This window comes from Myodes glareolus, chromosome 1 (assembly GCF_982192425.1).
Source record: "Myodes glareolus chromosome 1, mMyoGla1.1, whole genome shotgun sequence".
NCBI classification, from domain to species: domain Eukaryota; kingdom Metazoa; phylum Chordata; class Mammalia; order Rodentia; family Cricetidae; genus Myodes; species Myodes glareolus.
The window spans coordinates 75,271,240-75,415,418 of NC_142026.1; the positions used below are offsets into that span (position 1 = coordinate 75,271,240).

Here is a 144,179-nt window from a genome sequence, read left to right on the forward strand (position 1 = left end):
ATCCTCAGCTACATAGTGTGGCCAGCCTGGGCTACGTGAGACCATAAAAGAAAAACCAAGTAAGACATTTAAGTGAAGTGTTGTGGGACAAGACTTTCATCCCAGCAATTGGGAGGCAGAGACAGGTCGATCTGAGGCCAGCCTGGTCTTAAGTTCTAAGATGATCACAGCTACATAGGCCCAGAAGTCATAGACCATATCAAAGAAAGAGGAGGAGGAGGATCTTCAGTCTGGAAAAACCCAAAAACCAACAACAACAACAAAAATCCCCAAACAAACAAACCCACCAAATCCTAGAGATGGCTCAACAGTGAAGGGCATTGTACTGCTATTCTAACAGAGGACATGGTTCTGATTCCCAGTATCCACTACACTGGACAGCTCCACGCTCCCTGAAGTCAGAGGTTCTCAATCTGTGGGTTGCCACCCCTGTGAGGGTCCAAAGATTCTTTCACAGGGATTCCATATACCAGATATCCTGCACATTGGCTATTTGCATTACTATTCATAACAGTAGCAAATTCGCAGTGATGAGGAGCAACGACAATAATTTATTTATTTATTGTTTTGGCTTTTCGGGAGATTTCTCTGTGTAACAGTCCTGACTGTCTTGGAACTTGCTAAGTAGACCAGGCTGACTTCAAACTCTCTGAGATCTGTCTTCCTCTGCCTCCAAGTGGTAGGATTAAAGGCATGAGCCACCACCACACAGCTGAAAATAATTTTTTTAACTGGGGGTCACCACAGCTGTATCGAAAGGGACACAGCATTAGGAAGGTTGAGAACCACTGTGTAAGTGCTGCTTTGGGTAGATCCAACTCTGCAGGCCGTTTTGGGCATCTGTACTCATGTGCACTCTCTCTCTCTCTCTCTCTCTCTCTCTCTCTCTCTCTCTCTCACACACACACACACACACACACTTAAAAATAATAATAAGCAGGGCTTTATCCCAGCACCCAGAAGGCAGAGGTAGACGGATCTCAGTGAGCTCAAGGCTAGCCTGAACTACAGAGCTAGTGCTACATCTCAAGTTCAACACCAGCTGGCACCTCTAGTCCTACTTCAGTTACCTCAAGTTCAACATGTACAGAGAAACTCTTTCTTGAAAAGCCAAGGCCTGGAGAGATGGCTCAGCGGTTAAGATCACTGCCTGCTCTTTCAAAGGTCCTGAGTTCAATTCCCAACAGCCACATGGTGGCTCACAAATATCTGTAGTGAGATCTGGTGCCCTCTTCTGGCCTGCAGCATACATGCAGACAGAATACTATATACATGATTAGTAAATCTTTAAAGCAAGGACTAGGGATTTGGCTTTGGGCGTGCAAGGATTATCTCAGGACTTAAAACAAAACCATTCAAGACTTTGAAGTACTTCCTCATCCTTGACTTAAAACAAAACCATTCAAGACTTTGAAGTACTTCCTCATCCTTGGGGGTGGGAGGGTTCCTAGCAGTAGGAAGAACCTGCTGTTAATGACCGACAATTGTGAGGTCCTCCTGCTTCCATCCAGAGACTCAGCACACAATTCAGGACACTCCAGGGTGTGTCCTTGGAAGAAGTGGAAGTGTCATCCAAAGACTTGTGTGGGAAAAAAAATTATAATAGCCAAAGACCCCCATACATATGCACAAACATGATGAACAAACGAACATGTAAGAAAATGTTACTCCCATGCTGTTACCAAGCTGAGGAGATGGCTGGAAGTGCTGCAATGGCGGCACCGCCTGAACTGGACCCCACGGCCCACTAGGTGATTAATTAGCCAAGTTATCTAGAGCAGTTCTCTCTCTCTCTCTCTTTTAATTTTTTCTTGTTTTGTCTTTTCAAAACAGGATTTATCCAACCTAGATGCTCCTCAACCGAAGAGTGGATAAAGAAAATATGGTACATCTGCACAATGGAGTACTACATAGCAGTAAAAAAATAATGACATCTCGAAATTTGCAGGCAAATGGATGGATCTAGAAGAAAACCATATTGAATGAGGTAACCCAGACCCAGAAAGATAAATATCATATGTATTTATTCATAAGTGACTTTCAGACATAAAGCAAACAAAAACCAGCCTACAGGCCACAACACCAAGGAAACTAGACAACAAACAGGACCTTAAGAGAAACATACATGGATCTCCATAGGAAGGTGAAAAAGACAAAGTCTCCTGAGTAAATTGGGAGCATGGAGGTCATGGGAGAGGAGAGGGGAAGAAAGGGAGAGTGATGAAAAATGTATAGCTCAATAAAAAATTATTTATAAAAAAAGACAAGATTTCTCTGTGTAACAATCCTAGTTGTCATGGAAGTTGCTCTGTAGACCAGGCTGGCCTCACACTCACAGAGATCCATCTGCTTCTGCCTCCAGAGTGCTGGATTAAAGGCGAGTGCCACCACTGACCCACCAAAAATGTTGATGTGTATGGGTGTTTTGAATGCATGCCTGTCTGTGTACCATGTACAGTGTTCACAGAGGTCAGACGATGCCAGACCCCCTGGGACTGCAGTCACAGATGGCACCATACTGGTATTGAATCCAGGTTCCCATCTAGTACTCTTAACCACAGTATCATCCTTCCAACCCCTTTATAACATTTCTCCATGCCAGCTGTGTTTAATGATCAACTATATTGAGGGAGCAAGAACAAAATTAACAAAGCAACCAGAATTCCAAAGTATCTGAGTGCATAATCAATGAGTGTAGTCCTCCTTAAACACTCAGTTGTCCTTAGAGATCCAAGTAGGCACTGGGCAGTAGTGGCGAACGCCTTTAATCCCAGCACTCGGGAGGCAGAGGCAGTCGGATCTCTGTGAGTTCAAGAGTAGCCTGCTCTACAAAAGTTAGTTCCAGGAGAGGCTCCAAAGCTACAGAGAAACCCTGTCTCAAATAATAATAATAATAAAAGATCCAAATAGGTTAACCTTCAGAGTTTAACCTGAATAAAGCCAGAGAGATAGCTCAGTAAACAAAGGAAACAGCAACCATGCCTGATTACCCAAGTTTGAATCCTGGGATCTTTATGGTAGGAGAGAACTTATTCTAAGTCGTCTCTGATCGCCATAATATGGTCCCTTTGCCGATGAATGCCGGCACTTGAAAGCAGGCAAATCTCTGAATTTGGGGTCAGTCTGGTCTACAGAGGGGACTCCAGGACAGCCAGCACTGTTACACAGAGAAGTCCTGTCTTGAAACCAAACCAAACCAAACCAAAACAACAACAAAAGTAAACAATGATAAAATGAAAAAGCAAGGAGGAAGAACTCAAAAGACAGGAGCTAGGTCTCCGTGTTGGATTCTGTACTTGACAAATACAGAATGTGTCTGTCAGAATCCCTGACTGATTGTAATTCTGACACCTAGGGTTCACCCCTTTCTCTGTCTTACCTTCAGGAAGGGTGCAAGGAGATGATGACATCTTAGCTGCTCCCAGGACTTAGTTCTGCAGGTAAGGTTCACGTGGCGGGTATACACGTGGCTTATGTATATCCTTGTCCAGCCACACCTACAGATCCTCCTCTTCCCTCTTTGTCTTCCTCTTACTATGATCTGATCCTTACTATCCCCAGGATGTCTTACCTGCAGGTGCCATATCGGGGTGTCTGGGGTGGCTCTGCAGGTAAAAGCACTTTCCTGGGATGTCTAGCAGCCAGTTTAGTCACTGGAATCCACTTGTAAAAGCGGAAGGGCAGAATTCAAAGTTCCCCTTTGATTTCTGTTGCCACGTGAGTGTTCTGACACATGAGCTCTGCATTATTAGTAGCAATAATAGTAATAAATAGAAACTGGAGGCTGGAGAGATGTCTCAGAAGTTGAGAGCAGTGTCTGCTCACAACCATCTGTATGTAACTCCTCTTTCAGTGACTCTGATGCTCTCCGTCGAGCTCTTCTGGCAATTGTACTGGGGTTGGCAGACATGGGGGATTGTGAGCATGGGCTCCGTGATGTCATGGTCATCAGTTCTGGCCCAATCATTGCAGGTTGACACCATCTGTGTCATGGGGATTTTTGGAACCAGTGATTGTTGGCATCTCTTGTGAGAATGGCTAACGTTTAGCATCTGGATCAGTGCACTAGCTCAGCAGATGCGGGCTGTAAAGCACCATGGGAGTGCTGGGAATGTAACAGCACACCTCTGGAATGTCAACCTGTGCTCTTCATTGATGAGTGGTCTCTCCAGCCCTCAGCTGTTTTTTTGAAAAAAATTATTATGAGTACATCAGGGGTCATGTGGCACTACACTACAGAAGTCTGGTGACCGTATGTAGTTCAAGTCCCAGAGTTCAGGTTCAGGTGGTAGGAGAGAAGTCACTCCAGAAATATGTCCTTTAATTTTCATTTGTGTACTGTGACACCTGTATACCCAAGAAAAAATTTATAAAAATGCAGAGTCCTCGGGCCAAGGTGAACAAGATTCCTCCGTCTTCAGCCTCTCTACCTCCGAACCATTTTAACAAAGCTCTCAGTAGCACCATTTTGGAATAGACTGCAAGTTGATTTCTTGTGGTCTGAAAGGCACAGGAAAGAATTTGACACCTCCAATAGAAACAAATTGTGGTCCCTGCTTATGAGCATTCTGTACCTTTGAGTCTGAACTTGCTGTGCATTCCTTTGAGTAATGCACAGGATTCCTAAGGTATTTATCCAGGCACTCTATTCCATGCATGTAATCCAAGCCTTTGGAGGCCGGGGCAGTGAGGCCTGAGTTCCAGGTCAGCCTAGGCTACATAGCAAGACACTCTGAAAGGGGGTGGGGCATCACATGTTACACAGAAAGGAACATTTTATTTGCTTTATTTATTTTTTATTTGCTTTTTTTTTCCCCAGGTAGGGTTTGTCTGTACAACAGCCCTGGCTATCCTGGAACTTGCTTTGTAGACCAGACTAGCCCAAACTCTACCTTCCTCTGTCTCCAAAGTAGTGGGCAGAATGGAAGGAACACTTTTTTTTAAAAAAAGATTATTTATTTATTATGTATAGTGTTCTGCCTTCATGTATGCCTGCAGGCCAGAAGAGGGCACCAGATCTCATGGGAATCGAACCCAGGTCCTCTGGAAGAGCAGCATCTCTCCAGTCCCCAGAATGGAACATTTTAAAGAAATGTTCATTTTTATGTGTAGGGGTCTTCTGCCTGCCTGCATGCTCGTGCAGCACAATATGTGCATTGCACATACGCGCCAGCAGGGGGCGATAGATCTGCCTGGAACTGGGGGTACAAACGGTTGTGAGCTGAAATGTGGTTGTTGGAAACTGGACCCAGGGTTTCCGGGAGAGAGGCTGAGCTCTTAATCATTAAGCCATCTCTCTAGCCCTTAATGTTTATTTTTATTTTTACTTTTGTGTATGTGTGTGGGTTTGGACATATGTGTGTAGAAACCCATAGAAGGCAGAAAAAGGGCATCAGATCTCCTGACAAGGTACATGTGGGTTCTGGGAACCGAGATGTGGATTAGAAGAAGCCAGAAGGCATCAGATTCTCCTGGGACTGGAGTTACAGATGGTTGTAAGAAACCCATGTGGTGATGATTCATGCCTTTAATCCCAGCACTTGGGAGGCAGAGGCAGAGGAATCTCTGAGTTCGAGGCCAACCCAGTCTACAGGAGCTAGTTCCAAGACAGACTCCAAAGCTACAGAGAAACCCTGTCTCGAAAAGAAAAGAAGACGAAGAAGAAGAAGAAGAAGAAGAAGAAGAAGAAGAAGAAGAAGAAGAAGAAGAAGAAGAAGAAGAAGAAGAAGAAGAAATGAAACCCATGTAGGAGCCGGACAGTGGTGGCACATTTCTTTAATCCCAGCACTCAGGAGGCAAAGGTAGGTGGATCTCTGTAAGTTTGAGTACAGCTAGGACTGTTACACAGAGAAACCCTGCTTGAAAAACAAAAACAAAACAATAACAACAACAAAAAAATGTAAGTGCTGGGAACTGAATCCGGGTCCTCTCGAAGAACAGTTGGTGCTCTTAACCACTGAGCTGTTTCTCTAGCCTCTATTGTGAGTGTATGGAAGGTGCATGAGTACATAAACACAGGTGCCCTGGGAGCTCAGAAGTATTAGATTCTCGCTGACTTGGAGTTCCAAGTGTTTGTTGTGTGACATGAGGGCTGGAGCTCAACTTGGGTCCTCTGAAAAGCAGTATTTGCTCTTACTGCTGAGCCATCTCTGGCTGACTAATTTTAACTCAAAACTTCTTTTTGCAAGGCGGTGGTGGGATACGTCTTTAGTCCCAGCACTTGGGAGGCAGAGAAAGGCAGATCTCTGTGAGTTCGAGGCTAGCTTGGTCTACAGAGCAAGTTCTAGGACAGGTTCCAAAGCTACAGAGAAACACTGTCTGGGGAAAACCAAAACAAACAAAATAAAAATCTTCTTTTCAAATGTATTTTATGTGCACATGGAGCTCAGAAGACAATTTATGGGAGTCACTTTCCTTCCATCATGTGGATCCCTGCGGATCGAACTCAGTTTATCATACTTGGCAGCAAGCACCTTTATCCTCTGAGCCATCTTTCTGACCCTATTGCATTTTATTTCCTTCCTTCCTTTGTGTGTCATGTGTATCTGAGCCATCTTACCAGTCTTGCATTTGTTGTCTTTATTGATGTTGAGAGTCAGTCTCTTGTAGCCCAGACTGTGGTTCATTCAAAGGCACAATGAAGCTGAGAACAGCTGTGAACTTCTGATCTTCCAATCTCCCCATCCCTAGTGCTGAGATTCCAGGTGTGAACTGTTGAGGACTACACAGAGACACCCTGTTTCCTGTCTCTGTAAAAAAAAAAAAATTAGTTTTTTGAGACAGGGTTTCTCTGTAGCTTTGGAGCCTGTTCTGGAACTAGTTCTTGCAGACCTGGCCTCAAACTCACCTGCTTCTGCCTCCTGAGTGCTGGAATTAAGGGTGTGTACCACCACTGCCCAGATGAAAAAAAATTTTTTTAAAGCTGGGCGTGGTGGTGGATGCTATTAATCCAACACCCCAGAGTTTTGAGGAAGGTGGATCTCTCTGAGTTTGAGGCCAGCCTGATCAGCATAGCATGTTCTAGTACAGTCAGGGCTCTATAGTGAGATGCAGTATCAAGAAAACAGTTTTAATTGACTTTGCCAGTGTTTTCACAAGCCCTTAGTAAGAACCGAACTTGGTCTCCTTGTGTGGTCTTCATCTAGCCTAGTGTTAGGACCTGTTGTGGAAACATACATCCAGCTAAAGTAGCCAGAGAATTCACCAGATAGGAAACAACAGTGATTTATAGAATTAGTGTTAATGTCAAAAACTAACACCCCAAGCCCGAGTCTGAGGGGGTAGTTCATACACACTCCTTACCCGAGTTCTTCAGGTCTTCAGGAGGTAAATTTGGGAGGATAATGAGTTAATGTCTTCCGAAGGCCACAGTGCAAATTTAGTACCTGTCTGGGATACTGATAACCTCAACTCAAAAAAAAAAAAAAAGAAAAAGAAAAAGAAAAAGAAAAAAAAGAGGCTGGATATGGTGGTGGATACTTGTAAACCCAACCTTTTGAGAGGTTGGAGCTGAGGATCAGGAGTTCAAGGTCATTCTCTATTCTTGATGGAGTTCAAGATGAGGCTGGGCTACAAGAGACCCTATCTTAAAGAGAAAGAAAGAAAAACCAATGAAAAATCTAAGACAAGGAAGACAATTGTATTTTATTTAATTGACTAATTTTTGAGACAGGTTTTCATTATTATAGCCTTGACTGGCCTGGAGCTCCACATGAAGATCCAGCTGGCCTCAAACTCATAGAGATCTTCCTGCCTCCACATTCTCAGCCCTGAGATTAAAGGCTCACAATGTCACCTGGCTTTCAGATTTTGGGTGGGAAGATTATTTATGAAGCCCAGGTTAGTCCTAAAGTTCTCCAAGCTTGGCCTTGAGAGTCGCTGAGATGCTGAGATTAAAAGCAGAGGATGTCTCAAATTGGCATGCAAATCCCTCCCCCCCCCCTTTTTTTGGTAGTTTTTTGTTTGAGACAGGATTTCAGATTTCTCTGTGTTTCCTGACCATCCTCGAACTCACGCTGTAGACCAGACTGGCCTTGGACATAGAGATCTGCCTGCTTCTGCTTCCTAAGTGCTGGGATTAAAGGTGTGTACCACCAATGCAAGGCACACAAATTCCATTTATTTAAAAAATTTAAGGTAAGCCAGTCATGGTGACACACACCTTTAATCCCAGCACTCAGGAGGCAGAGTCAGGAGGATCTGAGTTCCATACTAGATGGATCTACTGAAGTGAGTTTCAGGACAGCCAAGGCTAAAGACTGAGAACCCTGTCTGGAAAACACACACACACACACACACACACACACACACACACACACACACACTTATGATAAGAGACAGTTAGAATGTGACAAAAGATAGGATGGCACTTGAAATCAGGAAACTAGCCAGGTGGTGGTGCACGCCTTTAACCCCATCACTTGGGAGGCAGAGGCAGGCAGATCTCTGTGAGTTCGAGGCCAGCCTGGTCTACAAGAGCTAGTTCCAGAATTGGAAGCAAAGCTACAGAGAAATGCTGTTTTGAAAAGAAAAAAGTCTCAAGTGGCCCAGGGAGACTGCTCATGCTCAGTAGATAAACTTGTTGGATGATGACCTGAGTTCAATCCCTGGGACCTACTTGATGGAAGAAAAGAACAGACTCTTGGCCTCTGTACTTATGCAGTAGCATGTGAGCATATCAACTTCCTGCCCACACCAACACCCCACCATACACAGAAAAAAAAAGTAGAGCTACTCACATGCCTTCATGTCCTGTTTTCTTTTGCTTCCATCTGTCTTTAAGCTGTGGATGTCATGGCTGAAATAGTATTCCACTGTGACGTGGCAGTGGTGCAAATGGAACATTAGTGGTCCATTGTGGGGGGGGGACACATCGATGTGTGCACCATCCCTTGATGGGCGGTGGGGAGGGCAGGAAGACACATGGTATTATCCTTGGAGTGATGATATATTTGGGAGCTGTAATCACAGCTCTTAGGAAACCGAGGAAGGAAGATTTTTTTATGAATTTGAGGTTAGCTTGTGATGCCTGAAACAAAAACCAGACTTGAAATGAAGAGACCATAACCCCACAAACAAACAAAACTGGAAAATATTTGGAGACTACAGAAAGTGGATGAATTTGTGATATTATGAATCTACAAATGGCTCATTTACTTCACTGCTAATGAATTAATTTTATTTTATGTATATGGGTATTTTACTTGCATGTATGTTTGTGCACCAGAAACCAGAGAAGTGTTTAGCTCCTTTGGAGTGGAGTTACAGATAATTATGAACCACCATGTTTATGCTGGGAACTGAACCCCAGTCCTCTGCTAAAGCAAGAAGATCTCTTAACCTCTGAATCATTTCTCCACCCAGGTGGCTCACTTTGCAGTGGTTAATCAGGGCAGCTCTTCACTGTCATTCAATCATTTTGGAGGCTGAAGCACAGCAAATGTTCACAGCTTCAACTGGCCTGGGCTACTGTCTCAATGAAAGAAAATGGATGCCTTTCGGTTTGTGACTTTTACCTCAGATGGAAAAAACAGAGTGAGGTCTGTCTCCAGATAGAAGTAAGCATGGGGGTCCTGGTCTGGAGCCAGGAGGCAGATGACCTGCCTAGCAAGAGGTTCCAGGTCCAGTCTCCAATGCACCACACACACAGCCTCCATACCCTAGGCAGCTCCTTTGGTGTCTTGGGCTTGGCTGCATTTCTTTCTCCATTTCTTGTGGTTAGGATGTGACTAGCAGGTGCTGCTTTTAAGGAACCTTTGTGTTAGCGAAATTCTTTCAGGGCTGTAATTGAGGCTGCTTAGCACAGACAAAGTCCTCAGCTGCCCTCATCATCAACATGCCACAAACCAAACCAAAACAGTTGCCTTCTAAATCCTCCTGAAGCCTAAACTTAACCTCGGTGTGCAGGATTACAAGCGTGTGCGGCCCTTCCTCTATTCTGCCTTTCCTCTTTTGACAGTGAAGTCTACTGGTTTTACCACTAAGGCATTCCCCCAGTTTATTATTATTTTACCTACACGTTCTCAGAAATGCTTACTTGAGTACCAGTGCCAGTATTCAGAATACGGAGGCAGGTGAATTGCTCTCCCACCCATAACCACCATCACCACCGACAGCCAATCTGTGTGTGGTCAAATACTCAAGGATACAGAGGAGCCATCTGTGCTGTTGGTGCCTCTGTGTGTGTGGTGCCCCAGCCCCTTGTCGCTTATTTCTATTTTGATTCAAGTTTAAAAACTAAGCTGGAGACATGGTTTAGAGGTTAAGAGCACCTATTGCCATTGCTGAGGATCCGGGTTCAGTTCCCATCATCTATGTGGTAGCTGGCAACCATCTGTTACTTCAGTTCCAGGGGATCCTGTGGGTGGTGTATCTGAATATTATACATAGACATACATAAAACATATACATAAAACAAACACATCTAATTTTGATTAAAGCAAAGTGTTTGTGTGTGTGTGTCTGTGTGCTCACAGATAACAGGGCAGGTGTCAGATCCATCAATCTGGAGTTAAAGGCAGTTGTGAGCTGCTCCACTTGGGTGCAGGGCAGTGAACCCTTGTCATCTGGAAGAGCAATACCCTCCTAGGTTCTGAGCCATCTCTACAGTGCCAGGCCCTTGTTTTTAGAAGAGCTAGACTTTAGCCCCAGGTGCTTCACCATGGGAAGCTGAGTTCAGGGGGAATCCTTGGTTAACACTTAAGACCCAGAAGGAGACTGAGCCACTCCCCAAATACCAGAGGATTAATTCTGAAGTACCCAGGCCACTCCTTTTTACCTTAGATATTTATTCCTTTGCTAGAGAGTTCCTCTAATTTATTTATTTATTTTTGAGTTTTCAAAACAGGCTTTCTTTACGTAACAGCTCTGTCCTGGAACTAGCGCTATAGACCATACTCACAGAGATCTGCCTGCTTCTGCCCTCCAAGTAATGGGATTAAAGGTGTGTGCCACTGCCTTGCCTGGGAGTTCCTCTCATTTAAACTGGGTGAGGTCATCCACAACAGTCATTTCAGTGCTTGGGTATTGGAAGCAGAAGGACTGCTGAGTTTGAGACAAGTCTGGGTAACAAAGTGAGCTTTAGGGTAGCATGGAACCCTGTTTTGGAAAACAAAGCAAAATAAATTGTAATTATACTTGTTTCTGAACTTTTTGGTAGAATAGTTGAAATCTGGTTGTGCAGGCTAAAATATAGTACTGATTCACACCCCATCTTAATCTCTCTAATCTCTTCTTTTTCATTTTGTTTTTATATTTATCTTTTTATTTTTTTATATAGTTTCATGTATCCCAAGGTTGCCTTAAACTTTCGATGTAGCTTAGGGTAACTTTGAACTCCTGATCTCCTGTCTACGGCTCCTGAGTGCTGGGATTGCCACCCTGGCTGTCTTGTTTTGGTACTCACTATGTAGACCATGATGACTTCAAACTCACAGAAATCTGCCTGCCACTCCCTCCCTAGTCCTGGAATTAAAGGTGTGCACAACCAAGCCTGCCCCACCTTTTTTTCAGATGATCTCAGAGTATCCCAGACTAGCCTTGAATTCTGCATCCTCCTGCCTTAGCCTCTCTAATTGATGGGATCCTAAGTCATCATACCCAGTTTCTCTTGGAGCTCTTTTGTTCATTTTTTTTCAAGATCCAAGAATGAACAAGGTGGCTTGAGATGTGGGTAAACCGATGGATAAACGGCCTAGCATGCATGAAGCCCCACCAACAGGGTGTGTTGGGCAGCCTGGGCTATGTGAAATCCTATCAAAAAACAATGAAAATAAAGGCTAGAGTGTAAAGGATCGCAATAAAGTAATCTCACACTAGCAGAATGGAGTCTGATAAAGGGTTTCCATTTGTGTTCTTTGAATCTTTTTTGGTTATTTAGTACTGGATGGTTTGCCAGAGGTGATTCTGGAGTAAGTAGCTAAAACTCTTGGTAAGTCATCTCTGACTCTGACAGGTACTGGCAATGTTAAATTCTTCTTTTATACCTTCTCTCCCTGCTCATCAGTTCTGATAATTTCTTCAATCGTTTCAAATCTTTTTACCACTGTCTTTTGTAAAGCCAGAATCTTTGACCTGTGAATATTTCTAATGATTTCATTGACTCACATGACTTCTGGTCCTCATTCTGTACATATTATTTCAAGATATGAATTTTTTTCATTAGCGATAACTTCTCATTCTTGGATATTATTTGGATGGCATACAGCGTGCCCTCCTGGAAAGATATTCTATCTGCTAACTTACCATAACTTTTTGACAGATTTTGATTGTCAATTTCAACTATCTGAATTCTTTCAGTACCCTTTTGTAAATTCTTTCAGATAATTTTTCAGTACCCTTTTGTAAGGTTTCATAACCCATTGACATGGATTGAATTTTGTCTGTAAAATTGCTGTTATCCTTTTCAATGATATTAATTTTTTCAGCTAGCTTTTGATTTTCAATGGTATAAATCCTGTCAGCTAGCTGTTCATTATTAGTCTGTAAAGACTGTATCATTTCTAAAAGTGCCTCATTCTTGACTCTGGTATCAAAATATCTTTTTAAGGATATAATATGAAGGACAAAACTAAGTACCAGTACCAGAAAAAGGGTTGTATCAGAAAAATCACATAAGCCTTGAGAATACCATCCATAGTGTAAACAAAAGGGTTATGAAATTCCTGGGTTGTGATATTGTCTGTCGTTATATAACTTTCAAATTTATTACTTATTTATTAATCAAATGAACGTACCTCTTTTTGGGTCTTCAGGATACTGTTGTATGTGTAATAATCTTTATTGGCCAGCAGGCGTCGCAGTTGCAGGTACACGACTGGCAGTGGCTAGGCAGATTCCAGTACCTGAATTACCTGGGACTTAGTTATTAAATTTGGTTAATGAGTTAAGAGCAACACATTCGTATAGGGAGAATTGAGTTGGCCAGAATATCAATGAACCCAAAACTTGCCGGCAGTCGAGAGCCGTGAACAGGGTGTGGATGCAGCTGGCCAACAGGCGGGACACAGCAGGGATCGCGATGGTAGAAAAGCACGCACGGGCTGGTTAACTGTGGGGCCCGGGCATCAGCTGGAGAGGCTGCAGCAGCCAGTGTGCAGGCCCCTGGCAGGGCAGGTAGTAGAGGAAAAGCTGTCTGTGGGCTGGCGAGTCACCTCGGGCAGGGGTAACTGCTCCACCCCTTGTGGTTTGTGCTCCACCCAGCTCCACCCATGCTGGGGGCCAGATGTAAAGGATCCTGATAAAGTAATCCCACACTAACTCGAATGGAGTATAATAAAGGGTTCTTTATTTCGGGGTAGACTCACAGATCAACAGTCCTCTGCACAGTGGGGAACAGGAACCGAATCCAGCATCCAAGAGAAGCTGCACACATTTCTATATCTGTTTCCTAGTACAGGTGGCCACACCCAGAGTGAGCCAGTATCTTAAAGACCATTGGCTCAAGGAATTCCCACAGCACTGGAGAGATGGCTCAGCGCTTAAGAATACTGGCTCTTCTTCCAGAGGTCAAGATTTCAATTCCCAGCAACCATATGATGACTCACAGCCATCTATAATGGAATCTGATACCCTCTTCTGGTATGGAGGTAAACACGCAGACAGAGCACTGATACATGAGAAAGAATGCATACATAAATAAATTAAAAATATAATAAAAAAGATAAAAGAGAGGAAATTGTACTGGCAATAAAGTTAAAGGGGTCCTTGTTGAGAGACCTGTTGGTAGCCAGAGGGACCCCGGTTCAGTTCCCAGTACCGCCAACATGGTATCTCACAACCTTCTGTAAGTCTAATTTCAGGGGATTTAAAGCCCACTTTTGACTTCTGTGGGCACCCTGCACACATGTGATGCACAGACATCCATACAGGTAAAACACTCAAACATGTAAAATAAAATCTTTTTTTTTTTCTTCCAAGATAGGGTTTCTCTGTAGCTTGGGAGTCTGTCCTGGACTAGCTCTTGTAGACAAGGCTGGCCTCGAACTCACAGAGATCTGCCTGCCTCTGCCTCCCTAGTGCTGGGATTAAAGGCATGTGCCACCACCACCCGAAATCTTTTTATTTATTTATTTATTTATTTTTTTTAAGGAGAGACCCTTGTTCAGAATGTATCAGCTACTGCCCTTCCTTGTTGAAATCCTAACAGCAACTTTTATTTTTACAAATTACATTTATTTGTTTTTTGTTTATTTATTTGTGTGGGTGTGTGTGGGCATGTATATGTTTTTATGTGTGTGTGTGTGTGTTTAGGGTATGTGCAGTGATGCTTATGAGGAGTTTTATAGTGCATTTGAAATGTATTTTAGTAAATAAAGACTGCCTGAAGATCTGAGAGTAAAACAGTCCCACTGGTCAGCCTTACAGACCAGGTTATGGTGACACACACCTTTAATCCCAGTAGCCACCCTAGTTGCCATAGAAATCAGGTGGTGCATTCTTTTAATCTCTGTGGTACCTGCCTTTGATCCCAGCCCTTGAGAGGAATATAAGACGTGGTGAAACAACTCTCAGAAACAGTCTCCTTTTGAGATTTCTGGAAGCAGGATCACCATTTCAGTTGAGGTAAGAACCAGTGGTTGGCTTTTTTGCTTTTCGGATCTTTAGGTTGAACCCCAATTTCTGACCCTGTGCTTTTATTAATTGTGCTTCAGAGTTTAGAGGTTAACTTGTAAGAGTTGGTCCTTTCCAGTTTTTTTTAGGTTTGTTGGTTTTATTGTTGGACTCTAGTGTCCAAACCGAGGAGTCGCCCCCAGAGACCACCTCATATACCACAGCCGATGCAAAAGCATGAGGATTTTATTAATTCTGTCATGACAGGGTCCCCCAGCATTCGGGAAGCTGAGAGACTCTGACTAGCTGGTACAGTCTACTTTTAAAGGAGAAGGCCCCATAGAAACAAGAGGGGTTGTTCCTTGACCATTATGATTGGTTTATTCGAAAAGGGCTAATACCAATAATTGACTGTAGAACTATTGTCAGATCAGATGAGGTAAGAGGTCATTTTGACCCCGTTTCCCAGGGGACTGAGTCAAAACATACGTATGTGGGTAATTGTTCAGGAACTGAGTACGTGCATGTGTAGCTGTTAGGTCCTTGGTTCCCAGGGGAGGAGGGGAAGCACTGAGGCACAGAGGCTGAGAGGGTTTGGAATTGTCAGAAATGGCTTCAGAATTGTCTAAAATCTTACATTCCCTCCTCTTATTTGGTCAAATATCTCAATCTTGAGATATTAGTAAATTTGGGGAACTAACTGGATCTGTACACAGAAATTAACAAACCAGTGTTGTAGGCCCATCATAGATCAATAGAGGGCATCAGGCCCTGTTGTCCTGGGACTTGGGAGAGTTAGGTTTGTCCCCAACTATAACATGTAAGAGCTGATATGGTTGAAACTGCCAGATGAGGCTATTTCCTCATAATAGGGATGTCCTGCTGACAGGCATAGCCAGCAAAATTATGTCAAGCTGGGGTCAGTACTATTTAGCAAGAAAAGGCTCCCATTATCAGACTAAACAGTTGCTGACCTGTATTAGAGGTTGCCAGCAATGAAGCAGGGGTTGCAGAAGGGTTCTTAGGAGTGGGGCCCAGGGCCCTGGCAAAGGGGGCTACCTCAGCAGGGGCTAGCTGGCCCTGGTCAGGTAATACTGGGTTGGGCCCTAGTACCACGGCCATGGGAGCTGTTACAACAATTCGCAGGGTGAGCAGAATTCCTATGTCTTTCCTTCCTGGATCATACAACTGTAAACCCCAAGTATTGTCTGTTAACCATTTTGTGCTTTTTGCTAACCCCCAACCAGGAGACATTGACATTGGTTTTACATCATCAGACAGCATAACAAAATATTTTAGGCCCCCCCCCCCCGTACTACAGAGTTTGCTTTTTCCCCCAGACAAATATATCATTTAGAATATTTGCATGTAGGACAAGAGTTTCCGGGGGTTGCTCAGTATCCTCCCAAAAGTCTTTTGCTAAAACACACAGGTCAAAAGTTAGCTAAGGGAACCAGGTGTTCAGGGGATGAACTCCAGTGGCTAGCCTTAAGGCTTGCCCAGTCTCAAAGTTAGTCAGGGTCCAGGTTAAGTCCTAAGGTATAAACATCAGGGCAAAGATCAGCAAGCCTGGCAGAATCAGGCCTTCTTGAGAGGATTTTGGGCACGCTGAAGCTTTCATTTGGAAGGTCCTGGGTCGTCCTGTGGAGGTGCAGGATTGATGTGAGACGTGTGGATCCAGGCTGCAATACCGTCTATTTTTGAGGGCAGTGGTGTCTTAAGAAGCATGGTGTAGGGTCCCTTCCAGCGACGTTCAAGGTTCTGGGACTGGTGTCTCCAAACATACACAGAATCGCCAACCTGGAACGGGTGTGAGATTTCCAGGTGCCCGGGCTGGCATTGGGAGGTTCCAACAGAGAAGTAGGGAGAGTAGCTTAGTCCAGCAGGCAGCAGCAGGACTAATTAGGGCCCCTTTAGGGGGGTCTAATCTGGTCGGCAGCAGCAGGCTCTGGTCAGATAGTACTTGGTTTTAAATATCATCTCATGTCCCAAGTCCTTCCCAACATCCATGGAGACAGTCCCATTGCTGGCCCCTGGGAGACAAGTGTGGGAATTGTCACATGTCCCTGTGCTCCACATGGAACATTGTAATTTTATATTTTCAGGAATCACAGTATAAAAATCTAGCTTTCCCGGGTGGCATCTGTGTTCTGGACCCCCACACCCGAATATTTCCTCTAGGGGAAAATTTTCTGCCAGCCTCCAGGGGCAGCTGTGGAGGATATGCATCTCGGATAGCCCAGGAGGCTAGCCCTGCTACTAGCTGACAAAAATCAGGGGTGAGGGCAGGGGTATCAAAGCAAGGGCTTGAGGAGACATGGATTGCAGGTATGAGCAGGCGGCTGCTGTTCTGGCTGTGGGGTGCTGTGCTTTCTTCATGTCCCTCTGGATACACCCCAGGCGCCAATTCTGGAACGAATGCGAGATTTCCCGGTGTCAGGGTGGCCAGGGGTCTCTATGCCTGGGCTTGGAGATCTGGAGAGCCTTCAACCGCGCCTGCAGAATGGGTTTGTGAGCAGATGGGTCATGAGGGACCTTAGGAAGCCAAGCGGGGAGGTCCCCCATATTGGATCTACATAGAGCAGGGCTAGGGGGAGGAGCTGTGCTCAGTTTCTAATGCCAGTTCTAAGACTTAATTTGTTTTAGGGCCTTTTTAAAAATCTTTTTTACCTGTCTGAACTCTGGGGTCTGTGTGCATAATGTAATTTTCCCCAGTCTTATCCATGTCCTGACTTTTCTGGGCAACAAGGCAGTTTTATCATAAATTCTGATTACCTTGGGCAGGCCAAACCTCGGGAAGATTTCTTCTTTGATCTTCTTAGTCATGGTGAGAAAAAGTTTCTCTGCCATCCGTAGTATCAAAAGGCCGATGTACCTTTAAGAAGACTGTTAGTTCCGTGTCCCCCGCCCCTCCTCACAGGGTTGGCACCAGTTGCTGCCTCTCGGAAGCCCACCTCCTTTGACTAGGAGGCTTGACTAGGAGGCTTGCGCTTATTCGGGCCGTGCAGGACTCCTCCTGCTCAGTCCAGCGACAGAGGGGTCGTTGCCCACAGTGGCAGTGGCGGCGCAGGGCGTGGGCTCCTCGGCTTTCTCCCGGCCTTCTCCAGGCCAGGGCCTTGCCCCTCTTTGCTGTGCGGCTCTGGTTAGCTCCTTGCGGTTCCGCCTCATCGGCCACTGAACTTGTGCTGCTGGCCTTGGATCTGTTCCAAACTCCAGTGAGGTGGAGGCATCCACCAGCCTGCCTGAGCCTCTCCAGCCTGACGCGCCCTTGGCGCCCACCCCGCCTGCTACCCTGGGGCTGCTCCCACCTGGCTCATTGCTGTCTGCAGGGGCCTTGCCCAGCCAGGTGGCAAAGGCTGAGAGCAGCCTGCTTTCCCTGCAGGGGAAACAGCAGGGGGAGTGAAAACAAAAAGGGTTTTGATTCCAGATCTACAGTTCATAAGGTGGTTCATTGATAACATAGAGTACTCAGTCCATAGTAGAATGTTTTAGACACAGTAAAGGGGAATTCCTCCCCTTCCCCCCTCCACCCCCCCCAGTACACCCCAGAATCAGACACCTGGGTGCACAGCATAAGCAAGAGGGGGAATTTCAGTACTGTCACTGTGGCCGCTGCGTAGGCCTCTCAGGTGGGCAGAGCACCGCTTCAGTAGCCAGCTGCTTTCTGCAGCCGTATTGAAGTCCCATTTAGGTCAAGTCAGAGGGAAGGCGTCCTGTCCTCTATCATTCTGTGATTGGGTTGGCCTGCTGTCAGCTCCTGGGACATTTTTTTAAACTTCAAAGAGAACTCACTGCTTTCTCCAACTGCTTTGGGAAGTGTCTTGAGCCCAAAGCCCTGTAGGGCCATTCTTATTTATTTATTTATTTATTTTTTTAATCGGCCCTGGTGGTGGCAGCTTAAGTCCGTATTCGGCCACTCAGGGGCTGCTCTGTCTGAGGTGCACAGTCTCTGCAGCTGTCGTCTTCTGTTGCCTCCCTATCTGTCTAATTTTTTTTCTTTTATTAAGTCCTGGAGGGAGCATCTCTGCAGTCCCTTCATTCTCTGCAACTTGCTACAAATGTCTGACGCTGACTGACCTATAAAAGACATCATTACATTGGCTTGGCGATCTGCCTGCAGGAGTACTATCCTGAACTCTGTACTATTGCTCTTACCTTAGCCAAATTAGCAAATTAGTGGGGTGCTTTGCAACCCCCCCTTTTTTTAGACCCACCAATCAGAATCTGGCATTAAAGACGAAGCTGCTCCCTACCAGCTGGAGTATTGAAGTCCCATTTAGGTCAAGTCAGAGGGAAGGCATCCCGTCCTCTATCGTTCGGTGATTGGGTTGGTCTGCTGTCAGCTCCTGGGACATTCTTTTAAACTTCAAAGAGAACTCACTGTTTTTCCTCTGTGGTTAGGAGCACCTGTAAGAGCTGCTGGCAATCATCCCAAGAGGGCTGATGAAAACCAGAACAGGTTCTATAAGCCCAGTCACAGTGTGAGGGTCCCAAGAAAAGGAAGGGTTATAAGTAAAGATTAGAGGCAGAAAAAAAGCAGTATTGTAATTGACCTGCTACTGAGCTAAAGGGAAATGCTTGGGAGGTCACTCTCTCCATAGCGGACATTCCTCCCCTGTCCCAGCATAGATGCTGAGTGCTGAAGTTTTCAGGGCTAGGACCCGACCAGCGGGGCTCTTCAGGAATGAAGTGTTTCGGGGAGGAGGAGGGAGAAGTCTGCCATGCTTGGCTGGATAACAGGAAGAACTGGAGGTGCCTGGATTCTGGGTTTCTTTCGCTCCTGTACAGGAAAGAGAAAAGACAAAGGGTTCAGGGAGGGGCTGCCGCTGCATCTTCCTCCTTCTCCTCCTCCTCCTTTTTAATTTTGAGGCAAGGTCCAGCTGTTCTGTAACTCTCTTTGTAGACCAGGCTGGCCTTGAACTTACAGTGCCTTGAATTCTCTAGTGTTGGGCTTAAAGGTGTGAGCCACCACTGCCCAGCTAAAATATTATTTTATGTATATGGTGCTCTATCTGGAGGTCTACTGCTTGCCAGAAGTGAGCATCAAATCCCATTATAGATGGCTGTAAGCTACCATGTAATTGCTAAGAATTGAACTCATGACCTCCTGAAGAGCTGCCAATGCTCTTAACCACTGAGTCATCTCTCCAGCACCCCCTCATTTTTTAAAAGTTAACAGTTTTATTCATTTTGCATGTATGCATGTGTGGGTGCGGCATGCATATGCTGGTCAAAGGTCAGCTTGTAGAAGTTGGCTCTCTTTTTCCTCCATGTGGAACCTGTGTAGAGAACTCTCACCCGCAGGCTTGACAACAGGCCCCATTACCTTATGTTCTTATGTTGCTGATTTACTTAGTTTTTAATTTTTTACTTATTTGGTGGCTTTTCAAGACAAGGTTTCTCTGTGTAACTTTGGAGCCTGTCCTGGAACTAGTTCTTGTAGACTACTCTGGCCTCGAACTCACGGAGTTCCAGTTGCCTCTGGGATTAAGGGCGTGTGCCACCATCACCCGGCTGTGTTGTCATTTTTATTTTGTGAGTGTGGGTGTTTTGCATGCATAGGTGTCTGTGCAACATGTTCATGCAGTGCCCAAGATGGTTAGAAGAAGGTGTACTATCCCCTAACACTCAAGTTACAGATGGTTGTGAGTTGCCTGATGTTGGTCCTGGGAATAGAACTTGGGTCCCCTGGAAGAGAGGCCTGTGCTCTTAACCACTTACCCATTTCTCCAGCCTGTATTTGTTTATTTTATGATTTATTTTTATTATTTGAAATTCTCTCTGTGTACGTATGTGCATGTAAGTGCAAGTGGCCTCAGAGGTTAGAAATATCAGATCCCCCTAGAGCTGGAGTTACAGGTGGTTGGGAGCTGCCTCATGTTGGTGCTGGGATCAGTTCCTCCAGAAGAACGGCAAGCACTCTTAACCACTGAGTCATCTCTCCAGCCTATTTGTTCATTTGTTGTTGTTGTTGTTGTTGTTATTATTATTATTATTATTATGTCTTACCCAGTGTAGTGGTGCTTTCCTTTAATCCCAGCACTCAGGAGGCAGAGGCAGGTGGATCTCTGTGAGTTTGAGGCCAGCCTGGTCTACAGAGTGAGTGCCAGGAAAGTCAGAGCTACACAGTGAGACCTTGTCTCAAAAACAAAAACAAACCAACAACAACAACAACCCCCCGCCCGAGAGGGGGGGAGAGGAGGAGAGAGACAGGTCTTACTATGTACCCCTGGCAGGTCTGGACCTATAGGCCAGGCTGGTCTCACTCACAGAAATCTACCAGCCTCAGCTTCCAAATTGATGACTTGAAGACATGTATTTTTGTTTTTTGTTTTTCTGAGACGGGGTTTCTCTGTGTAGCCCTGGCGGTAGACCAGGGTGGTCTCGAACTCACAGAGATTGGCCTGCCTCTGCACCTTAAGTGCTGGGATTAAAGTTATATGCCACCATGCCTGGTTTGTATTTTTTTCAAGATTTATTATTTTAAATTATATAAATGATATAAAATATATGAATTATATAAAATTATATTTTAAATTACATGAATGTGGCAGTGGAGGGGTATGTGCCCATGAGTACAGGCATCCAAAGAAGCCTGAGGTGCAGGTCCCCTGGAGTGACAGGCCTTTTCAAGTGGCCAGGCAAGAATGCTGGAAACAGAGCCTCTGTTCTTTGGGAGTAGCGACCATCACTGAGCCATCCCTCCATATCTGTATTATTATTATTATTTTAACCATAATTTTAAAAGGGTTGAGGCACTTTTAATCCCAGCACTGGAAGCATAGGCAGGGGGACTCCTGTGAATTCGAAGCCAGCCTGGTCTACAAAGTGAGACCCTGCTCAAAAACAAGCAGACATCTCCAGAACTAGAAAAAAGGCTGTGCTTGCTTTAGTATGGATGAGGATGGATGATCCCTGTCCCTCCCTGCCTGTCCCCACCCTACCTACCAGGCACTTTCCCGCAGCTATTTGAATGCCATAACGCCCACCTGCTACCTCAAAGATCCTTCAGCTTCTGCTCCGCACAGGTCCCGAACTCAGCCTCAGGAAGAGAGCCAAAGCTCCAGGTTTTTGGTCAGTGCCTCTGGTAAGTCCATGAGGACTTTCTTGGAAGAATGTTCCACATAGCTTTGTTGTGGGTGGAAATGTGAGTGGCAAGGAGTTTGAGAATTGTATGGTACGGGGCAGGGGAGCTTTTATTGTGTATGAGTGTGTATAAATGTGGGCATGTAAGTCCTGTGGTGTACAACCTGCAGGGCTGAGATTTGAACTCACGTTGTCAGGTGAGTTCTTTACTATTGATAACTCACATTGTCAGGTGAGTGTCTTTACTATTGACCTATCCCACTCGTGTCCATATGGGGCTTTTTGTGTTTCTTTTCTTTCCTTTTTCCTTTCCTTTCCTTTCCTTTCCTTTCCTTTCCTTTCCTTTCCTTTCCTTTCCTTTCCTTTCCTTTCCTTTCCTTTCCTTCCCTTCCCTTCCCTTCCCTTCCCTTCCCTTCCCTTCCCTTCCCTTCCCTTCCCTTCCCTTCCCTTCCCTTCCCTTCCTTTCCTTTCCTTTCCTATTCCTATTCCTATTCTTTCCTTTCTTATTCTTTCCTTTCCTATTCTTTCCTTTCCTTTCCTTTCCTTTCCTTTCCTTTCCTTTCCTTTCCTTTCCTTTCCTTTCCTTTCCTTTCCTTTTCTTTTCTTTTTTTGAAACAGGGTCTCACTATGTAGCCCTGTCTGGCCTGGCCTGGAACTCTCCTTGTAAACCAGGCTGCCTTGCTTAGAACTCACTGTGCAGGTCAACTTGGCTTCCAACTTGTGGCAATTCTCCTGTTGGCATCCCAGTATGCACTACATACTTCCCCACCCCCTTGTGCTTTTTGGCCTTTGTTGGCAGTTTCTGACTTCATTTCATCCCCTTCCCGGGGTGGGGGGGGGCAAAACTGGAGATTCTCTTTCCCAAGGTGAGTTACAGAAGGTCTGACCCACCTTTGGGAGGAAGGAATGTTGACTGAGAGGCACATAGGAATCCAAACGAACAGGCCTTTCTGGTTACCCTTGCAGCACTCAGCTTTTCTCCCCTAGGATCCTGGAGCGCAGGGTTAAAAGGGCTTTTGAAAGCAGTATCTTGGAGGCAGGCAGGGAGGTAAAGAGATACTTAATCAGGTACTGGGGGAATGGCAGCCCCAGTTCTTTCCTCACTGAGTTCAAGGACCCTCCCAGGTGTCATCCTACTCTTCTTTCTCTGTATCCTTTAAAGAAATTTAATCCAACCGGGCAGTGGTGGTGCACACCTTTAATCCCAGTTGAATTGAGTCAGGTCTTCCAGAAGAACAGCAAATGCTTTTAACCACTGAGCCATCTCCCCAGTCTATTTTTCTTTCCTTCTTTCCTTCCCTCCCTCTCTCCCTCCCTCTCTTCCTTCTTTCTTTCCTTCCTTCCTTCCTTCCTTCCTTCCTTCCTTCCTTCCTTCCTTCCTTCCTTCCTTCCTTCCTTCCTTCCTTTTGAGACAGGGTCTAACCCAGTGTGGTAGTTCATTAGTGATTTACAAAGTGAGTTCCAGGACAGTCAGGACTGTTTCACAGAGGAACCCTGTTTCAAAAAAACCACAACACACACACATACATGCACACACATGCACACATATGCACACACACAACAAAACAATAATATAGGCTGTATAAGCCATGAGAAAGCAAGTTAGTAAATAGCACTCCTCCATAGTGTCTACACCAGGTCTTGCCTCCAGGTTCCTATGCTGAAGTTCTTATCTTTTCTTCAATGAAGAAGAGTGTTGTGTGTAAACCAAATAAACTGTTTCCTTCCCAACTTGTTTTTTGGTCATGGTGGTTCATCACAGCAACAGTAACCCCGACTAAGACACAGGGTCACTCAACGTATTTCTGGGGTTAGAGGAGTGAATTGTGCTGTGATTACAGAAGAGAAGAAAAAAAAATACTGAGTGTCTACTCTATATTGTCAAAGGTTAGGGCTGAATGTGTGTGGACGCTATTCCTGACTTTCATACTGTGAGCAGAAGTGCCAGGAAAGAAATGCCATCTTCAAACTGAACATTCTACACTGATTGCTTAGATAGAACCTTAATGTTTCTGGAGGGGTTGGCGTGTTGTAGGTCCAGAGTCTTATTTAGAGTTTATCTTGGGCTATTACTTATCTTGAGTCCCCTAAGTGGTCATTTTCTAAATAACTTCTGTTGGACCTGACATTCTTTGGTTTAACAGATAAAAACCCTTTGGAATGCACTAATTTAGCAAAAGTCTCTTCTTTACCAACCATTGGTATGAGTCATCAGATAGCATCTGTGGCCTGTGGTTGAGATTTCTCTTTGCTGAAGCTACCCACTTAATGTTTCCAACAATGAGTTTGAAAAGCACCTTGACTTATAAATTCCTTTGTTCTATAGCTGTAAAAATGGAATGAAACTGCTTTTACAGTGGAACATGGGGCCAGGGGTAACCTAAATCTGTGTTCGTGGCTCCTCATATTTGGCTCCAGAATAAACTCTCTCTTTTACCCTGTTTGAGGTGAGAGCTGTGTTTTGACATGGACAGTTCTAAAAATATGTTATTTTTCTTTTTCCATTTGTGTGTGTGTGTGTGTGTGTGTGTGTGTGTGTGTGTGTGTGTGCATGTCTGCATGTGTGTGGGAGCGTGAATAGATTGTGTGCATGTGGAGGTTGAGGTCCAGAATCATCTTCCATCACTCTTCTACCTTACTCACGGAGACAGGGTCTCTAGTTCAAACCCAGAACTGACCAATATGGCTAGTCTTCTAGCCAACTTACTTTGCGGATCCTTTGTCTCCTTTGGGGGCTAGAATTAAAGGTGGGCTATGGCATCCACCAGGCATTTACATGGGTTTTGAAGGTTTGAATTCTTGTCACTAGAACTCAGGCAAGCATTTTTAACCATTGAGTCAACTCCCAAAATCCTTATGTTCTAAGAATAATGAACTTAATATAGAGATTTAAAAAGAAAATTATATACTTTATGTGTGTTGGTGTTTTGCCTGCATGTGTATCTGTGTGAGTGTGTCAGAGCCCCTAGAACTGGAGTTATAGACAGTTGTGAACTGCCATGTGGGTCCTGGGAATTGAACCCAAGTCTTCTAGAAGAGTAGCTAGTACTCTAACCACTGAGTTATCTCTTAGATTTTTTTTTCCCTTTGGAGCCTATCCTGGAACTAGCTCTGGTAGACCAGGCTGGCCTCAAACTCAAAAATCCGCCTGTCTCTGCCTCTCGAGTGCTGGGATTAAAAGGCGTGCACCACCACCGCCTGGCAACCCTTGTAAGGTATGGATCTGTGAGGGTTGAAAAAAATAAGAGGCTGGGCATGAGGCTCAACAGTAGAGTCCGTACCTTGCATTTGTGAGACTCGAACTTTGGTCTCCAGTGCTGTCAAAAACAACAGCTGTAACCAAAGCATCTAAGGCAATTGGGTAGGCTCCATGCCTACCCAGTCATTTTTCTCTGGGAGAATAGCATCTATGGATTCGGGTAACTGCAGAAGGCCCTGGAAATGATTCCTTGGGGACACTAATGTAAGACTAGGTGTGATTAGTAGTTTGTCATAGCCAGTGATAGTGTGAGGCTGGCTTTAGTGCCACTTGGAGAAGTGGACTGAGTTGGTCATAGCTCGGCAGTTAAAACTGGTGAAAACTGGAGACAAGCCCAGCAGTGGTGGTATATGCCTTTCATCCCAGTGCTTGGGAAGGAGAGGCAGAGGGATCTGAGTTCCAGGACAGCCAACATCAGACAGAAAAACCCTGTCTTGAAACAAACAAACCCACAAAACAACAAAACCAAAATAACAACAACAACAAAACAAACAACAACAACAAAACTGGTCACAAGCTCCTGGTCCTCCAGCTCTCAGCTGAATGATGGAACTGGAGGTGTGGGCCATCATTCTGGATTTCAGCACTTTTGGTACCTCAAGGACTGAAATCCTGGGAGGCAGAGGTATGTTGACCTCTGCGACTTCAAGGGGCAGAAGTAGATTGACCTCTGTGACTTTAAGGTATGGTAGCACACACCTTTAATCCCAATGCCTGGGAGGCAGAGCAGACAGGTCTCTGAGTTCAAGGTGTGGTAGCATACACCTTTGAGCCCAGCACTGGGGAGGCAGAGACAGAGGGATCTCTGTGAGTTCAAGGACAGCCTGGTCTACAGAGTTATTCCAGGACAAAGATGTATACAGAGAACCTGTCTCAAAAAGCCAAAAGTTAAAAGAAAAAATAAAAGAAATAGAGGTTAAAATAAAGCTGCATAAAGATGGAAAATACACAGAGAATCTTGACACTGTGTGTTATTATACTCTCTTTGAATTGTTTGAATGCTGAGGAAGGAGCAACAGCTGCTATAAGATATTTGCTTTTAAATGCTGTTGAACTAACCCATGATAGGTATTTTGAAAATACCTTGGCTTCAAAACTGAAGTCAAAAGTTATGTTACTTTGGAGAAGAGATTTTACTTTTGTTTCCACAGAAAATGAGAGGCTGTGGATTTATTCTGAGTTAAGAAAAATCAGCTTTGATCAAGGAAGGCCACTGGAGAAATCCCCGGTGGGAACAGATGGCCTGGATGTCTGAGTTCTACATCCAGAACAGATTCAAGATGCTGCCTGAGATGATCAAGACTCACAGGATACTTCAGTTAGGACTTGATCATAACTCTAAATTTCTTTAGGTCCCCATAAGATCATCAGTGCCCCCAATCAGCAGGAAGTAGCCTGGAATACTACACCCACATTCCCCAAAAATGGACTTTGGATATTTTCCTTTGTTTTTGTTTTCGTTTTTTTTAAAAGAAGGGGAAATGGTGTGGGAGAATTATCTGTATTCTGTCAATCATGTATTTTAATAAAACGCTGATTGGCCAGGCAGGAAGTATAGGTGGGTCAACCAGACAGGAAGTAGAGGTGGGGCGATGAGAACAGGAATATTCTGGGAAGCAGGAAGCTCCCTCCGCCATTCCTGTCCAGATCACCGAAGAAGCAACTTGTGAGCTGACAGCTGAAAAAGGTACCAAGCCATATGGCTAACATAGATCAGAATAATGGGTTAAGATAAGTCATAAGAACTAATAAGTAGGGGCTGGAGAGATGGCTCAGTGGTTAAGAGCATTGCCTGCTCTTCCAAAGGTCCTGAGTTCAATTCCCAGCAACCACATGGTGGCTCACAACCATCTGTAATGAGGTCTGGTGCCCTCTTCTGGCCTGCAGGCATACACGAAGACAGAATGTTGTATACATAATAAATAAATAAATAAATATTTAAAAAAAAGAACTAATAAGTAGCCTGACCTAATGGGCCAATCAGCTTTATAACTTACAGAGATCTCTGTGTGATTGATTTTCATTGGAACTTGCCAGCTGTGGGGTACTGGGCCAGATAGAAACCCCAACAAGCCGGCCGTCATGCTACAACCTGCCTCTGCATCAAGGTGCTGGGATTAATGGCATGGGCCACCACACCCTGTCAGGTGATCATTCTTGATGTCTCTTCTTGTTTTCTAGCAGTTTGGATCCAGGCATCTAGGATGTTGTGGCAGAATGTCCATCACTTTGGTCAGAAGTTGGTACGCCGGCGGCCCTTGGTGGCAAACGAACTGTCCGATTCTCCCTTGTCACGATGTCTGACCACTTTGGATCTCCTGTTCTTGGGTGTGGGCAGCACGCTGGGAGCAGGCGTGTACGTCCTGGCTGGGGAGGTAGCCAGAGAGAAAGCTGGACCATCCATCATTATCTGCTTCTTAGTGGCTGCTCTGTCTTCAGTGCTATCTGGACTCTGCTATGCTGAGTTTGGGGCCAGGGTGCCTTGTTCAGGTTCTGCATATCTCTACAGCTATGTCACAGTGGGCCAGCTGTTGGCATTTGTCACTGGCTGGAATCTCATACTCTCCTACATCATTGGTGAGTAGGGTAGGGCCCTAGAATGGGCATGGGGATGAGGTGGAATGGGGTGGGAAAAGTGAGTTTTTACCCTCATTCACAAGCTCCTGGGACTTGGGTAGTGTAAGACCCAAGATGCCATTCTTTCATTTTGTTGCCCCCTTAAAGGATTAACCTGGAAGAAATGAGGTTTGTAGAGTGACTGGCTAGGTTTTCTTTTGTTTGAGACAGTCTCACTCACTATGGAGATCAGGCTGTCCTGAAATTTGTGCAGATACCCACTCCTAGCCTTGCCTCCCCAGCAGAAGGATGGCAGGTGTGAGACCCACATGCCTTGTGGGAGTTCTGGTTTTATTTTGTTATTTTCAAGACAGGATTTTTCTGTGTAACAGTCCTGACTTTCCTGGAACTTTTTTTTTGGTCAAGGTTTTATATAGGTAGGCCAGCCTTGATCTGAAGATGACCTTGAACTCCTGATCCTCCAGAATCTACTTCCTAAAAGTTGGGATCCCAGGCATATGCCAGGAATTCTTTTTGTGTGTGTGTATAGTACTGGCTGTCAGGGAACTCACTCTACAGACTAGCCAGCCTGTCTCTTCCTCCTGAATGCTGGGATTAAAGGCTAGACCACCATTTTGTTTTTCTTGCAATGCTGGGGCTCAAACCCAGGGCCTTGTGTATGCTAGACAAGACCTCTGCCACAGAGCTAAATGCCTATCCCAAGAAACACTGGCAATCCCACTCTAATATACAGAGATTTGCCTGCCTCTACCTTCTGAGTGCTGGAATTAAAGGCATGTGCTACCATCACCTGGCTCCAACAAACTCTTGAGATTATCTTGGTGCTGGTTAACTGGAGAGGTCCTGAGTTCAATTCCCAGAAACCACATGGCTCACAACCACCTGTAAAGACATCTGGTGCCCTCTTCTGGCTTACAGGTGTACATGCAGACAGAACACTGTATACATACATAATAAATCTATCTAAAAAAAAAAGAATGTATCTTGTGTTTTTCACCTGCCTCCCCACAGCAGTGATTGAGATTAGATATTTTCCTTCCTGTCTTTCTGTATCCTAAGGGTTCACATTCTGCTTGTAAATGAAGGCTCTTCTGCCTGCAGGTGCAGCCAGCGTGGCCCGGGCCTGGAGCGCAGTTTTTGATGGCCTCGTAGGGAACCGGATCTCCCAAGCCCTGCAGACCAGCTTCCCTCTGCAAGTGCCCAGCTTCCTGGCCAAGTATCCAGACTTTTTTGCACTTGGACTGGTGTTAGTCCTTACTGGTGAGATACGCAGGAGAGGGTCTGTGGATGTGTGTGGGAGCATGGTGGCTGTCAGAAGCTGTGAAATATAAGGCACAGGAGGGCAGAGGGAGGGAGGGTCTTCCTTCATATTTGGGACTGTTTGGAGTAGGAGGCTGGGTAACAGCATGCCTAGCTTCCACCACTGGATGTATAAGGTACACCCTCCCTCTGCCCCAACCTTCTGCTGAGAACCCCTGATGTAAATTGGCTTCTACTTCTGTAATTCACTTATTTATTTGTGTGTGTCGGGGTGCATGCCTATGGAGGTCACAGGACAAACCACGCTGGTTCTCTCTATCATGTAAGGGCCTGGAGATAGAACTCAGATTGTCAGTCATCTTGGCAAGCCTTTTTACCTGATAAACCATTTTGCAAGCCTTTCTTTTGTATGAAGACCAAATTTCAAAAACAAAAGAGCAGGGCTGGAAAGATGGCTCAGCAGCTAAGAGCACTGACTACTCTTCCAGAGGACCCAGGTTCAATCCCAATGCAATGCCCACATGACAGCTCACAACTGTCTGTGACTCCAGTTCCAGGGGATCTGGCATCCTCACACATGCAGGTAAAACACCAAGGCACATTAAAAAAAATGAATCTTTTTAAAAAAAGAGCAAAAACTAGAGGGTCTCTCTGTAGCTTTTGAACCTGTCCTGCAACTCACTTTGTAGACCAGGCTGGCCCTTAACTCACAGAGATCCACCTGTTTCTGCCTCCCGAGTGTTGGGAGTAAAGGCGTGTGCCACCACCAGCCATCAAGACCTCATTTTATGTGTTTGTGTTTTGCCTGCATCTGTGTATGTCACTGGTATCTACCTGGTGCCATGGTGCCAGTGAAGGAGGCATCAAATCCCCTGACACTGGAGTTATGGGTGGTTTTATAAGCTGTCATACAAGAGCAGCCAGTACGCTTAACCGATGAAACTTCCCTCTAGCCTGAGATTTTGACTTTGACCTATGATCTTCCTTCTTGAGTAGTGGGTTGGTTAAACTCTTAACTCCACCATTTGTGTGTTGGTATTACAAGTGTGTGCTCCTGATACCATTTTAGGATTTCTTTTTACTGCCTCCTTTACATTCTGTCTTCCTGCAGGAATCCTGGCCCTGGGAGCTCGAGAGTCTGTCCTGGTCACCAGAGTGTTCACAGGCGTGAATCTTTTGGTGCTGTGCTTCGTCTCCCTGTCTGGGATCATGAAGGGCAGTCTCCACAACTGGCAGCTCACAGAGGATGACTACAAACTGGCCATGTCAGGGACCAACAGCACTGACAGGTCAGGATCCCTGAAGGACACAGCGAGCTGAGGCCAGGAATGTGTGGGGAGTAAGAGAGTTTGGCTAGTGGGCCTAAATGAGGTGCTTCGCAGCCCAGAACTGTGTGCCAACAGAGACACTCAGTGGGAATTGTTTATAACTCTTCAGTCATTTTCTTTTAAGATTCTTTTCTTTTTTCTTTTTACAGTTTTTCTCAATATGTAGCTCTAGCTGTCCTGGGTCTCCCTATGTAGAGAAGGTTGGCTTTGAACTCACAGAGATTCACTGTTCTCTGCCTCCCAAGTGCTGGAATCAAAGGTGTATACCACTATGCCTGGCTTTTTTTTTTTTTAAGAAGGAGTTTCTCTGTAGCTTTGTAACCTGTCTTGGAACTCACTTTGTAGACCAGGCTGGCCTCAAACTCAGAGATTCACCTGTCTCTGCCTCCTGAGTGCTGGGATTAAAGGTGTGCACCACCACCTCCTGGCAGCAATTTTTGATATTTGTATATGGGTGATTTTGGCTGAATATATGTGCATGCATGCCTATGGAAGCCAGAAGAGGGCCTTGGATCCCTTATAACTGGAGTTAACCATGGTTGTGACTTACTATATGGGTACTAAGAATTTAACCTAGGTCCTCTGGGAGAGCAGCCAGTGCTCTGAACTGATGAGTCGTCTGTGTTTGAGTGTTTTTTGAGGCAGGGTATTGTAGATTCCAGACTGGCATCTGACTGTATAGCCAAGGATGATCTTAGACTTCTGATTCTCTCGATTCTACCTCCCACATGCCAGGATTACACTTGCACTTTGTGGTGGTGTGATCACACCCAGAACTTCAGTATGCTAAGGAAGCACTCTACCAACTCAGCTACATCTTAGCAACCCGTTTTCTGAATCTTCACTGTTTTTATTTTTTGAGACAAGGTCTTGCTATGTAGCCCAGGCTGACTCTGAGGTATGTGGTCAGAATTGACTGTGAACTCATGACCCTTCAGCCTCCAGTTCCTGCGTTCTGGGATTATAGGCTTGACCTAGCATGCTCTGTTTCCCTGCAATGTTTTCATCCTTTCTTCTCTTGCCACAGCTTGGGTCCTCTGGGCTCTGGAGGCTTCATGCCTTTTGGTTTGAGTGGAATTCTCCAAGGTGCAGCAACATGCTTCTTTGCCTTCATTGGTTTCGATTGTATTGCGACTACAGGTATGGTAGTCCCTCTGGCCTATCAAAAGCATAGACATGGTTTGGATTTACCCTTGGACACAGGGCTGGAAGAGGGTTAGCCTGCTTTTGGGTGTGTAGAAGGGGAGAGGGTTTGTGAGGTGACCTGGGAATGCTTCTGAATCAAGGTCTGCTTCATCCCTGCAGGGGGAGAGGTTCGCAGTCCCCAGCGCTCCATCCCACTGGGCATTGTGGCTACACTCTTTGTTTGCTTTCTAATGTATTTTGGTGTCTCGGCGGCAATTACCCTCATGATGCCCTACTACCAGATTCACACTGACAGTCCCTTGCCCCAGGCATTTATCCATGTAGGATGGGGTCCTGCTCGATATGCGGTGGCTGTGGGAACATTATGTGCCCTTTCATCCAGGTTGGTATCACAGGTTTCTCTCATCTGCTGCTGGATTCTCAGCCTCAGAGATGGAGAGAAGAGAGGGAGGCAAAATGTCTAAAGGAGTAGGGCTTGCCTATTGTAACTATGAGAGTTTCCTTTTCCCTTATAGCCTCATGGGTGCCATTTTCCCGGTGCCTCGGGTGGTCTATTCCATGGCAGAGGATGGGCTCCTTTTCCGGAGACTCGCCCGTGTTCATCCTCGAACACACACCCCTGTCCTAGCCACTGTCCTTTGTGGAATCATCACAGGTGATAACTAGTCTTATCAATTTCATCGACTTGGCTGTATTCACCAGCCAGTTCCTCAGAGTTTCTAAACAGATTTCTTATTCTGATCATATAGCACTTATGGCTTTCCTTGTTGAGATCAGTGACCTGGTGGACCTCACAACCATAGGGACTCTGCTTTCCTACTCCTTGGTGTCCTTCTCCGTGCTGGTCCTCAGGTAAGCCTCTACCACACCTTACTTGAGGGTTATGGGGCCATGAAGATGGCCAGGTGCTTATCCTGGCTGTCCGATGGCTACATGGGGGCAGCTGGTAATATTCCCATGCTACCTCACTCATTCAGGTACCAGCCAGACCAGAACTTAAGCTCTCGTAAGAAGGAGAAATCGGAGAATGGAGCTGTTGAGATGGAGCCCACTGTGGAACTTTCTTCATCCTCAGAGCCTATTTCTGCAGTAGGGACTCCAAGAACTGCAAGGAGCCTCTGTAACCCCACAGATACCACTCCGACACTGAGATCTGGCCAGATCGTATATGGATGTGCCTTTCTGCTTGGTGAGGACTGAGACTTTCCCCTTGGGCATTTGGGAGGAAGCTGACAGCGTGGGGAGGACATCACTAGTAGAGGGGGAGACACAGTACAGACAGATTTGGTGGGATGTGTGTGGCCCAGGGTCCTGATACACTTCTCCCACTGCGACTTTCAGTTCTCCTCCTGATGTTCCTTTGCCTGGTCCTGGCCCAGTGGCCCGGACAGCTCTTCTCTGGAGACCTGGTTCTGATAGCTGCGGCTGGGTCACTGCTGCTCCTCATTGCTGGGGTGGTCACTGTCATCTGGAGACAGCCTCAGAGTACCACTCCTCTCCACTTCAAGGTAGGCGACTCTTTTCTCAGGTAAGCCACCCTAAGAGAGTGGTCATGCCTGACTTCAGGTCTAAGCATGTTTTATGTCTCCAGGGAAGGAAGTGGCGGGGAACTGATAACCAATGAGCAGTCTGGGCATGGTGGTCCTTGATTTAATTCCACCCAGCACTTAAAAGGCAGAAGCAGGGGAAGTCTCTGAGGTTTTTTTGCGGGGAGGGGGAGACAGGGTTTCTTTGTGTCATCCTAGTCCTGGCTGTCCTGGAACTCACTCAATAGACCAGCCTTAGAAATCACAGAGATCCACCACCTCTGCCTCCCCAACTGCTGGGATTAAAGGCCTGCACCATCACTGCTCAGCTGGAATCTCTGAGTTTGAGGCCAGCTTGGTCAGGCCAGCAATGGCAACATAGTAATAGTCTGTCTCACACACACAAAAAAAATCAATCAAATAAACAACCCCCTCCCAATACACCAATGGACAGAGTCAGGTATCACTGTGCGTGTATGATCCAAGATACTCAAGAGGCCCAGGAGGCCGAGGCAGGAGGGTCATACCTTAAAGGCCACCAGAGGCTGCAGCTATTTCTAGACCAGATCAGACAATTTAGTGAAATTCTGTCTCAAAATAAAAACTAACACAGATTATGTTGGCACATGTTTATACTGTTAATCACAGGGAACCAGAGGGAGGAAGATCAGGAGTTCAAGTGAATTTGAGATCGACTGTGCCAGGCATAGTGGCACACAGAACAGTCAGGAACGCATAGACATTCTGTCTCAAAAAAAAAAAAAAGAAAGACTGACCAGGCTTAGGTACATGAGGCCCTGTCTCTCAAAGAACCCATCAAACAAAGCAAAACAACCCTCCAAAAAACAAAACCAAGTCAAAAATACCCCCCCCCCCCCGCAACCAAAACCCAACCAAAACCCAACAAATCCCAAAGTGCCCTTAGCCCCCAAGTCCAGGAGATGTAACTCCACAGTAGAGTCCTTGCTTAATAGGCATGAGGCTCTGGATGTAACCCCTAGTACTGTAAAAGGCAGGTAGGAACGTCATCAGCTGGTGGAACAATAGTTTGGAATGCATGAAGCCTTGCGCTTAATCCCAGCCCTGTAAAAACCAGGAGTGGTGGTGGATTACTGTAATCCTAGCACAGGGGAACCAGGACTTGGAGGATCAGAAGCTCAGGGTCCTCCTGTGCTATATAGAGTTCAGGGTCAGCCAGGGATATTTGAGACCCTATGTCCAAAAAAAGACATCTGTTGACAGGGGTGGTGGCTCATGCCTTTAATCCCGGTTCTTGGGAGACAGGGGCATGTAGTTTTAGGCTAGCCTGGTTTATAAAGCAAGTTCGAGGACAGCCAGGGCTACGCAGAGAAACCCTGTCTTGAAAATAAACTAAACAAAGAAGTGAATTGCTCACAACTCCTAGCCCAGTCTCTCTCTCTCTCTCTCTCTCTCTCTCTCTCTCTCTCTCTCTCTCTCTCTCTCTCTCTCTCCCTCCCTCTTTCTTTCTTTTTGAGAAAGGGTTTCTCTGTAATAACTCTGACTGTCCTGGACCTCACTCTGTAGCCCAGGTTGTCCTTGAACTCACAGAGATTCTCCTGTCTCTGCCTCCTAAGTGCTGGGATTAAAGGCATGAGCCACCACCACCTGGCCCAGCCTAGTATTTCTGTGCTTAGTATCTGTCCCTCCTGGCACATCCCATAGGGTCTCCAGTATGAGCAGGCACTGACTACAGAGCCTAGATAGCAGGTGGGTCTTCTACCCTGGGGGGTGTGTATACACCAGTACTCACAGGCTGTGACCACAGGTTCCAGCACTGCCCCTGCTCCCTGTGTTAAGTATCTTTGTGAATGTCTACTTGATGATGCAAATGACTGCCGGGACCTGGACTCACTTTGGAATCTGGATGGTGATTGGTGAGTGAGTAGCTTTCTGGGGAAGAGATTCTTGGGCAACTAACTGGGTTCAACACTCTTTTCATTGCCTCTTTTTGAAACTGTCTGAGGCCACGTGGAGAATCCCTGATGGGCACCATCACTGACCATTTCCACCCCACTGTCTCTATTTCTTTTTTTGTTGTTGTTATTTTAATTTTTTGAATTTCATTTTACATTCCAACTACAGTTCTCCCCTGACCCCTTCTCCCACCTCCCCCTTCCCTCCCTGCCCACGCCCATCCACTCCCAATAGGTAAGTGCTCCCAAGAAAATCAACAAAGTTTGGCAGGACCAAACCTCTCCCTGCTGCATTAAGGCTGAGCATGGCATCCCACCATAGGGAATGGACTTCAATAAGTTAGCTCATGCACCAGAGATAGATCCTGGTTCTCTATTCCCTTTCAGGATTTGCCATCTACTTTGGATATGGGATCCGGCACAGTCTGGAGGAGAAGGATGACCAACAGCCAACAGCAACAACCTCAAACTCGCAGACTGTCCAGGAACATACTTCCAGTGTTGAATTAGAGTAACTGCAGAAAGACCCGTGGGTATCTGTGTGCTGGGGAGGCAGTACTGGTTATTGAGTTTAGAGCCTTGTGCATCTGTGGAGAGACGTGTAGGTGTCTTCGGGTTAAAGAAAGACTTGAATATTTGGGCTGTAGATGGAATTTATTTTGAAAGCATTGTTATTTGTGAGCAAATTTCTTAACTCTTTCCCCCTTATTCCCTGAAATGGGATCCATGGTTTTGCCTATGCTAGGCAAGTGTTCTATCACTGAGCCACATCCCTATCCCCTCTAGTTATTTAACTGACAATAAAAATTAAATTATATATTTGTGAACAGCATGTCACTTATATATTGTAGTAAATCAAGCTGATTAATAAACTGCTTTTTTTTTTTTTTTTTTTTTTTTTGATGAGGCCAGTCTTGTATGGCCCAGGTCAGCCTTGAACTTGATCTTCTGAATGTTACTTATTGTTATTTACTTATGTTGTTGTGGAGTATTCAGCAGAGCAGACTGCTCAGACATGGGTTTAAGCCAATAGATAGTCTTTATTAGCTGGCCAGTGACTACACTGGGTGCTTGGGATCGCAGTGTAGCATTAAGCCCTTTTCATGATAAGCTTTTAAAGCACAAAACTATATTCTGGGTTGACCGACTTCATTTAGTTAACAAGAACTGATAGCTAAAAGAGGAACTATAGAAGCACAAAAGCAAGATTAGTACATTTATATTTTTTTATTTTTTATTTTTTTGGTTTTTTGAGACAGTGTTTCTCTGAGTAGCTTTGGAACCTGTCCTGGAGCTTATTTTGTAGACCAGACTGGCCTTGAATTCACAGAGATCTGCCTGCCTCTGCCTCCTGACTGCCTGGCAAGATTAGGGCATTTAGAGACTTGGCTAGATCTATGGATTTTGGATTAGGTCTTTGTTTTTATTTTTGGCAGGTGGTGCTGTCTATGCTGAGTTTTACAGCCTGAGTTTTACTCCATGATGGTATTTCCATCATGGAGTCAGTTGTGCTAGTCTGGGGCCTGTTACATTCCTGACTGGTCTTAGTGAATGAGCCAAATCATAATCACATTCTGTGTTAGTTTAAGTTGTGGGTTCCCAATAGGTGGGTGATGGTGTATACCCTTAATCCCAGCACTAGAGAAAGCAGAAGTCAACCTGGCCTACAGAGTCAGTTCCAGGACAACCAGGACTATACAGAGAAACCCTGTCTCCAACATCTGTTCCTGTCCCCAGAAGAAAGAAAAACTATAGTAGGGCTCCTGCTGTTTATCCAGTCAGAATGAGAATTAACAGCCCGGTCAGTGCTAATAGCAGAGTAGCTAGTCAGGGGGACCAAGAGAACAGATTGGTACCGATTATTCCCCAACCATGACAAGCTTTTTTTTTTCTCTAATTACTCTGATCAATTAGCATAGAAACAGTAGATTTTTCCCAAAGCCATACATAGTTTTCCTTATCTCATGAGAAGTCGAAGGCTTTCCAATTTTGTAGGACCATGTCTGCAAGGAAATCGAACTGTTGCCATTTAGAAATGGAAACTCTTAATACCTCTTGGTCCTGATCAACCCGTCTGTTTGGCTTCACCCCAGCCCCTGGCATCCATATATTCAGAGTCTGAAATGTTTGGGTGGAAGTTTCATCCCAAGCTCCCGCCCCTGCAAGTTGCCTCAGTCTAGACTCCACTTCTGATAAAGCCCGCCAAACGATGACCCTTCCCCAGAGATGCTCAAGACCACTCCCACAGGGTATTTAAACTGCCCCCTAGAGTGGTCTTCCTTCTTGGTCTCATCTCTGGGGGAGGGGACTGGAAGGCCACCTGGGAACATTGGCATCCATTAAACCTGTGCTTTTTCTAATTAGGTTTGATTTGTTCTGATTTGGATTATTGTGTCAGCGGATCAGTTTATGGGGCACAAAAACTCCTCACTGTCTACTTAGTTTGGAAAGAATCAGAAGAGGTACAGAGCTGGGTGGTAGCGCACGCCTTTAATCCCAACACTCAGTAGGCAGAGGCAGGTATGGATGGAAATCTGTGAGTTCAAGACCAGCCTGGTTTAAAGAGCTAGTTTCAGGAAAGCCAGGGCTGTTATACAGAGAAATCCTGTCTCAAAACAAAAAACAAACAAACAAAAGAGAGGCACAGGTAGTCAAACCATTAGTACATGCCCACCATGTAGTTTCACAGGCTCAGTAATATTGCTGCTATCTAGATGAATTACCCATGAGGTAGAATATTAGGCATCAGAATAAGGGAAAGTGTCTAGGTTAAAGGATTTGGATATTAGACAAGTTTGAGCCCTTGGAAGTCCTCTAACATTAATTTGCGCTGCTCCCACTCCCAGTCACAGTCAGTTTTGTCAGTCAGTGAACTGACCATCTGGTTAGTTCTATTCCTATATAGTATGGAGAATGGGTATTTAAGTATAACCAGCAATCCTGGCTGATTTTTGGCTGTGAATGGTTCAAGGTCCCTTCCTATGGCATAGAATTTGATTCTCCAGGTTTTTCCTGTTTTTCTAAAGGCCAGATTTTTTTTTTCTTCGAGACAGGGTTTCTCTGTAGCTTTAGAGCCTGTCCCGGAACTAGCTCTTGAAGATCAGGCTGGCCTCGAATTCACAGAGATCTGCCTGCCTCTACCTCTGGAGTGCTGGAATTAAAGGCGTGCTCGACCACTGCCTGGCTCAGAATTTTTGTTTTTCAAGGCTGCCCTGGCTGTCCTGGAACTGGATTTATAGACCTTGCTGACTTTGAACTCACAGAGATCTACCTGCCCCTGCCTCTTCTGTGCTGGGGTTAAAGGCGTGTGCCATCACTGCCCAGCAGGCCAGAATTTTTAAAAGGAAGTTTTCAGGAAGCCTTAGTTATACAACGCTAATTTTTTTAAAAAAACTATTTTTTTTCTTTTTAAATTGGGAGCATGGGGACCATGGGGACCATGGGAGAAGGTTGAAGGGGAGGGGAGAAGAAGTGGGGGGGGGCAGAGAAAAATGTATAGTTTAATAAAATCAATTAAAAAAATGACCCCTGATTATGGGCAACAGCCATTCCACGCCTAAAGTCCTGTAGCCAATAAGGAGGAAGATAACTGGGCACTAGCAGTATTTCTCTACTTGTTGACTGGGTGCACTATGCCCAGCGCCTCAGGCCGGTGGACCATAGCCCCTCAGACTGTAAGCCAGAATAAATAGTTTTGTTTTCTAAGTTGCCTTTGCTGGATGTATAATTGCTACAGCATTGAAAAAAGTGGCTAATTCAGGGAGGTACTGAAATGTGAATAGATACAAGGCATTTCATTCTGTAATTTATTTCTTTTCCAAAACAGGTTCTCATGTTTCCAGTGTTATGCTTTTGTCTTTTTTAGTATGGTGTGGAATATTTCTTTTTTCTTTTTCTTTTTTTTATTATACAATACATTTTTTAAATTGATATTTATTGAGCTCTATATTTTTCTCTGTTCCCCTCCCTGCCTCTCCCCTTTCTGCTTCAACCCTCCCCCAAGGTCCCCATGCTCCCAATTTACTCAGGAGATCTTGTCTTTTTCTACTTTCTACTTCCCATGTAGGTTAGATCTATGTAAGTCTCTCTTAGTGTCCTCGTTGTTGTCTAAGTTCTCTGGGATTGTGGTTTGTAGGATGACTTTCTTTGCTTTATGTTTTAAAAACACCTATGAATGAGTATATGTGACAATTGTCTTTCTGTGTCTGAGTTACCTCACTCAAAATAATGTAAAAACCTATTTTTTAAAAATTTATTTATTCCAGCATTTGGGAGTCAGAGGCTGGCAGATCTCTGTGAATTCAGGGCCAGCCTGGTATATAGGGAGAGTTCCAGAATAGCCAGTGCTGTTATACAGAAACCTTGTCTTGGAAAACTAAAACAAAAAGTTTATTTATTCTCTCATACTTTACATACTGATCACAGTCTCCCCTTCCTCTTCTCCCAGTTCCTCTCCCCTCCTCTCTTCCCCAGATCCACTCCATTTCCCTTTAGAAATGAGCAGACCTCCCAGGGCCTGAACACAGCATAAATTACAATAAGACCATGTGCATATCCTCATCAGGGTTGTGCAAGCAACCAAGTAGGAGTAAAAGGGTCTCAAGAGCAGGTTAAAGAGTCAGAGACGAATTTCACTCCCACAAGAATGTTAGTCCCACAAGAGTACCAAGCTACACAATCATAACACGTGTGCAGAAGACCAAGCACAGACCCATGTAGGCTCCGTGACTGCTGCGTCAATCTCAGTGAGCCTCAGTTCAGTTGATTCTGTGGTTTATCTTCTTATGTCATCCTCGACCCCTCTGGCCCCTGCAATCCTTCCTCCCCTAATTTTTAATAACCCTAATTTTTGTAATTGAAACTCTCTTGTTTCTGGCAACTTGGAAACCAAGTCACGGGGGCATACATAGAATGGTAAACTATATTTTTTATCTCAAAAGATAAATTTTTACATCTTTCCTTTTTTTCTGTACTTAAAGTAAGTAAAAGTCAGGATGGAAAATGGGTTGGTCTATATTCACAATAACTAATACTTTCCTTGTGTCTGTCTTTCTCAGTTTCTAGTCCAAGCCTGAGGGTGGTGGGGTTTGGACCACGGCCCTGTATTACCTGTAGTGCAAAACAAGACTCAGCAGAGTAATGGTCTGTCCTGTCCCTTTAAGAGACAAGTCCTGCCCTCTCCCTCCCTGTGCACTGCTTAGGTGGGTGAATCATCCTTCTACTTCCAGCCTGAGCCCTTCCTGTCTCTTCCAAAGAGGTGGCTGCTGCCATGGCTCCTGTCCTCTTCCCTTCCTTTCTTTCCTTGTCTCCCTTCTCCCTTCCTCTCCCCTTCTCTTTCATAACCCACTAAATAAACATCCAACCTCACTCTGCATGGCATGCCTGTCCGTCTTGGTCTCTCACCCGCCATTTTGCTCCCTATTTGGGACCCACTGCCCACTGCCGCCACTCGGGGACCTACAGCATTTTATTTTTACCATTACAAGCAGGAGGTAGAGGGACAGGGAGTAGAAGGTCTGGGGGCCCAATGGAACCTTAATTTCAGTGGGTCCACAGTTCAGAGACGGGCCATTTGGCACCTGTGGCTTCTACTTTCTTGACCTAGGTGTGGTGGATCCATGGTGTGATGCCAACTACCTTCATTGCCATAGGAGTGGAGAGAACCACCTTGGAGGGTCCTTTTCAGGTTAGTTCTAGCACCCTTTTGGTTCCTTGCTTGACCCAGAGAGTATCACAAGACTCAAACGAAAGGAAGCTGCTGGTGGACTGAGGTTGGCTGGATCTCTCGGATAGTCAATGAATAGCCTGTATGGAGAACTAGTGTGCCTGTTGTGACTTGAGAGAGGAATGACTAGAGAGTTCTGCCAACTACTGCCCTCTGAGCATCGGAGACAGTGGGGGAAGTCTTCTAAACAGTATCTCATAGTGGGTAAATGTCTTCCTATGTGGGGTGCAGCAGGCAGAAACAAAGAATGCATGCTTCAGGTCCAAGACAGTGAACACCTGTTTCTCTGGATGACTCAGTCTCATGAGAATCAGAGGTTCCAGGCTTCTTTGTAGGTAGGAGAGGTGTATTCTGGGATACTGACAGGGACCAGGATGCCTGTCACTTCAAGCCAGCAATATGGACTGCAATAGTCCTTTTGTTTCCAGGGTCATTGGGTATTTTTAATTTGGATGGAGGTAGCTGAACTGGTTAATTGAACAACTATTGGAGCTTGATGTTAGGCCAGTCCTGAAGGTTGGGTTCTTCTGATAGAGGTTGAGACATCAAAATTTTATTGGGTTTCTGTAAATCTGTCTTATCAGAGGTGACGGAGGCTTTTTTTTTGTGTTTTTTTTTTTGTTTGTTTTTTGTTTAACAAGACAGGGTTTTTCTGTAGCTTTGGAGCCTGTCCTGGAACTAGCTCTTGTAGACCAGGCTGGTCTTGAACTCACAGAATTCCACCTGCCTCTGCCTTCCGAGTGCTGGGATTAAAGGTGTGTGCCACCACCACCTGACAAAGGCTTTTAATTTATGTAAAAGGTCTTGTTTCAATCAGTTAAACATCCTTTTTAATCCTTTTGCATCTGTAACATGCTTATACCTTAAATTTTTTAAAATTTTTATTACCTTTTTTAAATTTTGGGGCCAACTGGGTGACAAAGGGAATTTTTTTAGTAGCTGTCTTTAATCCTTTAAAAAAGGACCTAGTGAAAGTTGTTTAAAGTCTCCTTAATTAATAGTGTTGGAAAGAAAGGAAAATCCATTCTGTCTAGGCTGTAATTGTCTGTCTGAGAGCCCCCCCGACGAGACCAGAGACAGTGTTTTTTTCCCCCTTTACTTTTTAAAACGAAGATATAAATGATGAAAGAGAAAGGAGTAGAATGTTCTCTTCTGCCTCAGGGGAATTTTCCTCCTTTCCTGGGCCTGTTCAGGGCAGGCAGGGAACAAAGAGAATGCTCGCCTGGGTGAACTATTTTCCCCTCCTTGTGTGCAGTTTGCTTAGAAGGCTGGGGGCCCTGGATGAGAGGCCCCATCTCTCCCCACCCTCCACACAGGGGACCACCCCTGTGAGCTGGAGTACAACATAACAAGCGAGCTCCTGTAGTGGGACAGGTGGAGGGTTTTTTTTTTTTCCTTTTTTTCTCATGACCTAGCAGAGTCAAAAAAATTCTGGTCCCCAACAGGAGGAGGGAACAAGTCTTAAGCCAGGTTGGCGAGGGTCTCATATATCAGGTCAATACAGGAAAACAAAACTGACAGAAACACACACACACACACACACACACACACACACACACACACACACACACATTCAGGCATGCATGTACTCATATAAAGCAGAGTAAAACAACAGCTGCAGCCAGCACACAATACACCCGAACTGACAGAGGGATGCAGTGACGACTCACATGGATCCCAGACACTGCAGCAGCACCCGCGTTCAACCTCTCCCGTGTTCAAACAGAAGGTGCCTTAACCAGACTCACCTCCTGAAGTGACAGACCAGCAACATGTGTACTCCTTAAAAGTGCCCGCCAGGCACAGCATTCTCTCTTGCCTCCTTTCTCCTCCCATGCCTCTTTTCTTCCTCTTGTCTCTTCCCTTTCTTCTCTGTCTATCTGTCTGTCGGCCTGCCTCTCTCATGTCTCCACTCCAACATGGCCTTTTGCTTTTTCACCCTCCCCCCACCCCCAATAAACCTCTTGCACTAACTCTGTTGTTGTGTGTTTGTTTACTGGAACAACTCCTCATCCTCCTGTTTCTACTTCCCCAAGTATTGGTATTACAGGTGTGTACTATGCTCAGTTTCTCTCTCTCTCTCTCTCTTCCCTCCCTCCCTCCCTCCCTCCCTCCCTCCCTTCTTCCCTCCCTTCTTTGTTTCTTTCTTTTTGAGACAGGGTTTCTCTCTGTAACAGCTGTCCTGGAAATTGCTCTGTAGACCAGGCTGGCCTCAAACTCAGAGATCTGCCTGCCCCTGCCTCCCAAGTGCTGAGATTAAAGGCATGTGCTACCACTACCTGGCTCCAAGCTCAATATGGTGCTGAAGTTCAGGCCAGGGCTTCAAGCATGCTATCAACTGAGCTTCAAGCACTCTATCAATTGAGTTCCATCCCCAGCCCTACATTTATGCTTTTGATAAAAACATTTAAAATTAGCATTTTCCAGATATATAGGACATTGTTCATTTGTGGCAATATGTATGTAAACTTAGAGGATGCATATTATGTCAAGTGAAATAAACCAAGTAGAGACAAATATAAATTTATTTTTCTGTGTGTATATGTGTGAGTGGTACGGCAAGCATCTAGACATCAGAGGACAACTTGTGAGAGTCAGTTCTGTCCTTCTACCATGTGTGACTTTAGGCTAAAACTCAGGTCGTCAAGCTTAGTGGCAAAGTGCCTCTATTAGTAGAGACATCTTACTAGCTCTGAACTCTCTCTTATTTTTTTTTAAAAATAAAAAACACAGCCTCCTAATGTAGCCCAGGCTGGCCTCTAACTGTGGCAACCTTCCTGTGTCAGCTTCTTGAGTGTATTGCTGTGTATGCTACCACACCCAGATAGATGTATCTTTTTTTTGACACAGGGTTTCTCTGTGTAGCCTGGGTTGTCCTGGAACTCTCTCTGCGAACCAGGCTGGCCTGAACTCACAGATATGCCTCACTTTGCCTCCTGAGTACTGGGATTAAAGGTGTGGGCCACGATGCCTGGCTTTAGATGTACCTTTTCGTGCTTACTTTCTAGTAAGATCCAGAGTGTGACTGAATGTGGTGGCATATACCTGTAGCATATTTTTGGTAGAAGGATCACAAGTTTGAGACCAGCTCAGCTTACATGGTGATGTAGATCATATAAAACAAGCAAAACAAAAGCATCATTTAGGGTGTGGAGAGATGGCACTGCCATTAAAGGTGCTGCTCTTGCAGAATACCTGGGTTTGGTTCCCAGCATCCACATGGTGGTTCAATGATCTGTAAAATCTCTCCGTCTCTTTCTCCCTCCCTCCCTCCCTCCTTTCTTCCCTCCCTCTATTCCTTTCTTCCTTCGTTCCGTCCTTCCTTCCTTTTCTGTCTGTCTCTTTCTTTCTTTTGACAGGGTTTCTCTGTGTGACAGCTCTGGATATTTTGGAACTTGCTTCATAGACCAGGCTGGCATTGAACTCACAGAGATCTGCTTGCTTCTGCCTCCAGAGTAAAGGGATTAAAGACATGTACCACCACCATCTGGCCTTCCTTTCTTATCCCTTCTGTCTCCAGCTTACAAAGCAATAGTGAGGAAGGGAGAGCCTAGCTCCATTGGTAGTGGGGAGGGAATACTGGGTCCCTTCTGATATTGGCATGGTGTATTCAGAAGTGGGCAATGAGGAGCATAGCATCTACAAGGATATTTGCACATGAAGCCTTGTGCAGGAGGAAGGCTGCTTCTGAAACCTGAATCTGGCACTGTGAACACGCCTAGAAAACTCCAAAATCTTTTTTGTTTTGTTTTGTTTTTGAGACAGAATTTCTTTGTGTAGTTCTGGCTGTCCTCGAATTCACAGAGCTCTGCCTGCCTCTCTGCCTCCTTAGTGTGTGTCACCACTGCCTGGAGATGACTCAAAATTATTAACGTATTATCAATACATATACAACACAATAATGAGAAACCTTAGATGAGATATAACACTGAGTAAAACGAACATATCCCTTTCTTCAGCCCTAGATTCTGGGTCCTTGACCAAGTTCCATAAGACAATCCTGGGTGTCAGGCACACCACTGTCTCCCAACTCAAGTTCTCCTCCTGCATCCAGCAGCTCTAAGGAACTTAGAGCATTTGAACCCTTTTCAGATTTTTATTTTATTATTATTATGATTTTTAATCTAGTGGCACTTGGTCTTGAGCTCTATCCCTTCTTTTTCTTTTTTTCATTAATTTTTTTCATTTATTTTACAATCCATTCTAAGTTGCTCCCCCCTCCCCACTCTTCCGTCTCCAACCTGAAAGGATGGCCCTCCCATGGGCATCAGCAAAGCATTATTCCTTTCTGGGCTCCAGAAACTCTAACTCTAGTTCCACTAATGTCAAACCCTGGCCCCCTTAGTTCCAGGCTCCTTCCCGAGTTTATCATTCCCTCATTCTAGCCCTCTCATAAGAAGGCTTAGTTCCCATCTCTGTTCCCCATATCCCACCTAGGACTCTAGGGAACATGTGTCATGGTCCCCTCACCAAGACAAGTGCTTTCAGCCCCCTGCCTCTATCTGCAATGTTCACTGGCTCCATTCATTTACAAACAGTTCATCTGACTACATAAGTCCAGTCCAAAGTTACTTTTTAAAATTTTAGTTATTTTTAATGAATAAATAATTGTGTTACACTTAGTATTTACTTTGTATATTACCTTTGTAGAGAACACTGTGATGTTTTAATACATGTATACAATGGAGAATGACTGAACTGAAGAAACATCCATCACCTCACTTACTTGTGTGGTGAGATTTTTGATCTACTTTCTTATTTTAATGTTAGGAATTCCTGTGACTCTCCTGACATGCCATTGTGGTTTTCCTTTGCGTTTCCTTGCTGAGGAATGAGGTGGGACACTTCCATTAACTTATTGGCCACCTGGTGATCTCTGACATGTGTCACCTCTGAGTCTCTGTTGACTGTGGGATTCCTGATGCCTCGGGAAGTCTGCAGATTGGTGCACACCTCACTCTGTTCCTCACCTTTCTTTATTTCTTCATCAACAGACTGTAGTCTGATGAAGTCTAATGATCTTTTCCCTTCAGTGTGGTCCATGCACTAAGAAATCACTGCTTAATCCAAGATGAAAACAGTCCTCCCTAATGCCATCTCTGTCACATTCCAAGGGAACCCACAGGGGTCTACCTGGAATGGCTTATGATAACAGTACTAATGATGATGACCACAAGAACAGTAATAGGCAGTAATTATGGACCTGACAGTCTCCTGAGACAGTCTCAGGGAGTTTACATTTAGTTTCCATAGTTGGTTTATCCTTATGGGCAAGGCATGCAAAGAACAGACATTTTTTAAAATTTTTTTTTGTTTTTTTTTACCTATTTTTTTGAAGTTTATTAAATTATGAAAGTTTCCATTTCCGCCCCTCCTCCCAACACCCTCCCCCTCCCCCCTCCCCCTCCTCCTCCCCCTCCATCCCTAAGAACAGTCAGGGCTTCCAGCCCCGTGGGAAGTTCAAGATCCTCCCCCCTCCTTCCAGATCCCGGAAGGTGAGTATCCGAACAGACTGGATCCCAAAAATCCAGTATATGCAGAGGAAACAAGTCCCAGTGTCCTTGTCAGTGGCTTTTCAGAAAGGTTCCGGGCCAGCCACATTCAGAGAATCTGGCCACATTCAGAAAATCTGGTTGGATCACATGCTCGTTCAGTCCCAGTCCAACTGGCCTTGGTGAACTCTCATTAGATCAGTCCCCTTGTATCAGTGGGTGATCGCACCCCTCGCGGTCCTGAGTTTTTTTCATGTTCTTCCTCCTTCTGCTCCTCATTTGAAGAACAGACATTTTACAAACACAGGCAGTCTTGCTATATGGAGGTTTTCAACTTTCTGATGGCACACAAAAGCAGTCCACCAACCATAGCCTTTTTTTTTTTTTTTGGTTTTTCAAGACAGGGTTTCTCTGTAGTTTTGGAGCCTGTCCTGGAACTAGCTCTTGTAGCCTAGGCTGGCCTCGAACTCAGAGATCCGCCTGCCTCTGCCTCCCCAGTGCTGGGATTAAAGGCATGCACCAGCACTGCCCGGCTCATAGCCTTTTCCAATCACAACGTTGTGAAAGTGTGTCCACACAACTATGGATTTTTCAGCTTCGTGATGGTGTGAAAACATGTTCAATATAACTACTGATTATTCAGTTTTACAAAGGCATGCCCAGTCTAATCACCGATGCTGTCAATTCTGTGAAAGCACACTCAACATGACCAGATTTTTCAGCTGTACAGTAGCACAGAAGTATACTGAGTATAACTGTTTTTCCATTTTATGACAGTGTGAAAACATCCAAGCCACCACTTGATTTTTCAGCTCTAGAATGGTGTGAAAACATATTCAATGTAAGTACTCAATTTTTAACTCTGTAGAAGTGAACTGAATACAAGAACTGATTTTTGAGCTTCAAGATGGTGTGAAAGTGTACCTAATATAACCATAGATCTTTCAACATCACAATGGTGTGAAAGCATCCTTGATACACCACTGATATTCACTTTTAACACAATATTCAAAAAAACTTTTTGAGGCAGGGTGATGCTATGTAGACGAGTCTGAAATCTGGTATGTTGCTCAGGCTAGCCTTGAACTCTCAATCTTCCTATCTCAGTCTCTTGAGATTACAGGCATCTGCTAACATCCCTGACCGTTAGTCGAGAAATTGTGTGAGACTCTATATTTTATTACCAAATAGACTTTGTGTTAGATGATTTTGCCCAGTGTAGGATAAAGGCATGCTCTGAGCACACTGGAGGCAAGCTGGGTTAAGCTGTGGTGTTTGGTTGGTAAGGTGTCTTAAGTGCATTTTCAGCTGATCTCCTGCAGTGTAAGATGGATTTGTTGGGGGTGAGGAGCAGCTTGTGAGTGTCTCACAGAGAGCAAAGAGGTGGAATGGTGATGCTAGTTGGTACGGCATATGCCAAGACTAAAGGCTTTGTCACAAGTGCCACATGAGCAGGGTTGCTCCCTCGAATGAACCTAAATGCAATGAAAAGTGGAATGGTATTGGTGAGCATCTACAAATTTACTCAACAAACTTATCCAGTAAGAACACCAAGAGGAAAGGATGTGATCATTAAGGAAAGACGAACTCATCCAGTAAAAACACCATGGAAGGACATGATGGCTAAGAAAAGTGACTTTTACACTCCCCCAATTCATTTCTAGTGTGCCTTCTGATATCAAGCAGGCAAAGACCATGGAAGGCTTTCTTAAGATAGATTAATCACCAAGGAAAGAATGAATGTAGGACAGAGGCCTTGGTATGCTCTTTGTAGTCAATGTTTTCAATGTGCATGAGTCTTCTGATGTTCTCTTTATATTACTGTGAATCTTTCCACACTCCTGACACGATTTTGCCATGTGCGTTTTCTCATGCTGTCTAAGCTGATGGGCATGACTAAAGGTCTTCACACATTCCTTACATTTGTGGGGTTTCTCTCCTGTGTGAATTCATTCATGTTTAAGAAGTCTTGATCCATATATAATGTTCTTCCCACATTCCTTAAATTTATAGGGGTTTCACCAGTGTGAATTTGCTCATGTTTAAGAAGGCCTGATCCATCTATAAAGGCCTTCCCACATTCTGTACATTTATAGGGTTTCTCACTTGAATGAATTCTTTCATGGTTAACAAGGCTTGAAAGCCAGCGAAAGGCCCTCCTACATTCCTTACACTCATGTGGTTTCTCGCCAGTGTGAAGCTTCTGGTGCTGAGTGAGGTAAGCGACTCTAGTAAAGGACTTCCCACACTCTTGGCATTCAAAGGGTTTTTCACCTGTGTGGATTCTCTCAGGCTGAATGAGGCTGGAATCGCAAATAAAGGCCTTCCCACCGTCCTTCCTCTCATAGGGCTTATCCCCACAGTGAATTCCCTTGTGCTGCACAAGTTTATAGAGTGCCTGAAAGTCTTCCCACAGTCTTTATACTCATAGCTTTTCTCCCCAGTATGAAACTGCTGATGCCGAGTGAGTTCGTCGCCACACCTAAAGGTTTCCCCACAGTCTTTACGTAAGCATGGTTTCTCCCCAGTGTGAATTCTATGAACAAAAAGGCTCGAACCCCAGCAAGAGGCCTTTCCGCAGCTGTTACAATCATAAGGCTTCTTCCCGGTGTTAATTTTCTGGTGCTGAGCAAGCGGATTGCAGCAGCGGAAGGCTTTCTTGCAATCTTTACACTCACCCACAGGGCTTCTCGCCAGTGTGAATTCTCTGATGCTGACTGAGCTGATACCCATGCCTGAAGGCTTTCCCATAGCCCTGACATAAGAAGGACCTCTCCTTTTGAGCCCTCACATACAGTGTAGGTGTGCTTTCTCTCTCAGTGGGTGCTTTTCTAGCACTGTCTGTTACATTATTGACATTTCCCTCTCCAGAGCCGTGCGGTTGTTAATATTTACCTTCACCAACCCTGTTAGGGTGGGGAGATAGACTTTTGTCACTTGGATTACTTTTGTAAAAGCTCAATCCATAAATGCTTCTTTGACTAGATAAATGGTTGGTCCTATAGGATGATTTTGTATCTGGAAGAAAAATAACATTAAGAAAAAAATATTTATTTTATGTGCATGAATATTTTGGCTGCATTTCTGTACGTTCATTACAATTATACCTGCTGTCACTGGAGGTCAGAAGGAGGCACTGATGCCTTAGAACTGGAGCTACAGATGGTTGTGAGCCACCTTGTGAGTGCTGGGTACCAAATCAGGGTCTTTTGTAAGAAGAGCAAGTGCTCTCAACTGTTGAGCCATTTCTGCAGCCCTCATTTGTTTCTTTTAAAGGGAAGAATCAGAAGCAAAAACTCACCACAATTCAAAAGTTTCCCCAGCAGAATTGATAGTCTGGGACCAGAGCAGTTAGGGAGGGAACACAATGGGCACTCATGCTAAAGCCAAGGGAAAGGACACTGACTGCTGCTCTGGGAATTCTCTGTAAGAGGGCTGAAGTGTCTTAAAAGCAAGCCATACAATGCATGCTGTAGATGGTGAGATGTTGTACTTGGAAAATCCAGGAAAGCCAATATAGGGCTGCTGTGGGGCAGAATACACATTGGGGACGACATGGATAAGCCTGCAGGACATTGTGTTAAGTGAAATAAGTCAGGAACAGAGTAACAAACACTCTGTGTTCCTAAAATAGGGAATATAAAGCTGGGTGGCGGTGGTGCACACCTTTAATCCCAGCACTCGGGAGACAGAGACAGGCAGGCCTTTGTGAGTTCGCGGCCAGCCTGGTCTACAAGAGCTAGTTCCAGGACAGGCTCCAAAGCTACAGAGAAACCCAGTGTCAAAAAACCAAAACCAACCAACAAAACAAAAAATCTTGATTGATGAAGTTGAGGGAAAAATCTGGGTATAGTGGCTTCACCTGTAATTAAAACACTTAGAAGGCTGAGACACGAGGGTTGCCATAAGTTTGAGGCCAGCCTGGGATACATGGAGAGTTCCAGGCTAGCCAGTGGAACCTGAGTAAAAGAAAAAAAAAAAGTAGCAGGTAGACTACAAGTTTCCAAAAGCTGGGAGGCTAAGGAGGCTAAGGAGCTAAGGAGTCAGGGAGGTTGCTTAGTTGATAACAATGCAGCAGATAAATAGGAAGATTAAGCTCCTATAGTACAGACACTGTAAGGAACAGAGATTTACAGCACTGTTTGTTTGTTTGTTTTTTAATGACTCAAGTTGCCCAGGCTGGCTTTGAACTTGGGATGTGGTTAAGACTGACTCTTGATTTCTGCCTCTGTCTCTTAAGTGCTTAGATAGGAGGAGGAATATGCCACCATGACCAGCTTTCACATATTTCAAGATTATATTCTCACTACAAAGAAAAGATGAATTTTTAACAATATATCATTTATTTATTATATATAGTGTTCTACCTGCATGTATGCCTGCATGCCAGAAGAGGGCAGCAGATCTCACTATAGATGCTTGGGACCCACCATTGATTGCTGGGAAATGAACTCAGGAAACCTGGAAGAGCAGTCAGCACTCTTAATTTCTGAGTTATCTCTCCAGCCCCCAGGATGAATGCTTTATGTAGTACAGAGATGAAATAAAAGTAATGCTTTTTGTATGTGTGTGTGTGACACACACATGTGCTACAGTCCATGAGTGGAGGTCAGAGGACAGCCTGGGGCAGTTGGTTTTGTCCGGTTACCATGTGAGTTCTTGGGATCGAACTCAAGCTGCCAAGCTTGGCAGCAAGTGTCTCTACCCACTGAACTGTCTTGCCAGTGCCCTGAAGAAAAAAATTTACAAGCTCAAAAAACTTCCTAGCGCCTTGCTAATTAGCCAGACTTCAAGCTGCAAGGTTTTGGCTTCAGTCGCCCAAGGAATGTGATCACAGGTGTGTCTACCTCAGTTTTTTTTTTTTTTTTTTTTTAAATCTGGAACTGTTAGGTTGTAGTTATTGGAAACTCAAAATGATACTGATAAAGGCTTCATAAAAGAGACAGCTTTAAGGAGCAAGCGGGAAATCAGATGATGAGGAAAACACTCTATCACAAAACCCTCAGGGTAAGTGGAGCAAGACGGCTGGCAGCATGCTTGAATTATTGCCAGAATTACTCTTCTGGTTCTGGGAATGGAACCCTGAGCCTTGGGCATGTCAGTCGAGGTACATCTTCAGACCCCAGTAGTGAGATAACTTTGATTTGTGTGTGTGTGTCTGTGTGTATATTTCTTTCTTTCTTTCTTTCTTTCTTTCTTTCTTTCTTTCTTTCTTTCTTTCTTTCTTTCTTTCCTTTTTTTTTTTGACAGGGTTTCTCTGTGTAACAGCCCTAGCTGTCCCGGAACTAGCTCTTATAAATTAGCTAGACTGTCTTTGAACTCACAAAGATCTGCCTCCCTCTGCCTCCTGAAGGCTGTCATAAAGGTGAGCACCACCAGGGCCTGGCTGAATTGTATATATATTCTGCAGTCCAAGAACTGCTAGTAATCTTCCTGCCTCAGTTTCCCAATGCTGGGATTATATGTGTGGGCTCCTGAATCCAGTTAGGAAGGCAGAATTAGAACTTTTTAATTCCTGATTTTTTTTTAATTTTGATATAGGGTTTCATGTAGTCTGTAGCAGAGGCTGACCTTGAAGTTGTTAGGTAGCTGAGCATGAATGGCCTCCTGCCTCTACCTCTTGAGGGCTGGTTGGTGGGATGGGTGTTTGTCTTGATATCTTTTTTTTTTTTTTTTTTTTTTTTGCAGTGCAGGGGATGACTAGGGTTCTCATGCTTGCCAGGCAAGAGGCCAGTCAATTGAGCTGTATCCTTAGCCCTGTTTCTTTCTGAGACAGGTTCTTATGTGGCCCATGCTGGTCTCAAACTCTTATGTGCTAACACTGCAGGAATGTGCTATCATGCCTGGCAAGTTCATTTTCTGTCGTCTCTGTGACTAGTCATTTGTACTTGAGTATAATTATCTCCTGCAATGATATAATCATGACTCACTTACAAGCTTGTGAGAATGAAATGCACAACATGGACACACTGGGCTTTTAAGAGTGCATGACACATAGTAGGCCTAACATTTGCCTTTCTTCGAAGTATTTTATTTTATGACATGGTCCCTATGGTGTTAGCATCAAATTCACAATCAAATTCATAATGGGACTGCAGGCATGTGCATCCAATGTTAAACACAAGGTTCTCGGACTCACTCAGGTCACTTCCGATCTCACTTCAGGTACAGTATGCTGACAAGGGAATCTACTCAGTTCAATGTTATACAAACTCCATGCCTAATTTACTTTCTATTAAACACAGCGGAGGACTTAAGAGCTCTAGATGGAGATGTTTCCCCTAAAGATGGGTCCTCAAAGTACAAAAGTGTACCAAAAAACACAACATCTAAAGACAGGGCGGCCTTCTTTGAAGATGGTTATAGAGATCCAGAATTCCAATTCACCACCCCTCAATCATGAGGGAAGAGAGAAAATCACAAGGAGGGCTAACCAAAGGGGACAATGGAAGTTGGATTGGAAGAAGGAGGCATGGGGAGTTCACTCTCACACTGACAAAGCTCAAAGCCTTCTTTTGCAACAGGAAGAAGAAATTCAGCCAGTCTCTTGAAAAGTGGTCCTGAAAATCATAGGTGAATGTGGATGCTCCAGGGAACAGAGTCCAGGTGACCCAAGTACACAGCTTACCTAGGGAGACCAGGCTACTGTAGTTTTCCAGCATTACGTCCCAGCACAGCTCCCTCTACACAGAGTCCAGACAGGCCCACTCCTCCTGAGAGAAGCCTGGAGCCACATCAGAGAATGTCACCAAATCCTGAAAACTGAAACCCACATACACCTGATGAGGTGGCAGGAGAGACTTTCAGGATGAAGAGGGCATTGGCTGGCACTGTGTTAGCTGAAGATGGGGGGCAGCATGAACGCCACATTCCGGACTGAGCTCTGCTGTGTTATTACGGAGCTTTTGGCTTTGCAGATAGCGATCTGCCAGGGAGAAGATGAAACAATCTTCCCTTTTGTTCACAAGCACAACGTGTTAATGCCTGCTTGGTAAATTACCAGTGGGGGTGGGGTGGGGGCGGGGGAGGATATTATGGCATCTTTATCCTATTATTTTAAAAAAAATAAGTTCATCTTGTTTCTGATTTGAATGTGGGCACATGCATGCCATACAATGTGGTGGTCAAAACGACTTGTTCAAGCTGTTCTGTTTATTGTGGTTTTGAGTGTCAAACTCAGGTGGTCAGACCTTGGTGGCAAGTGTCTTTACCTGCTGAGCCATTTCTAGCCATATCTTTTAGGTTTTTGAGATGGGGTCTTATTATGTAGCCCAGACAAAGCAAGAGATTAATGATCCTCCTGCCTCCAACTCCCTCTATGTGCTGAGATTAGAGATGTGCACGACTACATCCAGATTAGTTTTCTTTAAAAGTTATTTGCTTGTGTGCATGTACATGTGTGACTGTGTACAGTCAGAGAACTTGTGGGAGTAGGTTCTGGGGATCAAACTCAGGTCACCAGGCTGGGCAGCAAGCATCTTAATGTTGAGCAATCCTGCTTTCTCCCAGATGCTGTTCTCTCCCTCCCCACTCCATGCTGGAGTTCAAACCCAGGGCCTTGTAAGTGCTAAGTAAGCATTCCATCACCAAACTACACACCCAGCTCACCTTCTCTCTCTGGGAGTACAGGGGTTTGAAACCCGGGCATCATATGCTCACCTTCTCTCTCTGGGAGTACAGGGGGTTGAAACCCGGGCATCATGCATATGAGGCTCTCACTGAGCTCAAGTCTCTGTTCTCTTCAAAAACAAACAATTTTATGTATATAGGCATTTCGCCTGCATGAGCCTGTGCCTCACATATATGCCTGGTACTTACAAAGGCCAGAAGAGGCTGTGGAATCCTCTGGAACTGGAGTTACAGATGGCTGTGGTGCTGGATATTGAAGCTGAGTCCTCTAGAAGAGCAGCCTGTGTTTTTAACCACTGAGTCATTTCTCTAGACCCCCTCTCTTTGTTCTTAAGAAAGAAAAATTTTTCCTTTTTAAGATTTTATTTTCTTAAACTTAATTAATTAATTAATTAATAAATATTTAATTAATTTTTTTTTTGAGACAGGGTTTCTCTGTGCAGCCCTGGCTATTCTGGAACTCACTCTGTAGACCAGGTTGGCCTCAAACTCAGAGATCCACCTGTCTCTGCCTCCAGAAATCTGGGATTATAAAGGTATGCCTCACTATGTCTGGCTTTACAATGTTTTTTTTTTGGGGTGGGGGAGGGGAGGGGATGAGTGTCTCTCTATGTAGTCCTGGCTGTCCTGGAATTTGCTATGTAGAACAGGATGGCCTCAAGTTCTTTTAATTTAGGCTTTGCATATTCGAGTGTTCTGAATGCTCAAGTCACTGAGCAGTCTCCCTTTGTAATGACTGAAGTATGAAAACATCTCATCTCATAGACAGGCTAGGGAGACTTAAGCCTATTGGCGTCATATACTTGGCTGACTGACACAACTGTCAGTTCTTCCTTTCTCCTGTTCCTGGTGCAGAGGACACTGGTACCAAACGACTAAGCATCATACGGCAGTCTGACAGACCAAAACCAAAATGTATCTTCTGGTTTTCATGGCAAGCACCCTATTCAGTACAGTGTCAGATTGATAAGCCTCACAAAGCTTGTATGTCAGCATATATGAGGATGAAGATCACTGGACATTTTCCTTCTTACCTACCCAGAACATGAGACCAGTCCACAGAGATGAACAATGCTTTCTCTGATGGTCCAGTGGGACCAGTATGTCCAACTCATCAGGCCACAGAAATGACAATATTTTACACATGGGATTTTGTTCCTTCATTGTCATGTCATGTTACTCTGAACCAAAAAGAAACTGAGCACACAGGAGACTCTCAATAATAATTCAGTGATTGAGTGAACACCTCATATAGGACTATCCTTCCCTGGCATAGGGAAAATTGGGAAATAGCTAAGTAGGTAAGACTTGCCTAGCTCTAGGTAATTCATAGCAAGGCTCCCACCCCTGACTAATACCTTTTGAGAAGGAAGGAAATATACACTTACACGGTCTATGGTCCCAGAACTCAAAGCTTTATCTGTCGTTTTGAGGTTTCTTCCACAATAAACGCCAAGTGTGAGAGGTGAGAGCTACAGGAAAAAGTGGAAAATTAAAACCAATGGCAGCTGGGTCCTCAAATGACTTATAGCTTTTATTGTCACATCCCAGTCTATACACAAACACAGTGAGGCACATCTGAGAGAGATTAAGAAGATTCTGGATAAAAATCAAGAACTTGAGAAAAAGGCATTTTACTTTTTTTGGGAGAGGGGTGTCTCAAAGAGAGATTCTAACAGTTCTCTGCCTGGAGTATGTCTGGGAGAAATCTGGGATACTGTAAAGAATTTGGCTTTGTCTCCAAACATCTGGCCGTCTACCCCCAGATTTCAAGAGACAGCCTCCCTCCTACCTGACAGGAATGCTTTGCCTGGCTATAAGCGGGGGCTGAGAAGTCTGTAAACACCAACTTGGTGAAGGGCTTGATCACACAGCCACAACGGACCTGGAGACTGGGATCAAGCATGTAGGCTGTTAGTCATTCATGCTAATGTGCTTGAACCCCTGCCGGCTGAATGTCAGATCTTGAGTGATAGTTCCTAACCTCATAGTGTTTGTTTCCTTTTTCCTAAAATCGAAATAGAAAGATTATGAGATGTGGCTGTCCCAAATTTAAGATAATCTATCTAAAGCATGCAGCAATATGTAAGTGATTAATATCTTATCTGTTACTATTAAAGATCAAGAATTTTACACATCTCTTTATTATTATTTTTTCTTTGCTCTGGACCTCAAATTGAGTTTCTTGCATATGCTAGGTAAGTACCCCCATCACTGAGCCACATCTCCAACCCCATTCATTGTTTGTCTGCTTAATTAATTAATTATGGTTTTTTGATACAGGGTTTCTTTGTGTAATAGACCTGGCTGTCCTGGAACTCACTCTGTAGACCAGGCTGGGCTTAAACTCACAGAGATCCACCTGTCTCTGTCTTCCAGTAGCTGGGATTAAAGGTATGTGCTACCACCACCTGGCTACTTATTTGTTTATTTAGAGACAGGATTTCTCTGTAGCCTTGGCTGTCCTGGACCTTGCTCCCTAGACTATAGGCATGTGCGAGCAAGCTCAGCTTTCCTTCTTGATGCTTAAGTTTGTGTTCTTTAAACTGTTTAAATAAATGGCATTAATGTCAGGTATTCAAAGGCTGGTTTTCATCATGAAACACTTATATAACTATATTCCGTGAAGAAATGCATCCTCTCCATGAACAGCCAGGGGTCAGAGAAATTCTGTGCAAAAAAATCAACTAAGAGGCTGCATCCAGGGTTCTTTGTGATGGACCCACATCCCTAGCTCTGGATTCCCATTCGCTAACTAAGCTTTGGAGTTTGTGAATTGACACAAGTATTTAGGAGTCTGCACTGCTCTAGAAACAAAACACACATGTGTTTAAATGTGGGAGATTGAGCTCATCCTTCTTTCCTTCCTTCCTTCCTTCCTTCCTTCCTTCCTTCCTTCCTTTCTTTCTTTTTTTCTTCTTCTTTTTTTTTTAAAGAGACAGTTCTCCCAGGCTGGCTTTGAACTCTTGATTCTCCTGCCTCTACTTCCCAACTGCTGGGATCATAGATCTACAACATCACACAGAATTTATTTTTATTTTTTGAAATAGAATTTCACTGTGGAGGCCAGGAGCCTTTGTGATGAGCTTACAGTCCTGTGCTGCTGTGCTTATGGTTATTGTTCTTGATCATCTGAAGCTTACCATTATTCATGTGATAACCAGTTAGTATTTACTGATTATTTAATGCTTGGGGTTATAAGTATGTTAACACCTTCTATTCTTATAATGACTCAAGTTTCAAAAGGACACACACAAAAAAGTAGGAGGAACCAGTTACAGGTCAAAAATTCTCTTCATCTCAAATAGTTTTTAATTGATATTATATTATTGTTTAAGTGATACACTAAAGCAGGTCATTGTATACTGCCCCAAATGGATACAATGTGGGTGGGTCACAAGACTGCATACTTTGTACCTGGTGTAGTGATGTTAGCACCTTTGATCTCACCTATTCGTTTCTATGATATCTGCATCATCTTTAAAATAAAGAAAAATTATCACCATTTTTCTTTTAAAGTATGGGTATCAGCACCTCAACTGACCAATTATAAGGCAACATTCTCTAATCAAAAAGAGAAACTCACCTTTCTTTTAAGATGCCTCAAAGTCCTACTTAGGGAAGACACAAAGAAACCCTGTCTCCAAGAAAGAAAGAAAAAGGAAAAACAAAACAAAACAAAATTCCTATCCCTAGATTAGGACTATAGGCAAGACTGTAGAGCATTTTTTTTTTAAAATAATGATTGATGGGGGAGGAGCCAGACCATTGCGGGTGGTGCCATCTCTGGGCTCCTAAAAGAGAATGCTGAGTAAACCCTGTTGAGTATGCCAGTAAGCACCACCCTTCTATGGCCTCTGAACCAGCTCTTCCAAGCCTCCAGGTTTCTGCCCCTTTTGTGTTCCTGTCCTGACTTCATTCTAGGATGAGTAGTAATATGGAAGTGTAAGATAAAGAAACCCTATACTCCCCAAGTTGCTTCGGTCTTGGTGTTTCATCACAGCAATGATAACATTACCATACATATGTCCGGCAGTGCGAGCGTGCCACGCGCCTCGGTATATATACATATGTGGGTGTGTGCAAGCGTGTGCCTGTGGTGTGCTTGCATGTGCGCGAATGCGTTTGCATATAAACTCACACTTGTATCCAAGTATGTGCTCCCGTATCCTGTGCTTATGCCAATTGGAACTCCATGCACATGTGCGCTGTACTGACTGGGCTGAGGTAAGTGGCATAGTTTCCTGTGTAGGGGTCCTGAGGTGACTGCCCGCCTCCAAGAGTGACGCACACATGTGAGGCGTCATTGACATTTTGCTGGGCGCTGATACGGCCAGCTGTTGCCTTGACAACGCGGCAGGAAACTGCACAGGGGCCACAGGGCTGTATGCCCCGCAGTGAGGGACTGCAACAGCGAGGTGCTGTCCAGGTTTCTGCAGTCTTCTGTGCGAACACTTGCAGTATTTCTACCTTGAATGTGGAGTGGAACAGAAACGCGGTCTGCACCATTGCTGAAGTATACCGAGCCCACCGTGCGTGTTCCCTGACTGCTCCATAAAGAAGACAGGACTGGCATTAGAGATTGGGGTTGGGGGAGAATCTAGTCTTGACTGTTTTGGATCTTGCACAGAGTTTTGCTTGCTTCTGTCTCCAGAGTACTGGGATTAAAGGCGTGTGCCACCACTGCCAGGTTAGAGGCATCATCATCTGATTTTTTTTTTTTTTGAGACAGGGTTTATCTTTGTAGCCTTGGTAGTACTGGAACTTCCAAGAACAGATTCAAATTCACAGAGTTCCATATACCTTTAGCTTCCCAGAGTGCTGGGATTAAAGGAATGCACCACCACAGCCTGGTTTAGAGGCATTTTCTTAATCAAGGCTCTCTCCTCTCAGATGACATTAGCTTGTGTCAAGTTAACATACAACTATTCATCACAGTGAATATGACCAAAATACATTATATATAGGTAGGAAAACATCAGCAAAATCATTATTATGTATAATTAGTATTTACTGAAAAAGAAACAATTTAGAGGCCTTATTCTTTATGTATATTTTAACATGCACAGATCTTTCTTTTTTTCCTTTTCTTAAAGATAAAGTCTGACTATGTTGTGCTGACTGGTCTGGAATTCAGTGTGTAGACCATGCTGGCCTGACAGGGATCCACCTACCTCTGCCCTCCAAGTACTAGGACTAAAGGTTAAATATAATTTCAATTCCTAGCACCTACACAGCAGCTCACAACCATCCACAACTCTAGTTCAAGGGGATCCAGCAATGACTTCTGACCTCCTCAGGCACCAGACATGCAATTGGTGCAAATACATACAATCTGACCAAACACTCACACTCATAAAAATCAAAAAGTGCCCATGGCTCTTGTAGAGCAGCCAGAGGTCCATTGTCAGCACCCATTCTGCTTAGAATCTCCTGGAAATGCAGTGGAGAGGTGGGGGTCGGGGTGGGAAGTAAAGCTGACGCTCTCTTCTGGATTTTGCAGGAACCTGTACTCATGCAAACATATTATCCCATCCCCACAATTAAATAAAAAGAAACAAAACAAACAAACAACAACAACAACAACCAAACAAACCTTCTTGTAATTCTAGTTCCAGGAGATCCAACACCCTCTTCTGGTCTCCTCCATGGGCATCAAGGACAAACAAGATGCACAAGACATACAGGAGGCAAACATCCATACACATAAAAAACCCTAAAAATAGCAAGAAAATTAAAATAGGAAATAAGTCTCATAAATGCAAATTTTGCCTTCTAGCAATAGCAGGTGGACTGTAATGAAGTTAAGATGACTGGGAGTAGACTGTGGTCACCGGGGCCTGGGAGAGTGGGGAGGACCTGCGCAGCTTCAGTTAGAGAGGAGGAATTCATTTGGAAATCTATTATAGACATTGGAGATGTTCATGAAAAGCTGAGTCTAGCCTACTTGAAAACTGCTGAGTGAAGAGTTTATTGTCCTCACAAATACGAACATGAGTAAGGGGAGGGATGGATTGTAGGTCAACTTGATTTAATCACTCCAAAATCTATACAAATTTCAAAACACTGTTTAATACTACATACTTTTTAAAGATATATTTATTTATTATATAGTGTTCTGCCTGCAGGCCAGAAGAGGGAACCAGATCTTATTACATATGGTTGTGAGCCATCATGTTGCTGCTGGGAACTGAACTCAGGATCTTTGTTGGAAAAGCAGCCAGTGCTCTGAACTGCTGAGTCACCTCTCCAGAACAATACTACATACATTTTTGCCTTTTTTTAAAAAAAATTCTGAGACAGGGTTTCTCTATATAATAGTCTTGGCTGTCATGGAACCTGCTCTGTAGACCAGGCTTGCCTCTAACTCACAGAGATCCACTTGCCTCTGCCTCCCCAGCTCTGGGATTAAAGGCGTGCTCTAAAACCACAGGATTTTGTCTTTTTTTTTTTTTTGGTCCAAGGTTTCTACATAGCCTAGATTACAGTCTCTCTGCCTGGCTGTCAATGTCCTGCAGCTCACTATGTATATTAGACTGGTCTCAAATTCAAAGATCCGTCAGAGATCTACCTGCTTCTGCCTCCTGAGTTATTTTGAACTGCCCCACCCATCAGAAAGGTTTTCTCTGTGTAGTCCTTTGCAGTCCTGGAACTCACTTGCCACCACTGCTTGGCTAACTTGAACTCTTGCTCTTCCCCCTCTACTTCTGGGGCTCTGAAATTACCAGTGTGGTGACTGAATGACAGTGACAACACCAACTCAGAATATTTGCATGCTTAGATGTCAGGGAGTAGAATAGTTAGGGAAGTACTAGACAGTGTGCCCTTGTTGGAGGAGGTGTGTCTTCAGGGGTTGGCTTTGAGGTTTCAAAAGCCCATGCCAGTCTCAGCCTTAGACTCTGGCTGCTCTCTGTAGATCAGGATATTACACAGCTTTCAACTATTACCAGCACCATGCCTGCTTGCTTGACATCATGTTCCCTGCCATGATGATGATGCATCAATTCTCTGAAACTGTAAGTAAGACCCTACTTAAATGTTTTTTTCTATGTGTTACCTTGGTCATGGTGTCTCTCCTCAGCAATAGAAAACATTTGTCAACTTTTCCTTCCCAATACTGGGCATTGATGCTAGAACTTTCTGAGTTTAAGACAAATGTCTGACCTATATTCCTAGCTCAGTTAATTTTTAAAAATGTTTTGAAGCAGAATTTTTAAAATTTATTTATTTATTATGTATAAAATGTTCTGCCTACATATATGCCTGCCTGCCAGATCTCATAGATGGTTGTGAGCGACTATGTGGGAATTGAACTCAGGACCTCTGAAAGAGCAGCCAGTGCTCTTAACAGAGAAAACTTACATTAGAGGCTTAACAGCACAGCTGAAAACTCTAGAAAAAAAAGAAGCAGACTCACCCAGGAGGAGTAGATGACTGGAAATAATCAAACTGAGGGCTGAAATCAACAATATAGAAACACGGAAAACAATCCAAAGAATCAATGAAACAAAGAGCTGTTTTTTTGAGAAAGTCAACAAGATTGACAAACCTTTATCCAAACTAATCAAAAGGCAGAGAGAGAACATGCAAATTAACAAGATCAGAAGTGAAAAGGGGGACATAACAACAGACACTGAGGAAATTCAGAGAATCATTAGGTCTTGCTACAAAAGCTTATATGCCACAAAGATGGAAAATGTAAAAGAAATGGACTTGTTTTTAGATAAGTACCATTTACCAAAATTAAATCAAGACCAGGTGAACAATTTAAATAGACCTATAAGACGTAAGGAAGTAGAAGCTGTCATAAAAAACCTCCCAACCAAAAAGAGCCCAGGACCTGATGGTTTTAATGCAGAATTTTATCAGAACTTCCAAGAAGAGCTAATACCTATACTCCTTAATGTGTTTCACACACTAGAATCAGAAGTCATTTTTATGACTCTTTTTATGAAGCTACAGTCACCCTGATTCCAAAAACACAAAGACACAACCAAGAAAGAGAATTACAGATCAGTCTCATTCATGAACATTGATGCAAAAATTCTTAATAAAATTCTGGCAAACAGAATCCAAGAACACATTAAAAAATTATCCATTACGATCAAGTAGGCTCCATCCCAGAGATGCAGGGCTAGTTCAACAAACAAAAATCTATCAATGTACATAATCATCATATACATAAACTGAAGGAAAAAAATATGATCATTTTATAAGATGGGGAAAAAGCATTTGACAAAATTCAACACCCCTTTATGATAAAGGTTTTGGAGAGGTTAGGGATAAAAGGATCATACCTAAATATAATAAAAGCAATATATAGCAAGTCAACAGATAATATCAAATTAAATGGAGAGAAAATTAAAGCCATTCCACTAAAATCAGGAACAAAGCAAGGCTATCCACTCTCACCATATCTCTTCAACATAGTTCTTGAAGTTCTAGCAATAGCAATAAGACAACATAAGGAGATCAAGGGGATTCGAATTGGAAAGAAAGAAGTCAAACATTCATTATTTGCAGATGATATGATAGTGTACATAAGTGACCCCAAACCTCTACCAAAGAACTCCTACAGCTGATAAGCATCATTAATAATGTGGCAGGATACAAGATCAACTCCAAAAAATCAGTTGCCCTCCTATACACAAAGGACAAAGAAGCAGAGAGAGAAATCAGAGAAACATCGCCTTTCACGATAGTCACAAACAGCATCAAATATTTTTGGGTAACTCTAACCAAGGAAGTGAAAGATCTATGTGACAAGAAATTTAAGGTTTTGAAGAAAGAAATTGAAGAGGATACCAGGAAATGGAAGGATCTCCCATGATCTTGAATTGGGAGGATCAACATAGTAAAAATGGCAATTCTACCAAAAGCAATCTATAGATTCAATGCAATCCCCATCAAAATCCCAGCGAAATTCTTCACAGATCTTGAGAGAACAATAATCAACTTTATATGGAAAAACAAAGAACCCAGGATAGCCAAAATAATCCTATACAATAAAAGTACTTCCAGAGGCATTACCATCCCTGACTTCAAACGCCGTTATAGAGCTACAGTAATGAAAACAGCTTGGTATTGGCACAAACACGGAGTTGTTGACCAATGGAATCGAAATGAAGACCCAGATCTTAATCCACAAACCTATGAACACCTGATTTTTGACAAAGGAACTAAAATTATACAATGGAAGAAAGAAAGCATCTCTAACAAATGGTGCTGGCATAACTGGATGTCAACCTGTAGAAGAATGAAAATACATCCATATCTATCACCATGCACAAAACTCTAGTCCAAATGGATTAAAGACCTCAATATTAATCTTTCCACACTGAACATGATAGAAGAGAAAGTGGGAAGTAGTCTACAAGACATGGGCACAGTAGAACACTTCCTAGGTAGAACCCCAGTAGCACAGACAATAAGAGAATCAATGAATAAATGGGACCTCCTGAAGCTGAGAAGCTTCTGTAAAGCAAAGGCCACTGTCACTAAGACAAAAAGACAACCTACTGATTGGGAGATCTTCACCAACCCCTCATCAGACAAAAGTCTGATCTCCAAAATATATAAAGAACTCAAGAAACTAGACTTTAAAATGCTAACTAACTCAATTAAAAAGTGGGGTATTGAACTGAACAGAGAATTCACAACAGAAGAAGTTCAAATGACCAAAAGACACTTAAGGTCATGCTCAACCTCCTTAGCGATCAGGGAAATGCAGATCAAAACAACTTTGAGATACCATCTTACACCTGTCAGAATAGCTAAACTCAAAAACTCCAATGATAGCCTATGCTGGAGAGGATGCGGATTAAGGGGAACAATCATCCATTGTTGGTGGGAATGCAAACTTTGGAGCCACTTTGAAAATCAGTGTGTCGGTTTCTCAGGAAACTGGGAGTCAACCTACCTCAGGACCCAGCAATTCCACTCTTGGGAATATACCCAAGAGATGCCCTATCATATTACAAAAGCATTTGTTCAACTATGTTCATAGCAGCATTATTTGTAATAGCCAGAACCTGGAAACAACCTAGTGCCCTCAATAGAAGAATGGTTACAGAAGGTGTAGAACATATACACTTTAGAGTTTTACTCAGCGGTAAAATAGACTGGATCAAAATCAATCCCCTCGGCATATAATAATCAAAACACAAAACGTACAGAATAAAGAACAAATATTAAGAGCTGCAAGGGAAACCTATCAGAATTACACCTGAGTTCTCAATGGAAACCATGAAAACCAGAAGGTCCTGGATAGATGTGCTGCAGAAACTAAGAGACCGTGGATGCAAGCTTAGACTACTATACCCAGCAAAGCTTGCATTTACCATCGATGGAGAAAACGAGATATTCCAGAACAAAAACAAATTTAAACAATACGTTGTCACAAACCTAGCCTTACAGAAAATACTAGAAGGAAAATCACAAACCAAGGAAGCCAACAACACTCATAATAACAGAAGCATCTGACAACCCTGCACCAGCACAGCTCAAGGAAGGGAAACACAAACTCTACCACCAGAAAAATAACCGGAGTTAACAACCACTGGTCATTAATATTGCTTAATATCAATGGACTCAATTCACCTATAAAAAAGCACAGGTTAAGAGAATGGATACAAAATCAGGATCCAACATTCTGCTGCCTACAAGAAACACACCTCATACTCAATGACTGACACTACCTCAGAGTAAAGGGTTGGGAAAAGGTTTTCCAATCAAATGGACCAAAGAAACAAGTGGGTGTGGCTATACTAATATCTAACAAAATTGATTTCAAACTAAAATCAGTCAGAAGAGACAGAGATGAACACTTTATACTCATAACAGGAACAATTCATCAGGAGGAAGTCTCTATCCTGAATATCTATGCCACTAATATAAAAAACACTCTATCTCTTTAAAATAGCAGCAACAGCCCTCCACTCCCCCTCTTGCTTCTGGCTCTGCTTCCGGCTACTAGACTCCTTTCCTGATTGGGCAGAGGGCTGTTTTCTGGGACTGTGATCTGTAAGTTTTTTCCGTTTAAATAAATAACCATTCTATTAATCATAATTCCAAACTGGTGTGGGATTGTTTGTGACTTATGCCTTCTACTTTGATATTTCCTTTTGCCCCAGTCAGAATGGCCAGGTTCAATAATACAAATGACAGTGCATGCTGGTACAGATGTGGGGAGAGAACAACACTTATTGGTTGCTTATGAGAGTAAAAACATGTACAGCCTTGTGGAAACCAGTGTGGCAATTCCTCATGAAGTTGTGAATGTATCTTCTTCAAGATTCAGCTATACTACTCTTGGACACATACCCAAATTATTCTACATCTTACTATACAGATACTTATTCATCATTTTATTTTTTTAAAAATTCATTTTATTGTATTCTTTTAAAATAAGAAAACAAACTATCATTTTTCATTTTATATACTAATCTCAGTTTCCATTCCCTCCCCTACTCCCATCCCCTCCATCCTCTATGCAACCACACCCCCATCTACTCCTTAGAAAGGGTAAGGCACACTGCTTTGGGCAAGGTCCAAGGCCCTCCCTATGCTATCTATTATATCTAGGCTGAGAAAGGTATCCATTTAAAGAGAATGGATTCCCAAAAGCCAGTACAAGATTACTGGATTTAGACTTCTCTTATTCATATCGTAATTAGAATTAAAGTCTCACAGGATTTATTTGCTCATAATGGGTTTCTTCTCAAACTAGAAGAATTAAATGATGTCATTAACAGGAGATGGGTCATCCATCATGTTACCTGAACAGACAGACTCTAGAAATGCATATTTTTCACAAATTCAAAATGTAACAGTGTGTGTGCTTGTGTGTGTATGTGTATACATATATACATACATTTTAACATAAAGTAGGATAGGTATTATTTGAGATTTGAATGCCTGAAGGAATTTGGTTGGGGTACCCTGTGAAGCCAGTATGAAGAAAATATTGTACTTGTCTCATAAATTGAACAAACACATATTCACACATTATAAAGTGAGAAGGAATTTGTTCAAATTGAGGAATAGAATTGGTAGTAAGTTGAACAACATATGTGGGTGACAGAGGGGCAAATACTGAGACAGGTCATGCAACACATATGTGAGTGTGACATAATGGAATCTTGTATGATATATATTAATTAAAATAATAATAATAATTATTAAACATAAAACAAAACTGGATACCATACCAAATCTTTACTACTGCAGATTTCATTTGCACTCTTGAAAGATGATTTTTCTGGATCTTGAGGTAGATCAGTTTTCAAATTTCTGAGAAAGGGACTATCTCTACACTCCTTTGCTGGCTTTTGGGACTATACTCCTCTTATTCAGTCTCCTTGACCATCCTTAAAACAAGGCAAGGTGATTAGTCTTACTACAAATTGAAATGCCGTGTCATGTTGATATCCATAGGAGTGCTGATATTTTCTGAACAGAAACAGAGAAGGAGGAGTTTGAGGTTAGAGGCAGATGAGCGGCCGGGAGGACTGAGAAAAGAGAAAGGGAATGATACTGTAGTTGGGATGTAAAATAAATAAATACATAAATAAGTTGAATTTGTTCTGTGGTCCTATGAAAGTATCTTCCTGCCATACACGTCTCTGTCCATATCTTAGCCCCCCAGGACAGCTCATCACAGAACCAGAGGGCATACCCTTTCATGTGTTGATCTTTGAAAGTACAGTAAGCTCCAGATGAGAACACTAGTCCTGTTTGCCTCATATCAAATGCTAAGTAAGTCTTATAAGCAAGCACAGCATGACTTGCCTACTTTTGTTCTGCTTTTCTTGCAGTCCATACCCACCGAAAGAGGCTCATCTGTTCACTCTCATCAAAACGTCCTCACACTGGCAATTCAGGGTCTAAAAAGTAAGCAAAAAAAGAGGTGAATTGGAAAATTGTATAAGAAGAATTTATACATTGAATCCAGGGTCATTTCACAGTTTCTATTTGCTTGGTAGATTCTCAACAAGACTTCTTCATGGCCATTACCAGAAACTAAAATGAGCAAAACACTATAGGCAATAACGTATAAGCAGAACAATTTGGTGAAAACAAACAAGTGATTTGTGAGAACTGAGGCTCATGGAGGGCGATCATGTTTTAGAAATCAAGTACTTGCCTTATCTTCTCTTCTATAATGATTGGTTGGGAGGAATGAGAGATATTATTTAGTATTTGATATGTTGGACACATGATCTATAGGGATCTTGTTGAATATTCAAAAACAACATTTTTGAAATGCTGTAAAATTAACTGATTCTGTGATTATTTGGATTGTCGTAGAACAGTAGGATTCAGTGCAACTTTCATTTAGGGCTGATTATTGGTTCTCAAGACTATGGAAGCACAAGATTTGGTTAGATATTCTGTTACTGTCAGTTGTACAGTATAGGTCCCACTGTGCAAGCTGTGTGGAACTCAATTTTTCTATCAATGGACCTGTTTTTCCCTGACAAGGGCATTGTGAAAGAATTTCCAGTGTGCAGCTAGGAGTTTTGACTTTGTGTGTCCTTTCTGAAATATTGCTGCATGTCTCAGTGTGAATTATCTAACAAAAATCCACTGACATCATTTCCACAGGCATCAACATTAAAAGATTGTTCTGGCAGTCCTGGGACCAAATTTTCTCCAAACGGCATTCTCTAAGGAGCCTTAATTTCCACAAAATTAAATGATGTTATGAAACTACCTGAATTATCCTCATATATATTTCTCAACCAGATTTGATCACATGCATAACAGGTGCACAGCCATAGGGGAAGAAAGTATCCTAGATTCCTCCAGAGGCGAGGAATCAACTGGGAAATAAAGGAATCATGAATTCACAAATAGCCTCTCCTTTGGCTGCAGATATAAAAGCAGGTGGGAATATACGGTTGCCCATATGATGTGCTGATCTGAACAACACTTCACAGCACACACTGCCAAGGCTCTGAGTAGGAAAAAGATGTTCACTTTGATTTTCCTCATCTTTCTCCTGAACATTTCACTTCTTGTGTTCAGGTTCACTCATCCCCGGTGCTTTTGGAGAATGAATCAGAATAAAGACAGGGATGAAGACATGGTGAAAGGTTGTGTCTTTTTCTTTGGAACATTTCAGTTTCCTGAGGAGAAAGATTATTTCAACAAGCTTCTGCATATACCGTAAGTTCCTTGAAATTTCTATGTAAATTTCATCATGTATATTTCATAGGGGCACAGAGGATGAGAATCAGAGCAATGCTGCATACCAAGAAACAACCCCAAATTCTTTTAGAGACCCAATACTATTTTTGTACTATTAATTTGTCCAGGGAGTGTTCTGTTATTCTCCCTGTTACCCTCCTACTTATAAGGCTGGAAGCTGAGTGAAATGGGGATTCAATAACTTGGTCCATAATATATATCCCTCCTTTTGACTGTTTCCACAACAGAGTAGTCAGTGATGTCTTACTGAAAGAAACCTCATACTAGTCAATGAATATCAGACTAAATGGGTGCAACTAAATTGTTATTGATTAGAGTCTGTGATGACCCTTTAATCACCATGCAGCCTCATATGTATGTTCAGGGCAACTAATATGTGTGGCACTTCTAGCTCCAGAGAGATTTTACATCGCTATTCAGTTACTTTCTGAGATGCTCTGCATGTGGTCACACTGTGCCTTCTAAAGCTGCATGAAAGATGAAAGTAGAAGACCTGCCCACTGTGAAGTTCTTATGTGATTCTGTTTCTCCATACTTTATATATATGTACAACTGCTGGTCTTTATCTCCACAGTAGTTCTTCACTGTCTCTTTAGAGTAAAGAAAGAATACATGAAAAGCAAATGATATGTTTGCATTCTTTGAAAGGCGAGTTGTCACTAATGGTGGTAATTGCTTCTTGCCACTTGCCTTCATTACAGCTGTGGCGTGTGATATTTGGCAACACTTGAGAACAGTTACCCACTAGCTCATCTTTACGATTAGTTTATTTATTTATTTATATTTATTTACTTGATTATTTATTTATTTATAAAAATTTCCACTTCCTCCCCTCCTCCCAAGACCCTCCCACTCTCTCCACTCCCTCTCCTCCTCCCTCTCCAGTCCTAAGAGCAGTCAGGGTTTCCTGCCCTGTGGGAAGTTCAAGTTCCTCTCCCCTCCTTCTAGGTCTAGGAAGCTGAGCATCCAAACAGACTAGGATCCCAAAAAACCAGTACATGCAGACGAAACAGGACCCAGTGCCATTATCAATGGCTTCTCAGTCAGCCCCCATGTCAGTCACATTCAGAGAATTTGATCACATGCTCGTTCAGTCCCAGTCCAGCTGGCCTTGGTGAGCTCTCATTAGATCAGTCCCCTTGTATCAGTGGGTGAACGCACCCCTCGCGGTCCTGACTTCCCTTTTCATGTTCTCCCTCCTTCTGCTCCTCATTTGGACTTTGGCGGCTCAGTCCAGTACTCCAGTGTGGGTCTCTGTCTCTATCTCCATCCATCGTCGGATGAAGGTTCCCTCTGATCCTGACTTCCTTGCAAACGTTCTCCCTCCTTCTGCTTCTCATTTGGACCTAGGGAGTTAAGTCCAGTGCTCCAATGTGGGTCTCTGTCTCTATCTCCATCCATCGCCAGATGAAGGTTCTATGGTGATATGCAAAATATTCATCAGTATGGTTATGGGCCAAGGCCAGTTCAGGCACCCTCTCCTCTGCTGCCCAGGGAACAATCTGGGGACCTCTCCTTGGACCAGGGAACCCCTCTAGAATCAAGTCTCTTGCAAACCCTAAAATGGCTCCCTTAGTTGAGATATATACTTCCCTGATCCCATATCCATCCTTCCTCCCTCCCCCCCAACCCATTCCCCAAAGCTGTCCCCAATCCTCCCCTTCTCCCTTCTCTCTAACCATCTCCCCTTACTTCCACCCCGCCCCTATGCACCCAAGTTTGCCTGTCAATCTTGTCTACTTCCAATATCCAGGAGGATAACTATATGATTTTCTTCAGGTTCACCTTCTTATTTAGCTTCTCTAGGATCACGAATTATAGGCTCAAAGACCTTTAATTATGGCTAGAATCCACTTATGAGTGAGTACATACCATATTCCTCTTTTTGGGTCTGGGTTACCTCACTCAGTAAAGCGTTTTCTATTTCCATCTATTTGCATGCAAAATTCAAGATATCATTGTTTTTTACTGCTGAGTAAAACTCTAATGTGTATATGTTCCACACCTTCTTTAACCATTCTTCTATTGAGGGGCACCTAGGTTGTTTCCAGGTACTGGCTATTACAAATAGTGCTGCTATGTACATAGTTGAACAAATGCTTTTGTAATATGATAGGGCATCTCTTGGGTATATTCCCATCATCTTTACAATTATTTAAGAATCGTGTGTCTCTTCTCTTTATGTCTAAGCTGTTTATTCACTGTCAATTATATCTCCTTTATCTCTTACATTCCTCTTGCAATAATTTTACTAATTATAGCTCTTTATTTTTACCAATTTTGGCACTATTCACATTTTGTTTTGGTATTGTTGATTGTTGTTTTCAAACATAACACTTTAGATCACTAAGAATTCAAGTCATTGATGCTTCTTAATGTTTAGTGTGCAGGACTTAGCATTTCACTTTCATAAGTTCTAATCTCAAATTCCTATCTAGTGTTACTGAAAATTTCAATGACATTTTCCATATGGTAATAAAGATTTTTAAAGATCTTTTTAATTTCAAAATGTATAGATAAATATCTATATTTATATATAAAGATATCATAGTGGTAAGACATCTAATTGGGAAATAGATTGTATTTAACTCTGAGTGCATCATTAAGCATGAAAGCATATGTTTGAGTTAGATGTTTATTGTTCAGATGATACATAATGATAATGTGTAAGAGGACATAAGAGTTATTATTTTCCCTTAAACATATTCACAAAATGATATTGTTCTATTCCTAATACTTGTTAACTATTTATATTATTAAAACACATAAATATTTCCATATATTGTACACTTTATTTTATTTTACAAACATGTAATACTGTCACAAACGAATCTCACAGCAATTTTCAGATGTACCTAGTTCTTTATTGCATGCCAATATTGTACGTGTATAACTGGAAATGTAGACAAAAGATTCTCTGTCCAAGAATATTTATGTTGTTCAGATATACCAGGCACAAATACATTGAACTTACTTGTGTCAACATTAACTGGACAATATCGGCATACATGCTCTTAATCTCTGCGTTCATGAAATGGAGCTGGAGTATCACTGTGCATTTGAAGCCAGAGGTAACTAAAGCCAGGTATTACTCAAAACTATGAAATCCATTCCCCTTTATTGCCTATGTGTGTATTTCTCATGTCCATACACACAGACACATACATATGTTTACCAAATGTACACTGTTATTTACATTTATTATAAATGAAGCTGTTAAAAACATTTTGTGCCTTCAATAGATAAACCAGAAAGAAAAAAAAACAAGATGATGATGATAGAGATGAGGGAATATGTTAAGTATATTGCCCACCGAATATAATGAATTATTAGAACAGGAGCCAAACATTGACCCAGAAAGACTACTGTGTACTCACCAGTCATTCATTCTTCGAATGCCTTATCCAGTTCAGGTTGTTTCATAAAGATTACCAGAATCTTAACTAATAAAACATGTATGTTTTATATTGCTCAATGATTTCAAACTGAAAATATGATCATGTTTCCTGTTTCATCAAAGCCTGTACCTTTCTATTTATGTTCTGTGCACGTGCCCCAAAACCAGAGACAGACAGCTCTTTCTAAGAAAGTTGCAAAGGGCTCATCTTACTTATGCGAGATTCACTCTCATGAATTTTTAAAGTTCTTTCAAGCTTCCAGCAACTTCTGTCATTCCGACGTCACAACACAGGCCTTTTGTTTCAATCATTAAGGGAGGTTGGGAATCCTGTCCAGTACAAGATCATCCTTGTTCTGACACAAATGATCATCTGTAGATCTCTGTCCCAAATAAACACGGTTGCCTTTTACAGAGCACTAACTGAAAACTACTGTTTTGCTCTGGCCTTGGCTTTTTGCATTGGTGATGTCAGCAGGAACCCTGGTCTTTTACCAAGTATGTTGCTAGTATTTGAATTACCAGTAGAGATGGTGTAATACTGTGTTACAATTGCACAGTCTCATTCATTTTTTTTTTCTGACAAAATAAGAACCTCTCCATTAATTCTGTAATGATGAGATCAGGTGTGCTGTGGTGTTTACAGGACCTTATTGGGCAACATCAGTCATAATAGGGTTAGTCACAGACCTCTAAAAATCTCAGCAGGTGAGTATTTTTGAGTGTTTGCAACAACACTCCTTGTCTCCATTTCTACCATTTCCAGGTGCTAAGAAAAGTGTGAGGGAGATCATGGCCACACACATTTGTCAAACTGTGTAGTTAAAGGCTACTATTCAGAGACTTGATGGGGTTTTTGCATTTCTCTGCTTGAAGCAGAGATGAGGAAAGAAGTAACAAGTGAGGGGCTTTTCTAGAATACTTGGCAAGCAGTGTTTACAAGTTCTTAAGAGTGCATGTTACTTCATGCTGCTCCCTGTGCCCTAGGTCGTTCAGCTCACCTATGGACCCTCTCATCCTATCCTGAGTGATAGTGGTCAGTTTCCATATCTGTATCAGGTGGCCCACAAAGATACATCTCTAGCTATGGCCATGATTTCTTTTATGTTTCACTTAAACTGGAACTGAATTGGGCTGCCTATCTCAGACAATGAAGCTGGTGCTCAATTTCTCTCAGATTTGAGAAAAGAGATGGAAAGTATATAGTCTGCTTTGACTTTGTGAATATGGTCCGAGTCAACATGCATTTATGTTTGTCAAGACCTGAAGTATATTATATCCAAATCATGGCATCATAAATGTTCTTTTCATTTATGGTGACACAGACAGTACTCTAACAGTGTCCTTTAGAATGTGAAAATCGCTTTGTATAGAAGGAATATGACTCACCACCTCACAGTGGGATTTCTCTACAAGAAATAGGAACTTCACAATTGACTTATCCCTTGGTGCTAGCTTTTGCACACCAACGTGGTAAGATGTCTGGTTTTAAACTTTGACCATACATTAATCCATCTCATACACATAGATGAATACCTGACAAGTCCAGGTGGATGAAATTTAGAAGTCCTGGCTTCTAAGTGTCAGACATTGAAAACTTTTCATTCAATGCTTTATTGGAAAGGCTAATGGTACAGACTTTTGTAACATGAGGGGGCCTGAGTTAGCTAATAAGTAGCCAGACCTAATGGGCCAATCAGCATAATAACTTATGGAGTCCTTTGTGTGGTTTTCTTTGGGCTTGCCAGCTGTGGGATACTGGACAGGACAGAAACCCCCAACAAACAAACAGCCCCTTTTCATGTTACAGACTTTTGACATGGTCTTTAGCGAGGGCAGTTAAGATGTATACAATGTTATGTATGTTGTGACCCATGCTGTGCATGCTGTGGCCCATTTCATGTATGGGATGGTTCTTCAACAGGAAGATAATTAGTCACTGAAGAACAGGAAAAAATCTGATATTAACTGCTTGGAGGTAGTGTTTCTTCTATTGGATGATATTTGGTGTCATCAATGCCATATTGTATAAGAGGCTCTCAGATGTTCACAATTACTATTTCAAGAAATATTCACCAAATAGAAAGATTTCTGAACATTTTTATTATTTATTTTTATATTTTTAAAAATTGTTTTTAATGAGATATATCTTTTTCTCAGCTCTCCCCTCTTTCTGCCATCTTTTATGGTTTCCATGCTCCCAATTTACTCAGGAAATCTTGTCTGTTTCTACTTCCGATGTAGATTTGATTCATATATGGATCTTAGGGTCCTTATTGCTGTCTAGGTTCTTTTGGATTGTGAATTGTAGGCTGATTTTTCTTTGCTTTATGTCTAAAAGCCACTTATGAATGAGTACATACTGTATTTGACTTTCTGGGTCTGTGCTACCTCACTTAATACCATATTTTCTAGATCCATCCATTGACCTGCAAATTTCTAGATGTCATTATTTTTTTTCTCCTGTACTCCATTGTGTAAATGCACCAACTTTTCCTTATCCGTTCTTCCATCAAGTAGCATTCAGGTTGTTTCCAGGTTTTGGCTGTGACAAACAGTGCTGCTATGAACATAATGTAGCATTTGTCCTTGTGGTATGATTGAGCATATTTTACGTATATATCCAGAAGTGGTATTGCTGAGTCTTGAGGAAGGTTGTTTCCTAATTTCCTGAGAAATCTCCATACTGATATCCAAAGGAACTGTACCAGTTTGCACTCCCACCAGCAATGGAGAAGTGTTCCCTTTACCCCACAACCTCTTCAGGATAAGTTGTCATCAGAGTTGTTTTTTTTTTTTTTTTTTATCTTGACCACTCTTACAGGTGTAAGATGGAATCTCAGAGTTGTTTTTATTTGCATTTCTCTGATGGCTAAGGATGTTGAGCATTTTCTTAAGTGTCTTTCACCATTTTAGATTCCTATGTTGAGATTTCTCTCTTTAGGTCTGAACTCCATTTTTTATTGGATTATTTGTTCTTTTGAGAACCAATTTCTTTCTTTTTTTTAATTAAAAATTTCCACCTCCTCCCATTTCCCCCCTCCCCCTCCTTCTCCAGTCCTGAGAGCAGTCAGTGTTCCCTGCCCTGTGGGAAGTCCAAGGTCCTTCCCCCTCCATTCAGGTCTAGGAAAGTGAGCTTCCAAACAGACTAGGCTCCCACAAAGCCAGTACATGCAGTAGAATCAAAACCCAGTGCCATTGTCCTTGGCTTCTCAGTCAGCCCTCATTGTCAGCCATGTTAAGAGAGTCCAGTTTGATCACATGCTCTTTAGGTCCCAGTCCAACTGGCCTTGGTGAGCTCCCATTAGACCAGCCCCACCGTCTCAGTGGGTGGGTGCACCCCTCACGGTCCTGACTTCCTTGCTCAAGTTCTCCCTCCTTCTGCTCCTCATTTGGACCTTGGGAGCTCAGTTCAGTGCTCCAATGTGTGTCTTTGTCTTTATCTCCATCCATCGCCAGATGAAGGTTCTATGGTGATATGCAAGATATTCATCAGTGTGGCTATAGGATAAGGCCAATTCAGGTGTCCTCTCCTCAGCTGCCCAAGGAACAAACTGGGGCATCTCCTTGGACACCTGGGAACCCCTCTAGAGTCAAGTCTCTTACCAACCCTAAAATGATTCCCTTAATTAAGATATCTAGGTCCCTGCTTCCATATCCACCCTTCCTCCATCCCAACTGTCGATTTCCCCCAAGCTCTCCCCATCCTCCCCTTCTCACTTCTCTCTCCCCATCTCCCCTTACCCCTACCCCATCCCCACCCTCAATCTCCCAATTTTTGCCTGTCAATCTTGTCTACTTCCAATATCCAGGAGGATAACTATATGTTTTTCTTTGGGTTCACCTTCTGATTTAGCTTCTCTAAGATCACGAATTGTAGGCTCAATGTCCTTTAATTATGGCTAGAATCCACTTATGAGTGAGTATATACCATGTTCATCTTTTGGGGTCTGGATTACCTCACTCAGGATAGTGTTTTCTATTTCCATCCATTTGCATGCAAAATTCAAGATGTCATTGTTTTTTGCCGCTGAGTAGTACTCTAATGTGTATATATTCCTCACTTTCTTTATCCATTCTTCCATTGAGGGGCATCTATGTTGTTTCCAGGTTCTGGTTATTACAAATAATGCTGCTATGAACATAGTTGAACAAATGCTTTTGTAGTATGATAGGGCAGCTCTTGGGTATATTACTAAGAGTGGTATTGCTGGATCCTGGGGTAGGTTGATCCCGAATTTCCTGAGAAACCGCCACACTGATTTCCGAAGTGGTTGCACAAGGTTTGCATTCCCACCAACAATGGATGAGTGTTCCCCTTACCCCACATCCTCTCCATCAAAGGCTATAATTGGTGTTTTTGATTTTAGCCATTCTGACAGGTGTAAGATGATATCTCAAAGTTGTTTTGATTTGCATTTCCCTGATTGCTAAGGAGACTGGGCGTGACCTTAAGTGTCTTTTGGCCATTTGAACTTCTTCTGTTGAGAATTCTCTGTTCAGTTCAGTACCCCACTTTTTAATTGTTCAGTACCCCACTTTTTAATTTAAAGTCTAGTTTCTTTTTTTTAAACATTTATTTATTTATTATGTACACAGTGTTCAGCCTCCATGTATGTTTGCAGGCCAGAAGAGGGCACCAGATCTCATTACAGATGGTTGTGAGCCACCATGTGGTTGCTCGGGATTGAACTCAGGATCTCTGAAAGAGCAGTCAGAGCTCTTAACCTCTGAGTCATCTCTCCAGCCCAAAGTCTAGGTTCTTAAGTCCTTTATATATTCTGGAGATCAGACCTTTGTCTGATGAGGGGTTGGTGATGATCTTCTCCCAATCAGTAGGTTGCCTTTTGTCTTAATGACAGTGGCCTTTGCTTTACAAAAGCTTCTCAGTTTTAGGAGGTCCCATTTATTCATTTTTGCTCTTATTGTCAGTGCTACAGGGGTTTTACTTAGGAAGTGGTCTCCTGTGCCTATGTGTTATAGACTACTTCCCACTTTCTCTTCTATTAGGTTCAGTGTGTCACCAGAAAATGGAAAGATCTCCCATGCTCTTGGGTAGGTAGAATTAACATACTAAAAATGACAATCTTACCAAAAGAAATCTATAGATTCAATGCAACACCCATCAAAATCCCAGAAAAAAATCTTCACAGACCTCAAAGAATGATACTCAAATTCATATGAAAAAGCAAAAAACCCAGGAGAGCTAAATTCTGTACAATAAAAGTACTTCTGGAGGCATCACAATCCCTGACTTCAAACTCTACTACAGAGCTATAGTACTGAAAACAGCCTGGTATTAGCTTAAAACAAACAGGAGGACCAATGAAACTGAACTGAAGACCCAGATATTAATCAATACACCTTCAAACACCTGATATTTGACAAAGAAGCAAAAAATATCAAACGGAAAAAAAGAAAGCCTATCTAACAAATGGTGCTGGCATAACTGGATATCAACAAATAGAAGAATGAAAATAGATCCATATTTATCACCACGCACAAAACTCAAGTCCAAATGGATCAAAGACTTCAACATAAGGCTGGTCACATTGAACCTCATAGACTAGAAATTTGGAAGTACACTTAAACGCATTGGCAAGGGAGACAACTTCCTAAAGATAACACCAGTAGTAATAAAAACAATTAATAAATGTGACCTCCTGAAGCTGAGAAGCTTCTGTAAATCAAAAGACATGATCAATAAGAAAAAATGACAACCTACAGAAAAGGAAAATGTCTTCATCAACCCCACATAGGACAGAGGTCTGATCTCCAAAAGATACAAAAAACTCAAGAAATTGTTCCTCACTCACCCCAGCTACTGCCTCTCTCTTCCTATCCCATCCCAGCTCGCACCCAGGCACCCCTTCCCTTCTTCCGGACATAAGATCCCCCAGGTCAGCCTGTTCTGGGATTGGGAGGGGTTCTGAGTGCAACCACACAGGAGTTCCTTTGTTTCACTAAGCCTGTAGGCAGCAAGTTAGGTCTTTTGTCTGCAAGGTCCCTGGCCAGCAAGGGGCCCTGATCCTGTACCAGAAGATCCATCAAGAACATTAGAAGGAAGAGATGGGCAGGTGCCAATGAAAGAATTCCTCCAACAATCTGAAAAACAATATGATATCACCAGAATCCAGTGAACATACAACAGGAAGACTTGAACACCCTACTCAAGAAGAAGTAGAAAAAAATGACATTATGAAAGTGATAGAGTCCCATAAACAGGATGTAAAAAAACTTCCTTAAAGAAATGGATGAGAAGAATAACAAAAAGTTTGAAGAAAATAAATCAGAAAAAGATACCCTAGAAAACCAAGAAAAAACAATCAAACAGATAATAGAATCAGTTCAATACTTGTAAACTTAAATGGAGGCAATGAAGAAAACACAAACCGAGGGTCGGCTGGATATGGAAAATCTAGGTAAATGAACAGAGAAGACAGAGACAAGCATAACCAACAGAATATAAGAGACAGAAGAAAGAATCTCAGATGCTGAAGACACCATAGAGAAAATAAATGCACTGATCAAAGAAAACAATAAATCCAACAAATTCTCATCACAAAACATTCAGGAAATCAGGGACACAATAAAAAGACCAAATCTAAGAATAATAAGGGTAGAAGAAGGAGAAGAATTACAGTTCAAAGGCCCAGAAAATATATTCAACAGAATTATAGAAGAAAATTTTCCCAACCTAAAGAAAGATATTGCTATAAAGGTTCAAGAAGCATACAGAACACCGAATAGACTGGATCAAAAAAAATTCCCTTGCCATATAATAATCAAAACACAAAACATACAGAATAAAGAAAGGATATTAAGAGATGCAAAGGAAAAAGGTCAAGTAACTTATAAAGATAAACCTATCAGACTACACCAGAAAATGGAAACCATGAAAATGGAATCCATGTTTTCATGGAAACCATAAAAGACAGAAGGTCCTGAATAGATGTGTTGCAGAAACTAAGAGACCATGGATGCAAGTCCAGATTACTATACCCAGCCAAACTTTCGTTCACTATCAATGGAGAAAACAAAATATTCCAGGATAAAAACAAATTTAAACAATACGTAGCCACAAATCCAGCCTTACAGAAAGTAATAGAAGAAAATCACAACGCAAGGGGTCCAACAATGCCCACAATAACTCAGACATATAGCTACTCTTCACCAGCACAACTCAAAGAAGGGAAACACGCAAACTCTACTACCAAAAATAAAAAATAATAATAACCAGAGTGAACAAACACTGGTCATAATATCACTACACTCAATTCACATATAAAGTGGCACAGACTAAGAGACTGGATACGAAAACAGGATCCAACATTCTGTTGTTTACAAGAAATACACCTCTACCACAAAGACAGACATCTACTCAGAGTAAAGGGTTGAGAAAAAGTTTTTCAATCAAATGGATCTAAGAAACAAGTGGGTGCGGCCATACTAATTTCTAACAAAATTGACTTCAAACTAAAATCAATCAGAAGAGATGGAGATGGACATTTTATACTCATAACAGGAACAATTCATCAGGAGGAAGTCTCAATCCTGAATATCTATGCCCCTAATATAAAAGCACCCACTTATGTAAAAGAAACATTATTAGAACTCAAGGCAGACACCAAACCACACACCAATAGTAGGAGACTTCAACACTCCTCTCTCGCAAGTGAACAAGTCAGTCAGACAGAAACCTAACAGAGAAAAAGAGAACTAATAGAGGTAATGAATCAAATGGACTTAACAGACATCTAGAACATTCCACCCAAATAGAAAAGAATATACCTTCTTCTCAGCATCTCATGGAACTTTCTCAGAAATTGAACACATACTCAGTAACAAAGCAAACTTCCATAGATATAAAAAATATTAATAACCACGTGTGTCTTATCATTTAACCATGGAATAAAGTTAGAATTTAACAATAATTCTACCTCCAGAAAGCCTACAAACTCATGGAACCTGAACAGTCAACTACTGAACTACCCCTGGGTCAGAAAAGAAATGAAGAAAGAAATTAAAGTCTTCCTTGAATTCACAAAAATAAAGACACAACATACCCAAACCTATGGGACACTATGAAAGCAGTGCTAGGAGGAAAGTTTATAGCTCTACGTGCCCACATTAACAACAACGGAGAAAGCTCACATTAAAGACATAACAACACAGCTGAAAGCTCTAGAAAAAAAGAAGCAGATTCACCCAGGAGGAGTAGAAGACTGGAAATAATGAAATTGAGGGCTGAAATCAACAAAATAGAAACACAGAAAACAATCCAAAGAATCAATGAAACAAAGAGCTGGTTCTTTGAGAAAGTCAACAAGATTGACAAACCTTTATCCAAACTAATCAAAAGGCAGAGAAAGAACATGCAAATTAACAAGATCAGAAATGAAAAGGGGGACATAACAACAGAAAATTCAGAGAATCATTAGGTCTTGCTACAAAAGCTTATATGCCACAAAGATGGAAAATGTAAAAGAAATGGACTTGTTTTTAGATAAGTACCATTTACCAAAATTAAATCAAGACCAAGTGAACAATTTAAATAGACTTGTAAGTCATAAGAAAATAGAAGCTGTCATAAAAAAGAAAATCTCCGAACCAAAAAAAGCCTAGGACCTGATGGTTTTAATGCAGAATTTTATCAGAACTTCCAAGAAGAGCTGATACCTATACTCCTTAATGTGTTTCACATACTAGAATCAGAAGAGTCATTGCCAAATTCTTTTTATGAAGCTACAGTTACCCTGATACCAAAACCACACAAAGATACAACCAAGAAAGAGAATCACAGGCCAATCTCACTCATGAACATCGACGCAAAAATCCTCAACAAAATACTGGCAAACTGAATCCAAGAACACATTAGAAAAATTATCCATTATGATCAAGTAGGCTTCATCCCAAAGATGCAGGGCTGGTTCAACATACGCAAATCTATCAATGTAATCCATCATATAAATAAACTGAAAGAAAAAAAAACCACATGATCATTTCATTAGCTGCGGAAAAAGCATTTAACAAAATCCAACACCCCTTTATGATAAAGGTGTTGGAGAGATTGGGGATACAAGGATCAAACCTAAATATAATAAAAGCTATTTACAGCAAGCCGACAGCTAACATCAAACTGAATGGAGAGAAACTCAAAGCCATTCCATTGAAATCAGGAACACGACAAGGCTGTCCACTCTCCCCATACCTCTTCAATATAGTGCTTGAAGTTCTAGCAATAGCAATAAGACAACATAAGGAGATCAAGGGGATTCGAATTGGAAAGGAAGAAGTTAAACTCTCATTATTTGCAGATGATATGATAGTGTACATAAGTGACCCCAAAAGCTCTACCAAAGAACTCCTACAGCTGATAAACACCTTTAGTAATGTGGCAGGGTACAAGATCAACTCCAAAGAATCAGTTGCCCTCCTATACACAAATGATAAAGAACCAGGGAGGGAAATCAGAGAAACTTCACCTTTCACGAGCCACAAATAGCATAAAATATCTCGGGATAACTCTAACCAAGGAAGTGAAAGACCTATTTGACAAGAACTTTAAGTCTTTGAAGAAAGAAATTGAGGAGGATACCAGAAAATGGAAAGACCTCCCCTGCTCTTGGATTGGGAGAATCAACATAGTAAAAATGGCAATTCTACCAAAAGCAATCTATAGATTCAATGCAATCCCCATCAAAATCCCATCAAAAATCTTCACAGACGTTAGAGAACAATAATCAAGTTTATATGGTAAAACAAAAAACCCAGGACAGCCAAAACAATCCTATACAATAAGGAAACTTCTGGAGGCATTACCATCCCTGACTTCAAACTCTGTTACAGAGCTACAGTATTGAAAACAGCTTAGTATTGTCATAAGAACCGAGAAGTCGACCTATGGAATTGAATAGAAGACCCGGATATTAACCCACAAACCTATGAACACTTGATTTTCGACAAGGGAGCTAAAGGTATACAATGGAAGAAGGATAGCATCTTATCAAATGGTGCTGGCATAACTGGATGTCAACCTGTAGAATGAAAGTAAATCCATGTCTATGACCATGCACAAAACTCAAGTCCAAATAGATTAAAGACCTCTACATTAATCTCACCACTTTGAACCTGATAGAAGAGAAAGTGGGAAGTAGTCTACAAGACATAGGCACAGGAGACCACTTCCTAAGCAGAACCCCAGGAGTGCAGACATTAAGAGAAACAATGAATAAATGGGACCTCCTGAAACTGAGAAGCTTCTGTAAAGCAAAGGACACTATCAGTAAGACAAATAGGCTACCTTCTGACTGGGAGAAGATCTTCACCAACCCCTCATCAGACAAAGGTCTGATCTCTAATATATACAAAGAACTCAAGAAACTAGACACTAAAACTCTAATTAACCCAATTAAAAAATGGGGTACTGAGCTGAACAGAGAATTCTCAGCAGAAGAACTTCGAATGGCCAAAAGACACTTAAGATCATGTTCAACCTCCTTGTGATCAGGGAAATGCAAATCAAAACAACTTTGAGATCATGTTTTTTTTTTTCCCAGTTTGTTTATATGGTTGATTTACATTGACAGATTTTTGTATGTTGAACCATCCCTGCATCTCTGGGTGATCAAGATGACTTGATCATGGTGGATGATTTTCTGATGTGTTCTTGAATTTGGTTTGCCAGTATTTTTTTTTTTGAGTATTTTTGCATCAATGTTCATGAATGAGATTGGTCTGTAATTTTCTTTCTTAGTAATATCTTTATGTGGTTTGGGTAATTGTAGCCTTATAAAAAGAGTTTGGCAATGTTCTTTCTGTTTCTATTTAGTGGAACAATTTGAGGAGTACTTTGAAAATCTTGTGGAATTCTTTGCTGAAACCATCTGGTTCTGAGCATTTATTGGTTGGGAGATTTTCGAGATTGATTCTTTTTGTTTTTGCATTTAAAGGTCTATTTAACTGAAGGTGATGTTTTTCGTAAGTGTTCTTAACTGATTTTACTCCCATATAGGCTCTGGTGACCTCACTCATAACTCTGAGAGTAATTACGAAGATATTGTGCTGTGATTCACTTTAGTACATGCATGCATATTCATTTATCTGAATGAATGTTTCCCAGTGTGTATGGATGTATGTTTGTGTATTTTTGAATCTGTGTTTGTATCTGCTTATATGTGTGTGTGTGTGTATGTGTGTGTGTATGTGTGTGTATGTATGTATGTATGTATGTATGTATGTATGTATGTATGTATGTTTCTGTCTAGCTGCATGTCTATCTATTTTTAGAAGTGAGTATATATTTCCTATGGCAATGTCTTTCTGTACAGTGGCATTTTTGTGTGTATCTTCCTGTGTGTGTTTGTCAGTACATGTCTCTTCATGTGCCTGTGTATGTTTTTCATATTTCTGAATATGTGTGTATATGTGCAAATATGTATATGTGTCTTGCTGTGTGTGTGTGTGTGTGTTTGTCTGTTGCTATGTCTTTGTATATGTACATTAATTTGTCCTTGTCATTGTCTCCCTGTGTGATTGTTTGTATGCATGTTTTTCTCCCTGTGTGTATTTGTCTGCAAACCTGTATGCGTGTGTCTGTGTATCTCTTTTGCATATTTCTTTTTCTGTGTGTCTTTTGGGTTTATATGTCTCTCTGTCTATGTGTGCCAGTGTGCTTATCTGTATGTCTTTGCATGCATGTGTGTGTATGTGTAGATGAGTATGTGGCTGTAATAAGTAGGTATTTCTTTAGGGATGCGAGTATCTCCTTGGGTAGCATTTCTTTGTGTGATTGTGTGTGTATGTGTGTGCGTGTATGTGTGTGTGTGTGCAGTTCATATCTATGTTGAGGCAGCTTAACTGAAATGGCAGCAGCTGGAGTATAGGGTCCAGGGGAAGCCTGCAACCCATGGTAAGAGAGAGCCAGATACTTAAAAGTGGACGTGGAAATGTGCAAAATAGGAACCCATTTTAGGATGTGAGGGAATGGGGCTACCTGTAGGTCAAAATGGCCAGTGGTTAGCCACCAACTATAGTTATATTTGGAGCCCCAGGTGCTGTGGACTTTAGGACCTATGGAGTTTGGGCCCAGGGTATGGGCAGCAGCTAGGGGTGTTACAAAGAGGTTGAAAAAGAAAAATGTCAGACTTATCTAGAGGACTAAAGGCAAGGAAGGAGAGCCATTTGTACTGGCAGTGGCTTAAAGGTTGTAAACCTCAAGGTAACAGGTTAACTCTTGATTTTTGTGCCCAGAGTTTGATGCTGGATGATGTTATTTTTTATCTAATTATTATTTATCAATAAAATCTCAGGAGTCAGATATCAAGGTAAGAACTGAATGATCAGAATAGTGGCGGAGAAGCAACAAGTGACCTCCTGTCTCTTTTGTTCCTCTAGCCAAAAGAGTCAAGCCTCTCTCTAAAGGCCCAATATTACTTCCTGTGTCTATCTGTCCTCCCTCCTGCAAAGCCTCTGTGGTTAATTTTGGTTAGCTAGTAGCTAGCTACACCCTCTAACTCAACACAAACTTCATCATAAATCTTGGGAACATTGAATGTAATTTGTTATTTTTAAGGTAATCCAAATATAATACAGCATGAAAGTCTTTTACTTACTTTCTAGAGTAACCCCAAAATATTTTGCCTCACTTCTGGTTATCATGAAGGGTGTTGTTCAACTGACTTTTATCTTAGTCTCATTATCATTTGTATATAGGAAGGCTACTTTTTCTTTGTTACTTAATTTTATATTTCACCACTTTAGCTGTGAATCAGTTGTAGGGATTCTGTGCTAGAATTTTCAGAATCACTTATGTATGTTATCATATTTTCTGCAAATACCTAAACTTTAAATTCTTCATTTTCAATTTTAACCTTTTGATCTCCTTGACAATTTTACTGCTCTTAACTAAAACTTCAAATACATGTTGAATAGATATAGAGAGCATAGAAAACCTTGACTTGGTACTGATTTTAATGGGAATTTTTTTAGTTTCTTTCCATTATTTTAATGTTGGCACCAGAAAAGCTGTAAACAGCTTTATTATGTTGAGATATGTTCCCTGTATTCCTACTTTCCCTATGACAATTGTCATGAAAGTCTATTGGAATTTGTCCAAGGCATTTATCACCTAATGAGATTATCATGTGGTATTTTCCTTTCAGTTTGCTTATATGGTGGATTATATTGACTGATTTTTATCTGTTGAATAATTCCCCAAACTCTGAGATAAAGTCTACTTAGTCATGATATTTTTAATGTATTCTTGGATACAGTTTGCAAGTAATTTACTGAGTATTTTCTATCTATATCCAAAAGGGGGATTCATTGGAATTTTATTTCATGGTTGAATTATTTGTGGATTGTGGTGACTGTGGTCTCATAAAGTGAAGTTGGCAATTTTGCTTATGTTTGTATTTTGTAGAATAACTTGGTGTTCACTCTTACTGGATTTTCTCAAAGAATCAATTCTTAGTTTTGTTCACTCTTTTTATTGTTCTTTTTTATCTAACTTATGAAATACAGAATTCAGTTTGATTATTTTCTGTGTCTATTCCTCTTTGATGTCCTTACTTCTTTTTGTTCTAGAGCATTCAGATGTGTTTTAAATTGCTAACATAAAATCTCACATTCATTTTGTAAACTACTAGATAAATGAACTTTTCTTTTGCCATTTCTGTCACTTTGTTCCATAAGTTTGGGTGTATGTTGTATTTATATTTATTTAATTCTAGAGAGTCTTTAATTTCATTATTCTTGTCTTGATTTTCTCGTCAATCATTCAAGAGTTGTTTGTTTTCCGTGAGTGTGAAAGCTTTCTGTTTTTCTCTTAAAGTTGATATTCAGGTTTAATCTCTGATAGTTTTATAGGGTTCAGAATGTTATTTCATTTTTCTTGCATAATTTGTGATTTGATTTGTGACCAAGTATGTGATTAATTTTGGTGAGAAGTCCATGAGATCCTGAAAAGATGAAATACTCTTTTTTTGTCTGTGTCTAGTGTTCTGTAGATATTTGGTAGGTTCTTTTGTTTATAACGTCTGTTAGCTAGGGTATTTTCCTGTTTTGCTTTTATAGAGATGACCTGTCCTTTGAAGAGAGTGGGATATTGAAATTTCTCACTATCAGTGTCTGAGTGTCAATGTGTGATTTAAACTTTAGTTATATTGCCTTTACAATTGTGAGCCCTCTTGCTTTAGAGCATAGATGTTACGAAGTGAAATCTTATCTCTGTGGGTTCCTTCTATTATGAAAATGCAGTATCTTTTTATCATCTCTTTTGATTAATTCTACATTGTTGCATCATATACAGCTATCCACTTCACAAATTCTGTAGCACAGTAGCAGGAGATAACTTATCAAATGAAACCCTATTCTATTTCAAAGAGTATCATCCTAAGTGGGCCCAAGATGGCCATAGGTTACAATCTGTTGTAATCCAACTGCCCTCACTCCCCCTGACTGACAGCGGAACTTCCTTGTGGTCTGTAATTGACAAGGATGTTTGTGTTCTTTCTGGCCAGTGGGTCATCACAGAAAGAGTAGAGGTAAAAAAGGTTGTTGGGCAAAATAAAGGTTGCTGTTCTTCCACCTGAAGAGAAGCCTCAGTGTCTCAATCCGGGCACCCCCCACCAGTCTCTGCTATCCCGGTTGCGCTGGCTGCAGTAACAATCAACTGATGGATGGCCACCAAAGTGTAGGTCCTAATGCATATACTAAGGCAACTAATATTTGTGATATACCTAGCTGTGGAGAGTTTTCACATAGGTGTACAGTTACTCTCTTGAATACTCTGAATGTGATCCAATTATTCCTTTGAAACTGCACTGATAATGGAAGTAGGAGACTTGTTCATTGTGAACATCTTTTGTGTTCCCATTTCTTCATACTTTACTTACATACAAGTACAATCACTGCCCATTAATTTTAAAATCCAGTTCTCCACACTATTTTTAGTAAACAAGGAATTACAAACTGTAAATGATATGGTTGCATTCTTTCAAAAGTGAGACCATCATTTCCCTTGTTACTTACCTGAGTGACAGCCTTGGTGTGTGATAATTGGCAACACATGAGAAGAGGAATAGAGGAGTTATCTATTAGCTCATCTTTGCCATTATTTAAGAAACATGTCTTTTCTCCTTGTATCTAAATTGCTTATTAACTAACACTTATTTCCCATTTACCACTTATATTGCTTTCAATAATTTTGCTAATTATAACTGCATGTTTTACCAATGTGGGCACTATCCACATTTTGATTTTATGGGTTGTTGATAGCTGTTGTCAAACACAGCAATTTAGTCCAGTGGGCCACTCTAACTGCTTACGTGATTTATGTTTCTTAATGTTTGGGGGAAAGGAATTAGTGCTTGAACATCACAAGATCTAGTGTCAATTTCCTGCTGTGTGTTACTGAAATTTTCAATGATACCTTTTATGCATAGTAATAAAAATATTCTAAAATTAATTTTATTTTAAAAATGCATAATTACGTAAAGACACCACGATGGTACAATGTCTAAGTGGGAAACAGATTGTATTTTACTCTGAGTGAATCATTCAGAATGAAGAAGTATGTTTGATGTTTATTTGTCAGATGATACGAAATGACTAAGAGAAGAGACAGAAGTTGCTGCTCTTCCCAAAAACATAAACACAAATTGCTATTATTCACTCCCAACTTACTTGTTACCCATTTTTATTACAAAAAACCCTCATAAACATTTTCCTCAAAGTTTATATTTTATAGTCTTCTATTTTACAAAGATGTTAGACTAGCATATACAAATTTTTGTAGGATGCTATTGTCGTGTTACTGTAACCGGAAAGGTAATCAAAAGCTGTTTTCTAGAGTAAAAATTGTGATGGTCAGATATACCCAGTGTGAATATATGACATTGTGTGCAAACATTATGTAGTGAATAGTACTTAGGAGGTAGTACATGACCTTAATCTCTGTATTAAAGACCTGAAGCTGGAGTTTCACTGTACATTTGAGGCCAGTCTTGTCTATAGCAAAGTATCGTTCAAAACCTTGAAATCCATTTTCTGTTTATGTCTTATATAAGCATTAATACTGTCCACACACATTGGTGAACACACAGCTTTATAAATTGTATCTCTCATATTTGAATTCATTTAAAAAAACATTTAAAAGAAGATTTTAAACCTGCTTTAGATAAACCAAGAAGAAAAAAAGACAATGCAAAGATTGATAAGATGTTAACTGTAATGCTCACTCATTATAAAGAATTGAAAGCATAAGAGCCAAACATTACCCAGACTATTGTGCATCATTAGGCATATTTCACTGCTTTAGCCAATTCAGTTAATTTCATAAGAAAACACCATAAACTCATTGACTTACACATTACATGATTTTTTGCATTGTTTAATGATTTCCAAAGGAATACATGAATATGTTTACTGTTCAGTTAAAGCCTCTGTTGTTGTCTTTATCTTTAGAGTAAGCACTCAAAAACCAAAAATTGATAACACTCTCTTTGGAAGATGCTGATGTCTCACTTTATTTATGGGCGATGCACTCTAATGAACTTTTAAAGCTTTTGCAAGCTTCCAGCTTCTTATTTCATTCCAATCTCACAGCATAGGCCATTTGTATCAGTATTGGCAGTGGTTGAAAATACTGTCCAGATCAGAATAGTTTGTCTATTGACTACACAGGATCATCTGTAGATCTTTGTCCATTCTAACCACCATATCCTTTTAAAGAACAGCAACGGAAATCAACCAATTTCCACTGGCCATAGCTTTTTCTGTGGATGAAGTCAACAGGAACCCTGATCTTTTACCAAATGCATCATTAGGATTTGATTTGCTAGAAGGTGATTGTAAAACTGTGCCACAATTATACAGCCTCTTGCATTTTCCTGAAGGAAGCCTTGATATTCGCCCTAATTATCTTTGTGATGAAGGGTCTTCTTGTGTATTGATGCTTTCTGGACCAACCTGGACAGTATCTGAGATAGCTGGGACATACGTAAACATCTACCCATTTCAAACGGTGAGAATTTGTATTGTGGGTTTGCAAGAAATTCTTACTTGTAGTTCAAGAGAGTTATGGTCCAGAGAGTTGAAGTGGTATCATTTTCTTCTTTGAAATTGAGATGAGGGAAGAAGTAACAGGAAAGGGGTTTTAAGGAACTCTTTGCTGAAAGTGTGTTTACAAATTCTTATGATTGTATGCTACCTAATGCTGCTTTCTGTGTCCTAGGTTATTCACCTTACCTATGGACCTTTCAGTCCCATCCTGAGTGATCGTGAACAGTTTCCTTCTGTTTATCAGATGGCCCCCCAGGACATATATCTAGCCCTGGCTATGGTCTCTTTGATGCTTCACTTCAACTGGAACTGGATTGGACTGGCCATTTCAGATAATGATCAGGGTATTCAATTTCTCTCATATTTGAGGAGAGAGATGGAAAAAAATACAGTCTGCTTTGCTTTTGTGAATATGATCCCAGTCAAGACGCATTCATACTTGTCAAGGGCTGAAGTGTATTATAACCAAATCATGACATCATCCACAAAGGTAGTTGTCATTTATGGTGACACAGACAGTACTCTAGCTGTGAGCTTTAGAAGGTGGCAATCTCTAGGTATACAGAGAATATGGGTCACCACCTCACAGTGGGATGTCACTACATGGAAGAGCGACTTCACACTTAATTCTTTCCATGGGACACTAGTTTTTGCACACCACCATGCTGAGATTTCTAGTTTTAAAACTTTTGTTCAGACATTGAACCCTCTCCAATACTCAGATGAATACCTGGCAAGACTGGAGTGGATGAACTTGAAGTGTGAACTCTCAGATTCTAAGTGTAAGACCCTGAAGAACTGCATATCCAATGCTTCGTTGCAATGGCTAAAGGTACAGACTTTTGACATGGCCTTTAGTGATGACAGTTATGTCATATATAATGCTGTATATACTTTGGCTCATATCTTCCATGAGATGTTACTTCAAGAAGTATATAGTGTATCAAAGGAAGATGGGAAAGGACAGTATCCTCAGTGCTATAAGGTAGTGTTTCTTCTTTTTGATGAAGTTTGCTCTCATCTATGTCATAGTCTTTAATTGTCTGTGAAATGCCCCAGTTTACTGGATTAAGAAATATTTAACAAAATAGAGGTATATCTGGAAAATTTTCCTGGTAAGTATGCAAATATAAAAGTTGGAATAAGTCTTAAAGCAAAAACATTGGAGTGGAAGACAAAATTTATCAAGGAATATCACTGATTTTGTTACAGAGCACCTGAATAACATCACACACATTCTAACACTGTAAACATAACAGTCCTTCTTCATTAATCCTCTCCATGATGAGAGTCAAACAGTGTTGTTATTCCATTAAGGACATACCTGTGTATCCATGTGTGTGAATAGATGGTTCTCACTGTATATGGGTATATGATTATGTTTCTTGGTATCTGTGTATATATCTGTGTTGTTCTTGATATATGTGTTTCTGTCTATCCGTGTATCTATCTGTCTATGGAACTGAGGATAAGTTTGTCTTGTGCCAATGTCTTTCTGTATAGGTGTTTTTTCTGTGAATATCTTCTTGTGTATGTTTTTCAGTGCATGTGTTTATCTGTGTGATGTTGTATATGGCTTGTACATGCATTTGTATTTGTTTCTGTGTGTGTTTGTATTTGTCTGTTTCTCTGTTGATCTGTCTTTGGATGTGAGCATTAATCTGTATATGTCAATGTCTCTGTGTGTGGATGTTTCTATCTGTTCATGTCTCCCTGTGTGCAATTGTCCATGAAAGTGTGCATGTGTGTGTGGGAGTGTATATGTGTTTTGCAGATTTTGTTTCTGTATGTCTGTTTGACTGTAGTTCTGTCTGTGTGCGGCTTTATTTTTATATATGTGTCTTAGCATGCATGTGTGTCTGTATAAAATGTATATAACTGTATTATGTACGCTTGCATGGATGTGAGTCTCTCTATCTCTTTCTGTCTCTCTTTCTCTCTGTGTGTGCATTTTTCCTATAAATGTTTGGTGTCTGTATATATGTCTGTGCTTCTGTTTGGTAGTTTCCTCTTAAAGAACTTAAATTCTAGGAACATTATGATCATTTTATTAATTCACTTGATTTATTGTTATTTATTCCCTGGACACCTTCAATAATATTGCCTTTAGATGAAATCAGAATATATTTTCTGTCTTCACGAAAGGGCATAGACACTATATAATGTGTTTCTCTTTCAGATTCATTCCTTACTGAGGAAGACCCAGTTCACTAATCCTGTTGGGGACAGAGTGAATATGAACCAGAAAGAAAATCTGCAGGAAGAGTATGACATTTTCTATATTTGGAATTTCCCTCATGGTCTTGGACTTAAGGTGAAGATAGGAGAGTTTAGCCCACATTTTCCACGTGGTCAACAGCTGCATTTATATGAAGACATGATAGAGCATGCAACAGGAAGTAGACAGGTGGGTCTGACTTAACTGTGCTCATTTCCATTACACAGCAGTAACATAGTCAAGGGGGTCTGTTTGTGCTGCCTTGTAACCTAGTGCACAGATTGTTAAATTAGAAGCAATTTTCTAGCCTTCTACTTTATGTTTCTACTTTCATTTATTGATATGCCACTTTATTAATTTTTTAGATTTTTTTATTTTATTTTTTATGTTTTTTAAAAAATTAATTTATTATATTATTACTTAAAAATTACCAATTCAAATTTCCCCTCCCTCCCTTTCTCTCAATTCCCTTCCTCTCCCTCCATAGACCCTCCCATCCCACCCCCTCCAATCCTAAGAGAGGGCCATGCACCTGCCCTGTGTAAAGTCCAAGGCCCTACCTAGTACATTTAGGTTGAGCAAAGTTTACATCCAAAGAGAATAGGATCACTAGAAGTCGATACATACAGTAGAGACAAATCCCAGTGTCACTATCAGTGGCTTCTCAGTCTGCCCCAACTGTCAACCCCCTTAAAAGGGGCTTGGTTATTTCCATGCTCGTTCATTCACAGTCCAGGTGGAGTTGGTGAGCTCCCTTTAGCTCAAGAAAACTGTTTCTGTGGTTGAAACCCTCATGGTCTTGAATTCCTTGCTCATATTTTCACTCCTTCCACTCTTCAACTGGATCTTGGGAGCTCAGTACAGTGCTTCTATGTCGGTCATAACCTCTGTTCCCATCTGTTGTTGGACGAAGGTTCTATGGTGATATTTAAGATAATCATCAGTCTGACTACAGGGTAAGGTCAATTCAGACACTCTCTCCTCTATTGCTTAGGGTCTTAGCTGGGATCATCCCTGTGGGGTCTTGGGCATTTTTCTAGAGCCAGGATTCTTGCTAACTCCATAATGACTTCCTCAATCAAGATATCTCTTTCCTTGCTCTCATATCTGTCCTTCCTCCATCTCAGCTATCCCATTTCTTCAAGTTTTCCTCAACCCCTTTTTCTCCCCTCCTTCCTACCCCTCAGCCCCCCCCCCCCGCTCTCAAATTTTTGTCTGATTCCAATTTCCAGGTGGGTCTATCTATGTTTTCTTTGGGTTCACCTTATTACTTTGTTTCTCTAGGATCATGAACTATAGGTTTGATGCCCTTTGTTTATGGCTAGAATCCACTAGTAAGTGAGTACATACCATATTCATGTTTTTGGGTCTGGGTTATCTCACTCAGGATAGTGTTTTCTAACTCCATCAATTTGCATGCAAAATTCAAGATGTCATTATTATTAATTTTTTTTACCATTGATTAGTACTCTAATATGTAGATGTGCCACAGTTTCTTTATTCATTCTTCAGTTGAGGGGCATCTAGGTTTGTTTCCAGGTTCTGGGTATTACAAATAATGCTGCTATGAACATAGTTGATCAAATGCCTTTGTAGTGTGATTGAGCATCATTAGGGTATATTCCCAAGAGTGGTATTGCTGGATCCTGAGGTAGGTTGATTCCCAGTTTTCTGAGAAACAACCACACTGATTTCCAAAGTGGTTGCACAAGTTTGCATTCCTCCCAGCAATGGGTGAGTGTTCCCCTTACTCCACATCCTCTTCAGCATAAGCTATCATTAGTGTATTGGATCTTATCCATTCTGACAGGTGTAAGATGGTATCTCAAAGTTGTTTTGATTTGCATTTCATTAATAGCTATGGAAGTTGAACATTTACTCAAGTTTCTTTTGACCATTTGAACTTCTTCTGTTGAGAATTCTCCGCTTAGTTCAGTACACCACTTTTTAATTGGTTTATTTAGAATTTTAATGTTTAATTTCATTAGTTCTTTATATATTTTGGAGATCAGTCCTTTGTCTGCTATGGGGTTGGTGAAGGTTTTTTTTCCCATTCAGTAGGCTGCATTTTTGTCTTATTGACTGTGTCCTTTGCTTTACAGAAGCTTCTTAGTTTCAGGAGAAGCTTCCCATTTATTTATTGTTGCTCTCAGTGTCTTTGCTACTGGAGTTATATTTAGGAAGTGGTCTGCTGTTCCCATGCATTGAAGGCTACTTCCCACTTTTTCCTCTACCAGGTTCAGTATGATCAGATTTATATTGAGATCTTTAATCCATTTGGACTTGAGTTTTTTTTGATTTTATTTATTTTTATTTATTAAAAATTTCCACCTCCTCCCAGCCTCCTTTTTCCCTCCCCCTCCCCACCTCCCCCTCTCCCCCTCCCCACCTCTCCTTCCCTCTCTAGTCCTAAGAGCAGTTAGGGTTCCCTGCCCCGTGGGAAGTCCAAGGTCCTCCCCCCTCCATCCAGGTCTATAAAAGTGAGCATCCAAACAAACCAGGCTCCCACAAAGTCAGTCCATACAGTAGAATAAAAATACAGAGCCATACTAGTTCCAAATAGGGTCTAATAATGGGGTTCTCTATTTAAAGGGGAACTCACATATCGCAAGGAACAGGAACAAAATCCAGCATCCTGGTATGAAAGTGGAGAGAGAGAGAGAGAGAGAGAGAGAGAGAGAGAGAGAGAGAGATACACCTAGTGTGAGATTACTTTATTTGTGTTCCCCTTCATCTGGCACATTTCCTTTCATCTGGCAGTTTGTTCTCAGGATTAGGATCTTCAATTAGGGCTTGATTATAACTGGTATAGGGTTGGGGGTTGGGTGAAATTTTTGTAGGCTCAGGGATCTCATTTTAAAAAAGGAAAAATGAATGGGATAATAGGTAGTTTAGTGTGAACTTCCTCATACTAATAATAAGAGTGAGTAATAGAGTGAATACTTGTGAGCTATTATTTATAGACAATTTATAGTGGGATAGATTCTTGTATACTGAAACAAATTCAAATTATATTTGTTATACTGATTATGCTTCTATTTATGTTTACAATATTTGTACACCTATACAAAGTTATTTTGTCATATTATATGCTTGCATGCATGTTTATACCTATGTTTAAGACATTTTGTATACTGATACAATTTTAGGATATATGTATCATATTACATTATATAATTCTACCTCTGATCAAGATACTTATACATTGTTTACATTTTGAGGTCATTGTTCTCGTTTGCTGCACAGTTCCTCCCACCCCCAGCTTTCACACCTGGATACTGGATTCCATTCCTGTTCCCCATTGTGATCTCTGAGTTCCCCTTTAAATAAAGAATACCTTTACTATGCTCTAAAAAAATACAGTGCCATTGTCCTTGCCTTCTCAGTCAGCCTTCATTGCCAGCCACGTTCAGAGTGTCCATTTTGATCACATGCTCCAACACTCCCAGTTTAGCTGGCCTTGGTGAGCTCCTAAAAGATCCACTGTCTCAGTGGGTGGACGCACCCCTCGTGATCCTGACTTCCTTCAAGTTCTCCCTCCTGCTCCTTATTTGGACCTTGTAAGCTAAGTCCAGTGCTCCAATGTGGGTCTCTGTCTCTATCTCCATCCTTCGTCAGATAAAGGTTCTATGGTGATATGGAAACTGTTCATCAGTGTGGCTATGGGACAAGGCCAGTTCAGGCACCCTCTCCTCTGCTGCCCAATCTGGGGACCTCTCTTTGGACCTTGGACCCCCTCTAGAGAGAAGTCCCTAGCAAACCCTAAAATGGCTCCCTTAATTAAGATATTTACTTCCCTGCTCCCATATCCACCCTTCCTCCATCCCACCCATCCCATTCCCCAAAGCTGTCCCCAATCCTCCCCTTCTCCCCTCTCTCTACCCATCTTCCATTACATCCACACCCCACCACCGTGCACCCAAGTTTTGCCTGAAAATCTTGTCTACTTCTAATATCCAGGAGGATAACTATATGATTTTCTTCAGGTTCACCTTCTTATTTAGCTTCTCTAGAATCACGAATTATAGGCTCAAAGTCCTTAAATTATGGCTAGAATTCACTTATGAGTGAGTACATATCATATTCCTCTTTTTGGGTCTGGGATACCTCACTCAGTAAAGCGTTTTCAATTTTCATCTATTTGCATGCAAAATTCAAGATGTCATTGTTTTTTTACTGCAGAGTAAAACTCTAATGTTTATGTTCCACACCTTATTTAACCATTCTTCTATTGAGGGGCACCTAGGTTATTTCCAGGTACTGGCTATTACAAATATTGCTGCTATGAACATAGTTGAACAAATGCTTTTGTAATATGATAGGGCATCTCTTGGGTATATTCCCAAGAGTGGAATTGCTGGGTCCTGAGGGAAGTTGACTTCCAGTTTCCTGAGAAACCGCCACACTGATTTCCACAGTGGCTGCACAAGTTTGCATTCAAACCAACAATGGATGAGTGTTCCCCTCACTCTACATCCTCTCCAGCATAGGCTATCATTGGTGTTTTTGAGTTTAGCTATTCTGACAGGTGTAAGATGGTATCTCAAAGTTGTTTTGATTTGCATTTTCCTGATTGCTAAGGAGGTTGAGCATGATCTTAAGTGTCTTTTGGCCATTCGAACTTCTTCTGTTGAGAATTCTTTGTTCAGTTCAGTACCCCATTTTTTAATTGGGTTAATTAGAGTTTTAGTGTCTAGTTTCTTGAGTTCGTTGTATATTTTAGAGATCAGACCTTTGTCTGATGAGGGGTTGGTGACGATCTTCTCCCAATCAGTAGGTTGCCTTTTGGTCTTAATGACAGTGTCATTTGTTTTACAGAAGCTTCTCAGTTTCAGGAGGTCCCACTTATTCATTGTTGTTCTCATTGTCTGTGCTACTAGGTTTCTACCTAGGAAGTGCTCTCCTGTGCCCATGTGTTGTAGACTACTTCCCACTTTCTCTTCTATCAGGTTCAATGTGGTCAGATTAATGTTGAGGTCTTTAATCCATTTGGACTTGAGTTTTGTGCATGGTGATAGATATCGATCTATTTTAATTCTTCTACAGGCTGACATCCAGTTATGCCAGCACCATTTGTTAAAGATGCTTTTCTTCTTCCATTGTATAGTTTTAACTCCTTTGTTGAAAATCAGGTGTTCATAGGTTTGTGGATTAAGATCTGGGTCTTTAATTCGATTCCATTGGCCAACATCTCTGTTTTTGTGCCAATACCAAGCAGTTTTCAATACTGTAGCTCTGTAATAGAGTTTGAAGTCAGGGATGATAATGCCTCCGGAAGTACTTTTATTGTATAGGATTGTTTTGGCTGTCCTGGGTTTTTTGTTTTTCCATATAAAGTTGATTATTGTTCTCTCAAGGTCTGTGAAGAATTTCGCTGGGATTTTGATGGGGATTGCATTGAATTTATAGACTGCTTTAGGTAAATTGCCATTTTTACTATGTTGATCCCCCCAATCCAAGAGCATGGGAGATATTTCCACTTTCTGGTATCCTCTTCAATTTCTTTCTTCAAAACCTTAAAGTTCTTGTCACATAGATCTTTCACTTCCTTGGTTAGAGTTACCCCAAGATACTTCATGCTATTTGTGGCTATCGTGAAAAATGATGTTTCTCTGATTTCTCTCTCTGTATCTTTGTTCTTTGTGTATAGGAGGGCAACTGATTTTTTGGAGTTGATCTTGTATCCTGCCACAGTACTAAAGGTGTTGATCAGCTATAGGAGTTTATTGGTAGAGTTTTCGAGGTCGCTGATGTAAACTATCATATCGTCTGCAAATAACGAAAGTTTAACTTCTTCCTTTCCAATTCGAATCTTCTTGATCCCCTTATGTTGTCTTATTGCCGTCGCTAGAACTTCAAGCACTATATTGAAGAGGTATGGAGAGAGTGGACAGCCTTGTCGTGTTCCAGATTTTAGTGGGATGGCTTTGAGTTTCTCTCCATTTAATTTAATGTTAGCTGTCGGCTTGCTGTATATTGCCTTTATCATATTTAGGAATGACCCTTGTATCCTTGATCTCTCCAAGGCCTTTATCATAAAGGGGTTTTGAATTTTGTCAAATGCTTTTTCAGCATGTAATGAAATGATCATATGGTGTTTTTCCTTCAGTTTATTTATATGATGGATTACGTTGATAGATTTTTGTATGTTGAACCAGTTCTGCCTCTCTGGGATGAAGCCTACTTGATCATAATGTATATTTTTTTGGATGTGTTCTTGGATGCTGTTTGCGAGTATTTTATTGAGAATTTTTGCATCAATGTTCATGAGTGAGATTGGTCTGTAATTCTCTTTCTTGGTTAAGTCTTTGTGTGGTTTGCGTATCAGGGTGACTGTACCTTCATAAAAGAAGTTAGGCAATGACTCTTCTGTTTCTATTTTGTGAAACACATTATGGAGTATAGGTATTAATTCTACTTGGAAGATCTGATAGAATTCTGTATTGAAACCATCTGGGCCAGGGCTTTTTTGGTAGGGAGGTTCCTGATGACAGCTTCCATTTCCTCGTAACTTACAGGTCTTTTTAAACTGCTCATCTGGTCTTGACTTAATTTTGGTAAATTGCATTTATCTAAAAAAGTGTCCATTTCTTCCACATTTTCCAATTTTGTACAATTGGAAATACAAAAGCATATAGGCTTTTGTAGTAAGATCTAATGATTCTCTGAATTTCCTCTGTGTCTGTTGTTATGTCCCCCTTTTCATTTCTGATTTTGTTAATTTGTATTTCTCTCTCTGCCGTTTGATTAGTTTGGATAGGGGTTTATCAATCTTGTTGATTTTCTTCAGGAACCAGCTTTTTGTTTCATTGATTCTTTGGATTGTTTTCTGTGTTTCCATTTTGTTGATTTCAGCCCTCAGTTTGATTATTTTCAGTCTTGTACTCCTCCTGGGTGATTCTTTTTTTTTCTAGAGCTTTCAGATGTGTTTCTATTTTCATTGAATTCAAGGAAGACTTTAATTCTGTCTTTATTTCTTCCTTGACCCAGGGGTGCTTCAGTAGTTGACTGTTCAGTTTCCATGAGTTTGTAGGCTTTCTGGGGTTAGAATTATTGTTGAATTCTAACTTTATTCCATGGTGATCTGATAGTACACAGGTGATTATTACAATTTCTTTATATCTATGGATGTTTTCTTTGTTACCAATTATGTGATCAATTGTTGAGATGGTTCCGTGAGATGCTGAGAAGAATATATATTCTTTTCTGTTTTGGTGGAATGTTCTATAGATGTCTTTTAGATCCATTTGGTTCATTACATCTGTTAGTTCTCTTATTTCTCTTTTAAGTTTCTGTCTGGTTGACCTGTCCATTGGTGAGAGAGGAGTGTTGAAATCACTCACTATTAGAGTGTGGGGTTTGATGTATGTTCTGAGTTCTAGTAATGTTTCTTTTACATATGTGGGTGCTTTTATATTAGGTGTGAGATATTCAGGATTGAAACTTTCTCCTGATGAATTGTTCCTGATATGAGTATAAAGTGTCCATCTCCATCTCTCCTGATTGATTTTAGTTTGAAATCAATTTTGTTAGATATTAATATAGCCACACCCGCTTGTTTCTTTGGTCCATTTGATTGGAAAACCTTTTCCCAACCCTTTACTCTGAGGTAGTGTCTGTCTTTGTGTTTGAGGTGTGTTTCTTGTAGGCAGCAGAATGTTGGATCCTGATTACGTATCCGTCTCTTACCCTGTGCCTTTTTATAGGTGAGTTGAGTCCATTGATATTAAGTGATATTAATGACCAATGGTTGTTGACTCCGGTTATTTTTCCTGGTGCTATTGTTTGTAAGTGTTTCCCTTCTTTGAGTTGTGCTGGTGGAGGGTTGTCAGATGCTTGTGTTATTGTGAGTGTTGTTGGCTTCCTTGGTTCGTGGTTTTTCTTCTAGTATTTTCTGTAGGGCTGGGTTTGTGGCTACGTATTGTTTAAATGTGTTTTTGTCCTGGAATATCTTGTTTTCTCCTTCGATGGTGAATGCAAGCTTTGCTGGGCATAGTAGTCTGGGCTTTCATCCATGGTCTCTTAGTTTCTGCAGCACATCTATCCAAGACCTTCTGGCTTTCATGGTTTCCATTGAGAAGTCAGGTGTAATTCTGATAGGTTTTCCTTTATATGTTATTTGACCTTTTCCCCTTGCAGCTCTTAATATTTGTTCTTTATTCTGTATGTTTTGTGTTTTGATTATTATATGATGAGGGAAAGTTTTTTGATCCAGTCTATTTGGTGTTCTATATGCTTCTTGTACCTTCATAGGAATATCCTTCTTTAGGTTGGGAAAGTTTTCTTCAATAATTTTGGTGAATATATTTTCTGGACCTTTGAGCTGTAACTCTTTTTCTTCTTCTACACATATTATTCTTAGGTTTGGCCTTTTCATGGTGTCTCAGATTTCTTGGATGTTTTGTGTTAAGATTTGTTGGATTTGTTTTGTTCTTTAATCAGTGTGTTTATTTCATCTACAGTATCTTCAGTGTCTGTGATTCTTTCTTCTATCTCTTGTATGCTGTTGGTAATACTTGTCTCTGCAGTTCCTGTTTGTTTACCCAGATTTTCCATATCCAGCCTTCCCTTGGTTTGTGTTTTCTTCATTACCTCCATTTCATTTTTCAAGTCTTGAACTGTTTCCCTTACCTGTTTGATTGCTTTTTCTTGGATTTCTTGTTTTTCTTGGGTATCTTTGAGAGATTTATTCATTTCTTCTACTTTTTGTTTGTTATCTCCATTTCTTTATGGCAGATTTTCACCTCCTGTTTAAGTTCCTCTATTATTTTCATATAGTTCCGCTTAGAGTCGATTTCTTCTATTTCTTCTGGAGTAGGGTGTTCAATTCTTCTAGTTTCGTGATTCCTGGCTTCTGGTGATGTCATGTTACCTTTCAGGTTGTTGGAGGAATTCTTGCATTGGCGCCTGCCCATCTCTTCCTTCAAATGGAGCCAGGAGAGTCTTGGTGTCTTGGTTTAGTTTTTGTTGTGACTGAATCTCTGGGTGGATCTCTTCAGTGCAGGAGCAGGAACTGTTCCTGTCCCTCTAGATGGGACTCCTCAGCACCCACTGGATGGAACTCCTCAGCACAGACACAGGGATAGCCCTCTGGATGGAACTTCTCAGCACCCTCTGGATGGAACTCCTCAGCACTGAAATTTGAACAGCCCTCTGGATGGAACTCCTTTGCACTAAAATAGGGATAGATGGTATTCCAAGGACACAGGAGACAAAAGGGCGACTGTGGGGGCAGGGCAGAGTCGAGTGGAACACAAAAGACCCTGCAGCAGAAGCTGGGCAGGGGCACTGTGCTCTCTACCAGGACAGTCTGCCCCAGATAGCACAGACTCCTGGGCTTGAGTTTTGTGCATGGCGACAGACATGGATCTATTTTCATTCTTCTACAGGTTGATATCCAGTTATGCCATCACTATTTGTTGAAGATGCTGTCTTTTTCTATTGCATCTTTTTCGCTTCTTTGTAAAAAATCAGGTGTTCATAGGTGTTTTGATTAATATCCGGGTCTTCAATTTGATTCCATTGGTCAACATCTCTGTTTTTATGCCAATACCTAGGTGTTTTCATTACTGTACTTTGTAATAGAGCTTGATGCCAGGGATGGTAATGCCTCCAGCAGTTCCTTTATTGTACAGGATTTTTTTTGATCTTTTGGGTTCTTGGTTTTTCCATATGAAGTTGATTATTGTTCTTTCAAGGTTTGTAAAGAATTGTGTTGGGATTTTGATGGGGATTGCACTGAATCTATAGATTGCCTTTGGTAAGATTGCCATTTTTACTATGTTGATCCTTTCCAAGAGCATAGGAGATCTTTCCATTTTCTGGTATCTTCTCCAATTTCTTTCTTCAAAGACTTAAAGTTCTTATCAAATAGGCCTTTCACATCCTTTGTTAGTGTTACTCTCAGATATTTTATATGAGTTGTAGCTATTGTGAAAGGTAATGTTTCTCTGATTTCCTTCTCAGCTTCTTTACCCTTTGTGTATAGGAAGGCTACTGATTTTTTAGAGTTGATCTTGTATTCTACCTCATCAATGAAGGTATTTATCAGCTGAAGGAGTTCTTTGGTAGAATTTTTGGCATCACTTATGTACACTATCTTATCATGAGCAAATAACGAAAGTTTAACTTCTTCCTTTTCAATTCGAATCCCCTTGATCTCCTTATGTTGTCTTATTGCTATTACTAAGACTTCAAGAACTATATTGAAGAGGTCTGGAGAGAGCGGACAGCCTGGTGTTGTTCCTGATTTTAGTGGAATGGCTTTGAGTTTCTCTCTATTTAATTTGATGTTATCTGTCGACTTGCTGTATATTGCTTTTATTATATTTTGATATGGTCCTTGTATCCCTAATCTTTCCAAGACTTTTATCATGAAGAAGTGTTGAATTTTTTCAAATGCTATTTCAGCAGTTAATTAAATGATCATATGGTTTTTTCTTTCAGTTTATTTATGTGATGGATTGCATTGATAGATTTTCCTGTGTTGAATTAGACCTGCATCTCTGGGATGAAGCCTACTTGATCATGATGGATGATTTTTTGTTGTGTTCTTAGATTAAATTTGCCAGAATTTTATTGATAATTTTTGCAATGATGTTCATGAGTGAGATTGGTCTGTAATTTTGTTTCTTGCTTGAGTCTTTGTGTGGTTTTGATATCAGGGTAACTGTAGCTTCATAAAAAAAGTTTGGCAGTGAGCCTTCTGTTTCTATTATGTGGAACACTTTGAGGAGTATAGGAATTACTGCTTCTTGAAGGTTTTTTGTTTTGTTTTGTTTTTTTTTTTTTTTTAGAATTCTGCACTAACACCATCCGGATCTGGGCCTGTTTTGGTTGGGAGATTTTTTGATGACAGCTTCTATCTCCTCATGGCTTATAGGTCTATTTAAATTGCTCACCTGGTCTTGATTTAATTTTGGTAGATGGTATCTATCTAAAAACTGTCCATTTCTTTTACATTTTCCAATTTTGTGGAGTACAGGTTTTTGTAGTAGAACCTAATGATTCTCTGAATTCCTTCAGTGTCCATTGTTATGTGCCCCTTTTCATTTATGATTTTGTTAATTTGGATGATCTGTCTCTGCCTTTTCATTAGTTTGGATCAGGGTTTGTCAATCTTGTTGATTTTCTCAAAGAACCAGCTTTTTGTTTCATTGATTCTTGGTATGATTTTCTGTTTCTATTTTGTTGATTTCAGTCCTCAATTTGATTATTTTCTGTCTTCTTCTTCTCCTGGGTGAGTCTGCTTCTTTTTTCTTTAGCTTTCAGACATGCTGTTAGTTCACTGATGTGAGCTTTCTCTGCTTTCTTTATGTGGGTACTTAGTGCTATGAATTTCCTCTTAGCACTGCTTTCATTGTGTCTTTTCATAGTGTCATAGGTTTGAATATGTTGTGCCTTCATTTTCATTGAATTCAAGGAAGGTTTTAATTTCTTTCTTTATTTCTTCCTTGTCCCGGGGTGGTTCAGTAGTTGGCTGTTCAGTTTCCATAAGTTTATAGGCTTTCAGGGAGTAGTATTGTTGTTGAATTCTAATTTTACTCCATGGTGATCTGATAAAACACAATGGATTACTCCATTTTTTTAATGTATCCGTGGATGTTTGCATTGTTACTGACTACGTAATCAGTTTCAGAGATGATTCCATGAGGTGCTGAGAAGAAGGTATACTCTTTTTTGTTTGGGTGGAATGTTCTATAGATATCTATTAAGTCCATTTGATTCATTACAACTAACAGAAGTAATCTTATTTCTCTGTTAAGTTTCTGTCTGTTTGATCTGTCCATTGTCTAGAGTGGCATTCAAATCTCCTACTATTAGTATGTGGGGTTTGATGTGTTATTTGAATTCTAGTAATGTTTCTTTTACATATGTGGGTGATCTTGTATTAGGGTGGGTGATCTTGTATTAGGGGCATAGGTATTCAGGATTGAGACCTCATCCTGATGAATTGTTCCTATTTTCAGTATAAAACGTCCTTCAGCGTTTCTTTTGATTGATTTTAGTTTGAAATAATTTTTGTTAGATATTAGTATAGCCACACCCACTTGTTTCTTAGGTCCATTTGATTGGAAAACATCTTCCCAATCCTTTCCTCTGAGATAGTGTCTGTCTTTGACGTTGAGGTGTGTTTCTTGTAAACAGCAGAAGGCTGGGTCCTGATTTTGTATCCATTCTCTTAGCCTGTGTCTTTTTATTGGTGAATTGAGACCATTGATATTAAGCAATATTAATGACCAGTGGTTGTCAACTCTGGTTATCTTTCGGTAGTAGTGTTTGTGTGTTTCCCCTCTTTGGGTTATGCAGGTGTGGGTTTATCAGATGTCTGTGTTATTGTGGGTGTAGTTAACTTCTTTGGGATGAGGTTTTCCTTCTACTACTTTCTGTAAGGCTGGGTTTCTGGATGCACATTGTTTAAATCTATTTTTTTGTCATTGAATATCTTGTTTTCTCCTTCAATGGTGAATGAAAGCTTTGCTGGATATAGTAGACTGGGCTAGCATCCATGGTCTCTTAATTTCTGCAGCACATCTATCCAGGACCTTCTGACTTTTATGTTTCCATTGAGAAGTCAGGTTTAATTCTGATAGGTTTACCTTTATGTGTTAATTGACGTTTTTCCTATGCAGCTCTTCATATTCTTTCTTTGTTCTGTATTTTTTTTGTGTTTTGATTATTATATGGTGAGGGGATGTTTTTCTTATCCAGTCTATTTGGTGTTCTGTAAGCTTCTTTTGCCTTTATAGAGATGTCCTTCTTTAGTTTGAGAAAGTTTTCTTCTATAATTTTGTTATATATATTTTCTGTGCCTTTGAGCTGTCATTCTTCTCCTTCTTCTACCCCTATTATTCTCAGGATTGATCTTTTCATGGTGTCCCAGATGTTCTGAAAATTTTGTGTTAAGAATTTGTTTGATTTAGTGTTTTCTTTGACAAATGAGTCTATTTCCTCAATAGTATCTTCAGCGCCTGAGATTCTTCTTCTATCTCTTGTATTTTGTTGGTTATACTTGTCTCTGTAGTTCCTGTTCATTTACCTAGATTTTCAATTTCCAGAGTTCCCTCAGTTTGTGATTTCTTTATTACCTCTATTTCAATCTTCAAGTCTTGAACTATTTCCTTTACCTGTTTGATTGCTTTTTTTTTGCTTTCTTGGGTTTTTATGAGGGATTTATTACTTTCTTTCAGCTGTTTGTCTTCTCCATATCTTTAAGGGAGTTTTTTATTTTTCTTTAAAGGTCTCCATCATGTTCATAAAGTTACATTTAAAGTCGTTTTCTTCTACATCTTCTGGGTTACGATGATCAAATCTTCCTTTTGTATGTCTGCTAGGTTTTGGTTTACCATGTTGCTTTTTAGGATGTGGGAGGAATTCTTTCTTTCTTTCTTTCTTTCTTTCTTTCTTTCTTTCTTTCTTTCTTTCTTTCTTCCTTCCTTCCTTCCTTCCTTCCTTCCTTCCTTTCTTTCTTTCTTTCTAAAAAATTTCCACTTCCTCCCCTCCTCCCAATACCCTTCCACTCCCCCAACTCCCTCTCCTCCTCCCTCTCCAGTTCCAAGAGCAGTCAGAGCCTCCTGCCCCGCAGGAAGTCCAAGTTCCTCCCCGCTCCCTCCAGGTTCAGGAATGTGAGCATCCAAACAGACCAGAATCCCAGAAAGCCAGCACATGGAGACGAAACAAGACCCAGCGCAATTGTCAATGGCCTCCCAGTCAGCCCCCATGTCAGCCACATTCAGAGAATCCAGCCCGATCACACGCTCGTTCAGTCCCAGTCCAGCTGGCCTTGGTGACCTCCCACCAGACCAGTCCCCTTGTATCAGTGGGTGAACACACCCATCGCGGTCCTGACTTCCTTTTTCTTGTTCTCCCTCCTTCCGCTCCTCATTTGGACCTTGGGGGCTCAGTCCAGTGCTCCAATGTGGGTCTCTGTCTCATCTCCATCCATCGTTGGATGAAGGTTCCCTCCGATCCTGCCTTCCTTGCCCACACTCTCCTTCTATCCACTTTCCATCCAGACCCAGGGAGTCAAGTCCAGTGTTCCAATGTGCGTCTCTGTCTCTATCTCCATCCATCGCCAGATGAAGGTTCTATGGTGATATGCAAAACATTCATCAGTATGGTCATGGGCTAAGGCCAGTTCAGGCACCCTCTCCTCCAAGAAACTAGACACTAAAACTCTAATTAACCCAATTAAAAAATGGGGTACTGAACTGAACAGAGAATTCACAACAGCTGAACTTCGAATGGCCAAAAGACACTTAAGGTCATGCTCAACCTCCTTAGCGATCAGGGAAATGCAAATCAAAACAACTTTGAGATACCATCTTACACCTGTCAGAATAGCTAAACTCAAAAACACCAATGATAGCCTATGCTGGAGAGGATGTGGAGTGAGGGGAACACTCATCCATTGTTGGTGGAAATGCAAACTTGTGCAGCCACTGTGGAAATCAGTGTGGCGGTTTCTCAGGAAACTGGGAGTCAACCTACCTCAAGAGGTTGGAGAGAAGGGAGAGGGGGAGGATTGGGGATGGCTTGGGGGAGTGGAATGGGGGGAGGGAGGAAGGATGGATGTGGAAGCCGGGAGGTGTGTATCTCAACTAAGGGAGCCATTTTGGGGTTTACAAGACTTGATTCTGGAGGGGTTCCCAGGCCCAAGGAGAGGTTCCCAGATTGTTCCCTGGGGAGGAATTCTTGTATTGGTGCTTTCTCATCTCTTCCTCTAATGTTCACCAAATATTGGTCTCCACAGAGCTCTCAGGGAATGGCAGGTTGGAGGCGGGGTGGATTGATGTCTAGCAAGCCAGCTCCCTGCTTTTGGCTAGGGATCCCGAAGGGACCTGGGGAGAAGTTCCCCTGGCTTTTCTCCCACGTGGAGGTTTTAGGGTGTGGGTGGTTTGGGGTCCCAGGGCCACTGCTGACTCACCTCTAATGTCCACCAAGTTTTGGTCTCCACAGAACTTGCAGGGAATGGCGGGTTGGGGGCGGGGTGGATTGACGGCTTGAAAGCCAGCTCTCTGCTGGCGGCTAGGGATGCAGTAGGGACTTGGGAGAACATGAAGGAGCCCATGCACAGGAGACAATGTGATTTTGACACAGAACTCAATATTGAACAAAGTATGCAGAGTGAGAACCCAACCATTGGCAGCTCTCTGAAGCAGTTTATAGAGCTCTATCACCAGGTTTTTGAGTATACAAAGGTTTTTATTTTAGTATTTAAGAAATCCCCCAATTAACTTTAAAATAATCTAAACTTTATTCAGATTGCCTTTGCAGTCTTTGTAAAGCACTTCACATCAGGAAACACTCCACCTTCTAGCTCAATACACATCAGTTCAGCACGTCCTCACCACAGATGCACAATGCTCTTCCTATTTAGCTCTGTTTCTCTTTACACTCTGTCATGCTTTGCTGTGATATTTTTGGAGTTCATGTGTGCTATCTGCTATTTTAAGAGCTATTGCCCCTGTTTCAGGTGTCCATTTATCCTAGCTTTTGGTGCTGTTGCTGTGATTAAACACTAACCATAGTCAAGTTGAGAAGCAGGTTTGATTTAGCTTGTGGGTTACAGTAAAGGGATGACAAGGCAGGAATCTGTAGTCTGCAACTAAAGCATAGAGCATGAAGGAACACTGCTTACTGGTTTTCTATGCTTGAGCTCTCATACAGCACAGACAAGGGACAGCACTGTCCTCAGTGGGCTGAGCAGTCCTATATCAATTACCTATTAATAAAATGCTTAAATAATTTGATAGTAGGCTAAAACAATGGAGAGAAATATTCTAGCTAAAGTTCCCTCTAATTTTGTAATGTACTTTCTGTCAAAGTAACGAAAATTAAATAAAAAAAGCGGTTTGCAAGCTCCATGGTGTTTGCCCACAGCAAATAAACCATTCTTCTTCCTAAATTTCTAGGATTGAGAAGCTACTCAACTTTACATCAGTTTGTTTGTATGCATTCACGTGCTTGGTGTTATAAAACTCATTATGTTTAATGTGGTTACTCATTTGGTGCAAGTAAAAAACTTACTGGTATTTCAACATGAGAATATGATATTGTTATAGAAGGAGTAGATCAAACTCCTGATACCAGCATGCGCCTGATTTCCTTCAGATGCCACCTTCTGTGTGCAATGCTGATTGTGGTCCTGGATTCAGAAAATTCTCACAGGAGGGAATGGCAGACTGCTGTTTTGATTGCAGCCCCTGCCCACAAAATGAAGTTTCTAATGAGACAAGTGAGTATTTTCTTCTGAGATAAATACCTGAGTACATTCACAGAGATCTAACAGAGATGGACATTAGGGAAAGAGGAAGGCATTTGTCTGTCCTCAGAGGTGATGGAATCAAAAGGGAGAGCTTTTTAATGCTAAGTATGTACAGATGTTTCTACCTTCAGGATAGGGTTACTGCTTCTTATGAACAAGACTCAGGGATAAAGCATCCCTACTGCCAGACGGGGACAAAACTGAAGACATTTATTCTATTTTATTTAATATATTTTGCATTAAAAAGACAAAAATTGTATTTATATAACTCTCTTCTCACATTCTCACCCTACTACATCCCCCACATAAATGAAATCACTCTCATATTACTTTTACACATACATATATGTAAATACACACACACATACACACACACATACTCACATGGCTTACTAATTCTGAAGGGACTCTAGCCTTCCAGAGCATGACAATTATGATTGTAACAAGCCCTGTTTCCCCCGATTCCTTTGCCTTGCTAAAATCCATTAGATTACAATGATAGTTTGAACAGTGATAGTAATTGGCCTTATTAGGAGCTATGGCCTTGTTGAAATAGTTGTGGTCTTAATACAAGAAGTTTCATAGTGGAGACAGACTTTGAGGTCTCAATTATGATGTTTACTTTCTGTTGCCTATGGATCAAAGATGTAAATATTCAGTTCTTTCTCCAGTCTGCATACCAGCATGTCCCAGCATGATGATAATAGACTGAATCTCTAAACTATAAGACACCAAATTAAATGTTTCCCTTTCTAAGAACTAGTGTGGTCATGGTTTCTCTTCATAGCAATAGAAACTTTAACAAGGCTACTGTATTCCTAAACCTAGTCACCAAGATACATACCGTTTTTGGTCACTTCTTTCTGTGAGCCTTACTATCAAAGACCAAAAGACAAGCTATCAATGTGCTTAATTTCAACTAGCAAAAACTCCCTTGTGGTTGTCATAATTAACCTGTCCAATCAAAATTAAGTGATTTGTCCTAACATGGGATTTCCCCTTTATCTTTATAAACTGATATAGTCCTATAGACTACTGTCTCCTCTCTATCCAGAGACAGTTCTCTGTCCTCCCTGGTCAAAAACCACATCATCTTCTCTCTTGTTTCTTTCCCCTTTTCCTCCATTTTCTATTTCCTATCTTTTCCTCTTATTCCCTACCAGTTGTCCTCTGGGGCAAATAATTTTCCTTTTGGTTGAGAACTTGGACTTGGAGTGTTATGTGTTGACTCCAAGGATCCCTACATATTCCGTTTAGTGTTGTTTCTATGCCAATGTGTTGTGACTGGTGAATTCAAACTAGAAAATGTGTAGTATGAGGCTGCTTGCTTGTTTCCCAACCGCCCAGCAGCTCAGACCCAAAATGATCACATAGAAACAATAGTAATTAAATCACTACTTGGCCCATTAGCACTAGCTCCTTATTGGCTAACTTTTACATCTTTATTTAACCAAGTTCTATTAATCTGTGTATTGCGACATGGTTGTGGCTTACTTGGTAAAGTTTTATCAGCTGTCTGTCTCTGACAGGGCTAAATGGCTTCTCCTTGACTCTGCCATCTTTCTCTCAACATTCAGTAGTTTTTCTCACCTACCTAAGTTCTGCCTTGTCCAGGCTTAAGACAGTTTCTTTATTAACAAATGGTATTCACAGCATACAGAGGGGAATCCCACATCATCTCTTTTTTTCTGTTTAATAAAAAGGAAGGTTTTAACTTTAACATAGCAAAGTTACATAAAACAGTTATCAAACAAGAATTATAGTTACAATATTTATATCTATTTTGTCTTTTATCATAACTAAGGAAAACTATTACTATATATTATCCAACTCCATCAAAAACTCCATAAAAATATATTACCTATGTAAACAGGAAATTCATTGTAAGCAACTCTCTGTGTATATTCCATCTTTATGTGGTTTATTTGTTTTTGCTCTATTACTTCTTAATATTTATTTTATTGTCTTTACTCCTTTAATCTAGGACTGTCTGTACTCTGTCTCTGTAAAGACTTTCTTTTTTTAAAAAAGCCATTTATTTCTTTTTATAACTCTCTATACTCTTTTTCTTCTCTCTCCCAAACCTACATACATTTATCTATTACTGTGACACATTTAGAGGTCTTTTTAATCTGAATTTGTCCTTACGGTGCATCTGTAATCCTTTTCAGACCATAGCTGCTTCTTTTTAAAGTGAGCATGGTTAGGGACAACACCGCCCTGCGTGCTTGCTCCACCCAGTCCAACATACCCGAGGCATGTTTGTTGCCTCTGAGAGTCAAGCACATTGCTCCATTTTTAGGCACACAGTGGGTCTATGTCTCCATTAAGAAAGCTGTATCGCTCTGCTCACAGACTCCATTTAAATGCTCTGTAGCCAGACCTTTGCTTCTAACAAACAGAGACCACCTGAGAAAATTCTTAATTTTTTTTTTTTTTTGTGTGTGTGTTTAGAATTCTTTCTCAGGATTTACATGGATTTACTTGACCACATTGACAGGTCATTTTTAGTATGAGGCTGCTTGTTTGTTTCCCAACTTCTCAGATATAACCATCCAGAAACTGTATTAATTAAATCACTGCTTGGCCCATTAGCTCTAGCTTCTTATTGGCTAACTTTTATATCTTAATTTAACCCGTTTCTATTAATCTGTGTATTGCCATGTGGCTGTGGCTTACCAGGTAAAGTTATATCCAGCATCTTTCTCTGGCAGGGCTACATGGCTTCTCCTTGACTTTGCCTTCTTTCTCTCAGCATTCAGTTTAGTTTTCCCCATCTACCTCAGTTCTGCCTTATATAGGCCTAAGACATTTTCTTTATTAACAAATGGTATTCACAGTGTACAGAGGGAAATCCTATATCAAAAACATATCACGATTAGTTCCAATAGAAGACACAGTCTCTATCTATTTCAGGCAGAGTATTCATACAACAGATAGAATGATATCAGGAGGCACTGCAATCATGGCTTTTGAGACTTCCAAATGCACTCTACGACATGTAATGATTAAGTTTTTAACCTCTGTCAATTCACCAGTTTAAATCATTTTATCATAGAATTCATAATATACTGTAAATATTTGTGCTTTGTAGATAGGAGTTTCTGTCCTACCAGGTCCCACAGCCATTCAGTCTCAATAAAACACACAGAGACTTATATTAATGATAAACTGGTTGGCCTATTATCTCAGGCTTATTATTAACTAGTTCTTACAACTTAATTTAACGCATAATTTTTGTCTATGTTTGTTTTGTTTTGCTTTGGAGCCTGGCCTGGAACTAGCTTCTGTGGACCAGACTGTCCTTGAACTCACAGAGATCTGCCTGCCTCTGCCTCCCAAGTGCTAAGGTTAAAGGAGTATGTAACTATTGTCTGGCCCATTAACTATGTCTAGCCATGTGGCTTGGTATCTCACTCAGTGAGTCATTCTTATGTTGCTTCCTCTGTGTCTGGCTGGTGATTGCAAACTGAGCCTTTCCTCTTCCCAGAATTCTCCTAGCTCTGTTGCCCCACCTATACTTCCTGCCTGGCTACTGGCCAATCAGTGTTTTAAACTAAAACAAGTGACAAATCTTTACAGGGTACATGAGCATTATCTAACAGCAATTTCTTTTTTTTTCTTTTCAAAATAAGATCTCTGAATCTAATCTTTTTAAAAAATTTTTTCTTGATCATTATCCTTAACAACTTATAACTAACATTCTCAACAAAGACAAATATCCATAATCCATTTTTGGGGAATGTGGGTGTAGTTTTTTATGCTATTTCCTGCTGATTAGGGTCACTGATGATCTCATGGGAACCCAAAGAAAAATTAGGATAATGGTAATGTCCTCACAGGAATATTTTGTGAGGCAGGATTATCTCAGATAGCAGTCTTGAGGCTGTTCTGGTTGTAGAACTCACAGGAAACTGAAACATAGGTGCTCTGAAACTTGTGATCATCATGTTCATCAATTCCTATAGGAGATTCTTCAGGATTTCTTTCTCAATCAAACCTGATTTTTCTTAACCGAGAATGGACCCACAACCTGTCATTTTCTGTGTAAGCTAAAGCAAAACCTCTTCTTCAAAGTAACATATCTTTTGCCTTAAATTTTGAATTTAAGGCATTTTCAAAATATATAGGCTGGATTCATTCAGCAAAATTTATAATCAAATGTCTTTTAGTAGCTGTTGTTCCTTCCTCACCAATCAAAAAATTTAAAAACAGCACAATAGCACACAGTATCCAGATTCTTTGTATATTTTCCATCTTTACATAGCTTCTTCTTTTTTACTCTATTTATTTAATCTTTATTTTTAATTTTCAGTGTTTTAAGACAAGTTTTTCTCTGTGTATCTTTGGCTGTTTTGGAACTCACAGAGCTCAACCTGCTTCTGCCTCCCAAGTGCTGAGATTAAAGTCATGTACCACCATACCCAACTACTCTATTGTGTCCTTCCTGGTCCTGCAGCCATTCGGTCCCCCCCAAAAAACCACACAGAGGCTTACATTGATTATAAACTAGTTGGCCTATTAGCTCACTCTTCTTATTAACTCTTATATCTTAAATTAACCCATAATTCTTGTCTGTGTTAGCCACATGACTTGGTCCCTTTTATTAATGAGGCATTCTCATCTTGCTTCTTTTGTGTCTGGGTGTTGACTTCAGTCTGGGCCTTTCCTCTTCCCAGAATTCTCCTGTTATGGTCACCCTGACTATACTTCCTGCCTGGCTATTGGTCAATCAGCATTTTATTAGGCCACTACATGTGACAAACCTTTACAGGGTACAAGACCATTGTCCCACAGCACTATTGCTTTTTTTGAAGGACTTTCTCTATCATTTTTCTTTCCTCTCCCAAGCCTATACACATTTCTAAACACACTGCAAATCATTTAGAGTTTTTTTTCTCATCTTAAACTATCTTTACTGTATATCTCTCTTTTACTGACCTCATGAGTCCTTAATTTATCAAACAACATGGCTAGGATTAAAGATGCTACTTTGATGACTGGATCTACCTCATTCCTTGGTTTCCTGAGAGTCAAACTTCATGGTGGAGGTACTGACAGAAGCCTAGTTTTTTTTAACCATAATTCTGTGGTGTTTCTAGTTCCATACCATCAACAAGAAGCATTCTGGTGGCTACTCATCAACACTATTAAAGTGTATGGTGGTAGGGTCTCTTAAAAGAGCTGCAAGGTTTCTGCTAATGCTGAGTCAGGAAGCCTTTCTTAAAGTAGCTATGCCTCTGCTCTCCTCTAGCAAACAGAGCCTACCTGAGACAATGCTGCTACCAAGAATCTGTGCTTGAATTTCTTTTTTTGTCTATCTATAATCCTTTATTTCTAAGGCTTTCTCAGGTTTTATATGGAAAATCTTGCCAAACATTGGATGTCATTTATAGATGGAAGTTTCTGTCCTGCCCAGTCCTACAGCTGTTCAGTCCCAACAAAACAGAGAGGCTTACTGTAATTATAAACTGGTTAGCTGATTAGCTCAGGCTTATCTTTTACTAGCTCTCACAACTAAAATTAACCCATACTTCTTACCAATGTTTAGCCATATGACTTAGTATCTTACTCAGCAAGGCATTCTCATCTTGCTTCCTCTGCATCTGGCTGCTAACTGAAGACTGAACCTTTCCTCTTCCTAGAATTCTAATCATGTTGCCCCCCCCTACTACCTGCCTGGCTACTTGACCAATCAGTGTTTTATTAAACCATTTCAAGGGACAAATCTTTACAGAGTACAAGAGTATATCCCACAGCAGTGCTTTTTGATAACATAACAAATGACATCATCAACAAATAATTAAATAGGAAATATAGTTATTGTTTGATTCATTGCCCATAATGATAAGAAATGTATATTATGAAATGGAAGCATTGCTATGCAGCAGTATCCTTCAACTACATCATGAGCAACAAATACAAATATTGCAATGTTTCTTCAACAAAATTAATTGAAATATCTTGTCAATAAATGGTTTAAGTTGCACCAATCATGCTATCTGTTCTCCATCAGATGTGGATAAATGTGTGAGGTGTCCAGAGGACCAGTATGCCAACAGAGTACAGAACCAGTGCATTCCAAAATCTGTGGTCTTTCTGAACTACAAAGACCCTGTGGGGATGACTCTTGCTTTAATGGCCTTTTGCTTCTCTACATTCACAGCTGTGATTCTTGGGGTGTTTGTGCAACATCGTGACACTCCCATTGTGAAGGCCAACAACCGGAATCTCACCTACATCTTGCTCATCTCACTCATCTTTTGTTTCCTCTGTACTTTGCTCTTCATTGGGTATCCCAACTCAGCTATCTGTATCTTACAGCAAGTCACATTTGGAGTTGTATTCACTGTGGCTGTTTCTACCGTGTTGGCCAAAACAGTGACTGTGCTGCTGGCTTTCAAAGTCACAGCCCCTGGAAAAAGGAAAAGGTCCTTCCTGCTTTCAGGGGCACCTAACTACATCATTGTCATCTGTACCCTCATCCAAATTATTCTCTGTGTAATCTGGCTTCAATTTTCTCCTCCCTTTATTGACCATGATGTACACTCTGAGCATGACCAAATCATCATTGTGTGCAACAAGGGATCAGAGACTGCATTCTACTGTGTCTTGGGATACCATGGCTCCCTTGCCTTAGCAAGCTTCATTGTGGCTTTCTTGTCCAGGAATCTCCCTGATACATTCAATGAAGCCAAGTTGCTTACCTTCAGCATGCTGTTGTTCTGCAGTGTCTGGGTCACATTTATCCCAGTCTACCATAGCACCAAGGGCAAGGTCATGGTGGTTGTGGAGGTCTTATCCATTCTGATTTCCAGTGCAGGCCTACTGGGATGCATCTTTGTCCCCAAGTGCTACATAATTTTGTTAAGACCAGAGAGAAATTCTCTTCAAAAATTAAGGGAAAAAACATCTTTCTGAACACACATCTCGTAAATTGTAACTGACAGCTGTAGTGTTGATGCAGATCCACATATTACAATAAAATGCAAGATGCATGTATCAGCTAGTGATTGCTATTGTTTCTACTTATGATAATGCACAGAAGTATCATGCATACTTCTTTTTTTCCCTCAAAGTTTATTAAAATACAAAAGTCTCCATTTCTGCCCCTCCTCCCAACCCCCTCCCACTCTCCTCACTCCCTCCCCTCCTCCCTCTTCATCCCCAAGAGCAGTCAGGGTCTCGTGCCCTGTAGGTAGTTCAAACTCCTCGCCCCTCCCTCCAAGTCCAGGAAGGTGAGCATCCAAACAGACTGGATTCCAAAAATCCAGTATATGCAGAGGAAACAAGTCCTAGTGTCATTGTCAATGGCTTTTCAGAAAGACTCCAGGCCAGCCACATTCAGAGAATCCGGCCTCATTCAGAAAATCTGGCTGTATCACATGCTCGCTCAGTCCCAGTCAACTGGCCTTGGTAAACTCTCATTAGATCCGTCCCCTTGTCAGTCCCCTTATCACCCACCTTATCAGTAGGTGATAGCATCCCTCGCAGTCCTTATTTCCTTTTTCATTTTCTTCCTCCTTCTGCTCCTCATTTGGACCTTGGGGGGCTCAGTCCAGTGCTCCAATGTGGGTCTCCGTCTGTATCGCCATCCATCGCCAGATGAAGGATCTATGGTGATAAGCAAAATATTCATCCAGCTTGGGGGCTGGATCCAGTGATTGTCTGGAATGCTCTCACTCACACTGATATTGCTATTGGGGTTATCTGTTTCTGAATTCTCTGCCACTTTACGCAGCAACCCCACATACAGCACACTGCCACTTGACAATTGTTGCTTGGGCTGTCTTCTGGTAATGAGGAAGTGCCCCAAGTCTGGCTGCAGATGCTGCAAAAGTCATGAGGGATCCCTACAATGGGCAACTATTCTGTTATAAAGAGCTCACCCAAGTCAGGGATTAAGGCCTCCTGTAGACGGGTAAGAGCCTCTATCCAGGAAGTCCTAAGGCAGGGGCTCTCCTATTTTTAAAATTAAAAGGGGGGAATTGTTGAGTTCCTTGATCTCAGGATGTTTACCCCTAAGCCATGTGAGTTACAGTGATGAGCTTCCTGCTTTTGCTGGCTCAGCCTCCCTTGCTGAGGGCTATATATACTATGTAAGAAAGTGGAATAAAGGCTTGTCTGCAGAACCTGAAGTGTGCTGTGTGTTAATCCCGATGTCCCTCACTCAGAGGAACTACAGCTGCCATGCTGGCACAGCAAAGTGGAGGTCCCACCGAGATCTGAGAAAGAAGGAGTAGCGGACAGGGTTTTCCTAGGCTGTCAGGAAACCCTGACTGCCCTTAGGGACGAAGAGGGAGGAGGAGAGGGAGTGGGGGAAGTGGGAGGGTGTTGGAAACTTTTATAATTTAATAAAATTACTTTCAAAAAAATAAATAAAAAAAAGAAAAAGAAAAAAGGGTCTATAACTAATGTTAAGATGATAATCGCTCAACTTCAGAGAAAATAAATTTGGTAATGTCAACGTGAAAAAAAAATGAAGGTGTGGAACATATATACATTAGAGATTTACTCAGCGGTAAAAAACAATGACATCTTGAATTTTGCATGCAAATGAATGCAAATAAAAACGCTTTACTGAGTGAGGTAACCCAGACCCAAAAAGAGGAATATGGTATGTACTCACTCATAAGTGGATTCTAGCCATAATTAAAGGTCTTTGAGCCTATAATTCGTGATCCTAGAGAAGCTAAATAAGAAGGTGAACCTGAAGAAAATCATGTAGTTATCCTCCTGGAGATTGGAAATAGACAAGAGTGCCAGGCAACCTCAGGTGCATGGAGGGGTGGAGGGGTTGTTGGAAGGGGAGAGGGTTAGAGAGAAAGGAGTAGGGGAGGAATGGGGAAAGCTCGGGGGATTGGGATGGGAGGAGGGAGGAAGGGTGGATATGGGATCAGGGAAGTATATATCTCAACTATGGGAGTCATTTTAGGGTTTACAAGGGACTTGATTATAAAGGGGATCCCAGGACCAAGGAGAGACCCCCCAGATTGTTCTCTGGACAGAGGAGAGGGTGCCTGAACCGGCCTTGGCCCATAACAATACTGATGAATATTTTGCATATAACCATAGAACCTTCATCTGGCGATGGATGGAGATAGAGCCAGAGACCCACATTGGAACACTGGACTTAACTCCCTAGGTTCAAACGAGAAGCAAAAGGAAAGAGAACATGAGCAAAGAAGGCAAGACCAGAGGGAACCTTCACCAATTGATGGATGGAGATAGAGACAGAGACCCACATTGGAGCACTGGACTGTGCCCCCAAGTCTAAATGAGGAGCAGAACGAGGGAGAACATGAGCAAGAAAGGCAGGACCGTGAGGAGTGCGTTCACCCACTGATACAAGGGGACTGATCTAATGAGAATTCACCAAGGCCAGTTGGACTGGGACTGAACGAGCACGTGATCCAGCCAGGTTCTCTGAATGTGGCCGGATTCTCTGAATGTGGCGGGATTCTCTGAATGTGGCTGGCCCGGAGTCTTTCTGAAAAGCCATTGACAATGACAGTGGGACTTGTTTCCTCTGCATATACTGGATTTTTGGGATCCATTCTGTTTGGATGCTCACCTTCCTGGAACTGGAGGGAGAGGGGAGGAACTTGAACTTCCCACAGGGCAGGAAACCCTGACTGCTCTTAGGGATGGAGAGGAAGGAGGAGAGGGAGTGGGGGTAGTGGGAGGGTGTTGGGAGGAGGGGTGGAAATGGAAACTTTTATAAATTAATAAACTTTTATAAATAAAAAAAGAAAAAAGAAAAAATAATAATAAAATAAAAAAATAAAAAATAAAACAAATATAACATATATCTATGGCCCCAAAGCAGCTCCTTGGTGTTGGGATGCTGATAGAGTTTTTAATCTCCACCCCACAGTTATGTGGGGAAAATGTTTTACTCAAGAGCCTGATTTTTTTTACACTGCTGGATGCAATGACTATTCGATCCTCTGCTTGTGTTCCTGCCACATTTTTCTCTGTATTGTGGAATGGTATTTTGGAGGGCAATATTCTTAATTGTTCTTCCAGTATCTCCAAGCTGAGTAATTAATTGTTGGGATGGTTCTAATGGAGCTTTGATCATTCAAGTCCCTGCTGTGATTCCTCTGATGGTGCTGTTGTCTCAAGAACGTCAGGAGATCATCCTTTATCGACAGTAGTGAGACTTTGGAATAACAGCTGCAATTGTTGCTGCTATTGCTGTTGCTGCCATTCTGGCTACAGTTGCTGGAGCTGCCATTTCGCAGATAACTGTGACTGCAAAGCCTGTGGATCAGCTGTCTGGAAGGGTTAGCGAGTCACTGTGGACATGGAGTGCTCTGTACTCTCATATTGGATTTGGACTTTTGAATTTGGATTGGTGGAGCATGCTTTTGCATGAGTGGGTGGATTCCCTTTGGCTCCTGCAGTGGATGTCTTGTTCTCATTCTTGTAGTGCAGCTTGTGTCGCACCTGCTGATGTGAGTGTTTCTGATGTTGTTGATGGCCCTTGGAATTCCTCCTTTTTGAATTTTACCCTGCAGACAGCTCATCATATTGTTAATATTAATAGCACATGGGTCCTTGCTGTGTCTGGATCCAGTTGGTGGAATGCCATAGCCCAGCTTGGGGGCTGGATCCAGTGATTGTCTGGAATGCTCTCACTCACACTGATATTGCTATTGGGGTTATCTGTTTCTGAATTCTCTGCCACTTTACGCAGCAACCCCACATACAGCACACTGCCACTTGACAATTGTTGCTTGGGCTGTCTTCTGGTAATGAGGAAGTGCCCCAAGTCTGGCTGCAGATGCTGCAAAAGTCATGAGGGATCCCTACAATGGGCAACTATTCTGTTATAAAGAGCTCACCCAAGTCAGGGATTAAGGCCTCCTGTAGACGGGTAAGAGCCTCTATCCAGGAAGTCCTAAGGCAGGGGCTCTCCTATTTTTAAAATTAAAAGGGGGGAATTGTTGAGTTCCTTGATCTCAGGATGTTTACCCCTAAGCCATGTGAGTTACAGTGATGAGCTTCCTGCTTTTGCTGGCTCGGCCTCCCCTGCTGAGGGCTATATATACTGTGTAAGAAAGTGGAATAAAGGCTTGTCTGCAGAACCTGAAGTGTGCTGTGTGTTAATCCCAATGTCCTTCACTCAGAAGAACTACAGTTGCCATGCTGGCGTGGCAAGGATATTTTAAGTTAAGAAAAGCTGACTATAAAAGCCAAGCTAAATCCAAGCATTCATAATTAAGAATAAGACTGTGTGCAGTTATTTGGGAGCTGGGTGGTGAGCTCCCCAAAGAGTCAAAGGGTAAAAAGGAAACCAAAAATGTGCTTCCATATTTGAAAACCAAAACACTTCACAGAAAATGCTTACATCAAGATGGCAGAATGCAAAAGTAACCCAAAACTCGGTTGCTTCCCTATGTACTAAGAACACTGAGAAAAAAATTAAGAAAATCTCATTTGCTGTGGGACAATGGTCTGTACCCTTTCACTTATATTTTAAATAAATACTGATTGGCCAGTAGCCAGGCAAGAAGTATAGGCAGGGCAACCAGGCAGGGTGTAGGGTGAGGCAATGAGAAATTTGGAAGTTTCAGTCTGCAGTCATTACCCAGACACAGAGGAAGCCAGACACAGAACAATTGAGATGTGACTGCCTTGCCAAAAAGATACAAAACCATGTGGCTAACATAGATAAGAATTATGAATTAATATAAGTTATAAGAGTTAATAAGAAGCTTGAGCTACTAGATCAACTAGTTTATAATTATAATGTAGACCTCTGTGTGTTTTCTTTGGGACTGAATGACTGCAGAACTAGGTGAGCTAGAAATCTTGGTCAACACTCATAACTATATCAGAAATATTGTGGAATAAACAATAAAAACTTGAAGGATGTCAATAATGAAAGCTTTAAAATAATGGAGAAATTGAATATATCATTAGAAGGTAAGGAAATCTTCCATACATATATATTGAAACACTCAATATTGTGACAATTAATACTTTAAACAAATAATTTAGAGACAGTGTTCAGTCCAGGAGAAATTTATTTATATTTTTTTATTATTTTATTACTTAAAAATATTAATCCAGCTTTTTGTCTGTGAGGTCCTTGGAGCCCAGGAAGAGGCCCTGCTACCATCCTGGGAGAATCTGGAGAGGAAGAGATGGGCAAGTGCCAATGCAAGAATTCCCCCAACATCCTGAAAAGCAACATGATAACACCAGAATCCAGTGAACACCCAACAGGAAGACTTGAACATTCTAGCCCAGAAGAAGTAGAAGAAATCGACTTTAAACGTAACCTTATGAAAATGATGGAGACCCTTAAACAGGAGCTCACAGGGAATGATGGGTTGAGGTGGGGTGGATTGAGGGCTAGCAGGCAAGCTCCCGCTGGTGGCTAGAAATGCCAAGGGACTTGGGGAGAGGCCCCTGGCTTTTCTCCCACCTGGAGTTCTTAGTGAGTGTTGGGTCCGGGGTCAGAGGGCTGCTGCTTACTTACCTCTTATGTCCCCCAAGTATTGGTGCAGGATGTATGGCCAGGCTCCACAGAGCTCTCAGGGAATGGTGGGTTGGGGGCGGGGTGGATTGAGGGCTAGCAGCCAAGCTGGCAGCTTTACCTCTTGTGTCCCCAAAATATTGGTGCAGGATGTATCTCCAGCAGAAATTTAATGCCATTCTTTGTATAAAAAGAAAAAAAGGGTTTAAATTTATATGATAGATAAAATACCTTGAGTAGGCAAAGCAAGAGGAATAATGTTGATCCTCCTGCAATCTTGGTGGAACTCTGAAACACAGCTTAATCCAATGCTGAGGGGACTTGAGAGGTGAGTGAACAGCTACATAGCAGAACGCCCCACTCTCTAGGACCTCCCCATTAGGATAAAACCCCGGGCCTCTCCTACAATTCCCTAAGCTGTTTTAGCCAGCCAGCTTGGAGTTTCCTGCAGCTAGTATCCCCCCAAACTCCAAACCATCTAGCCATCATCCAAATTACTAGCCACAACCCACCCCCAAAACCACCTATCCTCCTGCAACCTCAGTGGAACTCTGAAACATAGCTTGCTCCAATACTGAGGCAATTTAAGAGTGACCAAGAGTACTTGCTAAAATACTGAGGGGATTAAGAGAGAGCACCAAGAGAGCAAACCAGGAGAGAAGACCAAGAAAGCTGGCATATAGAGATCACAGAGGCTTTTTGATAAAGACATTGATAGTATAGAGTAGACAAAGAAAAACTCTCAAACACTCAGACAGCCATAGTGAGGATTGGACCAAGACACAAAGACACTGCAGGCCTCATTTGAAGGAAGAGATGGGTCGGCCCCAATGCAAGAATTCCTCTAATAACCTAAAAACAACATGATAACACTAGAAATCAGTGGACACACAACAGGAAAACTTGATCATCCTAACCCAGAAGAAGTAGATGAAAACAACTTTAAAAGTATCTTTATAAAAAGTGATGGAGATGTTTAAAGAGGAAATGAAAAACTTCCTTAAAGAAATGGAGGTGAAGACAAACAAAAAATTGGAAGAAATTAATAAATCCCTCTAAGAAATCCAAGAAAGCCAAGAAAAAAACACTCAAACAGATGAAGGAAACAGTTCCAAGACTTGAAGACTGAAATAGATAAAATAAAGAAAACACTAACTGTGAGAATGCTGGATATGGAAAATCTGGGTAAGCGAACAGGAACTACAAAGACAAGTATAACCAACAGAATACAAGAGATAGAAGAAAGAATCTCAGGTGATGAAGATATAATAGAGGAAATAGACTCACTTGTCAAAGAAAACATTAAATTCTGCAAATTCTTAACACAAAACATTCAGGAAACCTGGGACACTATGAAAAGGTCAAACCTGAGAATAATGGGGGTAGAAGAAGGAGAAGAACTCCAGCTCAAAGGCAAAGAAAATATTCTTTTTTTCCCCTTTACATTTGTTTTCTAATAATTTTTGGTTGGTTTTCTATTTTATTTTATTTTGCTCTACATTTTTCTTTGCTCTCCTCTCTGCCTCTCCCCTCCCCTCCAACACTCTCCCAAGGTCACCATGCTCCCAATTTACTCAAGACATCTTGTTTTTTCCTACTTCCCATGTAGATTAGATCCATGTATGTCTCTCTTAGTGTCCTAATTGTTGTCTAGGTTCTCTGGGATTGTAATTTGTGGGCTGGTTTTCTTTGCTTTATGTTTAAAAACCACTTATGTGTGAGAACATGTAATGATTGTCTCTCTGGGTCTGGGTTTCCTCACTCAAATTGATGTTTTCTAGCTCCATCCATTTATCTGCAAAATTCAAGATGTTGTTTTTTTTTCTGTTGTCTAGTACTCCATTATGTAAATGTACCACATTTTCCTTATCCATTCTTCAGTTGAGGGGTATTTAGGTTGTTTCCAAGTATTATCTATAACAAAAATGCTGCTATGAACATAGTTGAACACATGTCCTTGTGGTACGATTGAGAATCCTTTGAATATATACCCAAAAGTGATATTACTGGGACCCAAAAGTGATATTACTGGGTCTTGAAGAAGGTTGTTTCTTAATTTTCTGAGAAATCACCACACTGACATCCTAAAAGGCTGCACCAGCTTGAACTCCCACCAGCAATGCAGGAGTGTTCCCTTTACCCCACAACCTCTCCAGCATAAGCTGTCATCAGTGTTTTTGATCTTGGCCATTCTTACAGGTGTAAGATGGAATCTCAGAGTTGTTTTGACTTGCATTTTTCTGATGACTAAGGATGCTGAATATTTCCTTAAGTGTCTCTCAGCCATTTTAGATTCCTCTGTGGAGAGTTCTCTGTGTAGGTCTGTATTCCATTTTTTAAAAGGATTTTTGTTCTTTTGGTGTCCAATTTCTTGAGCTCTTTGTATATTTTGGAGATCAGACCTCTGTCTGTTGTGGGGTTAGTGAAGATCTTTTCCCATTCTTTAGGCTTTGTCTTGTTAACCATGTACTTTGCTTTACACAAGCTTTTCAGTTTCAGGAAGTCCCATTTAGTAATTGTTTCTTTATGTTTATGTGCTACTTGGATTATATTTAGGAAGAGCTCTCCTATGCCAGTGCATTCAAGTGTACTTCCCACTTTTTCTTCTATGAGGTTCAGTGTGGCTGGCTTTATGTTGAGGTCTTTGATCTATTTGGACTTGAGTTTTGTGCCTGGTGATAAATATGGATCTATTTTTATTCTTCTACATGTTGATATCCACTTATACCAGCACCACTTGTTAAATATGCTTTTTATTCCATTTGATATTTTTTACTTCCTTGTCAAAAATCAGGTGTTTGAATGTGTGTGGATTAATATTTGGGTCTTCTATTCAGTTCCATTGATCCTCCTCTCTATTCTTATGCCAATAGCAGGCTGTTTTCAGTACTGTAGCTCTGTAGTAGAGTTTGAAGTCAGGGATTGTGATGCCTCCAGAAGTTCTTTTATTGTACAGGATTGTTTTGGCTCTCCTGGGTTTTTTGCTTTTCCATATGAAGTTGAGTACCCTGCTCTCTCCAAGGCCTTTATCATTAAGGGATGTTGTATTTTGTCAAAAACTTTTTTGCACCTAATGAGATGATCATGTGGTTTTTTTTATTAATTTATAAAAATTTTCACTTCCGCCCCTCCTCCCAATACCCTCCCACTCCCCCCCACTCTCTCTCCTCCTCCCTCTCCAGTCCTAAGAGCAGTCAGGGTTTCCTGCCCTGTGGGAAGTTCAAGTACCTCCCCCCTCCCTCCAGGTCTAGGAAGGTGAGCATACAAACAGACTAGGATCCCAAAAGGCCAGTACATGCAGACGAAACAAGTTCCAGTGCCATTATCAAAGGCTTCTCAGTCAGCTCCCATGTCAGCCACATTCAGAGAATCCAGTTTGATCACATGCTCATTCAGTCCCAGTCCAGCTGACCTTGGTAAGCTCTCATTAGATCAGTCCCCTTGTATCAGTGGGTGAACGCACCCCTTGCAGTCCTGACTTCCTTTTTCAAGTTCTCCCTCCTTCTGCTCCTCATTTGGACCTTGGGGGCTCAGTCCAGTGCTCCAATGTGGGTCTCTGTCTCTATCTCCATCCATCGTCGAATGAAGGTTCCCTCTGATCCTGACTTCCTTGCTCACGTTCTCCCTCCTTCTTCTCATTTGGACCTAGGGAGTTAAGTCCAGTATTCCAATGTGGGTATCTGTCTCTATCTCCATCCATCGTCGGATGAAGGTTCCCTCTGATCCTGACTTCCTTGCACACGTTCTCCCTCCTTCTTCTTCTCATTTGGACCTAGGGAGTTAAGTCCAGTATTCCAATGTGGTTATCTGTCTCTATCTCCATCCATCGCCAGATGAAGGTTCTATAGTGATATGCAAAATATTCATCAGTATGGTTATGGGCTAAGTCCAGTTCAGGCACCCTCTTCTCTGCTGCCCAGGGAACAATCTGGGGACCTTTCCTTGGACCTGGGAACCCCTCTAGAATCATGTCTCTTGCAAACCCTAAAATGGCTCCCTTAGTTGAGATATATACTTCCCTGCTCCCATATCCATCCTTTCTCCCTCCCCCCATCCCACTCCCCCAAGCTATCCCCAGTCTCCCCTACTCCCTTCTCTCTAACCATTTCCCCTTCCTTCCACCCCGCACCCCCGTGCACCCAAGGTTGCCTGGCAGTCTTGTCTAATTCCAATATCCAGGAGGATAACTATATGATTTTCTTCAGGTTCACCTTCTTATTTAGCATCTCCAGAATCACGAATTATAGGCTCAAAGACCTTTAATTACGGCTAGAATTCACTTATGAGTGAGTACATACCATATTCCTCTTTTTCGGTCTGGGTTAACTCACTCAGTAAAGCATTTTCTATTTCCATCCATTTGCATGCAAAATTCAAGATGTCATTATATTTTACCGCTGAGTAAAACTCTAATGTGTATATGTTCCACACCTTCTTTAACCATTCTTCTATTGAGGGGCACCTAGGTTGTTTCCAGGTTCTGGCTATTACAAATAGTGCTGCTATGAACATAGTTGAACAAATGCTTTTGTGGTATGATAGGGCATCTCTTGGGTATATTCCCAAGAGTGGAATTGCTGGGTCCTGAGGGAGGTTGACTCCCAGTTTCCTGAGAAACCGCCACACTGATTTCCACAGTGGCCGCACAAGTTTGCATTCCCACCAACAATGGATGAGTGTTCCCCTCACTCCACATCCTCTCCAGCATAGGCTATCATTGGTGTTTTTGAATTTAGCTATTCTGGCAGGTGTAAGATCTCAAAGTTGCTTTGATTTGCATTTCCCTGATCTCTAAGGTGGTTGAGCATGATCTTAAGTGTCTTTTGGCCATTTGAAGTTCTTCTGTTGAGAATTCTCTGTTCAGTTCAGTATCCCATTTTTAATTGGGTTAATTAGAGTTTTAGTGTTTAGTTTCTTGAGTTCTTCGTATATTTTGGATATCAGACCTTTGTCTGATGAGGGTTTGGTGAAGATCTTCTCCCAGTCAGAAGGTAGCCTTTTTGTCTTACTGACAGTGTCCTTTGCTTTACAGAAGCTTCTCAGTTTCAAGAGGTCCCATTTATTCATTGATTCTCTTATTGTCTGTGCTACTGGGGTTCTACCCAGGAAGTGGTCTCCTGTGCCTATGTCTTGTAGACTACTTCCCACTTTCTCTTCTGTCAGGTTCAAAGTGGTCAGATTAATATTGAGGTCTTTAATCCATTTGGACTTGAGTTTTGTGCATGGTGATAGATATGGATCTACTTTCATTCTTCTACAGGTTGGCATCCAGTTATGCCAGCACCATTTGTTAAAGATGCTATCCTTCTTACATTGTACACCTTTAGCTCCCTTGTCGAAAATCAGGTGTTCATAGGTTTGTGGTATAATATCCGGGTCTTCTATTCGACTCCATAGGTTGACGTCTCTGTTCTTATGCCAATACCAAGCTGTTTTCAATACTGTAGCTGTGTAATAGAGTTTGAAGTCAGAGATGGTAATGCCTCCGGAAGTTCCTTTATTATATAAGATTGTTTTGGCTATCCTGGGTTTTTTGTTTTTCCATATAAACTTGATTATCGTTCTTTCAAGGTCTGTGAAGAAATTTGATGGAATTTTCATGGGGATTGCATTGAATCTATAGATTGCTTTTGGTAAAATTGCCATTTTTACTATGTTGATCCTCCTAATCCAAGAGCAAGGGAGATCTTTCCATTATTTGGTAACCTCAATTTCTTTCTTCAAAGACTTAAAGTTCTTGTCAAATAGGTCTTTCACTTCCTTGATTAGAGTTATCCCAAGATATTTTATGCTATTTGCAGCTAACGTGAAAGGTGAAGTTTCTCTGATTTCCCTCCCTGCTTCTTTATTCTTTGTGTATAGTAGGGCAACTGAGCTGACGGTTGAGCCTGGGGATTTTGTGGCCCCAGGAAGAAGGAAGGAGTAAAGGAAGGGGTTCCTGGGTGAAAGCTGGGATGGAATAGGAGGCCAGAGAGCTTAACAGGGTGGATCTGCCCCTGCAGAGTGACCAGGGTGTCAAGGGGGTTGGGGAATGTCTGAGCTCCTCCTTGCCAGACTTCTGCCGCGGGTCAGGAGCAAACTCACCCCTCTGATGGATTGATCATGTGGCAATTCTATCAAAAACAATCTATAGATTCCATGCAGTCCCCTTCAAAATTCCAACACAATTCTTCTCAGACCTTAAAAGAACAATAATCAACTTCATATGGAAAGACAAAAAACCCAGAATAGCCAAAACTGTCCTGTTCAATAAAGGAACTTCTGGGGGCATCACCCTTCCTGACATCAAGCTCTATTATAGAGCAACAGTAATGATAACAGTTTGGTATTGGCATTATAACAGAGAGGTTGCCTGACCAATGGAATCAAATCAAAGACCTGGATGTTAATCAACACACTTATGAACACCTGATTTTTGGAAAAAAAAGCTAAAATTATACAATGGAGAAAAAGAAAGTATCTTCAGCAAATGGGGCTGTCATCACTGCATGTCAACATGTAGAAGAATGAAAATAGATCCATATCTATTGCCATGCACCAAACTCACCTCCAAAACCATTAAAGACCTGAATATAAATCTGACCACACCGGTTTCTCAGAAAATAGAGAGTCAACCTATCTCAGGATCTAGCAATACCACTCTTGGGCATATACCCAAAAAATACTCAATCATACTACAAAAATATTTGTTCAGCTATGTTCATAGCAGCATTATTTTTTACAGCTAGAACCTGAAAACAACCTAGACGCCCCTCACCTGAAGAATGTGTGAAGAAAATGTAGCAATCTACACATTAGAGTACTACTCAGAGGAAAAAACATTGATGTCTTGAATTTTGGATGCAAATGGATGAAAATAGAAAACACTATCCTGAGTGAGGTAACTCAGACCCAAAAATATGAATATGGTATATACTCACTCATTTGTGGATACTAGTCATAAATAGGTGACATTGAACTGACAGTTTATGATCCTAGAGAAGCTAAGTAATAAAGTGAACCCAAAGAAAAAACATATATAGATCCTCCTGGAAATTGGTACCAGACAAGATCACCTGACAAGATTTTGGAACATGGGGGAAGGGGTAGACAGAAGGGAAGAAGCGGAAGAGGAGGGTAGAAGCGGAGAGTTGGGGAGAGCTTGAGGGAATGGGATAGTTGAGATGGAAGGACAGAGATGAGAGCAATGAGAGAGATATCTTGATTGAGGGAGCCATTATGGGGTTAACAAGAACCTGGTTCTATAAAAATTCCCAGGAATCCACAAGGATGACCCCAGTCAAGGATGATTGATGACATCCCTAATCAATAGAGTGGATACTAGCCATATACAGAGGACTTTGAATCTATAGTTTGTAATGCTAGAGAAGCTAAGTAATAAGTTGAGCCCAAAGAAAAATACATCTAGACCCACCTTGAATTTGAATATGGATAGGATTGACTGACAAGATTGGGAGCATGGTGGTTGGGGAAGAGGGGGAGATTAGAAGGAGAAGATGAGAGGAGAGGGGGAGGGTAGAGGAGAACTTGAGGGAATGGGATGGTCAAGATGGAGGAAGGGCAGAAATGAGAGCAAGGAGAGAGTTATCTTGATTGAGGGAGCCATTATAGGGTTAGCCAAAATTTGAATTTTGAATTTTTCTCTAGAGAAATTCACAGGAATCCAAAAGGACAACTCCACCTAGAACCCTGGGCAATAAAGGAGAGGGGACCCAATCTTGACTTGCCCTGTAGTCAGACTGATGATTATCTTAAATATCACCATAGAGCCTTCATCCAGCAACTGATGGAGGCAGAAGCAGAAACCCACATCGGAGCACTGGACTAAGCTCCCAAAGTTTGGTTGAAGAGTAGAAGGAATGAGAATATGAGTAAGGAAGTCAAAACTGAAACAGTTTGCCCTTGCTAATGGGAGCTTACCAACTCCAGCCGAACTGGAGAGGAACAAGCATAGGACCAAACTAGTTCCTCTGAATGTGATTGACAATTGCATGGCTTGGGCAGACTGAGGGGCCCCTGGCAGTGGCCTTAGGATTTATCTCTATTGCATGTACTGCCGTTTTGGCATCTTATTCTCTTTGGTTGTATACCTTGCTCAACCTAGATATAGTAGGGAGGACCTTGGACCTTCCACAAGGCAATGTGCCTTACCCTCTTTGAGAATTAGATGGGGATGGGGAGGGAGGGTATGTAGAGAGAATGGGAAGAGGGGAGGGAGTGGGTTCTTGGATTTTTCATTTTTTAAAAAAATCTAATAAATTTGAAAAAGAAAAATAATTTTATACACACCACCATGCATAATCCAGAGAGACAACGAACAACAATGCTGGCACACACAGATTTTTACCTCAATGGCTCAGAATTGTTCAACTTAGAAATGAAATTCTGCACAATGCAACTTTAGAAAACAATGGTCGCTTGAGCTGATGGAATGGCCTAATGGTCTAAGGTGATGTGTTTGAGAAACAACTGCCAGTATGTTCTCGGAATGAAATGTGTTTAGTGTCCACATTGTAAATTATGCAACCATGTTTAGTGAAATTGCTGAAAGGGATGCAGAGGTAAAAGTAAGTATTGAAGAATAAAGACTGAGACTTAAAAACAGCAAGCACATACATCTTTTACACTGCCAAAGGTAACTCAGTATGCTACCCTGCATCCTAGTTCTCAAATACTGTCAGCTACTACAGGCAGCACCTGCCGCGCTAGCCAGTTAGAAGGGGAGCAAGCAGTCACCACAATAAGTGATGTCCTAGCTTTTTCAGGACAAAAACACACCATGTGAAGCCTGGACATTCCTTCTTGACTTTGAAGATAAAGGCCTGGCCTTTGAAGTCCCTAAAAGCTTGTGACTGTGCATGTGGTCAAGTATAGGAAAGGCAAATGGGACACCCAAGTACCTCACAGTAGACAGATCTTATATGTCTAAGTCATTGCACTTTCTTAAGTGTGGAGTGATTACAATCAGAGTTTCATGGATTCTCTCCCAGTGAGAGCACAAACCTTATTGACCCTGCATCTGTGCTAGGAGTCACACACTGATGGATGTGACATCAGCAGACTCTGGAAGAGACTTGTGACTACTGCAGTAGTCTGGGGCTTCTTTTAGTAGGACACGACTGGATACCTCACAATGGCACCTGTGCTAAGGAAGGCTGTCTATGATGGATCAAGGTAAAGAGTGCTCTTTCCACTTGGCTTTCAGCCTTGTAAATAGAGGTTAATTGGAAGAAATATTTAAAAGTCTCACTGTTTGATAGTGGGAAAACCGTGATTACTAAAAACTAAAATTTTTTTTGGGGTTGATTCTTGGTCATGAGGTTGGAAGAAAAGGACAGAAGGTTCATGGCATTGCTTGGCTCATCTACATACCTCTCATGACATGTACATGAAAGTGAAAATGCACTTCACATCCAGAGCAAAGCTGAAATGCTCTTCCTCCACTGTGCTCGGCACTGCAGAAAGGAAAAAGATACAACCTGTCACCACATCTCCTTGCTTGTCTTCATTCTGCTTCATTCTCCAAAAGCATTTGGAGTGAGTGAAACTGGACATGAGAAGGGGAATGTTCAGGAGCCAGAAGAAGAAACTCAAAGCGAGCATCAGGTCCTGCCTCCATACTCTAAGCTGGTAGTGTGGACTCTGGATGCAGATCAGTTTATCAAATGGATAGCCATGTATACATACCTGCTTTTTATGTCTGCTGCCTGCTGGACAGGTAATCTGTGTGGCTGAGATGTTTTGCTCTACAGCTGGCTCCACTACCCAGAAGAAATGCAAGCAATCTCTGACCTTGTGCTCTGCATTTGAGGTCCACACTGAGTATTTGAGTTATGAAGCATGAACTCCTTTTCTGAAGTCAGTTTCTTCTGATGCTCCATTTCAAATTTATCCTTCATTATCTAATCACTGATGCTTATCTTAGAACCCAATAATGACTCTAAAGCAGCACTGTGTTTCATAGCTTAGAACCCATTAGTGGGAACAAAACCCATCTTCAAAGTGTAAGTTGTTCTTATTCTATTATCCTAGTCATACATTTTCGGCTGCATCCTAGAATATGCATTGTCAATGGGAGAGTCCACTAATGAGTGTGGGCTTAAGAATTCCTTTAGGTGATATGCACTACAAAGCAAGCAGTATAAACGTAGGGCAATTATTTGGTGTGGAAAGTGAGAGATGTTATTTATTACGTGAGATGAGGTATGCAGAGCTTGTGTTCTCTGAATCTTGTTGAACTTTTAAAGGTCATTTTTTTAAGTTATAAACTGATTGGCCCATTAACTCAGGCTTCTTACTAATGCTCATAACTTATATTATTATATTAGCCATTATTCTTGTTTATGCTAGCCACGTGGCTCAGTACCTTATTCAGTCACATCTTGCTTCTTCTGTGGCTGGGTCACGGACTGAAGAAGGAACTTCCTTCCTCCCAGAATTCTCCTGGACTCATTGACCCACCTCTACTTCCTGAATGGCCATCCCACCTTTACTTTCTGCCTGGCTACTAGCCAATCAGCATTTATTTAAAATATAATTGACAGAATACAGACCATTGTCCCACACCACTCCCCCCCATTTTTTTAAAAAAAACAATAACTCTGAATCTAATATACTTTTTTTTTTAGCTTTACTCCTGACCATTAGCCATAACAACTTGTAACCAACATTCTAAACAAAGGGAAATATCTATAGTCCATTTTTTGGGAATGTGGACATAGTTTTCCAGGCTACTTCTTGCTGATTGGGGATGCTGATAATCTTATGGGGACCTTAAGAAAATTTAGAATTATGATCAAGTCCTGACTGGAGTATCCTGTGGGTCTTGATCATCTCAAGCAGCAGTCTCGAATCTCTTCTGGATGTAGAACTCAGACATCTGGGCCATCTGTTCCTATCAGAGATTTCTCAGGTGGTCTTTCTTGATCAAACCTGATTTTTCTTAACTCAGAATGAATCCATAGCCTCTCATTTCCTGTGGAAACAAAAGCAAATCCTATTCTCCAAAGTAACATACCTTTTGACTTCAATTTTGAAGTCAAAGTATTTTCAAAATACCTATCTTGGATTAATTCAGCAGCATTTATAAGCAAGTATCTTTTAGTAGCTGTTGCTCCTTCCTCAGCATTCAAACAATTAAAAGAGAATATAATAACATACAGTATCCAGACTCTCTGTGTATTTTTTATCTTTGTGTGACTTTATTTTAAATTCTATTTCTTTTAATTTTACTTTTAATTCTTATTTTTTTTTTGTAATTTTATTAAATTATAAAAAGTTTCCATTTACGCCCCTCCTCCCAACGCCCTCCCACTACCCCCCTCCCTCTCCTCCTCCCTCTTTGTCCCCTAGGGAAGTCAGGGTCTCCTGCCCTGTGGGAAGTCCAAGTTCCTCCCCCCTCACTCCAGGTCCAGGAAGGTGAGCATCCAAACAGACTGGGTCCCAAAAATCCAGTATATGCAGAGGAAACCAGTCCCAGTGTCATTGTCAATGGCTTCTCGGAAAGACTGCAGGCCAGCCACATTCAGAAAATCCGGCCACATTCAGAGAATCTGGTTGGATCACATGCTCGTTCAGTCACGGTCCATCTGGCCTTGGTAAACTCTCATTAGATCCGACCCCTTGTATCAGTGGGTGATAGTATCCCTCGCAGTCCTTCGTCATTTTCTTTCTCCTTTGCTCCTCGTTTGGATCTTGGGGGGCTCAGTTCGGTGCTCCAACGCGGGCCTCCATCTGTATCGTCATCCAACGCCAGATGAGGGATCTATGGTGATAAGCAAAATATTCATCAGTATGGTCACGGGCCAAGGCCGGTTCAGGCACCCCCTCCTCTGTCCAGAGAACAATCTGGGGATCTCTCCTTGGACCTGGGATCCCATATATAATCAAGTTTCCTGTAAACTCTAATATGACTCCCTTAGTTGAAATATATTCTTCCCTGATCCCACATTCATCCTTCCTCCCTTCCCCCATCCCGGTCAACCGAGCTTTCTCCATTCCTCCCCTACTCCCTTCTCTCTAACCCTCTCCCCTTCCATCAACCCTCCCCCCCCATGCACCCAAGGTTACCTGGGACTCTTGACTATTTCCTACCTCCTGGCGGATAGGTAAATAATCTTCGTCAGGTTCGTCTTCTTATTTAGCTTCTCTAGGATCACGAATAATAGGCTCAAAGACCTTTAATTATGGTTAGAATCCACTTATGAGTGAATACATACCGTGTTCCTCTTTTTGGGTCTGGCTTACCTCACTCAGCAAAGCGTTTTCTATGTCCATCCATTTGCATGCAAAATTCAAGATGTCATTATTTTTTACCGCTGAGTAAAACTCTAATGTGTATATGTTCCACACCTTTTTTAACCATTCTTCTATTGAGGGGCACCTAGGCTGTTTCCAGGTTCTGGCTATTACAAATAGTGCTGCTATGAACATAGTTGAACAAACGCTTTTGTAGTATGTTTGGGCATCTCTAGGGTATATTCCCAAGAGAGGAATTGCTGGGTCCTGAGGGAGGTTGACTCCCAGTTTCCTGAGAAACCTCCACACTGATTTCCAAAGTGGCTGCACAAGTTTGCATTCCCACCAACAATGGATGAGTGTTCCCCTCATTCCACATCCCCTCCAGCATAGGTTATCATTGGTGTTTTTAACTTTAGCTATTCTGACAGGTGTAAGATGGTATCTCAAAGTGGTTTTGATTTGCATTTCCCTGATCGCTAAGGAGGTTGAGCATGACCTTAAGTGTCTTCTGGCCATTCGAAGTTCATCTGTTGTGAATTCTCTGTTCAGATCAGTACCCCCATTTTTTAATTGGGTTAATTAGAGTTTTAGTGTCTAGTTTCTTGAGTTCTTTGTATATTCTGGAGATCAGACCTTTGTCTGATGAGGGGTTGGTGAAGATCTTCTCCCAGTCAGAAGGCAGCCTTTTTGTCTTACTGACAGTGTCCTTTGCTTTACAGAAGCTTCTCAGTTTCAGCAGGTCCCATTTATTCATTGTTTCTCTTATTGTCTGTGCTGCTGGGGTCCTACTTAGGAAGTGGCCTCCTGTGCCTATATCTTGTAGACTACTTCCCACTTTCTCTTCTATCAGGTTCAAAGTGGACAGATTGATGTTGATGTCTTTAATCCATTTGGACTTGAGTTTTGTGCAAGGTGATAGATATGGATCTATTTTCATTCTTCTACAGGTTGACATCCAGTTATGCCAGCACCATTTGTTAAAGACGCTTTCCTTCTTCCATTGTATACCTTTAGCTCCCTTGTCAAAAATTAGGTGTTCGTAGGTTTGAGGGTTAGTATCTGGGTCTTCTATTCGATTCCATAGGTCGACTTCTCTGTTCTTATGCCAATACCAAGCTGTTTTCAATACTGTAGCTCTGTAATAGAGTTTGAAGTCAGGGATAGTAATGCCTCCAGAAGTTCCTTTATTGTATAAGATTGTTTTGGCTATCCTGGGTTTTTTGTTTTTCCATATAAACTTAATTATTGTTCTCTCAAGGTCTGTGAAGAAGTTTGATGGGATTTTGATGGGGATTGCATTGAATCTGTAGATTGCTTTTGGTAGAATTGCCATTTTTACTATGTTGATTCTCCCAATCCAAGAGCAGGGGAGGTCTTTCCATTTTCTGGTATCCTCCTCAATTTCTCTTTTCAAAGGCTTAAAGTTCTTGTCAAATAGGTCTTTCACATCCTTGGTTAGAGTAACCCCAAGATATTTTATGGTGTTTGTGGCTATCGTGAAAGGTGATGTTTCTCTGATTTCCCTCTCCGTTTATTTATCCTTTGTGTATAGGAGTGCCACTGATTTTTTGGAGTTGATCTTGTATCCTGCCACGTTACTAAAGGTGTTTATCAGCTGTAGGAGTTCTTTGGTAGAGTTTTTGGGGTCGCTTATGTACACTATCATATCGTCTGCAAATAACGAAAGTTTCACTTCATCCTTTCCAATTCGAATTCCCTTGATCCCCTTATGTTGTCTTATTGCTATTGCTAGAACTTCAAGCACTATATTGAAGAGGTATGGAGAGAGTGGACAGCCTTGTCGTGTTCCTGATTTTAGTGGAAAGGCTTTGAGTTTCTCTCCATTCAATTTGATGTTAGCTGTCGGCTTGCTGTATGTTGCTTTTATTATATTTAGGTATGATCCTTGTATCCCCAGTCTCTCCAACACCTTTATCATAAAAGGGTGTTGAATTTTGTCAAACGCTTTTTCAGCATCCAATGAAATGATCATATGATTTTTTTCTTTCCGTTTATTTATATGATGGATTACATTGATAGATTTGCGTATGTTGAACCATCCCTGCATCTCTGGGATGAAGCCTACTTGATCATAATGGATGATTTTTCTAATGTGTTCTTGGATTCGGTTTACCAGTATTTTATTGAGAATTTTCGCATCGATGTTCATGAGTGAGATTGGCCTGTAATTCTCTTTCTTGGTTGTGTCTTTGTGTGGTTTTGGTATTAGGGTGACTGTAGCTTCATAAAAGGAGTTTGGCAGTGACTTTTCTTTTTCTATATTGTGGAATACATTAAGGAGTATAGGTATTAGCTCTTCCTGGAAGTTCTGGTAGAATTCTGCATTGAAACCATCTGGTCCTGGGCTTTTTTTGGTAGGGAGATTTTTGATAACAGCTTCTAGTTCTTCACGACTAACAGGTCTATTTAGATTGTTCACCTGGTCTTGGTTCAACTTTGGTATATGGTACTTATCTAAAAAAATGTCCATTTCTTTTACATTTTCCAACTTTGTGGCATATAAACTTTCGTAGTAAGATCTAATGATTCTCTGTATTTCCTCTGTGTCTGTGGTTATGTCCCCCTTTTCATTTCTGATCCTATTAATTTGCAAGTTCTCTCTCTGCCGTTTGATTAGTTTGGATAGGGGTTTGTCAATCTTGTTAATTTTCTCCAAGAACCAGCTTTTTGCTTCATTGATTCTTTGAATTGTTTTCTGTGTTTCTATTTTGTTGATTTCAGCCCTCAGTTTGATTATTTCCAGTCTTCTACTCCTCCTGGGTAAATCAGCTTCTTTTTTTTCTAGAACTTTCAAGTGTGTTGTTAAGTCTCCAATGTGTGGTTTCTCTGTTTTCTTTAGGTGGGCACTTAGTGCTATGAACTTTCCTCTTAGCACTGCTTTCATTGTGTCCCATAAGTTTGAATACGTTGTGTCTTTGTTTTCATTATATTCAAGGAAGACTTTAATTTCTTTCTTTATTTCTTCCTTGACCCAGGGGTGATTTAGTAGTTGACTGTTCAACTTCCATTAGTTTGTTGGCTTCATGGGGGTACCATTCTTGTTGAATTCTAATTTTAATCCGTGGTGATCTGACAAGACACAGGTGGTCACTAATATTTTTTTGTATCTGTGTAAGTTTGCTTTGTTACCAAGTATGTGGTCAATTTTCGAGAAGGTTCCATGAGCTGCAGAGAAGAAGGTATACTCTTTCCTATTTGGGTGGAGTGTTCTATAGATGTCTGTTAAGTCCATTTGATTCAGTACCTCCAGTAAATCTCTTATTTCTCTGTTAGGTTTCTGTCTGATTGACCTGTCCATTGGTGAGAGAGGAGTGTTGAAGTCTCCTACTATTAGTGTGTGTGGTTTGATGACTGCCTTGAGTTCTAGAAGAGTTTCTTTTACATATGTGGGTGCCTTTATATTAGGGGCATAGATATTCAAGATTGAGACTTCTTCCTGATGAATTGTTCCTGTTATGAGTATGAAATGTCCATCTCCATCTCTTCTGATTGATTTTAGTTTGAAGTCGATTTTGTTAGATATTAGAATGGCCACACCCACTTGTTTCTTAGGTCCATTTGCTTGGAAAACCTTTTCCCAACCCTTTACTCTGAGTAGGTGTCTGTCTTTGTGGTTGAGGTGTGTTTCTTGTAGACAGCAGAATGTTGGATCCTGTTTTCGTATCCAATCTCTAAGTCTGTGCCTCTTTATAGGTGAGTTGAGACCATTGATATTAAGTGATATTAATGACCAGTGATCGATGACTCCGGTCATTTTTTTTGGGTAGTAGCGTGTATGTGTTTTCCTTCTTTGAGTTGTGCTTGTGGAGGGTCGCTAAATGTCTGAGTTAATGTAGGCAGTGTTGGGAATGTTGGATTCCTTGGGTTGTGATTTTCCTTCTAGTATTCTCTGTAAGGCTGGATTAGTAGCTACGTATTGTTTAAATTTGTTTTTATCCTGGAATATTTTGTTTTCTCCGTTGATAGTGAACAATAGCTTGGCTGGGTAAAGTAGTCTGGGTTTGCATCCATTGTCTCTTAGTTTCTGCAGTACCTCTATCCAGGACCTTCTGGCTTTCATGGTTTCCATAGAGAAGTCTGGTGTAAGTCTGATAGGTTTACCTTTATAAGTTACTTGACCTTTTTCCTTTGCAGCTTTCAATATCCTTTCTTTAGTCTGAATGCTTTGTGTTTTGATTACTATATGACGAGGGGATGTTTTTTTCTGATCCAGTCTATTCGGTGTTCTGTATGCTTCTTGAACCTTCATAGGAATATCGTTCTTTAGGATGGGAAAGTTTTCTTCTATAATTTTGTTGAGTATATTTTCTGGACCTTTGAAATGCAATTCTTCTCCTTCTTCTACTCCTATTATTCTTAGATTTGGTTTTTTTATTGTGTCCCACAGTTCCTGAATGTTTTGTGATGAGAATTTGTTGGATTTGCTGTTTTCTTTGGACAGAGTGTTTAATTTCTCTATGGTGTCCTCAGAGTCTGAGATTCTTTCTTCTATCTCTTGTATTCTATTGGTTAAGCTTGTTTCTGAAGTCTCTGTTCGTTTACCCAGATTTTCCATAGCCAGCCGGCCCTCGGTTTGTGATTTCTTCATTGACTCCATTTTAGTTTTCAAATCTTGAACTGTTTCTATTACCTGTTTGATTGTTTTTTCTTGGTTTCCCAGAATTTCATTTACGGATTTACTCATTTCTTCAAACTTTTTGGTATATTTCTCTTCCATTTCTTTACTCATTTCCTCAATTTTTTTGTTATACTTATCTTCCATTTCTTTACGGCAGATTTTCACCTCCTGTTTAATTTCCTCTATTATTTTCATAAAGAAGCGCTTAGAGTCAATTTCTTCTATTTCTTCTGGCGTAGGGTGTTCAATTCTTCTAGTTTCGAGCTCCCTGGATTCTGGCGGTGTCATGTTGCCTTTCAGGTTGTTGGAGGAATTCTTGCATTGGCGCCTGCCCATCTCTTCCACTCTGGATGAAACTCCTCAGCACTTTCTGGATAGAACTCCTCAGCACTCTCTGGGTAGGACTTCACAGCACTCTCTGGATAGAGCTCCTCAGCCCTCTCTGGGAAGAACTGCTCAGCAGGGCAACAGGGCTAGCTGGTCTTCCCAGGACTCAGGAGACAAAGGGCCCGCAGCAGTGGGGGGAGGGGAGGGGTCCCTTGGAACACCAAAGACCCTGCTGCAGATGCTGGGGGGTGTGTGCTCTCTTCCTGGGCAGTGGTGAGCACCCACTCACCTCTCTGGGAAGAACTGCTCAGCAGGGCAACAGGGCTAGCTGGTCTTCCCAGGACTCAGGAGACAAAGGGCCCGCAGCAGTGGGGGGAGGGAAGGGGTCCCTTGGAACACCGAAGACCCTGCCGCAGAAGCTGAGGGGGGGAGGGCTGTGCTCCCTTCCCAGACAGGCAGGCAGGCTGCCCAGGCTAGCACCCACTCACCTCTCTGGGAAGAACTGCTCAGCAGGGCAACAGGGCTAGCTGGTCTTCCCAGGACTCCTTAATTCTTATTTTTTTTTGAGACAGGTTCTCTGTGTATCTTTGACTGTCCTGGAACTCCCTTTGTAAACCAGGTTGTCCTGAACTCACAGAGATCTGCCTGCTCTCCCTCCCAAGTGCTGGGATTAAAGGCATGTGCCGCACCACCTTGAACTCACAGAGGTCTTCCTGCCTCTGTCTTCCATGTTTTGGGATTAAAGGAGTATGCCACCACACCCAACTACTTGTTTTTTCCAAGCCTACATATATTTTTAAACACACAGTAAATCATTTAGAAGTTTTTAAAAAAATCTTTAAATCTATCTTTACAGTATATCTCTCTTTTTCTGACCACATGTGAGTCTTTAATTTGCTAAACAATATGAAGAGGACTAAAACTGTGGCTTTGATGCCTGGATCTAGTCCATTTCTTAGCTTTTTGAGATTCCAACCTCATGGTGGAGGTACCAACTTGAACCATGTTTATTGCTACAACTCTATGGTGTTTCAAGGTCCCTGTCAACAAGCAAGATGCAGCAGTCTACTCACAAACTACACTGAAATGCACTCTAGCTGGACCTCCTGCCTGAAAGAGTCAGAGTTCGCACTGGCAGGATGGCTCAGAAAGCCAGCATTTTAAATTGGTGTTGCTTTTTTCCTGACTGAAAATCAAAAAGCATGCAGTAGCTTTTCATCAACATCATTTAAGTGTTTTGTGGCAGGGTCTCTTAAAAGAGCTGCAAAAGCTAAAGCTGAGTCAGGAAGCCTTTCTTAAATGAGACCATTTACCTTTGGCAAGCAGAACCCACCTGAGAAAATGCTGCTATAAATAAGCCATGCTTAAATCTTTTCTTTTTGTCTAGAATTACTTCCTAAGCTCTCTAAGGCTTTATGTGGATGCAGTTGTCCACATGGGCACCATTTGTTGTCTGAGGTTTCTGTTTCACCAGGTCCCACAGCCATTTAGCCCCAAAGAAATCGCACTGAGGGCCCTTTTATCTGTGAGGTCCCTGGCCAGCAAGTGGCCCTGATCCAGTAACAGAAGATCCAACTGGAGCGGTAAGTGTGTGCCTGGTCAGACTGCCGGACACCCCAGGAACAGAACACAGGCACCCTCCAATCCCCTAAACTATCTGGCCATTCAGCAGGGCTTCTCCATGACTATTGCCTTTCTCTACTTATCCCATCCCAACTTGCCCCCAAGAACCCCTTTTCATCTGTGGGGTCAATAGGATCCCTCAACTCAGCCTTCTTCAGGGCTGAGGGTCTGGGGACAAAGTGGTGAGTTCAACTGCTGCAGGAGTTTCTTTGTTCCACTGAGCCTGCACCTAGCAAGCCTGCTCTTTTGTCCGTGAGGTCCCTGGCCAGCAAGTGGCCCTGATCCTGTACCAGAAGATCCATCTGGAGGGGTAAGTGTGTACCTGTCTAGTCGGTAGGATACCACGGGAACGGAACACAGACACCCTTCAATTTTTTAAACTTTCGGGCCATTTAGCGGGGCTTTTCCTGGCTACTGACTTTCTCTACTTAACCCATCCCAGCTTGCCCCTCAAGCACTTCTTTCCATCTGTGGGGTCCTTAGATCCACCACCACAGCCTACTTCAGGGTGGAGAGGATCTGAGAGACAACTCAAGTGCTGAGGGCACCTAAGAGAGGGCAAAACAAGAAAAACCCTCAAGGACACATTTAGCTATGGCAAAAATCGGACCAAGCCACCAAGATTCTCCTAACAGCATTTAAAGGAAGAGATGGGCAGGCGCCAAAGCAAGTTTTCCTCCAGAAATCTGAAAAGCAACATGATAACACCAGAATTCAGCGAACATACAGCAGGAAGACTTGAACACCCTAATCCAGAAGAAGTAGAAGAAATAGACTTTAAACGTAACATTATGAAAGTCTTATAGACCATTAAAAAGGATGTGAAAAACTCTTTTAAATGTCTTTTGGCCATTTGAAGTTCTTCTGTTGAGAATTCTCTGTTCAGATCAGCACCCCATTTTTTAATTGGGTTAATTAGAGTTTTAGTGTCTAGTTTCTTGAATTCTTTGTATATTTTGGAGATCAGACCTTTGTCTGATGAGGTGAAGATCTTCTCCCAGTCCGAAGGTAGCCTTTTTGTCTTACTGACAGTGTCCTTTGCTTTACAGAAGCTTCTCAGTTTCAGGAGGTCCCATTTATCCATTGATTCTCTTATTGTCTGTGCTACTGGGGTTCTACCCAGGAAGTGGTCTCCTGTGCCTATGTCTTGTAGACTACTTCCCACTTTTTCTTCTATCTGGTTCAAAGTGGTCAGATTAATGTTGAGGTCTTTAATCCATTTGGACTTGAGTTTTGTGCATGGTGATAGATATGGATCTACTTTCATTCTTCTACAGGTTGACATCCAGTTATGCCAGCACCATTTGTTAAAGATGCTTTCCTTCTTCCATTGCACACTTTTAGCTCCCTTGTTGAAAATCAAGTGTTCATAGGTTTGTGGGTTAATATCCGGGTCTTCTATTCGATTCCATAGGTCGACTTCTCTGTTCTTATGCCAGTACCAAACTGTTTTCAATACTGTAGCTGTGTAATAGAGTTTGAAGTCAGGGATGGTTATACCTCCAGAAGTTCCTTTATTATATAAGATTGTTTTGGCTATCCTGGGTTTCTTGTTTTTCCATATAAACTTGATTATTGTTCTTTCAAGGTCTGTGAAGAAGTTTGATGGGATTTTGATGGGGATTGCATTGAATCTATAGATTGCTTTTGGTACACATTGGAACACTGGACTTAACTCCCTAGGTCCAAACGAGAAGCAGAAGGAAAGAGAACGTGAGTAAAGAAGGCAAGACCAGAGGGAACCTTCACCCATTGATGGATGGAGATCGAGACAGAGACCCACATTGGATCACTGGACTGAGTCCCCAAGGTCTAAATGAGGAGTAGAAGGAAGGAGAACATGAACACGAAAGGCAGGACTGTGAGAAGTGCGTTCACCCACTGATACAAGGGGACTGATCTAATGAGAATTCACCAAGGCCAGTTGAACTGGGACTGAACGAGCATGTGATCCAACCAGGTTCTCTGAATGTGGCCGGATTCTCTGAATGTGGATGCCACGGTGTCTCTCTGAAAAGCCATTGACAATGACAGTGGGACTTGTTTCCTCTGCATATACTGGATTTTTGGGATCCAGTCTGTTTGGATGCTCACCTTTCTGGACCTGGAGGGAGGGGGGAGGAACTTGATCTTCCCACAGGGCAGGAAACCCTGACTGCTCTTAGGGATGGAGAGGGAGGAGGAGAGGGAGTGGGGGTAGTGGGAGGGTGTTGGGAGAAGGGGCGGAAATGGAAACTTTTATAAATTAATAAACTTTTATAAATTTTTTAAAAAAATCTTTTAAAGAAATGGATGAGAAGAATAACAAAAAGTTAGAAGAAATAAACAAATCCCTCAAAGATACCCATGAAAACCAAGAAAAAGCAATCAAACAGGTAATGGAAACAGTTCAAACTTGAAAACTGAAATGGAAGCAATGAAGAAAACACAAACCAAGAGATGGTAGAACACGGGAAATATGGGTAAATGAACAGAAACTACAGAGACAAGTATAACCAACAGGATACAAGAAACAGAAGAAAGAATCTCAGACACTGAAGATACTATAGAGGAAATAAACTCATTGACCAAAGAAAACAGCAAATCAAACAAATACTTAACACAAAACATCCAGGAAATCTGGGACACCATGAAAAGACTAAAACTAAGAAAAATAGGGGTAGAAGAAGAAGAAGAACTAGAGCTCAAAAGCCTAGAAAATATATTCAACAAAATTATAGAAGAAAACTTTCCCAACCTAAAGAAGCATATTCCTATGAAGGTACAAGAAGTATACAAAACACTGAATAGACTGGATCAAAAAATATAATATAATAATTGAAACACAAAACATATGGAATAAAGAAAGAATATTAAGACCAGCAAAGGAAAATGTCAAGTAACATATAAAGGTAAAACTTATCAGAATTATACCTCTCTTCTCTATGGAAACCATGAAAGCCAGAGGTCTTGGATAGATGTGCTGCAGAAACTAAGAGACCATGGATGCAAGCCCAGACTACTATACCCAGCAAAGTTTTCTTTCACCATCAATGGAGAAAACAGGATATTCCAGCATAAAAAAACAAATTTGAATGGTATGTAGCCACAAACCCAGTCTTACAGAAAGCACTAGAAGGAAAATCACAGCCCAAGGAAGCCAACAACACCCACAATAACTCAGACATCTGACAACCCTCCACTAGCAAAACCAAAGAAGGAAAACACACAAACTCTACTACAAAAAAAAAATTTAACCAGAGTTAACAACCACTGGTCATTAATATCACTTAATAGCAATGGACTCAATTCACCTCTAAAAAGGCACAGGTTAAGAGAATGGATAAGAAAACAGGATCCAACATTCTGCTGTTTACAAGAAACATACTTCAAGCACAATGGCAGACATTACCTCAGAGTAAAAGGTTGGGAAAAGGTTTTTCAATTAAACGAACTTAAGAAACAAGCAGGCGTGGCTATACTAATATCTAACAAAATTGACTTCAAACTAAAATCAATCAGAAGAGATGGAGATGGACACTTTATAAACATCAGGATGAAGTCTCAATCCTGAATATCTATGCTCCTAATATAAAAACACCAACATATATTAAAGAAACATTACTCAAACTCAAATCACACATCAAACCATACTTACTAATAGTAGGAGTTTTCAACACTCCTCTGTCACTAAAAGACAGGCCAACCAGACAGAAACCTAACAGAGAAATAAGAGAACTAATGGAGGTAATGAATGAAATCAACTTAACACACATCTCTAGAACACTCCACCCAAATAGGAAAGAATATACCTTCTTCTCAGCATCTCATGGAACCTTCCTGAAAATTGATCATATACTCAGTAACAAAGCAAACTTCCACAGATACAAAAAAATTTTAGTAATCACCTGTGTTTTATTGGATCACCATGGAATAAAGTTAGAATTTAACAATAATACTACCCCCAGAAAGCCTCCAAGCTTATGGATACTGAACAGACAAACACTGAACCACACTGGGTCAGGGAAGAAATAAAGAAAGAAGTTAAAGTCTTCCTTGAATTCAAATCTATGGGACACTATGAAAGCAGTTCTAAGAGGAAAGCTCATAGCACTAAGTGCCCGCATTAAAAAAACGGAGAAAGCACACATTAGAGACTTTACAGCACACCTGAAAACTCTAGAAAAAAAAGCAGACACACCCAGGAGGAGTAGAATACTGGAAATAATCAAACTTAGGGCTGAAATCAACAAAATAGAAACACAGCAAACAATCCAAAGAATCAATGAAACAAAGAGCTGCCTTTTTGAGAAAGTCAACAAGACTGACAAACCCCTATCCAAACTAATCAAAAGGCAGAGTGAGAACACAGATCAGAAATATAAAGGAGGACATAAGAACAGACCCCAAGGAAATTCAGAGACTCATTAGGTCTTACTACAAAGGCCTATATGCCACAAAGTTGGAAAATGAAAAAGAAATGGACTAGTTTTTTAGATAAATACCATATGCTAAAATTAAATCAAGACCAAATGAACAATTTAAATAGACCTATAAGTCGTGAGGAAATAGAAGTTGTCATCAAAAACCTCCCAACCAAAAAAAGCCCAGGACCTGATGGTTTTAATGCAGAATTTTACCAGAACTTCCAAGAAGAGCTGATACCTATACTCCTTAATGTGTTTCACATAATAGAAACAGAAGAGTCATTGCCAAACTCTTTTTATGAAGATAGTTACCCTGATATCAAATCCAAACAAAGACTCAACCAAGATAAAGAATTACAGGCCAATCTCAATAATGAACATTGATGCAAAAATTCTCAATAAAATACTGGCAAGCTGAATCCAAGAACACATCAAAAAATAGTCCATTATGATCAAGTAGGCTTCATCCCAGAGTTGTAGGGCTAGTTCAACATATGAAAATCTATCAATGTAATCCATCATTTAAATAAACTGAAACAAAAAACCATATAATCATTTCATTACATGCTGAAAAAACATTTGACAAAATTCAACACACCTTTATGATAAAGGTCTTGAAGAGGTTAGGGACACAAGGATCATATCTAAATATAATAAAAGCAACATACAGCAAGCCAACAGCTAATATCAAATTAAATGGAGAGAAACTCAAAGTCATTCCACTAAAATCAGGAACAAGACAAGGCTGTCTACCCTCACCACATCTCTTCAACATAGTGTTTGAACTTCTAACAGTAGCAATAAGAAAACATAAGGAGATCAGGGGATTTGAATTGGAAAGAAGGAAGTCAAACTTCCGTTATTTGCAGATGATAAGATGGTGTACATAAGTGGCCCCAATAACTCTACCAAAGAACTTCTAGAGCTGTTAAATACCTTCAGTGAAGTGGCAGGATACAAGATCAACTAAAAGAAAATCAGTAGCCATCCTATACATAAATGAAAGAGAAGCAGAGAAGGAAATCAGAGAAACATCACCTTTCATGATAGCCACAAATAGCATAAAGTATCTTGGGGTAACTATAACCAAGAAAGTAAAAGATCTATTTGACAAGAACTTTAAGGTTTTGAAGAAAGAAATTGAAGAGGATACCAGAAAATGAAAGGATCTCCCATGCTTTTGGATGGGTAGGATCAATATAGTGTAAATGGCAATTCTACCAAAGGCACCCTATAGATTCAATGCAATCCCATCTAAATCCCAACAAAATTCTTCACAGACTTTGAGAGAACAATAATCAAGTTTATATGGCAAAACAAAAAGCCCAGGATATCCAAAACAATCCTATACAATAAAGCAACTCCTGGAGGCTACAGTATTGAAAACAGCTTGGTATTGGCATAAAAACTGAGATGCCGACCTATGGAATTGAATAGAAGACTCGGATATTAACCCACAAACCTATGAACACCTGATTTTCGACAAAGCAGCAAAAATTATACAATGGAGAAAAGAAAGCATCTTCAACAAATGGTGTTGGCATAACTGGATGTCAACCAGTAGAAGAATGAAAATAGATCCATATCTATCACCATACACAAAACTCAAGTCCAAAGGGATTATAGACCTCAATAGAAATCTGACCATTATGAACCTGATAGAAGAGAAAGTGGGAAGTAGCCTGCAAAACATGGGCACAGGAAACAACTTCCTACGTATAACCACAGTGGCACAGACGTTAAGAGTAAAAATGAGTAAATGGGATCTCACGAAACTGAGAAGCT

General features: G+C 41.4%; 2 protein-coding genes, 1 long non-coding RNA gene and 1 pseudogene across 4 annotated transcripts; 2 read left to right on the plus strand and 2 right to left on the minus strand.

Annotated features, from left to right (window-relative positions):
* Nucleotides 1–14,778: 14,778 nt before the first annotated feature.
* On the minus strand, nucleotides 14,779–17,623 carry LOC148123483 (uncharacterized). Its single transcript, XR_015738770.1, has 2 exons — nucleotides 17,326–17,623; nucleotides 14,779–17,046 (listed from the first exon to the last, which is right to left on the minus strand). It is a non-coding gene; the product is annotated as an uncharacterized LOC148123483 (long non-coding RNA).
* A 3,902-nt stretch (nucleotides 17,624–21,525) lies between these two features.
* Nucleotides 21,526–35,491, plus strand: LOC125411845 (cationic amino acid transporter 3-like). The gene is made up of 12 exons (XM_048452255.3): nucleotides 21,526–21,637; nucleotides 27,077–27,472; nucleotides 28,574–28,732; nucleotides 29,844–30,021; nucleotides 31,088–31,200; nucleotides 31,366–31,588; nucleotides 31,722–31,861; nucleotides 31,956–32,058; nucleotides 32,184–32,395; nucleotides 32,548–32,714; nucleotides 34,519–34,627; nucleotides 35,054–35,491. Exons 2-12 carry the CDS (start codon nucleotides 27,100–27,102, stop codon nucleotides 35,179–35,181), a joined length of 1,905 nt encoding a protein of 634 aa, XP_048308212.3. The 5' UTR covers nucleotides 21,526–21,637; nucleotides 27,077–27,099; the 3' UTR covers nucleotides 35,182–35,491.
* Nucleotides 35,492–47,601: 12,110 nt separating this feature from the next.
* On the minus strand, nucleotides 47,602–55,418 carry Znf331 (zinc finger protein 331; annotated as a pseudogene).
* Nucleotides 55,419–67,484: 12,066 nt separating this feature from the next.
* LOC125411803 (vomeronasal type-2 receptor 116-like) lies at nucleotides 67,485–113,590 on the plus strand. 2 transcript variants are annotated; one of them, XM_048452155.3, is made up of 6 exons: nucleotides 67,485–67,681; nucleotides 87,855–88,146; nucleotides 88,357–89,169; nucleotides 90,364–90,591; nucleotides 106,516–106,639; nucleotides 112,686–113,590. In XM_048452155.3, exons 1-6 carry the CDS (start codon nucleotides 67,485–67,487, stop codon nucleotides 113,588–113,590), a joined length of 2,559 nt encoding a protein of 852 aa, XP_048308112.3. The 2 variants fall into 2 exon arrangements, with proteins under 2 accessions (XP_048308112.3, XP_087766265.1); XM_087910139.1 differs by having other exon boundaries at nucleotides 112,836–113,590.
* The last annotated feature ends 30,589 nt before the right edge of the window (nucleotides 113,591–144,179 follow it).

Excerpts from the sequence above, each read along its gene's own strand:
- LOC125411803 (XM_048452155.3), top strand. The coding sequence starts at position 67,485 with ATGTTCACTTTGATTTTCCTCATCTTTCTCCTGAACATTTCACTTCTT. Across the intron at positions 90,592-106,515 it reads ATGCAACAGGAAGTAGACAG|ATGCCACCTTCTGTGTGCAA; the intron begins GTGGGTCTGACT and ends GATTTCCTTCAG. Across the intron at positions 106,640-112,685 it reads TGAAGTTTCTAATGAGACAA|ATGTGGATAAATGTGTGAGG; the intron begins GTGAGTATTTTC and ends GTTCTCCATCAG.
- LOC125411845 (XM_048452255.3), top strand. The coding sequence starts at position 27,100 with ATGTTGTGGCAGAATGTCCATCACTTTGGTCAGAAGTTGGTACGCCGG. Across the intron at positions 31,589-31,721 it reads TTATGTGCCCTTTCATCCAG|CCTCATGGGTGCCATTTTCC; the intron begins GTTGGTATCACA and ends TTTCCCTTATAG. Across the intron at positions 34,628-35,053 it reads TGGAATCTGGATGGTGATTG|GATTTGCCATCTACTTTGGA; the intron begins GTGAGTGAGTAG and ends ATTCCCTTTCAG.